The 144,179-nt window shown below is 43.3% G+C and overlaps 1 protein-coding gene across 1 annotated transcript; it reads left to right on the forward strand.

Moving 5' to 3' along the window:
• The first annotated feature begins 4,006 nt into the window (after nucleotides 1-4,006).
• epha4l (eph receptor A4, like) lies at nucleotides 4,007-55,410 on the forward strand. The gene is given in 17 exon segments (XM_054605407.1): nucleotides 4,007-4,183; nucleotides 5,855-5,922; nucleotides 8,395-9,058; nucleotides 27,196-27,351; nucleotides 35,048-35,317; nucleotides 35,320-35,382; nucleotides 41,901-42,025; nucleotides 42,146-42,305; nucleotides 43,565-43,676; nucleotides 46,082-46,140; nucleotides 46,625-46,738; nucleotides 47,397-47,582; nucleotides 51,002-51,063; nucleotides 52,083-52,292; nucleotides 52,418-52,567; nucleotides 53,018-53,212; nucleotides 55,331-55,410. Coding segments are annotated over 17 exon segments (2,697 nt in total). The 5' UTR covers nucleotides 4,007-4,086; the 3' UTR covers nucleotides 55,337-55,410.
• Nucleotides 55,411-144,179: the final 88,769 nt, after the last annotated feature.

The following is a 144,179-nucleotide window of genomic DNA, read 5'->3' on the forward strand; positions in this document are numbered from 1 at the left end:
TGATGCTGATGTGGAAGACAGCCGCTCATTTTCCTTTTAGCTGCAACAGCAGTCATAGCTACACATTATGGTGCAAAATATGTCAAATATTTTGCTAAAATGTATGTTATCCAAGGCTAACCTTAAAAAAACTACTTCAGATATGATTCTATCCTGAATGGAAAAGATAAAACAACCACCATATAAAGTGGGAGTCCCAAATATCAGCAAATCTTTCTATGACACAAGTTTGTGTGAGTTTATCTGAGTGAGCTTTTGTGTGTGTGTGTGTGTGTGTGTGTGTGTGTGTGTGTGTGTGTGTGTGTGTGTGTGTGTGTGTGTGTGTGTGTGTGTGTGTGTGTGTGTGTGTGTGTGTGTGTGTGTGCTCAAGCGAAGCATTAGGAGTCGGTGTGGGTGATTGGCACACAATGCAGATGTGTGGGCAGCAGATGCCATCTGTAGAAAGCGGGAGTGGGCTGGTAGAGGAAAGGGAATGGGGAGGGGAGCGTGCGTGTGTGTGTGGCGTGTGTGTGTGTGTGTGTGTGTGTGTGTGTGTGTGTGTGTGTGTGTGTGTGTGTGTGTGTGTGGGGTGGGGGTGCTCCACCACTTCGCCCTCGAAAATAAAAAAAGCCGATGGTTTGACAGGGAGATAAAGGAAACGATGGGAGTGTAATCAATCAAAAACACTGACACAAATAAAAAAGAACACAAGAGACACAACCCTCCCACTCGCACCGTGTCCCGACCGCCATCGCGGCCCGCCATTGTTGGTCTGCAATTGTTTTTATTTAGCCATTGGTTGAAAAGATCAAAAGCGGCCCTGCAGGTGCCCCTCTGGCTTTCCATTTTTTTGAAAGATTGCGTGGCTTGTCGTCAGGGGAGAAACAGGGACAGTTTTTTTTCAATCAATGTTTGGAGGTAAATTGGCCAATTCTTTAGGAGCACCAGGTGCTTTATCTGCTTCATTACGCCGGTTGAAATACTTCCGTTGGACAGACCATAACCCCACAAAAGTCACAGGCACCCGAGAGACTTTCATAAACCCACACACCTCTCCATATATTCCTAAATCAGTCTCATTCTTCTTGACCCTAACAGAGCAATCCATGATCTGGATCCATAGCTGCTTTCAAAGACCAGTTAAACATAAAAAAAAGCACACTCTCTCTTTGAGTTGCATCATGCGAGGGACAAAACAGAGCCACACTATGTCTGTAGGAGCGTTTGAGACAATGGCAGGTCTATCCGCAGTGACATCGGCCCTATGAGAAAGCTCCAAGATGTTTCCTTGAATGGGCGGAAATAAATATATCGGAGCCAAGTCTTGGAAGCCCGAGGTCGATGTGACAGCTACAAAAAGGCATGGGAACCGGAGCGCTTGGGATGTGCCAAACGTGGATGCTAGAGGCTACAGATAATATTTCCACACAAAGACACAGTCATATCTTTGTATGTATGTATGACTCTGTAATGACATGAGAAGAAGAAAGGGACATTCAGACACCTGCTGAGTGTGAGGAAAACGCCTCTCCATCACAAACCGTCATAAATTCTAAATGAACGCGGCTTCATTTAAATGCAAAGATATAGATTTCTCATAGCAGAGATGCCAATATTGAGATGCTTTTATGGATGTATTTCTGTTATGACTTCCCGTCTTTAGAAAGGAGCAGGAGGCGATGCCCTACAGGCAGGGATGGATTACTGAACGGGCCTACTGGGCAAAGGCCCGGGGTCTCAATGTGTCAGGGGCCTCCATGGCTTTCATCCATAAAATGTCACTCGAAGAGACACGCACAACCGGAGGGGGACTCATAATGAACACAAAAAAAAAACTTAAAACGACTAAAAAGAGACACAAAAAGACTGCAAAGACACCAAGGCAACTAAGAAGTGATGAAAAACAGATGCAAAGAGACACAAAGAGGCACATAACGACTATGAAAAGGGGCTAAACGATATAAAAGACAAACAAATGAGCAGAAAACCACAATGAAGAGACAAAAAAAAAGCTAAGAAACTCAAAATGACTACAAAGTGACAGAGAACATCCAAAGAGATGCAAAAAGACTGGAAGATCAAAACGATTACAAAGTGAAATAGTACAATTACAAAGATATACAAAGTGACACAAAATGACTACCAAGAAACCCCCCAAAAAAGACCACAAAGAGCCAAAAAACAACCTCAAAAAGATTTAAATGACAATTACAAAGTGACACAACATGAGTACAAATGCACACAAAACTACAAAGAGACAAAAACAACCTCAAAAATATAAAAAAAATAATACAAAATGAACTAAACAATTAGGAAAACACACAAAACAACACCAAAAAGAAGCTAAACAACTCAAAGGCCGTGTGTCTTCCTATGTGGAGAGTTGGTGGGGCCTTTATGCCTCTGAAGAAGACACATTATTATAGAGGTGCTGGTTGTGGTCGTGGAACGCTATCTGCAGTCACCAGCCACAGCTTGTGTGGTGATGCAGAACGCCCGGTCCTGCCCACACGGTGACAATCTCCTCGGCAGATCATTGAAAGGTTGCCTGCCAGCCGCTGCAGAGCGCACATCTCATGGGAGCAATAGAAGACCTGTGTAGGAGGACATAAAAGAGTGAGAGCACCGTGGGCAAAACCCCAAAACCTTGGACGCAGCTGGCTTCTCTCGAACACGCACAATGCAGCCTTTGTTTGAAGAAGAAAAAAAAACCTGCAGAAAGCAACATCAATTCCTGAACAACCATCCACCTTTGCAGCTCAGGTCTAGCTCCGCTCCCTGCATACTGATGGATGAATCTCTGTGCACATAAATCCCCATAAAGCCTCGATAATAATAGAATAATAGCAAGGGACAATAATCCAATACAAGTGGAGGGCGGCCTGTCACAAAAAGAAGGCCTTGTCAATTTCCTCAAAGTGCAATAGCATGTAATGTGATGGAGGTCGTGCTCCTGCTTGTTCTTTAATCCAATTCTGGAGGCAGAACATGTCCGCTAGGTGGCGACCTCGGTCCGACGCGGCTCACCTTGGACGGCTCATCAGACTCTCAGGATGAGCAGCAGCAGCCCGGGGAACACAGGAGCACCAACACTGACGCATTGATTTAGATTTTTAACTCATATTAATATAAAGTTGAGGAGCAGTTTTGTTGTTTTTCCAAGTTAAAGTTAAAGGAGGCTGTGATTGGAGCATGGACTTCATCTTCCAAACAAAGCTCAGTATGCTATGTATGAAATGTAGACATTAAGCACACACACACACAACACACACACACACACACACACACACACACACACACACACACACACACAACACACACACACACACACACTCATACATATACACACACACACACACACACACACACACACACACATAACACACACACACACACACACACACACACACACACACACACAACACACACACACACTCATACACATATACACACACACACACACACACACACACACACTCATACATATACACACACACACACACACACACACACACACACACACACATATACACACTCATACATATATACACACACACACACACACACACACACACACACACACATACACACACTCATACATATACACACACACACACACACACACACACACACACACACACACACACACACACACACACACAACACACAGTTTTTACACCTCCTATGTACCTGCATGGCCAATGTGCAGCCATCTCACACTGTCACCCTCTAAATCCTGTCTCTGATAAGTGTTAACTGGGTAAACGAGAGAGTGAGCTGTTTTGGGGGTGCAGAGGGGGGGGGGGGGGCAGTTAATGATTACCCCCCAACACCCCCCCCCCCACCCCAAGTGGTCCAAGTCTCCTATATGGATGGCCTGGGTCCGCGTCAGAGCGCACGGAGCACTAGACCCGCCTCCTGGCTGTGGTGCGCTCTTTGCGTCTCTCTCTCTCTCTCTCTCTCTTACCCCCCCACCCCTGTCCGCTTCATACCCCATATTCCACTGAGAGAGAGAGAGAGAGAGAGAGAGAGAGAGAGAGAGTGAGCAGGACCTGGGAGAAGAGCAGCGAGAGAAAAAGAGGAGAGAGAAACGGAACAACGACACAAATGGCACTCATGGCAGGGATTTTGTTCACGGCCACCTTTCTTGTTTTTGGGATTTCTACCTTTGTCTCTCCGGCACGGATATACCCCCCCAATGAAGGTAAGGTGGTGAGGAGGAGAACGTTTTAAATAGACTGACTTCGGACTTCATCCCCTGCTCCGTGTCTCCTGCTCTGCGGAGCCTCACACACCGAGAGTTGGGAGTGTTTGGAGCCATAAGTAGAAGTGTGGACCCCCAAATAAACCACCAACAACAACAACACCAACAACAACGGACGGCCACCTTTACGCACAGACTTTACGCAGGGTTTTGGGTTTGTGTGTCTGTCCAGAAATGCGCATAGGCTGTTTTTTGGGGGGGTCTCTGGTCTCTGGTCTCTAGGCTTGGATCGTGCCAGCTGCAGAAAGAGCCTGGGAGCAGGAATAACTTACAGCCCTCCAAGTATACGTGCAGATCTGGAGGGGTGGAGGGTGGAGGAGGGTGGTGGAGGGTGGAGGTCAAGCAGATCTCTGCGTAAAACCAAAAAAAAATGAAGTTTAATGTTGCGGTGCATGTGATAAAGACACTGAAGAGTCAGCTCTCCATTTAGCAATCTGAGGATGGCTCTCAGTGAGGCTCTCAGGGACCCCTCCGCTGTCACAGTGGGGGTCTATTTGTTGGGGTGGAAGGTGATTATGGGAATGACAAGATGACCAATTGTTAAACTGTGCTGCTCGGTTTAAATACAAAGCGGAATTAAATAAAATAAGTTCCAAATTAGATCTATAACAGCTCTTCTGATATTTGCTTTACCTGATCTGCGTTCACCGTGTGTGTGTGTGTGTGTGTGTGTGTGTGTGTGTGTGTGTGTGTGTGTGTGTGTGTGTGTGTCCCGGGGTCCCGGTGCTCAGTGTGTCCAGACTCAGAAATGTGGCGCATGTTCTAGTGCAAAACACTAAAACATAAAGTACTTTATTTTATTTACATGCCATCGGATGAGCAGAGCTGTTTGACACAAAGTCCCCAAAGACGAGTCCCCGTTCAGTTAAACACACCAAACCAATGTTCCCCGTTTAAAACGAACCAGTCTGCAGTCACCCGGATAATCCACATCACGGACTTGCATAACTGACTTATGTATTAATCTCCACCGAGCAGCTGATTAAGCTTCACACCGAATCCAAAAACCCTAAAAAAAAAAAAAAAAAAAAAGAATAAATTGAATTCATACCATTTAGTTCAGTCGAACATATATTTTAATTAATGCTTCACAGACTTGATTTTTATACTTTTTTTCTGGAACATATCTGGTGTGAGACAGTCTGTCTGTCTGTCTGCTGGAATCATTTTGAACTGCGTTTGTTCTTCAACCACCAAGTTGGTGCACACGGCTCCCTAATTGAATCCGATCACATCAAGCATGCTTCTCGACGCTGAGCAAGATGAAATGCTATTACTTTAAAGACACTGAGGGGGGGGAGTTCATTTGCCTTTGGTAGAAAAATCTTTATCTCGACTGAAATCAATCAGAACGACGTAAAGCACAGCAGGGAATTACGCATAAGACAACATTTGGAGGACTGTCTGGCCTTCAGTTTTCTCTCTCTCTCTCTGTGTCCTGACATCCATCATGAGAATATTTTTCTCCTTAATTCTATTCATTATAAACCATTTTTTTATGGAAAACAAAAAGAACCCATTTCTCCTTCTCAGTGCGTCAGATTTAAATGGATTACATGCCAATGCTGATGTTGTATGCATGCTCACTTCTACTTCATTCTTGCTTTCCAGTCACGTTATTGGACTCCAGATCCGTACAGGGGGAGCTGGGATGGGTCGCCAACCCCACAGAAGGAGGGGTAAGTACTGCAAAAGAAGTGTCCCCTTGTTAGGACGCATGGTCCCCTATTGGGCAAAAATGGAGAGAGATAATATCCATTATTGGCAAGAGCTGTGGAGTGGGCCGCCAAACAGATACACAGCCCTCTTTGATAAGGCTTAGTCCCGGTGAGCCCTTTATGGGAATATCATTGTTGATGATTTATTGTGCAGCTGTCTGCACTGTAGGGACATTAGGCTCAGGGTGAGATCAAGACGGCATTTCAAGTATCTTATACTAAAATATGGGTAAATTAGAGGAGAGAGAAAGAGGAGACATTTTGTCGTATATAGAGACCCTCTGGAACAGCCTCCAGGGCCCCATGGGGTCCCCCCGAATCCACTTTGAGAACCACCGGTCTATAGGAACCCACCACCACCCCCACCAACACCCCCTTTTTTCTCCTCGCTTCCCTTCTCTCTAACCACTCTGTAATGGTCAGATGCAGGGGCCGATACTGCAGCGGGCGTCAGGTTTCCTGAATAGACGGCGGATTGAATCGGTCTTTGTGGAGAAACTTTATATCCCTTTCCACCATTGAGTCGAGGAGAGGGAGCAGGAGAGAGAGAGAGAGAGAGAGAGAGAGAGAGGGGGACTTGGCAGCTGAGAGAGGGGTCCTCTGGAACGGATGAATAAAGGGGGGGAAAGTGCGGAGGGGTTTAGACGTTTTGCCGCAGGACGACTGGAATCTCGCTCTAAAGCGACGGGGGGGATAGGGTCGACCGAATGCGTGGTCCCGTCGGCCTAATTGGGAGATCCACAGTGGCTCTGATAAGGGAAAAATATAAGGGCCCCACATCGGACCCTGGGAGTGATGGTTAAGGAAAGGTAAGACCCCTAAACCAAGTCAAACACAAATGCATTTGAATGCCAGTGGGGCCCCTAAATGCATAATTGTTCACATTGAACAAATAGCAGGCACTCCTCCATTATAGAAATGTGATGATTAGCACAAATGAGCCTTTTTATGTTTCATGAAAATTAATACAAATTAGCGACAATCAACTAATGAATAGAGAACCCGGGGGAACAGAACTCCACCTTGTGCAGCTGTTGCCGTCTCTGCTCGCAAGCTTTCCTCAGTGAACCTGGCCGGTGCTGCATTCAGGTCCCCCCCCTCCCTCCATTCTTATCACAAACAAAGTGATTGACAGGGTCCTGGCAGCAGAGGCAGGCCTGCATTCACCCTCTCATTATGACCAATTGGCCTTATTCTCCCTCTTCCCCGGCTATCGGGGGGGGAAAGGTGCGGCCTTATCTCAGCGGTGCTTGATTTCCACAACAAAAGGGGGGCTAAAGGAAGAGAGCGGAATGGAACAGCGGGGAATGATAGACATCTTCTCAAATTGTACAGCCGCGGCTATGTTTAGCATTATCCCACCCCTCCTCCGGGGAAATAAGGCTTTAAACCCAGATTGTTTATGATAAGGCGTCAAATCAAATCTGGCAGCGTAACCCATATCTCCCACTGTTCCATTATGACTTTCTTCTTTTTTCGTCCACTTTTTCTAAATGGTTGAAGCTACGGCAGCCAAAGGCCTGTCTGCTCTTGTTTACAGCCCAGCTCAGTCAAAGACTCTATTTAAAACACACGGCGAAGAGAAAGGAAAAAAAGAAACGTAAGGGAACACGCCGCTTTGAGCCTCTCAAGACATGCTCGTATTTGCTCGACGGTGATCTGTCGGGAGGGGGAACTTTATCACAAGTAAAACAAACATACCCTCCTGGCAAAAATAAAACAGGCCGAGCAGGATAACGTGATCCATGCGCCCCACGTCAGCATCTCTCTCCCTCTCTCCCTCCCTCTCTCTCTCTGCTATGAGTTCATACTACCAACAGCGGTGGACATGTGTGCCTCCGTCTCCCCGTCCCCACCGTGTATGCTGAAGTAAAGCAGACACGCATTAGATCATTAGCATTGATTCCAGACCTTTTTCGTTTTTTGCATATACATAATGTTACGTTTTCATTCTTTCCTTTTTTTCCTCTCTAGCCTGAGAGCCAAACAGGCCTATTATAGCATTGAGAGTGTGTGCGTGTGAAGACGACGTCGTATACCACTCCCATAGTACTTTAAGTGTAGGCATTACAGAGAGCTAATTACAAATTTCCTTCCTCGCGGTTGATGGGAAGCCATGAATATTAATATCTTTATTATTCTATATTAGGACCTAACAAGTCTATTAGGTGGCATTCATAAAATATGCATTAAGTTTAGCCATCAATTAATTGCTCTGCAGAGACTCAAATATTGACTAATCCTTCTTGCGTGCTCTTTTGCACAGTATCTCTTGTTCTTGGCATGGACTGGTTCTCAGTCATGTACGATACTTATGTAATCCATTTTAATTAGGAGCGCATTTGGTTTTGATATTTCTCTTTTACAACACAAGTCATTAATCAAGAGCATCCTTGTAACATTTCTTTCCATTGTTGTGCTCCTTTTCCCCAGTGGGAGGAAGTGAGCATTATGGATGAAAAGAACATTCCCATCCGGACGTACCAGGTGTGTAACGTCATGGAGCCAAGCCAGAACAACTGGCTCCGCACCGACTGGATCCCCCGAGGCGGTGCCCAGCGAGTCTACATCGAGATCAAGTTCACCCTCCGGGACTGCAACAGCCTCCCGGGTGTCATGGGAACCTGCAAGGAAACCTTCAATCTCTACTACTACGAGTCCAACAACGACAAGGAGCGCTACATCCGCGAGAACCAGTTCGGCAAGATCGACACCATCGCCGCCGACGAGAGCTTCACCCAGGTGGACATCGGCGATCGCATCATGAAGCTGAACACGGAGGTCCGGGACGTGGGCGCTTTGAGCCGGAAGGGCTTCTACTTGGCCTTCCAGGATGTTGGGGCGTGCATTGCGCTCGTGTCCGTCAGGGTCTACTACAAGAAATGTCCGCTGGCGGTGCGGAACTTGGCCCAGTTCCCCGATACCATTACTGGAGCCGATACCTCGTCGCTTGTGGAAATTCGCGGGTCATGCGTGGATAATTCAGAGGAGAAGGAGGTTCCGAAGATGTACTGCGGGGCGGACGGAGAGTGGCTGGTGCCCATTGGGAATTGCCTGTGTAACCCCGGATTCGAGGAGCGCAATGCAGAATGCCAAGGTAAAGAACTGACATTTGTTTTTTGGGGCTTTCTCTATTTATAGATCACTCTCTACCTTCAATCTCTGCCAGTCTCTAAGGTATCCCACCTCTTCAATGCTCCCCATCCTCGTTCTCTTTCTCTGCCTCTTTGTCTTTATCCTCTATGTTTTGTTCTCTTTGTCCTTCCCTCCCCTACCTCGATTCAACCACCTCGCAACTCTGCTGGATATTTTTGACTCCTCGCCCTCCCACTCTCTGCGGTTTCCTCTCTAGTGTCTGGTTGGGCGATAGAAGCAATGATGATTGTAAATGGAGTAATTAGCGGGCCCACTGGGAGGTGTTGTGCAACGGGATGCGTCCCCAGGAGAATTGGTTGACACCGGGAGAGGAAGGGGTAGAGCTCCAACTGTGGCTTTCCCCCCCCCAACCTGCTCTTTCTCTTATTCCCATTGGAGCCCGGAGCTGGGAGAAAGAGATAGACGGCTTTAGAGGAAGGGAAAGCGAGAGAACGAGTTTATCATTCCAAGCAGGTATGAGAAGAATGAAAATACACAGCTGTGAGATGGGGTTGAAATGGTGCTATTTGGTAGGGGGGAATGGCCCTTTCGTGGATGATTATTCTAGTCTGAGCTCGATGTGATCCTATACCGCGCTGTATGATGAGGTTTTAAGGTCCGTGCTTTCAAATCAGGAGCATGTTAGAGCCTTCAGCACCCTGCTGAATTCAGATCATTGCCTAGAAATGCCCATTAAACTTTCACCAATAGATCTTCCAAAATTTTTGCTTCAAGACTCTTCCAAGAAATGGCTTTTTTATTTGATCGACTCCACCTTAATTTAATTCTGCAATGAAAAGCTTGTTTCATTGCAGACGATAGATTGCCGTTTATTGCATGCAGCAGTGTATTGTTGATAGCATCTAGCAGTGTTCAGCAGCTGTTTCGGGGATCACATGCAGGACTTTTTGCCAAGCCGAGGCCCAGTTGTCAGCTGGCCAGGCGAGCGGATTGCCAATTCTGCCACGATGGTTTATTGGTACACCCCATTTGCCACCCAAGAACCCAAGAACGTCGCACACTAAAAGCAGGGAGAAACAGCAGTGAGGGGTCAGAGGCTGGGCACGGGTGATTAACAGGGGGACGGACCTCTACACCTCTCCTAATTTACGAGGGAGCCTTTATCTTGGAGGACTAATTGCATGACAAACAGGTCTGGTGATTTAGGGGTACCGTTGGCTGCTTGGGGGTGGGGAGGAAATGGGGTAGTGGGGGTTTTAGGGGAGGAGACCAGAAAGTAGTTAGTTACAGACTTTAGGTAAAACCCCCGTAAACTGTCTCTCTATCATGCAATTTACTACTACCTCTTCTGTTTCAAATCAAAATGAGACCCTGATCTCATGCTGTATACCCCTATATATAGACCCCTTATCTCTTCTCTTTAATTTCAGTTGAAATAAATAGCTGCTACCCTCCAAAGAAGGCAATAAAAGGATTTGGAAACCTTGATTTTTATATGACTAATGCCGTCTCATAGTGTCTGCCAGTATTGCTTTTCAAGCCAATACACCCATTTGGTTCACATATGAATACATCTGCTTTAGTTTGTTTGAGTTACCGGTGCCAGTTCACCCACTCCATTCACTTTTTAGCTTCAGTTACGCTGTTTAAAAAGTTTCTCAGCTTTTCACTTCCAACTGGTAACTGGATAGCGGGCATTGGGTTTGACGCTGCATGGGTCCGATCCAGTGACGGAGGGGTTAAAAAGGTGCCGGCCACTGTCAGGCTTCAAGTGCACTGATGAGCTGGTTAATATTCCCCAATGTGAAAGGCTCTATGGGAGACGGGCTCCTCTCCTATTGGGCCATGTTGACCAAGAGACTTGCTGGATTTTCGGGGGGAGGGAGGGTGGATGTCGAGGGAGATTTGTGATTTGTTCTGACATCAAAACATTTAAAAAAAGTATATAAGAGTGTGTCAGCCTTTGCTCACTGTACGGTTGGATTTGGTTTGAAACTTTTGGGTTCTTTGTAAAAGGTTTTCTATGGTGCACACAAGCTCAATTGTTTGTTCCCATACTTGTGTGTCTGTGCCTGTCTTGTGTTCGTGCGGGGTTACAAGGGCACCTTGGCCCCTGGTTCCCAGCCCAGGATGAATGGGCTCTCCTCCATCATTGTTTGGGGCAGCAGCGGAGCCGACTGAGGCTGGTGATGTTTGGGGGGGGTAAAGGAGGTAGAAAGGGGGCTGCTGGGGTTAGGGTTAGAGAATTGTATTCTCCACCCCTGGCAGAGGTCAGGGGTCATCCCCTTCTGCATCCATCTTAGCGCTGCGTCCGACAGCGTTGTGGATCCAGGATTGATTAAGACCTCAGGATTTTGACAGCTGGGGGGGGGGTTTGCATGTGTGTCTGCGGCTCGAAGGTGGGCCAAAGGGTGGCCAGCTTTTACACCCAGGGCCAAGGCAGGAGGGGCCAACCAGGGCACTGGGGGCCAAAGGGGGCCCCCTGATCTAAGGAGAGGGGGACTCTGTCTGTTTGCCTTTGGGATCCCTTTCCCTGTTAACCACCTTCCCCCCAAACACTCTGTTGTTGGAGGTTGGGGGGGGGGGGTCAGGGAGTCCCCTCGCTCCTCATCTGGTGAGGGGTCCCTACTGTCGGAGGGGTGGGGGGGTGTTGACGAGGACGGATTAGTGAGAACCCCGTAAGTCGTTATGGAGAAATGGTAATTAACATAACTGTTTGCTTCTTTGTCGGCTGAAGGAAACCTCTCGCCTCTGTGTGTTTTCAGAGAAATCAGCAAATCTCAAGTTGTGTGTGTGTGTGTGTGTGTGTGTGTGTGTGTGTGTGTGTGTGTGTGTCTGTGTGTCTGTGTGTGTGTGAGTGTTTCCTTCACATTATATTTGTTGGCGTGTGTCTGTTGAGGATATAGCTCGGCTGAGGCGTGAAGGTGACAGACACTTTTCACACTGGAGAATGCCAGTTCATGGTTGAGCTGTTGTCACCCCACAACCTATCATCACCCCCAATCACACACACACACACACACACACACACACACACACACACACACACACACACACACACACACACACACACACACACACACACACAGGAACTAAGTTAACACTCAAGTTTTTTACATCTTAATCTTTTACATTTTTTATTGTTTTCTTAAATTCATTTCTTAAAGACATTTTACTTTTCACCACTTTGTGTTCCCTCTATAGCTGTTTGCATGTGTGTGTGTGTGTGTGTGTGTGTGTGTGTGTGTGTGTGTGTGTGTGTGTGTGTGTGTGTGTGTGGATAATAGCTTAGGGCCTCGAACGTGATGTCAGTGTGTGATTGGTGCGTTTTCTCACCTGAGACCTCCCCACCTCCACCCTCCACCCTCCACCCTCCACACCCTCTCTATTCCCAGCAGTCTTTGCCAAAACTGGAAACTCTCATTCATATTGGATTAAGAGGTTTTAGGGATGACGTTTCTCTCCTGTGTGTCACTCATTGTGTGTGTGTGTGTGTGTGTGTGTGTGTGTGTGTGTGTGTGTGTGTGTGTGTGTGTGTGTGTGTGTGTGTGTGTGTGTGTGTGTGTATCTGGGTCTTCCTCTCTCTCTCTCTCTCTCTCTCTCCCCCTCTGTTGACAGTGTTAAATATGCGCTTGGGAGCATCATTCTAAATTCACCAAGTAATTCTATTTAGCCCGCCGGTCCCCGATGGCTTTAAATACACAGACTCAGTCTCTTGCTCTTCGTCTCCTCTCTCCCTATTTTCCTCCTCCTCCTCCTTTCTCTTTTGCATACACTAAAATTAAGTATTGAATCTTCTTCTTCGTGGCTGACTTTGTCGCTTGTATTTTTTTTCTGTCCATTTTGTCTCTTTAAATTTCCTGTTGCTTTAATGGCTCTTTATGAGCTCTCTTTTCATCTCTTTCTCTTTTTTATCTTCCTCCATTTTTCTGCTGAGTTCATGCAACTATTTTTACACGTTTACATCCAGTTTTTTTTCAATCCTCTCCCCTTTTTCGCATTTTTTTCCCCTTCCCTCCTCTCTGCTCCCGCCGTCGAGGTGGTTAGTGTTCGTCAGCCTGTCTCTGGTGGCAGCAGCAGGAAGTGGGCTGAATAATGAGATTACCTTCTCTGGTGGGGAGGGAGGCAGCTCGGAGCAGCAGCATCATTGTTCCCACACACACACACACACACACACACACACACATGAACACACACATGCACAAGTGTGTGAGTGTATAGACACAAAAAAAATAATCCAGACACATACAGGGAAGGGCGTCAGGAACCACTACGTGCAAGTGTGCGCTTGCGTGTACAGCCGTGCATGCACGCTCACACTACAAAAAAACCTAATAGAAAAATCCAAGCACATACTGCATGTAAAAAAAAAAGGACATGTTAAGTAATAGACTGAAGCCTACATTCATAAATATGTATAGCAGATGCTTTAGTATGTGTTAGCACACGCAGAAACACACACTCGGAGCCGAGCAGAGGACGCAGCAGAATGGAGGTGAATGTACTCATCACTCTCTCTGCCACCAGAGAGGCTCATTTTGTGCTTTCTGAATAGAGTCAGGGAATCTATTACCAGCAGAGAGCAGGAAAGAACAACAGACCGAGACCCAGAGAGAGAAAGAGAGGACACAATGTCTCATGAGCAATCCCCTTCCTACTGAAATAATTGCTTCATGCATTCTTTTTTTTTTTTTTTTTTTTATATATTCTATTCTCGTTTAGCTCCTCAAATGATGAAGAAAAGAAAAAAGTCCTCTCAACACACATAAATCCTCCCCTGACTGCTGGAGGATGGATGTGGTAATCCAGCCGTCATTAGCTGAGGTGCTGAAATGTTTTTCCTGCGCGGGCTGCCGTCCTGCCTGTGTTTGTTCCCTTTCCAGTCCTCGACACTCATCACCTCTCTCTCCCCCCCCCCCTCGCGGTGCCCGGTTCGGGGCAGGAAGCCACGAGCGATGGAGCGTGACCCGGGTCTGATGGCCGCAGTGCTACACGCAGCCTTAGCTACGCCGTTGCGTGTACGGAATACGCTGCCAGGAGTTGCCATCTTTAAGTCATTTATCTCCCTCCGAGTTTTAAAAGCTAATTCAAGTCCCTTTTAGGATTTTTTTTTTTGGGGGGAGCAATGTGCTTTATTTTGCGTCGTTTCAAAAAAACAAACTGAACAAAGAGCAAGAAGAATGTCAAGCTTCATTAGAAATGAGTAGAATCATCCCCAAAAATAAGATTTCAGTTCTGGATATGAGGCCAAATAATATGTTATGATGACTATTATGGTTATGGTGAGACAGCTCTAGAAACATCTTGACGCCATAGTACTTTCCGGCGATATGTACGCAAAAAAATACGTTGAAAGTCGACTTTTCTGAACCATAAATACATAAAGAAACGAATATTTCATATATGTTTCAGCGTTGTATCACACTTGCATTAATGTATGATGCCACGTGGTTGACGTTGTGAAGTGATTGGTTTAGTTACTTGGTTAAAGTTAGAAAAAACGGCATCGTTTGTGTTAAAATAACGTATTCGTGTTTTGCAGAAATGCAAAAAAATATGTTTTTCATGCCGACTGTGCTGGTTTGTGTGCCATCCATTACTGCATGTCTTGTACAAAACGGACGCACAACATTCATACATACATTTCATGTAATGTCAGTTTTATGAAAACCACATATATTCAAAATGTCAGGATACAGCTCTGTTTTTTCCTACCCAAAAAGGAACTCTGCCTTTTAAACAGTATTCTATGCAGATGCAGCTCAAAAGTCAGCCTGCTACTGTTAGGTAATGCGGAGTAAGGAAAGCTGTTATGGTGCTGCTAACATCGTCAGCTGGCATGAGGAACATATAGCTGCAGAAGTGTCAGAAAAAAGGGGCTTTAAAAGGATGATAAAATGTCTCCGTCCCTCTCCTCTCCTCTTCCTCTCTCATCTTTTTGAAAAGCATCCTCTCTTTGAAGCCCGCGATGGGAAGAGGGAGCGATTAAAGCAGTCAGCAAGCAAATTAGCATGTCAAAAGGCCCTGAATCAATACCCCAGCTCTCTACCAACACAACCCTGCAGTCCTCTCTCCCCCTCCCCCCCTCTCTCCCTCTCTCCGTCCCTGACGTTCCCCCCATTCCTCCGGCTGTTTCCCTTCTTCTCCCTCCATTTTCCTCGGCGCTCCTGCACACTCTCCCTCTTGCTCCCTTTAACCCCCTCTCTTTCTCTTCCGCTCACTTCAGATTTTTTTCTTCACCCGCTCTTCTGTCCAAAAAAAAACCCCTGTGTGTTTTCTCCCCTCAGCTGACAGAGGGAGAGAGGGGGAGGCAGTAAAGGGAGATGGACGGATGTATGGGCAGATAAAGACGGACAGAGAGAGAAGTGGACAGCGATCAAGTGGGCTGTTTCAGCGAGAGAGAGAGAGAGGTTCTGAAGAGAGAGAGAGAGAGAGAGAGAGAGAGAGGGCCTCTGCCACTTTCTTTGTGCTGACAGAGAGGGAGAAGAGACCTCTCTCGCCAAGAAGAGAGGAGGAGATGGAGATGAGGAGGCAGAGACGGAGAGAGAGAGAGAGAGAGAGAGAGAGAGAGAGAGAAAGAGACACAAAAACATGGAGGGGAAGTGAAGTGGAAAGAGATTTAGTTCCAGTCTGGCAACTGTGCTTTTTCTACACTTCATCCGTCGTTTCACCATTGCACGGAAATCCCCTTTGATCTGGAGCAATGTGTTACTGATCGCGATGAGTGTGTGTGTGTGTGTGTGTGTGTGTGTGTGTGTGTGTGTGTGTGTGTGTGTGTGTGTGTGTGTGGACAGACAAAGTGTGTGTGTTTGTGTCTGAACAATTATCTGTCCTATATTTATTCTGTGCATCTGTTGCGGGCAGACGTATCACATGCTGTATCATAAACTTCTATTAACGTTCCAATCGGGTTGCGCGATCTGAGCAGAAAGCAGCTCCTCAGATGGACGGCCAAGTATCCGACAATGGCAGGCTGATTGCAAACACCTTGGAAATGTTTTATATCTCTCCCTCTCTCGTGCTGATTTCTATCTTGAGCCGCCTCCATCTCGCCGGGGTTGATAGGTAGGTGGTCGTTTTCTGCTCCCTCCTCTTCATCCTTTTGCAGAGTGGGGTTGCAGAGTTCAGTGGTCGAATCAAAGGCCGCTCCGTGGCAATCAGTTAGGGGGTTATGACAAAAAAGCCTTGCAGTAAAAGGGCCGCTGTGTAATCTGTTGTGCCCCGAGACTGGACGCCTTGCCCATTTTAATGAGCTCAGATCCCCCTTTTCTAATCAGGGTGGCGGGGGAAAAAGGCACAGTGGCTCATTATCCCAGGAAAAACACACACCCACACACACACACACACTATGAATGTGTGATTTGTATGTTGGAAAAAGGTGAATACAGGCAGGGTTTTTGTCAGGAAACGTCTTTTTTTTTTTTTTTTTTTTTAATCTGGACAACATCTGTCAATGCAATAGAGTCGTGAAGTGGGAGGAAGTACTTCAGTCCTGTTCATTACCTGCATGACAGAGTTTGGAGCACTTCCAGGGCTCGAATGGCTATCAGACTCTACATTATGAATCATCAGCGCAGAAGATGAACAACTGCATTAGAAAGTAGCTGCTTCGATGATTTTGGGGTTGAAGGGACATTGCTGACAAAATAAAAACGTAAGGACAAAATGTCAACTACGATCCAAAAGGTGCCTTTTAGATGAGAAACATCCAATTGCATGAGCTTACAATTCTGATATGTTTACAGCTTACAAGTTTATTTTTTGTTTTCTGGGTCAGATTTTTAGGAATCCTGCAACAACGCTGCACTGTTTAGTGAATTTGAAATGTTTTATTGTTTGGTCAATTTGGAACCACTACTCTGGCTTCTTCTCTGTAGCAACATCGGCTGAGGCTCATGGGAATTATAGTATTTAGACCTATCTGCAATACATAACTAAAGACCACAATACATAACTAAAGACCACAATACATAACTAAAGACCACAACTAAATGTTTTTACACTTCAGTTTGGACAGAATGAAAAAAAAGAGATATAACAATGCAGCTCCTAGTAGGTAGGATATCGTTACATTTGGACAGAGCCAGGCTAGCTGATTCCCCATGTTTCCAGTCTTAATGCTAAGCTAAGCTAACTGGTCGCTGGCTCTAGCTTCATATTTAACACACACAAGTAGTTTGATAGCATTCATGTCTGTAACTCTTGGCAAAAACAACAAATCATGCTGAACTATTCCCTTTAAATATATCTTTGAAAGGGGAATTTACAATGGGAACTGACTGGCAACATAAAGTCTAACACACACACACACACACACATGCAGCCATCTTGGTTTCAGCTCAGAGCTTTAGAAGACAGGTAGCCGACTTCTTGCTGTGAAGTACATGTGCGTGCGCCTCGACATACAAACTGCATGTGTATTAAGCACACCATGGGGTCTCCTGTGAGGTGTTACCTCTCTGTGGGAGAGCTGAAATGTGATTTGTGGATGTGGAAGTCCCGCAGCACCAGGGGATCTGAAAGGCGGAGGCGTATGTCCATGCTAGGGCACGTCTGTGGGATTAGAAACCTTGATCTGCCCTGATCTGCAGCGAGCTGTCAAATACTGCTGGAAGGGAAGGAGGAACAAAACAAAAAAATAATAGAGACACTCTGCTCACACCGCCGCAACGGAATGTAAGGGGAAAGACAAAACATGAGAAAACAGAGAAACAGAAGACAGATAGGATAGAGATTGAGAGAAAGGGGAAGTGAGTGAAATGAAATCTAAGAGGAGCGTGAATGTGTGTGACACAGAGGGTGTGTGTGTGTGTGTGTGTGTGTGTGTGTAGAGTGAAGGAGAGAGGGAGATGAATTGACTCCTGTCTAGAGGCCATGATAAACGGCTCTGGATGTGAAAGGTGAAGTGGGGGGTTATGGGTACAGACGGTGATCGCTCTTTGAACAAGCCTAGCGTGGTCGTGTCGCGACCTCCGGCAGCTGCTGTTGATATTACCGTCAATATCGCTACCTGTGCGTACTGTAAGGGGTGTCTCACCTGACTTTGAACTGTTTTCCAAGGAACTACTTCCTCCTGAGGAAATAGTCCCTATAAAGCACATGATCCGTTACTCTTTTCATTTGAAGCGATTTAAAAATGGCAAAAGGAGCTATGTGTCGTTGTGATTTATACACTTTCTGTTCAATGTGTTAAGATACAACATTGGCAGAGAATAAAGGAAATCATGAACACATTTCTTTCTGGCAGCTCTGCGAAGCATTGGGAGCTGCTCGAATCACTGACGGAGCTGCCAAGCACGGAGCATCGCCCTAAGTGGTGAAAGAGACCATAAAGATAAGGAGAGATAACAGAAAAAGGCAGGAAGAGAGCGGTAGACAAGAAGAGGCCAAGAAATACAAAACGGAAAAGAAAAACACAAGAAACTCGACCCTGACTCTGCCCCCACACTCTCACTTCAAAGCTCGCCGTGCATTTGAATCCCACCGCTCCTTCTCCTTCGCCTCTTCCCATCGTCGCCGTGCCTGTGCGTCTGTCCTCGCATCAAAGCTAGTGGCTAAAAAAAAGTTACACATTAGCAGAGTTACCCTCTCTAAGCAGCAGCCATTAACCCCCGGCTCATGTTACACACCCCCCCACCCACCCCACCATGCAAGGCCGGGTTCAACTAGCTCCGGGGGTGGGGGTGGGGGGGGGGTCACGGAGGGCAACGTGTGCACCCAACTGCAAAGTTTGTGGACACATATATGCTACTAACTTTGGAATGCACACACATCGTGCAAAGCCATAGCGTGCGAACAGGAGACGACACAGTTTCAGGTCTGGGTGGGGGTATCGCTTCCACGACAGCGAGATGACCTCGATCCTGTTTAGAGAGATAGAGAGATAGAGAGAGAGAGAGAGAGAGAGAGAGAGGGAGAGAGGGGAGGGGAAAGTGGTCTGGGGAGAGTGAGGCCTGAGTGACACCAGGAGAGGTCAAAGGTGAAGGCAGTGACAGCCACAGCGGAGACCGGCAGACTTGTCCCTGGGCCGACATGAGCTGTTGAAGAGCTAGTGACCCGGGAACGTTTTTATGTGCCCTGACCGAGCACACACATACACACACACATATATATATATAACTGCATGTATTCCCACACACACACACAATACAGAGACGTTAAGGTGTGCACAGTGTTCTCGGGTACACACACACACGCACAATAGAAGGTGCTTTGAGGCCCCAGACAGGCTGTCGTCTGGGAGCTACAAGTAGATTACCTAAACAAACAACCTAAAAATACCTTCCTTCTCACCCTCGAGTCGACCCTTTTCCGACCCCTCCTCGTAACCCGCCAAGCCGCCTTCGAGAAAAACTGGCAAGGCTGATGCTAATCTCGACCCCAAGACCGCAGTCAACCTGGTAATGAAAGTTTTTGTCCAGTTTCTGCCCGGTTAAGACTCGACACGTGTGGGTGCGCTCCGATTTGAAGTTTCGTACTATCACATGCATGCAAGGTGTGTTTGATTGTGCTTTAGCGTGTACAGGGATGTAGCAGAGCCAACAAACTTGCCTTGACCAGCAAGCATAATCTGTAATTCAACCTATTGTCATTTTGGGGTTGTTAGTGTTCTGAAAAATCCCCATCCATTGGCACCTGTTGACCCATTTTGTTTCCATATTCATCTGAGCAATTTGATATGGAAGTCATGGTTTGTTGTTCACTTTAAGGTTTATGTGATACGGCCTTGTGGTTATGACATCATACTTTCTGAGGTCACACACCTGTGGAAAAAGAAAAGGGTGGGAACATGGAGAGCCCTCTTAGAGGAGGATAATAAACTGAAATTACCCATTTATTGACATCATGATTCAACCTGAATGTACTTGTATCTGCAGTTTCAATAGATGACAATACACTGAGTCTGATCACCCAAACAGCTTGGTATTATTATTGAAAGTGAGGCAATTTGAGATTAGAGATGCTTCACTGATGCATAAAAATAATGTTTGTTAGTAGTTAGTTAACACTGTTAGCTCTGTCAGCACTGATGCTGTTTTTTGCACCTTTAAGTAAAAATGTCAACCATTCCGTATTACAGCCTCTCAGTTTGGAGATTTCTTTGTGTTATTTGTTAGTAAGCAGAATATTATTTTAGGTTTTTGAGAGCTTGTTGTGGAAAATAAGCAATCTGATGATTTTAGGAAATTGGATCTGGATTTTTATTGATTTATTGACTGTGTTTTATTAATTAAATGGAATTAAATCTTTATCAAAACAATAATACACAAATCAAACAGTAGCAGAAAGAACTCTAGTTTCAGGGATGAAAGTCTATTGTCTGTAACATAGATTTAAGGTCTCATTGTCCAGCGCTAGGTTTAGCTTTATGCTTACTCGTACCAATGCTGGTCAAATCAAGGTAAAATGTCACATAATTCGACACACAAATAAGCTTGTTCACATTCTACCACTTGCTACACTGCAGCTTTAGCGTTTCTTAATATCACAATAACCAAATCTCAGACGATGTCGATATTATATTGATTCATGGCCCAGCTGCAGAATGTGTTCAACGTATGCAATGTCATCCTGAATAAAATAACTATTAACACATTAACTTGACAAAACTATTGTATTGTCAGTGTTGCATTGTGGGGATTTTTCAGTGATTTTATTATGTATTTGTGCTCCAGCGGGACACGTGGTTTGCACTTGTTTACAGATTTGGATATGAGGCCCCATTGAGACTGCTTCCCTATCGCTTCCTCTTCCTCCTCACCTATTCTTAGTGTGTGTTTGTGTTGTGTTGTGTTCTCCTCACACGTCCTCCCTTTTCCTGACCCATTCTCCTTCGTTCGGCTCCCCCGATTGTTTAGCGGGTTTGTGCCGATGCGAGTGTCCGACATTAGCATACGCCCCCCCCCCCCCCACCACCACCTTTTTTTCTTCATAATTGAATTGAAATGCAGCTCTTTTCATCATAAACAATGTCAGGAAAGCGTGCTAGCTCCACCGCCTGCTCACGGGGACGCACACACATGTCCAACATGAGAGTGGATCCCCATGAGACCTCGGACCGAGACAATACCTTACTCCGTTTGTTTACCTCCCGTCCCACCCGCTGTCCTCGTGTCCCCGTGCTCACACAAAGCCAGTTTGTGTGTCTTTGCATGCATGCATGGTATTGCAAAGTGCATCTGTGTAGTCCAGAGGGCCTTTTTGAAGGGCTCTGTGTGCATACCTGAGAGTGTGCAGGTGTGCAGGGGTTTTCGGAAGCCTCTGTTTGTGTATATATCTCTGTCTCGTTTGCCTTGAATTATAGTCCATTACCCACCTGCTGTGCCAATCTTAGGTCACAAAAGGTCCTCGGCGGAGTTGGCGCCATGCCCGGCTTCGGGTGGTGCCACCCTCGCGGGCCTGGCAGCGGTGCAAAAGTGAAATCTGAGTGGTCTCCGCTTTTACCTCCACAAGTTAGACAGTGTTTCACCAAACAAAGATGGATCTGTCTGCTGCCTGAACCCCTATCCTTCTCTATAGCTTGCTTTTACTGTCTCATTCTTTTACTTACATTTCCCTGCTCTCATTATTTCTTTAAGGAGGGGTCTTGTCCGTTCTGGAGTGGCTGGGCGGAATACTTTAGATTTTTGCGATATAACCATTGTACTAATATTCCTTTTTAAGGCCAAGCTAAAGGAATTAGGGAGGAAGTTTGAGGCCTACGTGTCAATAAGAACGTGGAGTCCTTGGTTTGCAGGAAGTCCTCAGAACAATATTTCAATTTTATTTTAGTTATGCAATCCAAACAGAAACAATTTAGGTGGCACCACAGTGCATTCTTAGCAAATATACATTACATGCAGCAGGAAATAGTTTGTTAGGCTTCAGAAAAACTGTTTCAGAGAGATTTTACACACTTTCAAGACATTTGTGGCAAGAAATCAGTTAATTAAAGTAAATTAGTACATTTCTGAAAGCTCTCTGGTGTTGAAGAACAGTTCAAAGTATTTTGAAGACTTTAAAAAGTTTTTGAATAATACAATTATCTGCTCTCAGGGTGTAGTTTTGTAGTAATTCTCGCTTTTACAACGTGTTTTCCTCATAATTACGCTCCTCTTGCTGGTGCTCTTATGTGCCAGGTACAGACAGTTTAATTAGGGCGGTGTCGTGGGTGGCTCTCGGGTGATGGATCGGTGCTGCTAAAAATACAGTTATAAATCATCCGGCATTTGACAGACAAACTGTCAATGCCCCCCCCCCCCGCCGCCGCCGCCGCCTGGCACCGGCCGCCGTTAGCAAAGCCGCGTTGATTGTCAGAGAGGTCGGCTTGTGCGTTATTAACATCGTTAGCCTCTCTGGCTTTTGTTCTCGGCCTTCATTAACACTAGTGGGGATGTCAACCCAGATGTCACTACCCCTGCTTTTTTGCATTTTAAAAAAGACGATACTTTCTAGTGTGGGACCTTCAGGTCAAGGTCAAGATGTGTGACGAGTGTTAGTCATCAATCATGGTGATCAGTTTTCGGAGGCCGTGTGTCCCTCATCCATCACGCTGACGGGTTCCGCTGGCCGTGTGTCTGCGTGTCGCCGTCAGGGCCGGAGGTAATTAATAACCCCCGGTGACGGAATTAATGAGTTAACCTGCTCCACTCCCCTGCTGTCCCAGTGACAGATGCTAACGGTCAGCGGCTAGTTATTCATGCTAATACGTTATTGGCTCAGGTGTATTGGTGTGTAAGGTCTTTTATTATCCATATGCGTGTCTGAGTAGGGTATAGAGTATATACATCCAATGTCAGGACTGCAGCCGGTGTGTAAACAAAGCGCTCTTTAGAATAGTAATCCCGTCCCACCTGAGCAACGCACTGCCGTCCACAGGGGAGAAACACAGATAAAAGAGACACAAAGGCAGTTTAAAGGCGGGTTTGAATAGAGATCAGCGTGGCTCCTCAAGGTTCCAGGAGAAGGAGAGACTCTCCTTGCCCTCAGGTCCTGAAAGCTGATCGCTTGGTTTTAGTGAAAGAGCGGCTTTGTGGAGGACGCCTCTGATCGCTCCACTGAAGAGCGCTCAGTGTCTGTTATGACTAAAAAAAGAGTGGCCGAGTTTTCATCACTCAAAAGGAGATAAAGCGCCGGCTTGAAAAGGAGGGGAAAATGCCATAGCTTGAACTTAATTCTACCCTTTTTTTTTTTTTTTATTATAAGAGGGGCGATTGTTCTGCCTGGGCAGGCCTGGTTATTGTGTGCCGTGTGCTGGGTGTTATATTCCTGGAGTTTTTTGTTTTTTTTTACGTCTATTGTCGCGCAAGTTTGCTCTCATGCTTTCAGTCCCCAGTGTGTTGGATACTCTGTTGTGTAGGCTGTGGAATAGCTCGCCTATCAGGCTGTGCATGCGGGTCAAGGTGGGCTGCAGTGTGTGTGTGTGTGTGTGTGTGTGTGTGTGTGTGTGTGTGTGTGTGTGTGTGTGTGTGTGTGGTTTTTATTTGGAGGCAGTGTTATGGAGCATCCAAAGCCTGGTGTGTAGGTTGTTGCCACTCAGAGGAAAAAAAAAAAAACCAGTGGGCGGTTATCATTGTATCATTAGCTTGTGTGCGCTCCCATTGCAGTTGGCTGCGTCGACGATTTCGTCTTGAACAGAAGTTCCCAGTCCCCCCCCCGCCTCCCCCCTCACGCGGTGCGACCAATTCACCCAGCCGAATCCCCGCCACACGGACAAAACTACTCATTTACTTCCTCATCCCTTCTCCTTTCCACCCGTCGTTGCCTCCTTTTTCTACCAAACGTGCTTCAGCTTAGAGACAACAGGGATTGGGATGGGGGGGGGGACTGACAAAAGATGGGGGGGGACTAAAGCCAGAGAGGAGGATTGAATGAGTGAATGAGCTGCTGGGGGAGAAAAGACAGGGAAGAATGCGATGTCCGGGTCTATGAGGGATTCCATTTTTTTTTTTTTTTGCCTTTCTAGAATAGAACAGTAAGTCACCAGTCTCTTTGTCTGCCTTTGATCTCTCAGCTCAGGGATTTGGCACCTGACAAACCCCTCTCTGTCTGAAAGGAGGCCTGCCGGGAGAAAGCCTAGGAGAGTGGGGGGGAGAGAGAGAGAGAGAGAGAGATAGAGGGCGAATGGTTGGGAGAAAAAAAAACAAAAAATAAATAAATACAGGATAGTTGGAGAGCAGCGGGGCGAAAAAGAAAAAAAAAAAAACAGTATGAAAAAGATGGGGTGGAAAAATTGGGTTAGACATTTGAGAGCTGTATGAACGGATATGATGAGGGCTTTCTTAGCTCACATCCCATAAAAACTAAATACATGTGTGTCTGTATTTGCGTCCGTGTGTGTGTGTGTGTGTGTGTGTGTGTGTGTGTGTGTGTGTGTGTGTGTGTGTGTGTGTGTGTGTGTGTGTGTGTGGGTTTGCCAGAGCTGGCCCGGACAGTGATAAATCCAGCAAGTCTTAAGGGAGATTCCTCTCTGAAGCCACGGCCTCTCAGACCACCCACTACTGTGGTCTCTTTCCCACACACACACACACACACACACACACACACACACACACACACACACACTCCTAATAGGAAGCAAATTGTCCAGCTTTTCTCCGATATCGACCCCTCTTTCCCCCCCCCTCTACTGTTCATTTCTTCGGGGCAGTCGCTGCTATAAACAAGGCCTCAAAATGTTGACATATTTTCAAAAACACAATTTTCTGTTTAAAAGAAGCGCAGATGAAGATGCTGGTGCGTGTCTGTGGGTGAGGAGGGGATTTAGAGTTGGGGCAAAGGATTCTGGGACAGCCTGTGGTGTTGGGGGGTGGGGGTGGGGGTGGGGGAATCTGAGGTCAGTCCGGGATAGCTTAATAAGCGAAAAACTCATCAACCGTGCACAGTTTGAGGTAGCCCGCTCTCTTTAAGAAGAGGCTCAGGCCCAAAGGCTGTGAAGCATGGGACTCAATTAACTCTCCCTTCAGCCTTTAGCGTCTCAAACGGCTGCTTGACCCCGCTCTCAACCCGGGACTCTTTCCTGGCCAGCGCACACGTACAAAAAAACCACCCGAACTGCAACTTTGTGTTTTGTCACCTGTAGCATTCACAACCCTCCTAAACAATACCCCACAAAAAAAATATCCCAGCGTCCTTCTGTCTCTGGTGACGAAACCGGGCGCGGAAAGATGGCTTTAAAGATAGAGAGATAACACAAAGTGCCTCCCGACTAATCTCTCCCCTCCCCACCTTTTTCTTTTTTTTGAAGAAGAAAAGAAACGGAGGCTTCACGCTCCCCTGCAGGCTACAATCAAAGAGACCCTTAGCTTAGCGTTAGCGAGTGGAGCGGCAGGGATTAAGCCCTGATTGAGTGAGTGGGAACGGGCCAAGAATGGCTCAGCAGGTAGCAGCGAGCCCGGCTTCGGTTAACGCCGCGCTGCCCTAATCCAGCTGTTAGAGGACGGCGGCTGCGGGGCAAAGAGTCTGACTTTATTGCGCCTCCAAGAGAGGGATTTCCGTTTTTTTTTTTTTTTTTTTTTTTTTTTGTGGATTTCTCTTTCTGTTTGTGTGTGCGACCGTTTTTCGGGTGGTGTGTTTGGTGGAATGTGTGTTTTTGTTGGCGGTCGGACTTCCTCCTCGTTGTGGTGCCTTGCATTTAGGCCTCGGTTTGATTTCCAGTGTGGTGAACACATGTGGGAGTTTGTTTATGCGACTGTTCTTTTGAATGAAGGATCCCCCTCATGTATTTATGACTGTGGCATTGGAATCCATGCCTTTCCGATGCACTTTTATAGTTCTGGGTTGTGTATGTGCTTGTGAAGACGTGTGTGGGGGTTTGGGGTGGGGGATTCACTTTACCCCTGCAGACTATAAGTGGGTAATTATCTGATTTATTTCGGGTATGAATTTACCCATCTGTCTCCAATGGGTCTCTACATCATAACGAGACAGGCACACATTCACACACAACGCCCACTCCACCAGAACCCAAACCACCGACCCTCCGGCCCAAATACCGCCCCGCCGCCCTCTGCCGAGCTCATGGCGGCTTCGTTGACTGACAGGTTATTTGGTCCAATCGGTGTCGTGGCTGTCTTGCGCCGCACCTTCTGGGGAATTGCTCTTTTGTCCTCGTGTCTTGGTTCAGCGCTCAGAGGGTGAAACACAACCCCGCCAAGGCTTCCCCATGCCATTATGGAAACCGATAGATGAGGGGGGAGAAACTCCTTGAAACACGAGCCCTCCAATCAAACTGTCACTCAGAAGAAAGGCGAGCACTGTCGCCAAAAGTAGGAAAAGTGTCACTTAGCTTACCATTCCAGACTGAGGTGTGTGTGTGTGTGTGTGTGTTTTAGGTAAAGACAGACCTGTGAGAGTGACAGAGCTCCTAGTGTGCCAAGTGTGGTGGCATTTGTTTGTTAAATGGTCTGAAATGCCACCGGCTTCGGTTTCATTGCGGATCCAAGTCATGCCAATTGAGCATAGCTTAAATTTGTGAGAAAGACGAGAGGTAGTTATTTGATCTCCTCGCTTTGTCAAAAAGGAAATGGCGACCTTTAGACCTGTTCTGTTGTTTTCGATAATAGAATGCAGGTTCGTGAGAAACGAGTAAAGGAGAGAGAGCACCGAAGATGGAAAATGAAGACAAAGGGAGGGAGGAATGGGGGAGAGACGTAGGAGCCTCTGGGCAACATGTTGTTTTTCTTGCTGCTAATTGGGGGAAAATGGGCGAAATCTTAAAGTCCTCTTCTTCTCAACGGTTTGATGTCAAGTGCAATGCTATGGCAACATAACAGAAACCCTAGACAGCCACTAATGTGGACTGATACGGATTCTGGGTGTAGCTTCCAAATTGATAAAAGGGGATTTATTAGAGACGGCAATGTGGTTTGCCAGTTTGTCAACTAGACTAAAATGTCTCAGCAACTGTTGGATAGATTGCCATGCATTTTTTACACGGACATTAATGGTTCCTAGAAGTAGAGATGTCACGGGACCAGAATTTTGGGGTACAAAGTCCATGCCAAAAATGATTTTTCTACTTCTAGTGCGTCGTTTGTCTTTTGAACTCTTCTCCAGTGCAAAATAGCTGTTCATTATATACTGTATTATATTTCATATTGACACATTCACAATCTAAAACCAAACTAACTCTCCCTCTTTGTCCTTTTTATCTTTCAGCCTGTAAGATCGGTTACTTTCGGGCTCTGGCCACCGACGGCTCCTGCGCCAAGTGTCCTCTACACAGCTACTCCGTCAGGGAGGGATCCACCTCCTGCGTCTGCGACAAGGGATACTTCCGCTCCGAAACAGACCCGGCATCCATGCCCTGCACCCGTAAGTAAACCCACATGTAACAAGGCAACAACGTCCAGTTTTCACCAAGTGAAGCCGATAGGGAAAGTGCATTTAAACTTGCATTCTCTCTACTGTCCAGCAGGGGGCGACTCCTCTGGTTGTATAGAAGTCTATGAGAAAATGACTCTACTTCTCTCTTGATTTATTCCCTCAGTAAACATTGTAAACATGAGTTTATGGTCTCAATCTCTAGTTTCAAGTCTTCTTCAATACAGCATGATGTTCATTTAGTAAATTATGCTCCATTTAGAGTCAAACAGACCATAAAGCTTTAGGGCGGGGCTACTCTGATTGACAGGCCGCTGCAGCTACCAGAGTTGTATACAGCATCACTAAGTCACTCCTCCTCATTCCAAATATGGCCACCCCTGTTCATTGATTGCACAAAAACCAAAAACAAGGCGATGGCCATATTCCAAGATGGCGAGGGCGAAATCGCCAAACTCGAGGCTTCATAACATCAGTCCACTAACCAATGGGTGATGCCACGATGACTACCACAAATTCTTATATACAGTCTATGCATGTGAGGCGTACAGCACATCATAATGCATAGGATATTTGAGTAAGCCATGAAGAGCTGTGAGATAGAAATATGGTCCAAGCATGTGACTGTGGCTGTATAAGTAACACAGACGCACACACAAAGTGATTGCTTTTGCCTTAACATAAGCATGGATTCTTGCTTTCTCTCTCTCTCCCTCTCACAATGTCATCCTGAATTACCCCCCCACACACACACACACAGACACACACACAGCGACAGCCCTTCTGCACACACATAAAGCAGGCGGCTGCTGGTTTAATAGGCGTCTTTTGATTCCAGGTGGTACTTAGTGATCAGTCACGGTGACAGAGAGCTAATGAGGGTATAAACCGCTGCATCCCAGATCCAGTCCTCCACAGAGAGGCGTCAAAACAACGGAGGAGGGCGAGAACGATTGGAGAAAGACAAATAGCGATAAGATAGTTAGCGGGAGGTGACGAAAAAGATGGAAGAACAAGGGCAGACGGAAAATCTGGGGATGTAGGCAGAGAATTAATAAGATGCAATAGAGGAAGAGGGTGAGGTGCCAAGGAGAAGAAGGAGGCCACTAAATACAGGAATGCATTAGGCTGAAGGAAGAGCTTTTCATTTCTCAGTGTTTGTCTGCACTTTGTTCCTTTCCCGATTAGCCAAACGCCTGCGAAGACAAATTTGCATGCATTTTTCAACAATCCTGCTGCCTAATGATTCATCTTCCTTTTTTTTTTAGACTTCATTCCCTCTCTGAGTCACGGAACTGGGGGTTCACACTTGTAGAAATACACACACAAAAAAAGGGAATAAATAATTAAATAAGGCGCATAAAACACAAAGCCCCGAGCTCTCATTTCCCAGGAAAATAACAGCATTCTTACTTACTTATAACAGACCGTTGTACACGAGTGAGTACGTGTCATAAAGCAATTTGAACAACCGAAACATCTGTTAAGTTGCTTAGCTCAGAGTTGGCTCGCGTTTCAGCCCGAATGATCTGTCAAGTTCCTGTGGATTCATCAACCAGTGTAACAGTTTATTGAATCGGACGAGCAGCCGGACCCCTCCTCCGTAACACGTAGCCGTCCAAGAGACAAAAAACCTACTCATTCCTCTGCTGCAGGGCATAAATGCAACGTTACGAACATTATTCCATCGTGGAATGTTTTCAAGATCAAGAATTATAGATATTCTTGAACAATATGGTAATCTGCAACATCTTAGACTGTCACATTTTGGGCTATTCGGGCTGTTTTTTCCAAATCACTAAAAGAAAAAGAGTTTACTTTGACCAGCAAATTGTCACACGATCGTACTTAACAAATAAAGCGATTTACCAACCAAAAAGTAAGTCAAATTAAGCCAAACGAACAGATAGAGGAAGAGGAATGGACGGGTGAAAATGTGCAAAAAACAAAGAAAGGAAACACAAAGCCATGACTGAGTTCTGGAGTGAGAGGAGATCTGCTGCTGCTCAGGCTTTTATACATGGAGCTCACCGGGTCCAGGTGTGTCTCATACCTCTGATTACTCTCAATCAGGTCTGCAGGCCTGGAGAGAGAAATCACAGAAACAGACAGACGGGCCGTCACACAGCAAATAGACAAAAACGCATGAATTAAATACTAAATTAATTTTAAAAGTGAAGAAAAGGGCTTAGAACATCATGAAGAAAGTATAAGATGGCCATTTCCATGCAAACTAATACATTGTTGCAGAAGAATATATTTTGAAGTCAAATTTATATTTACATATAACTCTTTGACATAAACAAGATCTCAAAAGTTGTAAAAAAAAACAACAGCAGCATCATTAATTAAGCCGCATATATATATACAAATGTATATATTTATATGTACAACAGTTTTGACTGAAAAGTAACATTTTTGAAAATCATCAAATTTATTTTTCATATGTATTTTATTTTCCTGCATCTGCGCTGCTGCAAATGATACTTTTTATGTGTTCTTTGAACTTTTCTTCAATTTTCACCCACTTTTAATATATATTTATTTCCTTAACTAGTACCTCACTGAAATGTAACATCTATTTTTACAGAACCAGCTTGTAGTACATGAAACATAGATGTTATCTAAAATATAACATATAAACGTATCAAACTTATTTCACTTTCACATACATCGACAACAAACTGTCAGTAAATGTGAATAAAAACATACTAATCTGTCACACGCCCCCACCCTCATGATGTTTAGTCGCCTCACTAATATATCGGGTTTTATTTTAGAGCGTAATCTCAGAGCTCATCGTTATTGTCCTGTTAGTCAGTGTGGCATTTGAGGAACTGCTGCAAGCAACAGCTGTCAGAGCTCATTACCCGGCTTCTTTTACCACGCCGGCTCTCCTACGCTCCCGACTCCACGGTTAGGAACCCAACATTAGCCCGACTCCCTCTGCGACCTTTGACCCGCTCTCGTCAGCCGGTCAACATTTGATCTCTGAACTCTCACCCTGTCTGTCGTCTGCTGTTTTCCTTCCTCTCTGAACTTTTTTTTTTTTTTTTTTTTAAATATTTCTTTTTTACTTCTCACCCACATGTTAGAGCTGTGTAATTACAGCTGTCACTCACACATGCCTCCTCATCTACATCTTGTTTTCACTCTCTTTCTCTCAAAAACCCACTCAGAGTCATGAACAGAGCAGATGAAGGTAAAAAAAAAAAAAAAAACCAAAAAAAAACCCTCCTTAAAGTCATTTCCCAGTTTGCCTTGCTGAAGGTCAGGCTGGGAAAGAGCTAGCATTTCTGGTAATTGGGTATGTGTGTGTGTGCGTGTGTGTGTAATTGAAAACGCTTTTCCCCTCTCTTAGCTGGGAGTCTAGCGATCCAAGACGATGATTAAAACTGGATGTTTTATAATTCCTTCACTTTTTGACTGCTTGTGTGCAGGCCCGCTACTCCTGCTGTATTGTGACAAGTGTTCTTTTGGACGGCGATTCACGTGTTTTACGCTTAATCGAAAAAACGCTCGCTTTCCAGATTAGAAACAAGGGACACTTACCTCCCACGCTTTGGATCAATCTGCCCCGAGGAACCTGGCAGGATAAATACGTTATACTACTTTAAAAATACTAAACAGATTTGTTTGTTTGTATTTTTCTCGTCTTGCCTTTGTGTTTCCTGGCTTGCCTCCACTGCTCCTGCTTTCTATTTTATCTATTTCTTGTTGCTTTTATACTTCTTTGTAGGCAACCTTGCTTTGCAAAATGCCACACGGATTATATTTGTCAAGCTCCGTAGGCAACTGTACGAAAAATGGTCCACTTGTGGCGTATAGTCCACATTATTTATAGGCTGATATTTATATAACATACAGCATTAACCTAGTTTTCATACTGGCATCAGGTGGAAAATATCCCCAAAGGAACACAATTAGCAGCTCATTCAATTCAATATTATACAGTTTAGGTCAGTATATAAAATATGTTCAGTGCCAAACAGGCAATACACATGAATACATGTGGGTGAATATAAATACACACTTACTTACACACACACACACTCACACCACAGGGCCGTAATGAGGACCAGGGACGGACGGCCGTGGGAGCTGGCGGCTCCGTTGCGTTCAAGTTTGTAAGGAGGGGCTGTTCTCCATTTTGGGTTTGATGGGTTTCTCAGATTTTGCCCAGTTTTCTTAGCGGCGGTTTTTGGTGGAGGAAGCGGGAGGGACGGAGTGAGGAAGGAACGCAGGTCAGGGAGGACTCGAGGGTGGGGGTGAATGAATCCCAGCCGTATGGTAATAGCGGCCTCAAAGTTCTGGCCAACTTAGCCGGACCTGTACTTCGACCCGTGCACAACACTCGGATAACGGTTACTGATAGGAAGAGAGAGAAGGAGAGGGGGATGAAAGAAGAGAGGAGGAGGAGGAGGAGGAGGTGGGAGCATGGAGGGAGGAAAAGACGAGAGGATGGGAGTTAAAAAATGAGAAAGACAGATTAAAGAAAGGGGGAGATGGAAGTGAGGGAGCGACAGGAAAGAAAGAGAAATAAGGCCTCGGGGTGAAATTGCGAGGCCGTAATTGAACGGAAAAAACGAAATCACCAACTTTCTTCATGGAGAAACTTTCTAAGTCCCCCCCCCGCTCGGAATCCACCCAAAAAAGAAATGTGGATTTTAAAAGTTACTTTGAGCCGACGTTGTACGAAAGTTGTACGAGCGTTACACCCCCCCCCCCCACCCCGTCCCGTCGCTCTCCCTCTCTCTCTCTCAGGATTAATTACCGGGTGTCAGTCACAGCTGACGGCTCTCCCACGCTCCCTTGCTCCCACTGGTGCATTCTGGGAGAGCGACAGGTACAGCCAAAGGTAGATTGTGTGTGTGTGTGTGTGTGTGTGTGTGTGTGTGTGTGTGTGTGTGTGTGTGTGTGTGTGTGTGTGTGTGTGTGTGTGTGGAATGCAGGAGGGGGATACTGACATATGGTGGAATGTGTTTAAGACTTTATACAGTCATAAAGTTATACAGCGCTGTTGAAACTCTTGTCATAGCAACATCAAAACAATAATCATAGTCCACACACTTCAGTCAGTACAAACATATCTCTATCACATGAAAGGAATTCTTCTTTAAGTCTTTTAGAAATACCTTTATTTGCCTGCCAAGAGTTAGATTAGAAGATCAATACGTGGCTGTTTGCTCACTATGGAAGCTGGAGCCAGGAGACGTTGAGCTTGGCATGAGGGCTGGAAGAAGAAGAAGAAGAAGAAGAAGAAGAAGAAGAAGAAGAAGAAGAAGAAGAAGAAGAAGAAGGGGGAGACAGTTTGAATAAATCTGCTTAAACTCACTAATTAACACAGTATATATACATCAAAGAATATGTTTTCTTGCTATTGCTAATGCTTTTATTGCCTAACATTCTTTATTAATGTCTGAATAACAAAGCTCTTCCATTGGGATGGCTTATTTTGTACATCTTTTTATCCCTGCGAGGAGAAGAAGAGAGGAACAAGAGCGCACCCATTCTAAGACATTGATTGGAAACATTCTTATTACCTTTGCCCTGTTAATTTTTACGACGCCATAAGTCCAGATAACAGCTGAGTAATAGCTTTATGGCGCATATCAGACGCCGCATTTGTCGAGTGTTGAAAGGGAGAACAGGTTAGCTCAACCTAGCGCGCTGACAAAGGCGCCATTATAATGACGGTTGGGTGTGGGCACCTTCATTTAGAAAAAAAACCCATCTATAACTTGTTCCCATTGTCTGAGATGCAAACGGAGAGAATGAGGTGGAAGAGTGAAGGGAGGAAAATGTGGGAGCAGAGGAGGAAGTGTGGGGGAGAAAGGGGCAGAGCTTTTTCATCATTTTTTAATGGGAATTTATTAATAGTTTTTCTAGAAAGGCTGCGGGTTGGTGAGGGGAAGTTAAGCGATGCATATATTAACACAGTGCACTCTGTGTCCTCTCGTCCTCATGCTTGTGTGTTGTGCTGTTGGTGACCTTTCGGGGTCATTTTTCAGTAAAACAGACACTCCCTCCACCATCCATTTTCTGTCCCTTCCATCCATCCATCTATCCATCCGAACCCACTCCTTCCATACTAATCAGTGGCTTTATGCTTCCTTGGATGAACAGACGGTGTTTGTCTTCTCCTTCTGTCCTTTTCCATCTTCTTTCAAAAGCCTGCCAGCCAGACTTAACGCCGGCGTACGCAAGTCTAGACAATACACATACAGCAAGAGGGTTTTTGTGAAGAAGACACATGCATCACGGGCAAAAATTGCACCTCCACGTCTACATTAATGTGCCAACAAAAGCGCAACTTCTTCCTCCACACACACACACACACCCACACATTCTCCCCCTCGGCTGCTCTCTGCGTCCCATTGAAATCACTCATTGTCACGCGGCCCCTCCAAAAATAACACTGATAATTAATTTCCGTTGTGAAATGATTCGTCCGTGGACTGACTAGCTTTCATATTTCACCCTGCATCGATCCCCCCCCAGCCCGCTCGCGTGCGCTTCATTAGTCAGAGAGAGAGAGAGAGAGGGCGACAGGGGGAGAGAGAGAGATAGTTAAGTCAATTACCGTCGCTTATGTTTGAAAGCAGCGCAACAAAAACACATTCATTACAATAGGGCTGACATGTAAATTGAAACTGATGAGGAGGGGAGCTTGCGTGTCACGTGACTGTGGAGCTGCTCCTCGCATAAAAACTACATCAAAGCGGGAGCTTAATAACAGGGTCCAAAAGCAAACTTTGCCTTAAAGTTATTGAGTGGGTGCCATAAAGCCCTACTGTTAGCAGCGGGGCCCGGGCGCCCGGCCGCCTCCAGCTGATCCGACATATGAATGGGGAGCGAAAGCTGCCAGCCTATTGGATTTCAGTTAACGCGCTGAATTAACTGAGGTGGAATTGGATCCTCCCTCGCTGTAATGGACAGGACATTAAAAGGGAATTCAAGAAGCCTCTGCTCTCAATAAAGGGGCAACCCAGTCAATTATGCATTTTCATCTTTTTCTTATATGTATGTTTGGAAAGAATCAGTTTGTTGACCCTTGCTTATTTTTAAACAGGCCCTATTATGCTATTTTCCGGGTACATATTTTTATCTCAAGTTACAGTTACAACATGTTTACATGCGTTAATGCTCATAATCCTCCTTGTTCTCTCATTCTGGCTGTCCTGCAGCACCTCTTCTCACCCTCTCTCTGAAACGCTCCGTTGTAGTGCTTGCTCCTCCCTCCAGAAAGCAAAGTCTGCTCTGATTGGTCAACGTTTCACATTTAAAAGAACTCTTCCTCCAGAGCTTCAGCTCCTCCTCTCTCTTTTGTTGTTTGAGGGCCAAACTAGCCGGAAGGAGTTTTACGTCACTTCCGTAACATTATGACCTCATAAAGTTACATTATGACCTCATAAAGTTACGGAAGTGAAGGAGAGAATTCAATGGAGCCGTTTCAGGAGCTCAGGAGCTTCTGAGGGGGAGGGTAACTCCTTTTAGGGTTGGACTTCAGGTTTTACACTCTACGGACCTTTTATATGTACAAAAATATATATAACACACTAAAGAAGAGGGAAAAAGTGGAAAAGCATAATAGGGCCACTTTAATATTACGATCACCAATTCCTGCTTAGCATTCAGCCTCTAGTCACTTCTGGTAATGACATCAACTCTTTTCCTTCCTCCATAGGCCCTCCGACGGCGCCCGACCACCTCATCTCCAATGTGAACGAGACCTCGGTGAACCTGGAGTGGAGCCCGCCCCTCAGCTCTGGGGGGCGCCAGGACTTGACGTACAACGTGGTGTGCAAGCGCTGCGGGCCCGACGGACGGCGCTGTCAGCCGTGCGGTAACGGCGTCCACTTCAGCCCCCAGCAGCTGAGCCTGAAGGGCACCAGGGTGTCCATCAACGAGCTGCAGGCCCACACCAACTACACCTTCGAGGTGTGGGCGGTGAACGGGTCTCGCCGCAGAGCCCGGGGCCGGAACAGGCCGTGTCCGTGACCGTCACCACCAACCAGGCCGGTAAGAAAGACGATGATTGTTTAGGAGAATGGGAAGTATTGAATAGTCGGAGTGTCACATGAAAGAAGGTTAACGGCTTCCAATAAGTGACCATCATGATAAATAAGTGTTATGTCAATCAGATTGGAAGAGAGCAACGTATTGCCCCGATTTATTGACATACCAATATCTTTTTTTAACCCTATTGAACATGGTGGATCCCAATGAGACACTGACTACATGATTTCATGCTTCAAGTTTTATTGATTTGGCTTTGCAGTGATCTTGATGACAGGCCAACTATTAACATACAATAACAGTTATAGAGAAAATAATTAAAGTTAAGCTCCTTAATACCACAGAAAATATAGATATTATAGATTGTGAAGCCTTTGTCTATAAGGCTTCCCAATCTATAATATTGCACAGCCTTCAAAAGCAATTTTGGGGTTCAGTATATTTGCCCAAGGACGACCCGCTCTAAATCTTTAGCCACAGCCTCCCCGTAAATGTTAGCATGGTCGCTATGGTTACCTGCAGCTTTATACTAGTCAATAGGGTCCAATTTGGCCACTGTCAGTGGTCCCCGTAGTTTCAACCGGGGTGTGTGTGTGTGTGAGTGGCGAGTTCGCTACGTTTCACGCTCTCTCTGAGCTTTTTTTGTCCACTAAATCTTACAACTTTATTCCGAAACAAATTCTAAAGCGTCGTACTCCAGCCAATCGCCGATAATCGGCCAACCCTTCTAGTCATGTCTGGGAAGTGAAACAAACCCTAACCATGGATTAAATTGGAGAGCAACAGCTGATAGATACAATCTTGCCTCAAGGTAACTCTTCTGGAGCTTTTGATCACATAAAATGATCCTCCTCATTGATTAGTTGACTTAATTTGCCTGCTTATCCAAGTTAGTTTTCTTGACTTGTCTATGTGAGCCTGCAAAAGAAGAGTGTAAGTTTGCAGAGAAGCAGGGCGTCTCATATTGGATGCAGAGCACAGGTTCGTTACGCCGAGCGCTTGACAAACTTTATTTGATCTGCGTGTCAAAACATGTTTATTAAAAAATAATTTGGGTTAAGGCTGGATGATTGTTGAGGAGGTTGATGGATTATCTGCAGCGGGAAATGATTTTCTGTAATATTTCACTTGAGTTTTGCATAATTAGGCATGAGAAGTCAAGGCTGAAGACGTAGCGCTATATTTAGCTCTCAAGCTAATGAATTAGATGAGTTGTATTGATCTGTGGAGGCTTCATTACAAATGCTGCTGGGTTGTGTGCATGTGTGTGTGTGTGTGTGTAATTATTCTAGTGGAACACACCCATGAATACAGCCTCTCCTCCAGAGCTGGAGAACAGCCCTCTGGCCCGGGGGGTGCGTTCAAAGCCTCCCGTTGTTTAGCAATTTAGCCATTTTGTAACCGGTTGTTGTGCAAATGGATTTTTACGACCTCGGCCCTTTCTCTTCATCCCTCCCCGATCCTCCTCCACTTATAGCCGATCATTACTTTGGTCTTCTTTACTGCTCTGCTCTTGGGTGGCAAAGCAAAGTGCCTTTTTATCACTAATTTCAATCCTTGGGAAAGAGAGAATATCTTTGAATAGGGCTTCGGACTGGCAATATAAGGACACAGTGGCTTGATTTATCAGAGGGGGGGGGGTCAGGAAGATGGAGATGAATGGATGCGCTGCCAGTGGGAGTGCTGCCAGGCCAGCATGTGTGGGAGCCGTAATGGAGCACACCCTGGAGTCCAGGGCGGAGGGCTCTCCATAGCGCGCCGGTACGGACGCAAAAAGACCCCCAAAGACCCCCAAAGACCCCCAAAGACCCCACTCTCACACAAAGACATAGAAACACACAGCGATGTCCCCCGAGGTAGCTCCAGGCTAATCTGCTGACTTCAAGTTGTGAGATATAGATGATGTTGCCTTTGGCTCGTCACCAGTGCATGTTTCACAACTGTTCCCCAGAATTAGTTATATGAAGCTTGCAGCTGGAAGCTCTATTACAGTGTGTGTGTGTGTGTGTGTGTGTGTGTGTGTGTGTGTGTGTGTGTGTGTGTGTGTGTGTGTGTGTGTGTGTGTGTTTGCACATGGGCCAAAACCGAATGGGTAGGCTAAAAGTGAGAAAATGCGTTATACTGAATGTTTGCGCGCCAATGGATGCTCTTCATTCGCCTCTCAACAATGTCCTCTATGTGTCTCCCAGGGTGTGTGTGTGTCTATTCTAATTTGTGTGTGTGTGTGTGTGTGTGTGTGTGTGTGTGTGTGTGTGTGTGTGTGTGTGTGTGCGTGTTAAAGAGAATAGCTCCAGACTGATTGGATTTCTTCCTGCTAATGCTCGGTAGGGGCTTTGGAAGCTCCGGTTTCAGCCATGGTAATCCAGCCAGTCATCTGCGGCTGTCCTTCTCTCTGTATCGCCTCCCGTCACCCAGACACCGCGGATTACACATTTATTATGATAGCTTTATTAGGATTTATAAGCGCTGTGGAAAAGACAACCCCTGCCACCGCCTTTCCATAAAAGTTCAGATAGAACGGCTGGAGAGGGGAAGAAGTGAGGGAGGCAGGTTGGAGTTTTTTGTGTTATGTTGTATTGTATGATGTGTCTCTGCGTGAGAGGAAAATAGATAAAGGTGCATCACAGAAATAAGCCAGGAGATAATAGTTAAAACATGAGTCTTGCTGATTGCACGTGCATGCATCCGTGACCAGGCATGCGTTGGTGTGTTGACGAAGAGGTCAGATTCCGCGTCTCGCCGTGAACGATCGCGCGGCCGTAAATCAGCCGGGGTGTAACCCTTTCACCCGGACTGCACAAGGAAAGGGAGGGGGGGAGACGGGATGTCCAGGCTTTGAGCTGACCTCTGGCTGTAAATGGATGGTTGTTTTTTTTCTCTTCCCCTTTTTATGGGATCAAGCACTTTAGTGAGTGTGTGAGAAAGAGGGGGGGAAAGCGAGAGTCGGAAAGAGAAAGAGAGAGAGGTGTTTATGTCTCGATACAAAATACTTGGCAGGCTTAGGTGACTAAAAGTGAATTAGTGCATGAGAGAGCATGTGTGTGGGCACGTCCGTCTGCGCACATGTGTGTGAGTTTCCATCTCTTATGGCAAATCGGACAGACTTACATGTGGAAATGTGTTCGGGGAGATGGAATCAGGCTTTATAGGCGGCGGAAAGGATGTTGTTCATTTTCCTAGACACCCTGAAAAACGTCTCCCGCAATTTCTTTCCTCGGCGGCAGCAAAAATCTCGAGCGACTCCAATCTGGCAACCAGGCCCCAATCTGGCAACCACATGTGCACCCCGGCCCCCCTGTCTCTTTTCATGTCAAACTGTAATCGACCGCATATTCGACGGCGACCACAGCTGCTCCTCGCAACACAAATACGTTGTGCCGAACACGGCCGCGAAGACAAACTCACTCACTGAACAAAACTGTGTTCCATGCAGAGAGCAGAAAAAAACCAACAACAAAAAACCCAACAACTCTATGAGTCTCTGCCAGGTTTTTACTCATTATGATGTTCGCATAGGTGGCATGATTGAGTTTTCTGCTGTCTGTGTGAGATAATGGGACTAGGTGTATGTTTTTCTATCTTTCTGTCTGTGTAATGAGGTCTTTGTGTTGTGTGTGTGTGTGTGTGTGTGTGTGTGTGTGTGTACAAGTGTCGCAGGCTGTGAAAGAGTTTTCCTCTTTTTTTTAGGAGCACACAATTCTGAAATGAGATCTGAATATTCATTGCGTCTCACACTTATTATTCCACCAGCGTTTTTTTTTAGCCCACGCGTTCAGGAGGTGGTAAGAAATTACAGATCTGCCTTCACATATTTAAATTAATCTACAGGGGTGCTGGTCTAGCAAGGTCTGCCCAAGTCTCAGCCTGGAGTTTAACTTTTCTGTATTCAGTTAAGGTACAGTGTTGCATCAGCCCTGTTCACCTGGTGCACGCCTGCTACGACAGTATTTTACATTCCTCTGTGGTCAGTTTGCTTTTAAGGCATTCGTCTGACTAATTTATCTTTCAAAAAAAAAAAAGAGGAAAACTTGGCCTTGATGGATCACCTATCTTCTCCCTGGCTGTGTTTAACCTTGCAGTCTCGCGTAGGGAATCTCAGAAGGGACCACTCAGAAAATCACTCATCTTTATCCTCACATTAGTCGAGGGAAAAATAAAAAAAAAACGCAATGAGAGGAGGCGAACACGATTAAATCGCCATATCTGTCATCTTTGGCGGAAAGATGGATGTGTGGATTGCCTCGGGGGCACGGGGGCCGGCGACCCCTCTGGGTTTTTATTTCTGAGCCGGAGCGTCCTCGGTCGGCCCCAGGAGGGCCTTCAAATTGGCTCTGGCTGGCGGGTAAGATTGATTGGAGGGATACAAATGGCCGTCATCTAATTGTTTAAACTGAGACGCAACACATTAGACCAACAGGATTACACAACCTTGGGTTAATCTATTTACCGAGAGATGTCTGCAATCCCATCCCTCTCCATCTCCATCTCAACCCCTACTGGTCACAAACAATCTGCCCCCCCCTTCCCCTAACCCCTCCAGCCCCTTTCCTCCCCCCCCTGAAATTCAATCCGAGGCCGGTGCTTGAATTCCAGGCTCGTTTGAACTCAATCCCCTTCTAAAAGCAGGGTTTTGTTAGCGTTAGCTTGCAGGCTAGGCTCCCTGGAGCCCCTGGTCAAAGTGATGAGAATGTATATAATGTCATAGATAATCCAATCATAATCGGTGGACGGCGAACCCCTCATTAATCATCCCCACTGTAATTTTTTAAAAGGCAGATGGTCTGGAACGAGATTGGTTACAGTATCACTGAGGACCAGGGGTCAAAGATTCACTCCCTGTGAACTTGTAAGAGCAGGCGTCACCATGAAACGCTACCTGGGCTTCAGTGGAAATGCTTTTTTTTATTATTTATTATTTATTTTCTGTGTTGCTTTGTTCTGGCTCGTTGGAGATCAGATGACTGATGGTGGTTGTTTGGTTGTTGAGGGCAGAGGTGTGGACTCGGGTCACATTATTGGTTACAAATCTGCCGACTTTAGACCCCAATGGGACTTCAACAACACTGACTTTTGACTTCACTTGGACTTGAGCCGTTTGACTTGTAATACTTGATACCTTCCCCCAAGCCTAAAGATTTAAAAGTATGTTCTTTAAAAAAGAGTTTCACGAGTTAAATCATTTCCATTCATTTCCCGAATCAACTAACGTTAACATTGTTCATTCCAAGCAAATCATCCTTAATTCCCTTGATCCACTTTCCTTGAACTATTATTATTGAAAGGAAGCATCCAATCAAGGTCTAGTGAAGAAAGACCAAGATAACATTGCGTTACTAAAAGGCAGTTGGAAAAAAGGATACCAAAGATAATTTAATTTGCCTACAACAACTTTCGTAATGGTCAAAAAAAAACCAATTATTTCATTTGGTGAAGAGTGACTTGTTTTGGACTTGAAGCTCTTAGTTTAGGACTCGGTCCCACCTCTGGTTGTGGGTAGTAGTTCTGAAAGTGAGAGGGGGTTTAAGCTCCTAAAGGAACTGAGATGCAAGAACCCCCAACTGCTATAAATATGTGTGTGTGCATGTTTGTGTCCTTGGTCTTTTTACACAACATATTTGTTCTTTGGTTTATAGCTCCACCATGTTTCCTCTTCTCTGCTCAAAACTCAATCTGTGCATGAGTGTTTCACTGTTTACAACACTATCTCTCCCACAGCCATGGATATCAAGCACCAATAGTGTGTATGACCCAATTTTACTGTTGTCACACTCCCTGAAGATAGAGGTTTGATTTGTGCGCCGGCGTCGCACTGGAGGGAGGGGACGAGCGTGAGCCATTATCTTGTGCTTTAACCTTCACATGTTAGAGGCTTCTGAACGCAGATAGTACGGCTGCTTGAAATACGGCCTCATTATCAGCTGCAGCAGGAAGGACTCCAGATAAGATCGCTCTGCTGAGCTTTAATGAAAACCAATTGATTTGCTCTCAGGAAGACAAAGAACAAAACTCAGGAAAAAAAAAGAAACGTAAAAGACGTTGAGCTCATTTTGAGCTTTCCGAGGTGGACTTTGTAGCAGCACAAGGTTTCCCAGGGTGACCTGCGAATCTGCAGAAAATGAAGTTAGACATTATTTTGCCAGCTCGTAAGAAAAGTGGCTGAGACGCTGGCGTCAGCCGAGAGGGAAATTGGATCACTTTTATTGATGCCAGCCATTAGTTCAGAAGCAGAGTATTGCCATACACTCTAGCTTTGACAATTCAGCTGTGTGGCCATACAGCTCTGTAACGCCTCGGATTTTGAATGGAAGCCAAATTTAAAGACAAATGGAAGTGATTGCCTTGTTGGCTGTTCCACTGTTTGACTTTCTCAGCAGGAAAAAAAAGTGGTGGATTTATTGTGGGAGAGCAACATAAAACATAAAACAGACTTGGTTTATCCAAGGCTGAAATAACAACAACAGGACTCGGAGTATAGCAGTGGGCTAAAATATGTTTTCCTTTTTCTTTGATCATCTCACCAGCTCCCTCTCCAGTGACTTCTATCCAGGCGAAGGATATCACAAGACACACCATCTCACTGGCCTGGCATCCGCCAGATAGAGCCAACGGGGTCATCCTGGAGTACGAGGTCAAGTACTACGAGAAGGTGAGGGGTCCTATGGGAGATGTAGTTCCAGCTGATTAAAGAATCTCCAAAATAGACTGTAAGAAAGCCACGTCTGATTGTCTTATCTTTTTTTCTTTTTTCTGTCTCTGTCATCCTCAGGACCAAAATGAAAGAAGCTACAGGATCATAAAGACCTCGTCGAGGAACACCGACATCAAAGGTCTAACCCCCCTAACTTCCTACGTCTTCCATGTGCGAGCTCGCACGGCGGCCGGCTACGGTGACTTCAGCGGCCCGTTTGAGTTCATGACAAACTCCGGTGAGTTCAGGCTCGCCCACCACTCCTCAGCAGAGCAGTGCAGAGCCCCAAAAGGCTCCATGCCAGCTCCGTCACGCAGGATTTGGCAGGATTTCTGCAGAATCCTGCAATGATAGCATCTTTTACGAGTTTTTCTTTATCATTACAGAGTCGTTAATCATAATAGCTGTCGTCTATAAAAGATAAATTATATTGTGGCATCTTGAGTAGCTTCCATTTTTTAAGAAGCAATGAGTCTCAGTGGATGAGCCAGCCAAGGTTCAAACTATATGAGTTTTTGAGGAATTATATCATTTCTGACTGGAAGCTGCTGATTGCTACTTTTTGCATCTTAACCGAGGCCTTAAATAAAACAAATACGTGTTCATTGTTTGCAAGGCCTCTATTTCCAGCCTTTGGGCTAAGCTAGCTAACCAGCTGTTGGCTGAAACCTATGCATGTTTTGTGAATGAGGCCCAATGAGTTTCCTAAACAGTCCTCCGTGTCCAATTTGTCCTAATTGGATGCCAAATTTGATGCTAATGCTAGCTGTTTTTGCTTGCCCAGTTTTGTGACCAACAGTTTAATTTGTGGGCAATCTCAAGTCATTTATTGGGCTTTACTTGGTTGCTGAGCCAGTTGTTGCAGTTTTTGTTGTACAATATTGGGTATTGATATACCAAAAAGAATAAGACGTTCTGCCCTTTGATAGCAAGCTAACTCTAATCTGGAAGTTCAGTTGGAACAATGGAATTCATTGGTCAAACATATTTTAATGCAAGGGGGAAATCAGTTGACATAGACGTCCCTTGGAATAATTTTTCCCCAGGCAAGAATGATCCAAAGGGAAGTGCAAGCATTCATAAGAACCATTAAAATCAGTTTTTACTCATTTCTGTGTGAATTTTACAGACAAAAATCTGTGTTTACATCTTCTAAAGGGACACTATGACGTAGAGGGTTACAGAGACACACTGTAGGTCCAGGTGTCACCCTTTGTAATGCAGATAGAGACAGCAGTGCATGATAATGACATGGTCAAGCACACATCCTAATGGGCCCGCATTGTCTCAATGGACAAGGAGGGGAAACACAGGGAGGAAGTGTGAGGGGGGGTCGATGGCTTTGACAGACACAGAAGTTACACGGGCTCTTTCATGTGCGGCGACTCGGTTGAGCACAATGATATTGACTTTGCTCTTTGTCTCTTTCCAACCGTCCCCCCAATTCTCCCTCCCTCTCCTCTTCTTTCCTCCCATCTTTCCTCCCTTTTTCCTCAGTTCCAGCTCCCATTATCGGCGATGGGGCCAACTCCACGGTGTTACTGGTGTCGGTGGTGGGCAGCGTGGTCCTCCTCCTCATCCTCATCAGCGCCTTCGTCATCAGCCGAAGGTAAAAGCGTCGCCCGTCTGTCCCATTTCTGCTTTCTGCCTCTCCCTCTTTCCTCCCGGATGAGGGATGTCTTGCTTAGCGCTAGGAAAAAAAGTAGCTGTCAGGTGATGGACGTTATTGGAAAACACACACACACACACAAAAACACACACACACACACACACACACACACACACACACACACACACACACACACACACACACACACACACGCCGAGCCAGACAGCCAGTGCATCTCGCTCACGTCGGATGAGTGATGACTCGCCACACCGGAGACGTGATTGACAGCTCCGACAGCTGAAGAGATGCAATCAGCGACCCCTCGCTCCCTGTCCTCTGCATCCATCCCCGCTGCCATCCCCTCTATCTCTCAGCTAGTGGCTATAATCCCGACCGCTAGTTATTTTCTCCTGCTGCGCCCTGCTGCCCGCCGTGAAGAGAATGAGAGAGAGAGAGAGCGGGAGAGAGAGAGAGCAGGGAGAAAAAAAAGATGAGATAAGCGGGCAATGAAAAGTAGGAGATAGAATACAGACAGAGTGAGACAGAGAGGCATCAGGTGGATTTGCAGTGACCCAATCTCAGGGTGTTAACCAGCGAGCAGGACAAAGCACCGTCACACAGATGGGATTACATGCAGATGGGTCTGCCTCACCTCGGGGTGTTAACCACACACTCCCTATGTGTGTGTGTGTGTGTGTGTGTGTGTGTTGGGGTTGTATATGCGTTTATGCACATCCTTATGTGTGAAAAAAGGTATTGTTTTCACGTGTGTGGTGGCACTAGAGGGGGAAGGTGGAGCGTTAATGGTTTTGTGTGGTGATTCCACACAAAATCATTAACGTGTGCGTACCTTTTTATGGGCATTCGTTGATCCCTTTATGTGTGAGTGTGCCTCTTCATATGGAAAGCAAATCATTGTTTGCATGTGTGTATTGGCGTTGAGAATGATGGGGAGTGAAGGGGGGTGTTGATTGTGTGTGTATGTGTGTGTGTTTGTGTGTGTGTGTGTGTATGTGTGTGTCCTCTCTTTTCCATATGATTGCCTCTCTCCCCCGGCCAAGCAGGTGGTTGTCTCAGCCCTTTTTTATATGCATGTGACGGCCACTGTCATTGTGCTGCAGCGGCCATCCTGTGATTGTGGGAAGGGACTGTAATCACGTCGCCCGTTTACCATCATTACACAACCATAGAGGAGAACAATGTCTCGCACATCTGGTCATTTCCACCACTGACCCGACGCATCAATATAAGCACAGGTGTCAGACTGCCGGAGGGATTGGGGAGGGATTTAAGTGCATCTCTTCTAGGATTGATTTTCTGCTGTAAGCTCAGTGCCCTTCAGGAACCTTCAGTGTGATATCTATTCTTAAAGGGGACATATCATGTTCTTTTTTCAGGTTCATACTTGTATTTTGTGTTTCTACTAGAACAGGTTTATGTGCTTAAATGTTCAAAAAACACTTTATTTTTCTCACACTGTCTGTCTGAATACTCTTGTATTCACCCTTTGTCTGAAACACTCCGTTTTAGTGCCTGTCTCTTTAAGAATCCCTCCCGAAAACCAGTCTCTGATTGGCTTGCGAGAAAAACATGCCGCACATTGGCAAAAGTAGCTCTCAAGCTGTAGGTGGAGCTACTCAGATAACCCTGCATGTGAAATAGGAAATAGAGACAAATCTTACTGGCTCGTAGAATCACATATGTCCCCTTTAAAAGAATAGTTCAACATTTTGGGTCGAAAAAAAAATACTTTTCACATTTTGTACTCAATTTAACAGATGAGATAACATGTTAATCAGCGAGCTTTGTACATGCTTGTAGAAGGACAGAGCTAGCCTTGCTGTTTCCAGTCATTATGCTAAGCTAAGCTAACCCTCCCCTTGTTCTAGCTTCATATTTAACAGACAGACATGAGAGTGGTATCAATCTTTTCATTATTATATTATTATTATTACACGTATTATCCAAAATGTTGAATTATTCTCTTCAAGCTTTTGTCCCCTCAACTAAAAGCAATTATTAAGTTCAACCAATCAAACTCTAAAAATCACATTAGGTTAGCATTCAAAAAAGCAGTTACTGTCTCTGTAATGAGCTCCATTTTAATGAATAATTAATATCAAACAAGAATCTCAATGTCTGAACAGTAATCAGTGATTGTGTCGCCTCTTCACGTAATTAAATTGATGTGAAAGTGGGTTCGGAGTCTCAGTTTGACTTTTAATTAGGGTTTACTGAATTGACACTTGTGGTTTTATTATTATAATTTGTTGTTTTTACATATGATGCTTTGCCTTTTTTTTATTCTTGATTTTTTTTCACACATTCTCCCCGACATATGAGACTTGAAATGCTTCATGTTCTGTTGTCACTGCGACTGACCGTCCTGCTCTCTTTGCCCCCAGAAGGAGTAAGTACAGCAAGGCCAAGCAGGACTCTGACGAAGAGAAGCACTTGCATCAAGGTAACGCACACTTAACACTCCACCCACACGCTCTGTGATTGAAAAACATTAGCGCTGGCAGGTGTGTTCGTGTGCATGCACTCTAAACCGCAAATGAAGCCCATAAAATGAGGGGTGGGGGTGGGGGGCGGGGGGGTGAACAAAATATTTTGAAGTTAATGTACTTGCATCCTAACATGCTCCAAACACCTCATTATCAAGTCATCAGCGTTGTTATTTGCGTCCCACAAAAAAAGAAAGAACATTTCAAGTTAATGAGCTCCATCTTCCTTGGAGTCAGCCATAGTGACATGAAAAGCAATGGGAAGCGAGGTATGGGGAGAAGAAAGGAGGAGGAGGAGGAGGTGGAGGTCCCACAGAGGAAGGCGGTGTAGCCTGCAGCATGATGGAAATAAAGAACAGATGGAGCGTACTTGCAGGAATGAATTAACCTTCACTTTTTTTTTTGCTTCCTTCCTTTTATTCCCAAACGTCTTTCCAACAGGAGTGAGGATATACGTTGACCCCTTTACCTACGAGGACCCCAACCAAGCCGTCCGCGAGTTCGCCAAAGAGATCGACGCCTCCTGCATCAAGATCGAGAAAGTCATCGGCATTGGTGAGGGGCCGCGATTTGTTTTTCTGATCCAGCGACTTCACTTCGTGCTGCCATTTATTGTCAATTATTATAAACGCAGTGTTCTTTGCAGGAAGGCCTGTTGTAACACACTTTTGGATAAAAGCATCCACCTAATGGCATAATAGTGCAGTTAGTATTCGTCTCATGCAAATATTCTGTAGCCGGCATATCATATCTCAGTGACTCACGTCGGTGCGTGGCCTTTTATGCTCTGATGTGCACCCCTTGTGAATATAAAAAAAACATTGTTTTCTCAGACAATGACATGTGGTCTGCCTCTGGAGAGGTCAACGAGTAAAAAAAAAAACAATAAGTAAATAAAAATCAGAGGAGGCTAAATATGATGTCTGTTCTATTCCTGTGGCCAGAGAAAAGTCATCCAATGACAAAATAATAAAGAGAAAGAATCAATACCCATTTCCTCTCTCTCTCTCTCGCTCTCTGCTCCAGTGGGTGAGGGGAGGAGGGGAGTGAGGGATTAGAGACCCTGATCAATGTTAAAATTGGACCCCTCTGAACCTGCACACACACAAAAACACACAACAGCGCCCTATCACTCCTCGATGTGATTTATAATCCTGTTGTATCAAGAGTGCTTGGTTCACTTTTTTAACTTGTGTGTGTGTTTTTTTTTCAGGGGAGTTCGGCGAGGTCTGCAGCGGCCGCCTGAAGATGCCGGGCAAGAGGGAGATCTGCGTGGCCATCAAGACGCTGAAGGCCGGCTACACCGACAAGCAGAGGAGGGACTTCCTGTCCGAGGCCAGCATCATGGGCCAGTTCGACCACCCAAACATCATCCACCTGGAGGGCGTGGTCACCAAATGTATGTCGAGCATGTTATTGTGTTTACTTTTTAATGGGTGATGGATGAGAATTTTCCCAAGAACATATTTTGCAGCACAACTCTTTTCTTATTTGAGAAAACCGTAAACTATTAAGGAGGAATGAAATTGCAATAATAACATTTACACACATAATGACTTTTAAATTACAATGACACAGACGATACATTCATTTCTGCTGTCCCCCTCTTTCTCCCTTAAAAAAAAATAACCGCGACAATAAATCACCACTAAGTACGTCTGTGGATTTGGGTGACTTTGGAGGAAAGGGGCGAGTGTTGGGACAAACCAATCTTTACTCGCCTAAAGGTGTGTGTTTGTGTGTGCTTTAACGCTCGCATACCTGCAGTATCTAAAGACGCTCGCACATATACGTGTTTGCGTTTGTGCGTGTGCACACCCCATCCGGGGGTATCCCCAGGTGGGTTTTGTCCAGATGGAAAGGGGGTCCAGCATCGGTGGGGGAAAGGGGGAGGTGGTGCGGAGGTAGCTGGGCATTTGGGAGGGACGGGTGGGGGGGGGTGTGGGGGGGGGTCTAATGGGTCCAGAAACGGGCCCTGTAGCGGGGCACCAGGCTCATTAATCATGATGTCAGCTGTAAATGTGTTTGGGGTTAGGGAGTGATACCCTATCCCTCCTCTATCTGCTGCTGCCCGGCCACAGAACACCGGCCAGATCTCCCTCTCTCCTCTGCCCTTGGCACTCTCTGCTCTCCGTCTCTCCCCTTTCTCCCCCCACCTTCAACACCTCCCCCCTGTGCTTTTTTGTTGTTGTTAGAGCCCGAGGTGTTCATGTATGTGTGTGTGTGTGCGTGTTCCAAGGTTCTTGTCAGCACACGTCGCCGTCTGTGCGCCTTTGATTGCACGCATGTGTGCGTGAGTGTTACCATAGCTGATGAGCCAGCCTCGGCTCTCGGGGGTTAGATGGATGAAGTGCCTTAATGCGTTGTGACACAACAGCAGCCCGGCCCTATCTGTGCTAGATAACGCCGTCTCTCCCACTGTACACACACGAACACACATGAAAGATGTACACACACACACACACACACACACACTTTTAAAGCCCAGCCGGAGCTGAAAGTGAACAGCAGCACGGGCAGAATTGCTTATCACCTATTACACCGGGGGAGGGGAGGTCAGACCCTCGTGGAGACGGAGTGAGGAAGACAAGAGAGGAAAAAGGCGGACAGATGGACAGGAGGAAGGGAAAAGAAACCCGAGACAAGTAGCGGAGAGGAGAGGTGCAAATAGAGATGCGGACGGAAGGAGACAGGAAGGTTGGTTAGGAGCTGATGGATGAGAGGAAAGACAGAGAACAGCGGTAGAACTACTGAACCGGAGGCTGAAAGAGACAGAGACGGAGCGAGACAGGAGCCCACGGTGAGCCAAAGCAGGAAGATCAACGCCATTCCACCTCCATCCCTCTCACTTTTCAGAAGGTTTTGGGCAAATTAGTCCTTTACACTTCAGTGTGTCAGTGGAATCTATTTAAAGTCCATTATTTGAATTGCACACTCCCCCCTCTCCATTACAATCACGTTAAAAGGAATTCTCAATCTGGCCCTCAGTTTGCTGGCATGTCCAACGGAGACAATTAAGCCTTATTAATTATGGAGGGACTCCAAATAGACTCTGAAATACATAAATGTGCAAAAAAAAATCCTCCCACTGAGGACTTCTGGCTGCAGTCCACCATCTTGAAGCCTGTGTGGATTTAAAGTTTTCTGTCACGCAAGTGTGTAATTAAAAATCCAGCCTCCGTTAAGAGCTCGAAATCAGACGATGTTTAACAGCTGATTTACATAAAGTAAGAGCGTGCTAATTAAAAAAAAAAGATCTGCGTTTAAAAAGCCAGATCTTTGTTCCGTGCAAACGCCACGGCCTTCGTCTCCCTGTTGCGTTTCTCCCCTTGCCCTGTTTTGTTGGCAGGTGATAATCGGCCCACTGGCCCAGAGTTCATTGCCAAAGCCGGCAGGGCGTATTCAGTAAACAAGGAATTAGCATGCAAATGGTGAGGGAGGAAGAGGGCGGGGCCGGGAAGGCGAGAGTTTAAGGTCGCAGGTCAGACGCTCCTCAGACTTGATTGGGGAGCTGTCAATCACCGGCGGCCCCGGGGCAGAGGCGAGCAACAAAGGGAACAAAGATGGCTGACAAAGAGGGCCCCTCGCTCTCCCCCAACTTTCACTCCACTTCCTCCTTTTTTTTGAGGGGGGGGGCCCGTAATTAATGGTGTGCCAATCACGCGGCGGGTAAGACGGTGACTGACGGCCTCTTGGCACGGCGAGCCGGCCTGCTGTGGAGTGAAGGAACTTCACCCTTCGAGACCTTTACTGCCGACACCACTCATTGGCTCTCTCTCCTCTGCTGTAGGCGTTCTGCTGGAGCGCACGGGAGATTTGCACACAACCTCCCCGCTAGGCATTCTGGGGTTGAAGTCATGAAGTCAGCACTTTCTCTTCAACGCGACGGGGCTTTTAAGTCCACCTTAACTGTGCCACTGTGAAGTGGGACGCAAAGAGCGGTTGTGCTGTTCCTGGAGGATTTCGCGGCAGCACTGTTTTTTCCAGCATGTGTTGTTGCCATGGCTGGTTAGGCACCAGCTTGCTGCCATTTTGGGAGAAAAACAAGCCTTCCCTTCCTTCCCTTTTTTTCTCTCTCTCTCTCTCCTCATGACCGCTATCCCCCTCCCCCTCCTCATCCTAAGAGACAAAGACAGACAGAGACCCACCAGGGAATGTCCACCCTCCCTACCGCCTGCCCATGTTCAGATAAAGAAGCAGACGCTTCCCCGAGAGAGACGGAGAAGGGAGGACAGAGGGATGAGGTGAAGAAGGGCCAGAGAGGAGTGGCGGGGATCGAGGGGGGTGAGGGAGGGAGAGCGATGGGGGGGTGAAAAGAAAGCAACGAGAGAGAGGAGCTGGCGGGAGAGTGACAGATGCGTGGAAAGTTGGCAGAGGAGAAAGAGGGCAAAGGGACAGTGAGTGACATAAATAGCGAGTCAGAGGGATTCTGGGTGAGCGACCGTGATGAGACTTTGGATAATGCGTCCAACGTCAGTTCATATTTGCATAAACACAAGATGCTGTGTGTGTGTGTGTGTGTGTGTGTGTGTGTGTGTGTGTGTGTGTTTGTGTTGTGTTCCAGTGGAGATGCCTTTGCATGTGCAGGGGAAAGTAAGTGGGACGTCAGGGCAAACGTAGCACCGAGCTAATTAAATCACTACGGGACAGAGATGGATGGCCTAACACACACTCACACACACACACACACACACACACACACACACACACACACACACTCACATCCCCCCCTCCCGCTGTGTTGGGCTGTGATGTGCATCGTTTACCTCTATAATCATCTTATTCTCTCTCTCTCTCTCTCTCCCTCTCTCTCCCTAGGTAAGCCAGTGATGATTATCACAGAGTACATGGAAAACGGATCGCTGGATGCATTCCTGAGGGTCAGTCATGCGTTTCTGTCTGCGTGTGTGTGTGTGTGTGTGTGTGTGTGTGTGTGTGTGTGTGTGTGTGTGTGTGTGTGTGTTTTCTGGAGCATGCGATACGAGCGTTCTGATCACATCTTATCTCTCTCATGTCACCCCCCACCCCCCCTCCTTGAAATGACAAGTGTTCGTTCACAAACATCGTCCTAATCTTTATCCCCTCTCCTTGATCGACTTACTGTTTTTTTTTTTTTTTCTTTACGACAAGGAGGTTAGCTGAGGTTTGATTTCCAGGGTTCACTACACTTTTGGGTTTAAGATGATGCTTAGCTTCTTTATCCAGTGAAGAAACATAGATTTAGAGCAAATAGAAGGAAATTAAAAGAAACAGTAATTGTGTTGGCATAAATGATGTTGCATGAATAACAACTTGTTGCACAATAGCAGTTGCAAGCATAAATAAGGACATTAAATATTGTACATTAAAGGGGAACACCAATATTTTAGACTGTCTCCGACCATAGAAATAACATGAATTAATATTAAAATGGGCTTAGATCCCCTTTAATTATTTTTGTCAACAATCATAACTTGTTTGCTTACAGCTACAATATAATGTGAATTATATTTTTATTTACAGCGTATAAATGCTTAAGTTTTGTTTTATGAACATAACTGGATACAGTTTGTATATGTCTACAAACAGTCAATAAGTAATGAATAGCACAATAAAAGGTGCTGTTAAACTGCATTATCAAGCAGGATGAGCAATATAACTATTGGAGAATACATTAACAAACACTCGAAAATAGATAGAACAATCTAAGCTGTGTACAGCTACATTATAGTGTCTAATAAACCATTTTTTAACACTGGGACAGAATTTACTCATGTACGACTGAAGTCCTTATATTGCCACCGGGAACAATGTGAAATATTTGCAGTTAAATGAAAAACCAAAACGTTTAAGATGCCTGTGAAATAATATGAGACACAATGTTCATTTCTTTTTCCTTTTTTTGGTTCTTTTCCTGCAGAAGAACGACGGCCGCTTCACGGTGATCCAGCTGGTCGGCATCCTGCGGGGGATTGCGTCGGGCATGAAGTACCTGTCTGACATGAGCTACGTCCACCGCGACCTGGCGGCTCGCAACATCCTGGTCAACAGCAACCTGGTGTGCAAAGTGTCCGACTTCGGCATGTCCCGAGTACTGGAGGACGACCCCGAGGCCGCGTACACCACCAGGGTGAGTGTGTTAGTGTGTGTGTGTGTGTGTGTGTGTGGAGGCGAGCATGTGTTTGACTGACTCAGCGGTCCACCAACATGTCACCTTGTCAGCTTTCATTAATCGGCCCCGTCTTCCAATTACAGGGAGGGAAGATCCCCATCCGCTGGACGGCCCCGGAGGCCATCGCCTACAGGAAGTTCACCTCGGCCAGCGACGTGTGGAGCTACGGCATCGTCATGTGGGAGGTGATGTCATACGGCGAGCGGCCGTACTGGGACATGAGCAACCAAGACGTAAGTCAGGAGGAGGAATGGAACTGAATGCAGGAATAAACATAAATAATATGCAGCATGAATTAGGTTGGAACACTGGAGCGTGAGCAATGACTCCCTGATGCGTGTGCACTGTCAAACATTTTTAAAAAGATACTTCATCATTTTTAACTTGGTTATGTAATCAAATTACCTGCACGGCTGATACGACAACACCAGCAGTATATTCCCCTTTCTCATTTACACAATAAATTTACAATTCTAGTGGCACTAATGATGATGAAGAATTTTATTCATGCAGAAACAAATTTCTTGCAAATGTGCCGACAAAAAAATGAAGCTATGGGGAGAAAATCACAGGGGAAAAATGACTGTGCTGTAATCAAGTTTTTTTTCTATTTTTTGATCTCAGTTTAACAAACAAACTCAGAGACAAAGTGACTTACTGCAGCTTTGATCTCCCGTCTATAGGTGATCAAGGCTATCGACGAGGGCTATCGGCTGCCCCCACCCATGGACTGCCCCGTGGCGCTCCACCAGCTCATGCTGGACTGCTGGCAGAGGGAGAGGGCCGACCGGCCGAAGTTCGGACAGATCGTCAACATGCTGGACAAGCTGATCCGCAACCCCAACACCCTGAAGAGGACTGGGGGAGACCACTGCCAGGTGAGAGGGCAGACTCTTTACGATCCAGATCTGGTACCAGACCGTGTCCCTAGTTACGCCGGAGAATCCACAGAACCCTCATAAACAGTTTTCATAGGGAACTACTTTCTACTGAAGAAGTAGTCCCTAAAAACTGCATGGCTTTACCAATAAATACCACTACAGTTGAGTTTCAATTTGTTGAATTCTCTGATAATTCTGATGATATCACCTATAGTGTCTAATAAACCATTTTTTAACACTGGGACAGAATTTACTCATGTATGACTGAAGTCCTTAACAGAAAAATCATATTGCCACCGGGAACAATGTGAAATATTTGCAGTTAAATGAAAAACCAAAACGTTTAAGATGATGGTGAAATAATATGAGACACAATGTTCATTTTTTTGGTTCTTTTCCTGCAGAAAATCATTTAAACTGTCTTACCTAGAGGGGTGAAATTTTTCTGGAATATGACCATGATACAAATGTATTTTACATAATTAATGCATTAATTAGCATGATTTTAGCTTGACTGAACAAACTACAAAAGCTCAAAACAACTCTCCTTAACCAGAAAAGAACCCTTTATGGCTCCATTACTGAATAAACTCTGCATGGAAGAAAAGAAAAGTTGTGGAACTTCTCATAAAGCTCACAGCGGCAACCCGAAAATATGTTGTTGTTAAAAAGCTAATGTGCAAAAACACACATATGCTGCCCATTTACAGCACAGTGCATTGCGTACCTGACATTCTACTACACACACACACACACACACACACACACACACACACACACACACACTCACACACACATACACGCTCCCCTGTTCTCTCGTTGGTGTTTACATTCTCCATTAAACATTATCTACCAGTAACGTGTGCCTCCATAAAGGATTTCTTTGCAAACTAGCTTTAATGGTGCTGTACACTCAGGAATGTAGGCGCTCTAACATGACTGTGGGGTGGGGGGTGGGTGGGGGGGGGAGAATTACGATGTTACGGCGAGTTAAAAACAAACATGACCCCACAGGTCCGACACCATTACTCTGGAGCGGCTAAACGTGTTAAGAATGACCTACGTGTGTTTACAGACTCGGGCCGCGGGCCGGTGGGATTCTGTCTGCGTTTAATGAGTGTGTGTGATGCGCACACCCTCCCACACTCGGCTGCGGTGAGAGCGAAATGGGGGAGTCCTTGTGGAGTAATTAGCAGAACTCCAACCTATAAATGCAGCTTTAACAGTTCCATGAGGGAAAGGGGAGAGTCCAATGTGTGTGCGTGTGTGTGAAAAGGGATCCTTATGCATAATCTTTTCCACCTCCTGAGTACAGATGACTTATTAAAGAGTCTGACATCCTGTTCTCACACTTTTTTTTTTTTAAAAGAAGGGAGAAAGATAAAGAGAGAGAGGGTGAGAGTGAGAAAGTCACTAGAGCGAGACGAGACCCGCCACCGACTCAGGCCCGGCGTAAATGTTTCATGGCTGACGGCGCTTCTGCTGCACGATCAACAGAAAGGAAAGATAGAAAAGAAAAAGAGAAGTGAATAAAGAGGGAGGTCATGCTGCTGATTGCGAAGGAGGAACTCCGGCGTGCGGTAAAAATTGACCGAGGTGGACCCCAGGGTTGTGTTCATTCTGTAAAATACACTCAGGAGGAACCTTGTTTGGCTTGGCTCGGTTCCTAGTAGGACCCACAAAACAGGGGACACACAGCAGAGCTAAACCCCAACAGACCTGCTGAGTCCATCAAGGAGGAGAAAGCTGGAGTGAAATGTAGCATGGAGCTTTCTTTACGGCCTGTGGGTAGCTTTCCTGTCATCGCACGGGGCGTAAGCATCACGCCCCTCTGATGCTACGCCACAGCATCATTGTCAGGAATAAGGCTAATTCCTGTAAAGCCGTCGTTGCCATGAATCAGTGGTTTTCCAGACTATGGATCATTAACGTTTCAAGTCAAAAGCACTTAATAAGGAGCTGTTATTGTCTATCTGCACAGACAGCTGCTCACGTGGTTGGTTTTTCGGGGCTTCCGTGCTGGAACTGAAGCACCAAACACTGAGTGTAAACGCAGAACCAAGAAACTTAACCTCATGAGATTAACCCTCCACTTTCCTCTCCTCCACCCACCAGGCCTAACACCACCCTGCTGGAGCCGGGGAGCCCCGAGGCGTCCGCGGCCGTCGGCACGGTGGAGGACTGGCTGCAGGCCATCGGCATGGAGAGATACAGCGACAACTTCACCGCCGCCGGCTACACCACTCCAGAGGCCGTGGTCCACATGACACAAGAGTGAGTACGGAGGGGAGAAAGTGAGAGGAAGGGAGGGAGAGAGCAGAGAGAGGGAGCTGCTCAAACAAACTGGAACATAGTAGAACAGTATCAGAAAACATCAGGCTCTGAACTGAAATGTTCTCTTATTTTAAACAGACTTGAGTTTTTAAATACTGATTTAAAAAAAAAAAAATATATATATATATAAAAAAAAAAAAAAAAAAAAAATATATATATATATATATATATATTATATTACATTACATTACAGTCATTTAGCAGACGCTTTTATCCAAAGCGACTTACAGGAAGTGTATTCAACGAAAACAATAATTGCAACAGACTAATACGAATATATATATATATATAATAATACAAATAAATAATAATGAAAATAAATGTTAATTGGATAGCATTTTTAAAGCTACTCAAAGGCACTTGACATCGTAAAAACAGGAGCAATAAAAAAGCAATAACAATATAAACAAGGAAATATAAATTATCTTAAAATAAATTAGGAAATATTTTAATTAAACAGGAATAAAAAAACATTATGAGAGTTAGATGAGAAGACACTCATGTATGTATTAAGTATAATGCCGAATCAAGCATAAAGCCAGGGGAAAACTGCTGGCCTGGCTCTATTTTACTGTAAATAATCTCTATTAGCCCGTTGTCTGTGAGTACATATGATATGAGAGTGGTATCAATCTTCTCATCCAACTCTCTGCAAGAAAGCAAATAAGTGTATTCCTCCAAAATATCAAACTATTATTACACTCCTTTTTGTTTGGAGCAGAATTATTATTTGACATATTTTGCAAATGTGATAAATGTTTCTCAGTCTCCATCACTTGTTCTTAACATTTCCAGCTATTAAGATCACAGGATTAGGGCTGCTGTGTTGGCAAGTAGAACTAACTCCTTATACGGCAGTTAAACTGTCGGGCCAGCTTCCACTGGACGGCTGTAAAACTCATCATGTGGGTCAGTCCCTAAGCCTGTTTGTTATTGTTGTCCCCCGTCCTAAAAGGCCTATTTTCTCCTCCTCATCCTTTTCGCAGGGACATGGCTCGCATCGGCATCACCTTGGCGGCGCACCAGAACAAGATCCTGACCAGCGTCCAGGGAATGCTGTCCCAAATGCAACAGATGCAAGGCAGAATGGTTCCCGTCTGAGAGATTCAAAGCAAGAAAAAAGCAAAAAGGAAGACTTCATTTCTTATGAAAAAAAAACAAATAAATAAACAAAAAAGATTAAATATTAAAAAGAGAGACAAATAAACTATGAAGAAGTAGTTTACCTCATCCATGCACTTTAAATTGGATCTAAAAAAGATGTTGATGAAGAAGAAAAAAAGTGGTGAATATGGCACTTTTTTTTTTCTTTTTTTTTTTTTTTTTTACAAATCAGACCTTGCCCGTTTTTTTTTTTTGTCGTTTTTTTTGTTGGAGAATGGGACGTTTATGTCTGCAGCATTTATGGATAAATGAATGGACGGCTGGAAAAGTGCTTCCGAAAGGCCAAATCTGGAGTGCCTTTAATGGTCTGGAAGGAAAAGCGAAGGACGTTTGGGAGGGGGGGGGGAGATCTTACCTTTCTTCCTCCTCTTGGGCAGACTGTTGTTTCTGGAACTTTCTTTCTGGAATAATCCGCGGAGCAGATTTTTTTGATTTCCTGTGACTGTGTTTATTGTACATGAATATGTTTCTGTGGGACTCGCTCTCTTTCTCGCTCTCTCTCAGCTGGATCTGTTTTGATATCTCAAGGACAAAATGGAGGATCCGGGCCGCTGTCTGTAAACAGTGAATCTCTGAGAGGTTGAGGGTTTGGATTCCGAGATGGGGGGGGAAGGCGGTGCAAGGGGGAGGGGCTTAGTCTGAGCAGCTTTTTGTGTTGTTTTTTTTGGTTGCTCTGTTCTGGCCTTGTTTTCCTCCCGGGACGCTGTATTTGGTTGCCCTCAGGAAGTTGCTAAGAATGTCTTTGATCTTCCAGAGGAGCCTTCCTACTCCCTCTGTCTTCCCAAATATAAAAAAAAGCCCTCCTACACCTCAAGACAAAAACACACAATTTGGATTCTTCCATTCATCTCCCAAATCTGAATCGAATCCCCGACCCCCCTTTGGCTACTGCAGGACTCACCGACTCTTCCTCTACCAACTTTCGATGGACGGCTCTTTGGACCAGTTGCATTGGCTTACAGAATTGGACGCGAGAGCGAAGGAATGTATTGGCGGGATTTTTTTACTTGGACAGAAGGATTTGGCAATATGGATGCAGAATGAATCAGAATCATCAGCATCATCATCTCTTTGGAAAAGAAAATACACAGAGGAATACTCCCACCGCCAAGCAGGTGAGGATCAATGCTATGTTATATGTTTCTTACTTAGACTCTCCACAAAAGAAAGATAATGGATAAACCTCCCTTTATTATTGCAAGTATCAGCTATGTCTAGCCACAGAGCACCTAAAAGATTCATTAGACCCCCCCCCCCCCTCCTCTTTCTTTACCGGCCCCTCAGCTCCAGAAACTGTGTTAATTAACAAGTGGGTCGCGCCACCTCAGGCAGCCAGAGCAGATCAATAGCCACTGGTCTGTGATCAGTCTGCCGGCCTGATGCTGCTGGAATGTTAATGAGAAGAATTAATCAGCCGCTGACTCCCAATCAGCCGAACAGAGCCCAGCTCGGCTCGGGAATACACTTTACAGGGAAGAGGAGAAGGTGCTTTGTCTGGAGGAGAACACCAAAATGCTGTCATGGTACCAGAAATGCTTTAGATGAAAGTCACGCTCATTCAAACGTATCAGATATTTTTCTCTGTCTACGTGGCCAGGTTTCCATTTTGGGATTTTTCTGGGTAAAAGATCATAATTACTGGCTCGGAGTTTAAGAAAGCACGGCCTTGGCTCAGCAGGCTCGCTCGAGACTGATCTCACCCACTTACATAATTGCTTTTAATTTATGTGACGGCATTGATTTATTTGTTTTATTTAATACACCTGGTCACCGGATAATTGGGTTCTGTAAATCTAGATAAAAGAATGCCGTGATAATACAACAGATCAATCACAGAAATGTTCAGTTTCTGTTGTTTAGTCACTTTTATGGTCATTTTGGTAGCTGCAGTTTGTGATGCTGTTGAAAAGCGCTGCGATTTACAATTATCCTAATTAATCTACCTTATTTATTATTTTCTCACTTAATTATCAGTCCCGAACCCAAACACAACTAATGTACTATCATATATGATGAGGAAAAGCATAAATTGTCTCATTTCAGAAGCTAAAACTCGCAAATGTTTGTCATTTGTGCAAGATTAATCAATTATAAAAATAGTTCAACATTAAATTTCTGTTGATTGACTATTTAATTAATTAACTAACAATTTTAGCTCTACTGGTAAATTATATTTCAGTAAACTGAGAGTTTCTAATATGTTGTATTTAAGAGTCTAAAAACAGTATAAAAGCAGTATTTCCGAATAAAAGCATATACTTTCAAAACAAAGGTGCAACAAAAGACCACAAGAACATGAAACAATAGTTAAGTACTAAAAGTCAATGTGCTGTAATTAATTATATCCCTTCTTGAGGAATGTTGAAGGCTTTATTTTATTTGGCAGTATAGAAGACAATGGTGCGGTTTCCCTGGCTGTTGAATCTATAAGAGCATTCATCTCATACACAGTTAAATGTCTGTTGGTGCGTGTTTTCCATGTGTGCCAATAAGTCAAGGGCATGTTTCAGATATTATGTACACACAGCAGCATGTGGTGCGCACAAGTTAATACATCGTTGCCACAAAATCCATATTTTCCCCCGGCGGGGCGGCCGCACACAGTCTCTGGACGCTCCGGCTTCTGGCATCGGACTTTGTTTAGCGGATGAGTCGAATGTTCCATCGGGTCTGGAGCCGGAGAGCCGTATTGTTGGTCAGGACAGGATGCCAAGCAGAAATTGTTTATATTCAAAACCACCATGACTGATGCAGCCTCTCTCTCTCTCTCTCTCTTTTCCTCCCCCCTTTTTTTCTTTCTCCCCAGCTGCAGCTCTCCATCACAAACAGGATCCCGCTCTGGCTTCATCGCGACCAGAATTCTTCCTCTTCGTCTTCCTCCGACTCCTCCTCCGACTCCTTCGCGTCTCCACCGACACCGAGGTTAAAAGAATTCCCATCGGCAAGCGTCATGGACGTCGCACCGTCACAACACGTCCACTCTGACAAACTAGCCGCCACGCTCTCGTGCTGGAATTACTACGAATGATTCTGACAGCTTAATTAAAAAAATAAAAACAGACAATAAGAAGAATGTAATATAATCGAGAAGCCCTGCTCCAGCGGATAATGTACTTTTATTTTGAAAGTTTCATTTTATGCTATTTTTTTGGGTCGTTTTTTTATTGTTTTGTTCTGTTTGCATGTAAAGTAACAAACGTTTGATTTGAGCGTGCGAATGTGATGACGCGAGTGCACGGATGTGTGTGTGAGTGTGTGTGTGTGTGTGTGTGTGTGTGTGTGTGTGTGTAGCGGTATGACTGACAACGTCTATGAAGTACTATCAGTAATTGTGTCTGTTTTCATGCCACTGTCGGGGAAGAGAAGATAACAGAGATGTATTGTTTTTGACATGAAGAAGAAGATTTTTTTGTTGTTGCTTTTGTGTAATTCAAAAAACAAAAACAAAACAATGTGAGGTGTGTTGCTCCCGTCGTGAGAACTACTTTCTCAGCATTTATTAAATCAGCTTTCTGGAATGCAAATCATTTCTGCTTTGGCGGTTTGCTAATGGAGACACAGGAGACGAGTGTGAGGAAAAAGCCTCCTGTGTATAGAAACACTGAACTCGAAGACGAGGGTTTGGACTCTCCGAAGCTCATGACAAGTCCAGGAGGAAATATCAGAACCAGCTCTCTCTCTGTTTGTGTGGAAATGGGAGCAGTTTAAAAATGACGCACCTGTACACAGCAAAGGATCAGAGAAGTGTAGAAAAAGGTGTCAAAGAAGGGAAATCTGTTGGGTTATTATAATTTTTTTCCAGAGCACATCATACAGCTACAGGTTTAACCCAATGGACTATATTCTTTTAGGTTCCTTTATATCTTCAAACTACACTTATGCGAATGTTTCTGAACTCGTAAGTGACGCTTCATACAACAACACCTCCGTCCTTAATACAGCTCTACTGCTCTTTCCTTTATTTTTCTTTTGGCAACGCGTCGTTCTTTTGGGTTTTTATCTATCGGAAAAAGAATAAAAGGACCTGTTTGGAAATATGCAAGACAAGTTGGGAAGGAGAAGGAAACCAGAATGTACTGTAAAATACTTTTTTCCTTTACTTAAATGTTGGACGATTTGAAAAAAAGAAAAGTAAAAAAAAAAAAAAAAAAAATAACAAAACGCAAGAGTTAATGTTTGTCATTGTATGCCTTCCGATGCCATATGATCTAGCCATGTAGATCTAACATTCTCTCAATCTTCTTTTGTACTTTTTTTTTTTTATTGACATGATCATGTTTTATTTGTGGGTTTTTTTTGGCCTTGTTTGTTTTATTTTGTTGTTTTTTTTTTGTCAAGGAGCTCTAGGTACATGTAACTTATGTCATTTATTTATGTCCTTTTATATCTAGTTTGTAAAATAATAGCCTAAAGTGAAGAAAATAAAAGGGGTGCCAAAGTGCATTCTTAATAAAGTAGAAACCATATGACGATCTCCCTGCCTCTCTTTCATGCACACGCACACACACACACACACACACACACACACACACACACACACACAGTCATTAAAGGAGAGCTGATTACCTAACTATCGTGCATTGATTACAGCATTATATGATTGCACATAATGGAACGGTTACGTAACAGAAGGAAGAGGCCAAGGTAGCACAACGAGCAGCTTCTTGGCCTCGTTTTTTGCTTTTCTATTTTTCACTGTCGCTTTATGTAAACTAAACACACTCACACTAAATAAAAAAAAAAGGCCCTCTGTTGGCAGTGTGTACCCTTTGAAGCACATGCTAGGCTGATACCATGGCTCTTGACTCACTTGCCGTGGTTGCGTTTTGTGTGTGGATGTGTGTGTGTGTGTGTTTAATCAGAACAACATCTGCTTCCTGCTCTCACTTCCAGCAGCGATAAAGCACTGATTGTCCGGAGTCTTTGATAAGGGCCCAAGAGAGAGAGAGAGAGAGAGAGATGGGGGGGTGAAGGACAGTTTTAGAAACAGAGCTCGAGCCAACGTTGAGCCAAACGGCGCTTTTACACGTTTCCTGAGAAATCACCAGCACAAGGCACGAATACATTAAAGGGCTCTGAAGTTTGACAGTGGGAGATGTTTATCGGCCTCGGAGGGAAAGTGTGCCTCCTTCGCAGATTGTTGGCAAGCTACGAGCGGAAGATGAGAAAAAGATTAGCGAGGCTGAGTTTGATGAATTTGCCCCTAAACGGAGAACGTTTTTCGAATTTTTGACAACTTGCCACGGTGCTTGAATGTTCAAAATAAATGCATTTGTAAAGCATGCATGTGTAGACAAGGGTTATTTGAGCATGAAAGGTCATCCATGACCTTAAACAACCAATTATTTGTCAAGATATTTCACTCAGGATCACACACGTCATCATCACAAATGTTAGGATCCATCTTTTGGGGACACTGCTAACGTGGCTAAAAAGAAGAATATGGAGGGAGGGTTACTGAAAGAAACAGACGGGGGGAGCAAGACAAAGAAAAGGGCTAAATGCAGCACAAAAGGAAGCACAGAAAAATACAAAAGTGAGAGGAAGAAACCCAGACGGGGAGTTTGAGAGCGCAGGTCACACGGAAAGGAAAAGCTGGCCGTCTGCTACACTTGGCTAACCGAAAGTAAGCAGAGTCATGTTGAAAGTTCAGGTAGTGGCCATGAATCAGCTGGAATGCTGCCTCTGTCTGAACAAAATCAGCACAATTCAACACCTCTGGCAGTAAAGACTCTCTTTTAACTTTTTCTCAAGGAGATGGCCCAAGAAAATGGTCTCCAAAAATTCCTGCCCATGATCCTTTTCATGGGTCAAAATACACCACAGATGGTGGAAAAAATGACCATCCAGAATTTGGATAATTGCTTAGTTTGTGAAGCTTCAGATCGACAATACGTTCCATGATAAATCTTTGTAATGTGGCCCTTGCTAGCCTTTTATTGAAGGGATTACATCCATATTGAAAAAAATCCGCAGTTCACTTTCAGTGCCAACATTCTGGGTCAATGCTAAAAGTTGTGTTTCCTTTCAACCGAGTTGCCAGGAAAAAATGTTACCATTGTAAATTGCTGCAAACCACGGATACAATGAATGTTGATGAAACCAAAACTAAACTTTGACTTGTAATTGAATGTTATGTATAAGAAAGTTTCATAAGGGCGGTTGTTATGAAGTAACAGCAATTTTGTTGTTACGGATGTTGCGTTCTATTTGAAGCCAAACTGCACTTACACAAATGGCCACTTGAAGTTGGCTCCAAAAGGGAGTCATTCTCCATAGACCTCCATGTTAAAAAGCCCAATTCAAACATTTGAACTAGTACAAAACCCACTTTGAGCTTCACAACTGCTCTTCAGAAACCTGTATGTGATGTCACAGAGTCTACATCCATATATTATCCAGTCTTTGTCTCTCATATGTATGTAAATCAGTCATGATAATAATATATTTGGATATTTCTCAATGCTAAATTATCAAAATAACTCAGTATTAAATTATGTATATCTGATCTAATTTTCAGGTTGTAGCTGGACTATGCATTGGGCAGATGCTTCATTTTGGTATATACTAGTATCGGATTGGAACCAAATAACGTCACCTCAACCATGGTTTATTTGTCATTCCCACAATCTTTTCCCAGCCTTAAACATTCCATGATTCCAGACTTTGGGATTGGTTGGCTCCTTCAGATAACCATTAAACTTGTCTCCATCAAGCTGCAATTCAGTGAACCATCTCACAATGGCAGCCACATGAAGAGGCTTAAATGAAGACCAAGTCAAGAGACAACAATCCTACCACTTATGATCCACCGCCCCACACACACACTGCTAGCTGCCCCAATGCCTTTTGTCAACCAATCTAATTAAGAAAACCTTCAGGTGAAGTACCAGCCCTTCAAACTAGCTTAACCCCCGCCGCTCAATACTGTCACTGCAAGCCATTTTCATTGGGTCACTTTGTTTCATAATTCAATTTCCTGATTCGAAAGATAGAACCCCTCCTGGCCTCCTCCTCTAAGCCAATCACAATGGGGCGCCAACCCTCACGCTGACATTATGATTACTCTGTCCTTTGTGTTGTCGTTCTTAAGCACGTCCTTAAATCCACACAATATGATAAACCATAATCCAAATGCTTCAATCTTAATCCCCGGATGCTCTCAACCAAAGCCCAGAGTTTGCTTTTCTTAGCTCTCCAGGTGATTGGTTGGCATCTTTAGTTGTGTTGAAGGAGGATTTAAGAGGAAAACTGAGGTTTTTTGTGACGTATGGGGAAATATTTGACGAGGGGGAAAAAGAGAAAAGCTGGGGGAAAGGAAAACCACGAGAGCCGAGAGCTTCAGTGGGAAAATAGCTGGGGTGAGTCTTTCGAACGTCTGAGCGTATTGATCGAGAGGCTTCCAGCATAGAGCTGACCTTGTGTCTGGTCTGCCAGGTACTTTTGATGGACAACACATCTGCAACGATACCAATAAAAGGCTTATAAAATGTTGGTCGGAAACGGGAGCAAATTCTGGCAGCATGACAGAATGTGTCTTAATTTAGCTGTGTTTGAAACCTCTCTGTTCACAGTCAAACGCTGTCTGTGTAGCCGTCAAACGAAGCTCTGGTTCAGCAAACACCAGAGGCAGAAACTATCGCAGCAAAACACCCAACAACATGAAAAAGCACTTACGGGAGAAGCACCCTATCCAAGTTGCAACCTGGCCTTAAGGCAACTTTTTTTCCCCACACTCTCAATGAACGGGAGACGAATCAGAGGACAAAACAAACAGAAACAGAGATCTGAGTCGGTGAAGAAAGAAAGTAAAGGGAGAAGAAAGCGAGTGGAGATTGATGGGTGGCAATTCTACAGACAAAGCTGAGAATCTGTTTTTTTTACAAGTAATTGGCAGCAGATCTGAGAGCATTTACTCAAGGATGCTTGAAAGTCATACAAAAACACACAAAACAGGTGTCTCTATGAGAGTCTTTAGTGAGGATTTTTCAAAGACAACAGAAGCGATTTCTCTTCTCTTTTGCAATGGCAACTTGGTGAAAAAAAAAGACAGTAGCAAAATTGTCCCCCTAGATTTTTTGGTAGTTACATGTCCAAAATGTCTCAATTTAATATATTTTAAAGCTTTTTCAACCCACTCTTGGCACATGGCTGGTTGGTCAGAAGGGTAGGTTGGTTTGTCCATCTGATTTATTCCTGATGCAAATATCTGAATAACTATTGGATGGATCGCTATGAGATTTGGTACAGACATGGCTCCCAGGTAGGCTAATAACCTCTTGCCAGAGCAGGCCTGAAATTTTGTTGCTGAGTAAAATGTCTGGCCAATTATGGCATGGTCTGTCATGACATTTAATACAGATATTCATTTTCCTCTAGGGACAAAAAGGTTTCATTTTCATTTTCATCGAAGTACCCTCACAACTATTGGATCGATTTGGGAAATTTGGTGCAGAAATTCATGAATGAATTATCATTATGAAGACGTTTTTCTCATATGGACTCATTGAGATTCAATTCCCTGTCAAACACACTCACGAGTACTGGAAATATTATGTTTGGTTTGGGCAAAGGGGTGGCGCTTGGGATTACACTGCAGTCACATAGCTGGTACTTATTTTGGTCATAAACAACCGAGTCACTTGCATTTATTTGAATTTGTTTGACATTTTGGCATCAGCCCTTACCAACAGAAATTCCCGAATGCCGTTGTCACTCCACTTAGACATTTTTGTTGGTGTCTTTGTGTAAACTCTCTTCTTCAACCTGAGATGTTTGTTTTCTTTCCAATTTTGCGGCAGCTGTACCACAGGAAATTCACAAACACTACTACTCGCTTGTTGTGAATTCTCGGCTCCACCGGCAAATGTCTAAATTATATAATGTTCGCAGGGCATTTGTGAAAAGGGCTGGAGTCTTCTATTTTAATGGCTGGGAGTCTAAACTGTAAGTCGGACGTGGAGGGACGATGAAGGGATTTCGGAGGAGATCTGGATGAAGTGACGGAGAGGTTACCTCTTTTTATGAACTCAGTATTCATCACCTCATAAAACATGGCTTTTCTCAAACATATCATAGACCTGAACGTCTTTCTAAAGGTTAGGAGGACAAAACATGACATTTGCAGCAAAGCCAACACGCAATCTGCATTTCTGGGAAAACCAAATTGTTTGTCTGACAGTGACGACGGCGGTAAACCTAAATTGGTATGTTTTCGCTTTAAGGCTAAAGCCACCAAACCAACAACAAGAAGAGCCTTTAAGAAAGCAGCCTTTTGCATCTCTCCCCACCTGCTTTGTGTGGTAAACCGGCCCTCTCCAGGACCATAATCCTCAGTGATTGTTGGTCTGTTGGGGGAACGTGGAGCTTTATCGGCCCCACCAGACTAATCTCACCTCCGGGCCAAAGTGTGCCGGCGGGTGGCCTGTTCCCAAATGAAGGCGCAGGGAGGTCACCTACTTGACCACTCAATTGCTCCTTATCCAGATCCACCGGCCACACTGCTGGTCCCACCTGATAGGCTGACCTTTGACCTCACTCTACACACCAGAGCCAATTCCACACAGACAAACATGCTAATCTTTAGAGCAAACCACTTTCCCCAGCCACCAGGTCTCTGGTCCCCCTCTGCTCACAGACTGGAGGGTTAAGGAGTGAAAGAGCATGTGCGAGTGGGTGATGTGGATTTGGCTTCCATCTCTGCAAGCAAGATGGAGGTTAATCAAGTCAACCCCCACCCTCCTCTTTTTCTTCCTCCCCCTCTGTGTCTGGTTCGGCAGTCTGATGACGGTCCGGCAGGCTATCAGCTGAAGCAGAAACCTGGTTATCACAGTGAAAAGCGTTGTTCAAAATCCCCTTGATAACTGCCCGATGGACTGAGATGGACGGACAGCTATGTATATATAGAAAGACAGAGAAAAGAGAAATGAAAATAAACCTGTAGATGAAAGGAGAAGTTGGGAGACAGCCAGGTGATTCACATCAAACTCTTTGCAATATGCCCTGAACTCCTTTTTTCAACCTTTATTGTATTTTAAAAGGTGGGAATCGAAAAAAGAAAAAAAGATAGAAATAAAGAAAAGGCTACCCCTTGACACAACGGCCATCCATCATCTGCTGGTTAGAGCCCAACAGTGAGAAGAAGGAGTATAGATTAAAGGAGACAGAGAGCTGGTATAGCGCCGTGGAGAGAGTCGGGCTCGGGGATTTTCTCTCTGCAGCGCGGCGTTGGCCTCTGGACTGTTGACAGCAGTGAGATTCCTATCACTGCTCACATGTGGGCTACAACACATGAAAGGCTCCACACACACAAACAATGTGGACATGTACACGCACACACAACATCCACAAGGGTCTTAATCCTCGGTTTTCAGCAGGTTGGAGAATGGAATTAAAATAGCACCCATGCCAGGGGATCATGGTACAACATTTTGTGATAAGATCATGAAAACAGAAATACAGTATGAAACAGCTGAACTCGTCTGTATGAAACATTTCTTTCATGCCTGCCGGGGTTTTTTTGTGAACAAGGGATATATGTGTATTTGTGTGATACAAGATAATGCAGTGTTGTGTTTTACATGTATTGCAACTAATATAATAATAGTTATAAAAATTCCAGTACTACTTTTGGTTATGTTCGGTCATAAAACAGTATAAATGTAACCGACTTGCTAAAAAATGTAAATATATAAAACAAGTAGCTCAAAAAAGAAAAAAACTATTAAAAAGTGTGGGGCATGGTTAAATGACAACAAAAATAAGATAAATTAAATAAATTATAATAGCGTAAAACACAAACAAAATAAATTATGCACAAAAATGAAGCATGAAACATGATAAAAACACAAAGAAAGTAAAAAGAGAGTAAAAAGCAAGTTTATTCAAATGAGGAAGCACAAAGTGAGGCGTTGGTCTTTCTTTTGATGATGTAAAGCGTCTCAGAAGCACTCTTTCAGGCGTAACGTCAATACTGCTGCCAAATCTTTTGTTAACAAGAGTAAACAAGATACTCGGAGCAAATGTGCATGACATCAATAGAAGAATGCTCAAAACTTACACAAAAAATGTTTTAAACAACCCCCAGCCAGAAGATGTATTTAAGTTTGCCTGGTTTAATGGTTACAGTGCATGCTGGTTAACACATCCTCATTCCTATTTGTTTTCAGAAGAAACTTTGTTAGGTTTGAGGCAACAGGACCCATTGGTTGACACGCCAGAGCACAGTGCCTTTACTTACAGACATACACTATATTATAATATACCAATAATCTACCATTTTTAGATACTATCCTGTGTATACCAGATATTAAAGCAGGTTAAACACTTCAATTGCCTGTGTATGAAATCAGTTTAATAATAAATAAGCCTGTCTTGTCATTCCATATCAGGTGGAGCCTCTCCGCATGTTAATTAGGGACCATATTCGACTCCTCATATGATGTGAATGTTTGGCTTTGAAACGAGCGCTCGCCTCTCAAGCAAAAAAAAAGTTTTGCCTGAGGGAGATCAGTCCTGGTTGAATCATTACCAATAAAGCCGATGAGCTTTTTAATGTGAGTACCAATCCATTCGGACCAGGGTTTGGATTCTGCCGTCTGCAATCCAAAAACACGCGGTTTACATAAACAACTAGAGTTTAAATGACTCATATTTCCAATATGTCAGGTCTTAGCTCTGTCACAAACTGCTGACCTCTTAAGGGTGTTTCCATTCCTGCTGCATGATGCATGCTGGGATCGGCTCCAGCTCCTAAGTGTTTCTAAGTAAGCATAAGAAATTATTGGAAATTAATGACTATATAAATTGGCATTTCCTGCCACGTTCCTCACCATTTTCTGCTGATTAGAAATCAACAAAAGCTACTGAAGTGGAGATCCCACAGAGTGATATAATTTGATGTGTAGTTTGTTATTCAGAAGGAAAAAAAACAAACAATAAACAGCATGTGTTCTTTGGACAGTGAAAATGGAGTACTTCATAAAGCTGTGTAATAAGCGGGGCTGGTGTTTTGCCTGCATATTTATTTCCGCAGCCCTTTCATCCAGCCTCGCTCAGCTTGCCTCCTTACATGCTATTTAAGACATCATTCAATCTCCGAACTGCAGCCCCCCCCCATCCACCCCACCGCCTCGGCTCCTCAACCCCCTCGGAGTGAGGGATTCTGGGGCCGGGCCGGGTTCCTCACCCATGTACGACCCCATCGACTGAGCTGCTCTCCGCTGGCTAAATGATTGATACTCGCCTTTGCTAACTAGACTCCTGAGTCCAAAAACAACTAAGGGCTGACCGGCCAGTCGGCTGGAGCGTGTGTGCATCTGTGTGTGCATCTGTGTGTGTGTGTGTGTGTGTGTGTGTGTGTGTGTGTGTGTGTGTGTGTGTGTGTGTGTGTGTGTGTGTGTGTGTGTGTGTATAATCAGCCTGGGAGACCCAGTAAAAATATGTGAGCAGGAATGAGTGTGTTTGTGTATGTTTGTTAGAAAATGTGCTCGCGGGTATAAAAGTTTAGAATAGCAAGCCCTTTGGAGTAGTTAAGGTGTATACATATATTGTAGAGAGTGTGTGTGTGTGTGTTTTTCAGTGAGTGTGTGTTTGTGTAAGGCTTAGCGCAGCCCTCAAATCCCCGACAGGACATGTACATTACACAAGCTCTTTGGTGTGGGAAAATGTGTGTGTGTGTGTGTTTTCTTTTTTTTTTTGGCGTATAAATTTGACTTAAATTGAGTGGGACCGCACAGCATGTGTACTGATGTAGTCATGGTTTGGTCATAATAAGGTTACAGTTCGGCTAATTGAATGACGTGCTCGGCGCTTTGCTTCACCGGTCGGCCTGCTAACGCTTTTTGAACCCTTGACACTAATCGTACAGTCCAATAAGTATCTATAAAGGGGCCAACAGCAAACATGGCATAGGTCACACAACAAGTATAAAAAAAGGAGCTTTACCTGCAAATATAAGGACATAAACCAGTAATGAAATACAATGAAGTCAACCATTCACTGAAGATTTAAAGTTTGATTATAGAAGGGAATCCTTCTCCTCCTTGTTAACCTTGAAGCTCTGTATCCATTAATAGCTATTATTGCTGTATCTCTACCATCATTACTTGATGGACCTATCTAGGGAACTTGCGGCTAGACTATCACCATGGAAACCAAAGTCTTGTTTCTAATTAATTGGCAATTAAAGTGGGTCAAGTAACTTGTTTTTTTTTTTTTTTTTTACAAATCACGGAGGTCCAAAGACTTAAATTCCCTTCTCGTCAAACGGCCGCACTCAGTCCCGTGGGTGCTTGAGATGTTTTCTAAAAGATAGTCAATAATAATAATAATATGAAGAACTTTGTTTGTATAGCGCCTTTAAAACAGAGTTTACGAAGTGATTTGACAGACAAAGCAAAGTAAAGCAAGGCAATATACTGTAGCAACAAAAAGCTAAACTGTGAGGTCCAAAAAAGCAAAACAAACTATAGTAACAATTTAGAAACTTATAAAATAGCAAAATAAATGAAACAATAAAACCAATTGGATTTCAATAACATGTGTAACATTTGAGAAAGTAAAAAAGAAACCAAGAGAAACAGGCACAAATTAGGATATTTCCCAACCACACCCCTCTCACGCTCACACACTCACACACACACACACACACACATGAAACCCAGCTGTGTTGCTAATTAATGGAAGTCAAGAACAGCATCACTCCAGTCTGGAGGACCTTCACACTGTCTGGTATGTAAATGTTTTTCTACTTTCAACATCGACACATACAGTCAAATGCAAACACACAAGCATGTAAATGCAAATGTAAGTTTTTTAATTCAAATGGATCGTAGTTTGTTATAGTGGGCTGCCCCATACAAGATTATGCCTCTGAGGGCAATTAAGAGTTATCTTATTTATCTTATGTGTGATCCAGCATCCTCAACATCCAATACATTTCATATTACAGGAATTACATAATGGACAACTCTGTGTTTTAATATATATTTATCCTGTAGATAATCTTCTTTTTTGTCACAAGTGGCTTCCTGTTCCATTTTATCAAGAAGATGCACTAATTGAATGATTAATTTATCCAACAATGTTTCGATAATGATCAAGTAGATATGATTCAACTGAAAAAGGTTTAAACTAGTTACCATATGTTGACTTTACATTTACATTAGCTGGTGTTCCTCTAAGATCTATACTGCTGAAGGTTCACCAGGTACGTTTATCTGTGTGTTTCTGTTGTCATTTGAGAACCTTGTAGCATGAGGTTCTGGTGATTTTCACTTTTACCCTTCATTTGAAGGATTACGTGGTTCCTCTGTGGGTCAAGAACAGTCTATGACCCTGAGGCTGATGAAACACACACACACACACACACACACAAACACACACACACACACACACACACACACACACACACACACACACACACACACACACACACACACACACACACACACACACACACACACACACACACACACACACACACACACAGAAAAACAACATTGGATACACTCGACTAAAACAAGAAGGTTTTTCTTTAGTTGTTAAAAACTTGACATTTGAACGTTTTTAAGCCAGGAACACATCGACCAATCAGTGTGATGAATATCAAGCAAACATTTTTACTTCACCTCCCCCACCCATGATCTTCTCCTCCCTCCAACCTCTGCTTATTATCTCTCTCTCTCTCTCTCTCTCTAGTCTAAATAAAGTGTCTGCAGGGGTAACTCAGTCCCTGAAACAGTGGAGATTAACGTGTCCGTTGGGGACAACCGTGAGTAGAGGGAGAAAGAGAAGAAGAAAGTGTGCTCACTGTGTGGAATCCAGTTCACTTAAAAATAGACCTCTGGCTTTTCTCTCAGCTCTGTGGTTTAAGAAGTGGTACTGCACAGCATGGAACCCAAACCACCACCAAATACTTAGATGTTGTTGTATTTATTTTTTAATTGTTTAATTATGTTGTCAACAAAATGTCAGACTGAAAAAAGCTTATTCACATTTGTCCCAGAGCCAGACAGTCGCCTTCAGATTGAGTTTTTTGTGTCCAACCACCAGTCAAAAACTCTTCACATTAGAGCAGCTGGAAACAATGTCGGACATTCATGTTCCCCACAGGATGAACTGTAATAAATGGATGAGCCTTTAACTTTTCATATAACAATCATCAGGTCAAAATTTGGCTCTTTTAAATAATGTTTTGTAGCCAAATACCTGAAAAAGGAATGACATTACCATTAGCCTCAACTGTATTTTGTGTATAATGCTAATTAGCATGCTAACACGCTAAACCGTGAGGGTCAGCATGGTAAGGACGATGATCGTTGGCATTTTAGCATTGTCATTGTGAGCATGTTAGCATGTTGACGGTTCGCATTTAGCTTTAATCTGTGATTGTGAATGTTTGATAAATTACTTAACAATACATTTTCATTGTTGTTTACTGAATGTTGATTGACTCATAAGTTAATCGAGTAATTGTTTCAGCAATAACATAAATACTATTACTCATTTTGAGTATTAAATATTATGAATAGAAAATGATTCGAGTTTTTTAAAACCATAATTCAATCAAAATCTGCCTTATAACTAATTCTAATAATGTCAAGTGTTGATTAATGTACAGCAAATGTCTTTTTCTAAATCCAATGATGTCATTGGTGGATGATTATAAGCAGCAGATGTATCACTTGTTACCATCACTGAGTATTAAATAGTCTAATCCAGAGTCATATACAGTATGTAGACACACAGCAACCACCACATTACACTTAAGACTTAAGCAGCCGCACATAATGACACTTTCCCCATGCCAGGCGTTAATATGTAACTTCAGTAGGAGGGGGCGTGGGTGGCGGCAGCGGTCGTTACCTCCAAACCAAACGCTCCCAGCCGTCCGAGGGAAATCAAACAGGCGGCCTGACAGACAATCCTCCAATTTATTTGGCTCACAGCGTGCTACCGGCGGAAGGCGAAGCTAAAATGGAAACTCAGTAACTGACCTTTAATGTAATACGGCGCCGATGGCTCACCAAAGAAAGCCTCTGGAGTAGCGGCCGCTGTGTGTGTGTGTGTGTGTGTGTGTGTGTGTGTGTGTGTGTGTGTGTGTGTGTGTGTGTGTGTGTGTGTGTGTGTGTGTGATGAGTTATGACCAGCTCTCATGTCGGCATTTGGGAAGTTGAGAGCCAAAGCCAGGTGGATTAGGACAACCCGCCTCTGTGAACCCGCCTCCGCGAAAATGCTCAGAATGGGTTTAAGGAAGTAGGAGAGTGTGTATGTGTGTGTGTGTGTGTGTGTGTGTGTGTGTGTGTGTGTGTGTGTGTGTGTGTGTGTGTGTGTGTGTGTGAACAGAAATACACAACAGAAGCAGAGGCATAAAAACGCCGCCTTAAACAAAAGAAAGAAAAATAAAGAAGGAGAAACCACTGGCACTGCACGGAGAATAAAACATGTAAAAAATAAAACGGGATTCAATCATACTGAGAAAAACCGACCCAGTAAAACTAAACAGCAGCTGAGGCTCGGTTTGCGGCACTAAACTCACAGATACACACTTTCTCCGACCCTTCACTTACGGGTCGTGACCTCCCTGACCGGCCAAAACAGGTGTGTCAGCAAGGCCATACAGAGTCCCTTTGTGTGTTGGAAACAAATGATACTTATAAACACTACTATCTCTGAAAGGAGGCTAATGGCAGTGGAGTGGAAAAAAAAAAGAGTTCCCACTGACTGAACTGAAGAAAGATTGACCCGAGAACATTCCAGGAGGACGACGCGCTCGGCAGAGGGAGGAGGATCACTTTCAGATTGAAATGTTTTGATGGTTACTCGGTGTAATCCCATTAAATACAATGTAGACTTGCAAAGTGAACATTTCCTGTTGCCTCTTATTGTAGAAGACATCTCTATGATTTCTTTAATCTTTGCTAAAATACAACAGTATCCACTTCAATTCTAACCAGCCCCTTTTGTTTGCTCACTTATTCTTAGTCAGGAATTGAATATGTGCATTAGTTTAATAAACTTCTAATTAATAATAGAGGAAACAGTAAAAGGGTCAAAGACCAAACATCCCATTAAAACCATCAACTATGAAGTTCTAAAATGTTTCTAAAGCAACTTTAAAGACACATATGTAAAATATGAAAGTTTACAAATGTGGCGCCCCCACTGGTTGTATGAAAGAATACACAATGGCAGACAGCAATATTCTAATTATTCTACAAACCGAAGTCAATAGAATGCTTTGAAAGATGCTACAGATGATCAAATAAAAATTGACATGTGGCTTTAAGTGTTTTTTAAGTGAAATTCAAGGAAGTGTAAATGTGTATGAGGTGAAAACTGTGGATCAGAGAGAAGACATTAAACCACTTCCAGGTGAAACCAAGATCTGTACAAATATCAAGTGTAACATCATCAACAAATAAGAGAAAATTACAATTAAAAACAGGTAATTTCTAGAAATTCTGTGTGTTTTTTTTAACAGTATTTAACTGGTAAAGCAGATCCTTCAGCCTGTGTTGTCATCCAGAGATTGCACTGTTGCATGCCATTACATCAGTTTCTCCCCTTTCAGAGGAGACACTTCACTTTCACGGTGAGAGATTGCAATAAAAGAGAGAGTGAGAGAGAGAGCTCCAGTCAATGCTTGTTCACTTCTTTTTTTCTCCTTTCAGGCAAATGAATAGAATTTTTACTTATTCATCTGTTCATCCGACGAAAGCGACACATGAATGCATTCATCAAAGCCAAACCCTAATCATGTGTTTTTGTAAAGCACGAGTGATGTCGCATTGGTAAACATTATTATCCCGGGTGTGAAATGACAGCGAGACACAGAGAGAGAGCGAGAGAGAGAGAGAGAGAGAGAGAGAGAGAGAGAGAGAGAGAGAGAGAGAGAGAGAGAGATGATGATGAGGGAGCTGCTTGGGGGAGATATCATTTGTGTCAGTTGAAGTGAACACCTATCGATTTACATCCAGCGCCACAACCAGACCTCATGCATAATTCATACCGGGGCCCAATGAAAGAGCCATAAATACGGTCACTCTGCTCAGCGGCATAGCACACTCTCAGCACTTACGGTCACCCAACACTGCTAGTTAGGCGAGGAAGTGAGGAGATGCTGGGATGAGGAGGAAGAGAGGATGCACTTGGAGCAAAGCTTAAGATGATATAATGCTCTTGCTCTAGTCTCCACTAGCTTGTATACATTCAGTGCTTGTCCACCGTATGCAAATGTGATCTGCCCTTTTGATAAATATTGGCCTTGCAGGGGGTCCTTAATGATTGATAGACGTCTTTTGTTTAGACCAGCGGTCCCCAACCAGCGGTCCCCAACCAGCGGTCCGTGGATCATTTGGTACCGGGCCGCACAGAAAGAATAAATAACTTATATTATTTCCATTTTAATGATGATCTTTGAGTCTGAAAGATGTTTATTTTGAAAAATGACCGTATTCTCTCGCATTTACATCCGCCTGTACCTCTTGAGACATGTCAAGACGCTTGTCTCGGTCACGTGATACGTTACCTCAAAAAAGTAAGCCCACAAGCTAGCGAAAATGAGGGATTTTCTGCAGTGACAGCAATCAAAATAAAATTACGGAGTAGACTGGACATAAGGAACACACTTCGGGTGTCATTGCCACTGATTCAGCGTTATGTTGAGTGTTTTTTTTATGCATTTTATATTTGTTTTCATGCCGGTCGTATCATTTTATTTTGTCGTGTTTATCCACCACACCTTGAAGGCCGGTCTGTGAAAATATTGTCTTACATGAAACCGGTCCACGGCGCAAAAAAAAGGTTGGGGACCTCTGTTCTCGACGTCTAGCAACCATTAAGGCGTCTTTTGTTTTCGGGTTGTATCCCAGAGTCGTGAAGGCCTTTTTTCAACCCCCCCTCCCCGGCTTTGGAGACCCAAAAGGATTTACATCTCGCTCCCCGCCGTAAAAAAAGTCACCCGCCTTTTTCCAGTCCTTCCGCCCCTCCTTTACGACCTGGAGTGGAAAGGGTGCCTGAGTTATGGGGCTTTGTTTGGGACAAAAGAAGAAAAAAAATAAAATGATATACAGCCGCAGCATGTTGGAGATGTCAAGCAGGATTGTCTGCCTCGCATGTGAGGTGAATGTAGAGCGGACCGACTGGGGACGTGGAGGCGGTGGTGGTGGTGGTGTGCCTTTACAGTGGATGTGTGTGTGTGGTTTTCATCCAACCGTCATTACACCCTATTCGATCGGGGAATAAATCAAGCACATGTAACACGTGCACACGACTCTGGATCAAATGTTTGAGCTGAAAATCAACAACCTCGAAAGGGAAACGTTAGTGGAAATGAAGTGAGGTTGAAAGAGCGAAGCGTGAACCAAGGACTCTCCTTTCAACACAATACACACTGTGTGCGTTGGTGGAGCGGGTGCTGTCTAATGACATGAAATGCACACCTCTCCGTTTGTCAAAAGAGCGCGACGCCCTTATACACTTCACTAAATCTCCACAATACTGAGGTCATCGCCTCACATCGGCCCTCCCGCTGTGGTCATCTATCTCCTCAAGCTCTGCGACTCCCCCTCCCATGAAGTGCACTTTCTCACACAAACGCACACACATAAAGTAGAACAAACCTTCATTTCAGCCCCAGCTCCTCTCCACCGTAAAGCACCAAACGACTGCTCCGTCCTTGAACGTAAAAGTATTAAGGAGACAGACAAGGCGTAGGAGGAGGAGGAGGGGGAGACAGAAGGCAGGAGAAGGAAAACAAGGTAAAAGAAAGGGCTTTTTCATGCTGACAGTCAGCTTAAGGAAAATGCAGTTAGGGCTCGTATATCTGCTGGCCCCGAGGTCCAGCCGATTCACCCCGGTAAGAGCTGCCGGGTAGAGGCAAGCTGCGATGTGCCAGGCCCGGTTGAGGAGAACCGAGTCGGGGTCAACCAGGGCTAATGAGAGCTGAGCCAGGCTAACAGAGGGTCAGGGAGGGGCTCGGGGGGGAGCAGCGCCGGCCTTGAGTGTGGTGCAGTCGGGCGCATCAATCCACACCGGCGGACAGGAAGGACGGGACATCAGTCACCGGAGCCGCAGAATGCAGCAAACACAGTTACACACATATCGAGGAGCCATGCACAAACACGCACGCTCACACAAATACTCTTCATCGTCTTCCTCTGCAGTTTCAGATCTCTGCCAATTCCACTCACCCTAACACACAGCTCTTCCATTAACTGATGACATGTTATAAAAACTGTTCGTTCAAGACAACTACGGCGTGAGCTAACAGTCTGAAACGTTGGGCTTTTCATCCCGCTACCGAGTGAAAGATGCAGTCAGTAATCTTCAACAGCACGTGAAACGGCCTACGTGGCGGCCATGTTGACGTGCATGTGATGAGCTGCAGATGAACTGGGCCAAGGGTATCTGCTAGAGTCAGATAAAGAGCCATCCTGTAACACAAGGGAGCCTCTATCCACAGAAGAGCAAACTCATTTCTAGGCCAAGAAAGTTATCGGTGTGTGCAAAGGGAAATTGAAACAGAGAGAGATTTAGCGTGCAAGCAGCAAGACACAAGGAAAGGAGTTTAAATCAGAGGGTGGGAAGGTCGTAGCGTTTGGTTTGAGGGGTAATTAGCTCACGCAACGTTGAGTCAAAACAAATCATTTTAATTTACTTCTCTTTGGCCTTCAAACTCCAAGGCCTGAATCCATTACTTAATGCAGGATTATTTCAACGCAGAACAGACAACGCTGTGCTAATCTAACTGGTCAAGGAGCTTGATACCTTTGATCATTAAGGTATGAATAAAAAATGCTAAGGCCGAGTGGAAGGGTGGAGATGCAGAATGAGGATTTGTGTTATCTTAAACATGGCCTTGAATGTTTCAGCATACCATTTACAGGCAAGAAAAAAAGAGAAGCAACGTGGAAGGTAGCAGACAGCTACGTCTGGAATGCTCTGGGAAATATAGTCTTTGAGAACAATCTCTTTCTTTTTCATTCTCAACATCTCACATTCCCACTATTTCTTTTTCCTTTACCCTCGGGCTCAGAGAAACAAAATCACAAAGCTATGCTCTATACTTTGAGTGGAGTCCATTCATGCAAATCAACTTGGATGTGTCTGTCCTGGTTTGGAGATATCCATATCAGAAAGCTTTGCCTCTACTGCAGTGCAATAGGAGTGATTGGAACTTTATTTTCAGGTGTTCAAAGCATCGAATAAATTACATTTAAGACTTTTAAAAGCAGAATTATTGTCCCTGTAAGTTTGGGAGGTTTTTTTACGTTGGGATTGGTCATTTTTAAATGTAATTTCAAGATAAATGTATCTTTATCTCTCTCTGACTGTCTAAATTGTCTGCTTCCATGCTTGTTTGCCCAGAGGGAAGGGTGCCATACCATTATTCCGATAGCCCATTATTCCCAAACCCCTATAATCCCAAAAATGTCGCATTCGACAGCCCCTTATCCCGAAAACAGACACTGAAAATACACACTCTTCCTGCAACAAACACAAGCACATTGCAAAAAAATGGCGATATTGTATTGGCCATACAGAGAAGTTAGTCCCAGGGGCTTTTTGTCAGGAAGGGTCTGTTTTAACCCAAACCAGAATATTTTCCTAAACCTAACCAAATAGTTGTGTTGCTCAAACAAAAGGACATTTTTGGCAAAGCCCTGAAGGCTAACTTTTCCCATGTGCGAAAAATAAAATAAAATAGGGACCGATGATGTCATTTTGCTAAAAATAATCAGCCATATGCTTCTGTTTGTTACTGGGGTAGTGTGTATTTTTAGAGCAATTAGCCTTTGGAACAATGGGCGGGATAACGGGCTGTTAGACAAATGGACTTTCGGTTCAATAGGACAGTTTTTGGGATTATTGGGGTTTCAGAATAATGGGCCATTGGAACAATGGGGGAAAATCTGGACATGGCCAATGTTTCACCTTGGCAAGCTAGTATTCAGTAATTAAATAAATGCAAAACCATGCCTTCAGGTTTGGGTCAGATTTGTTTCTCAAATTTGAAGAAAAGATTTCAAGAAAAAACACAGTACTAGTCGTTCCATCAAACCCCCCAAAACAACATCGAGTCCAGGGAAAAAAGAACTGGAAAATATAGAGACGGAGAAAAGCGGTAGGACTTGTGAGTCAGTAGCGTTATATTGCGTAGAGTTGCACAGAGATAAAATCACAGATATTTGGAGACGGATATCTAAAAACCTGCAGGGGGGAAAAAAAGAAGAAAAAAAGTCCTAGATACGGCTAACAAAAAGAGACAAAAATAAAGACCCTTCTCAATTTTACCTCTAAGTTTTCCGTGCTTTTCTCTCTCTGCTCTGCTTCACTTCTTTTCGTGCATCGAGAATGTCAGCAATGAGTTTTCCATACAGGCTCTCCTGCAAAGCGGCCCGTTTAATAAACACAGAATTTCAGCCTGGGCCTTTGCCCCACTTGCGAGTCCTAAGAATGTAGCAGTGTAATAAATGTAAGTGCAGAATAATAAACAGTGAGTACATGTGTGGGTTTATGCTCATGCTACTGACCCTGAAACCTGAATGTGTGATAAGACGTAATGAATTTCTCTGGCCTGACATAAACCATAGCACTGACTCAGTGTTTACCCTGCAGTGGAATGCCAGATAACTGGAGTTGCTCCTTCCCCAAGTCTGCCTGTATCGGATGAACGCACACACACACACACACACACACGCACACACGCACACACACACACACACACGCTCTTTTAAATTCATCACATTTTATTTATAATCTTTACAAGGCTGTTAAACTGAAAACAAGGTGTCTGTGCATGTGGGTGTGCACATATGGGAGTGTTTCGCAACTTTGCTTCCCTCTCTGGAAATATTTGTTTCAACCTTTATCTTTATCTCTGTATGCTATTGTCTCTAAATCAGTACGCATGTGAGCCGACCTTCAGAACTAACAGTAGGTACTTTTTTTCCACTGTTGCCAGGATTGATAACTGGATTAGAGGCGCAATACTAAAATACACAATGGCCTTCTTTGATAAGAGGAACGCAGTCAGAAAGGGGAGGCTGAGAAGGGAAAACTGTTCTTCACAGAAACCGCTTTGGATTACTAAATAAAAAGGGCCATAAAACACAGCCCGTTGGCTCTAGCAAAGGAAAGCTTATGCTGAGACACATCAGTAATGATTTTAATATCTGCGAGACCACACGCTGTAAATTTCAAGTGCACCTAGGTCTGGGAGATACACCCGTCCACTAATACATGACTCCCCCATCTCTGTCTGCCTTCCATCACCTCCCTTCTGGGTCTTTACCTTCACTTTTTGAGGGAGAAATATGCAGAATCAGCTCCCGTGTTTCTCTTAATTTACACAGGAGAAGATTTTTGTTATTTATTTCGTTGTCTACTCTTTTACTCTCCGAAATATTTCTTCTTTGGAGCAGTTTTGCAACATCAGCCGTGCAAAGACCTCACCATCCCCCCCCTCCCCTCTTCTCTGATCAGGAGCAGGCCTGCGTAAAAAATGGATCTATTTAAATTCACACAACACACAAGAAGAAGAAATCTTTGAAACTATGGGTCCACTTTGGAGGCCATTCAGGCATCTGGCAAGTCACATCAAACGCACTTCAAGCGGTCCAAATGCTTTGTTCCAAGCCGTATTATAGTAGCCGACAATTTAGCCAAATCACGACTGTAAGAACAGTGTCTCTGCCCTCTGTCCTCCGTCTCTGCATCTGTTCACTTTTAGGAAGATAATGATTCCCCCCCCCCACTTTGTGCTTAAACTCTTATCCAATGTTGTTCCTATCCAACTGTCCAGAAAATGTCAAGAGGAAGTTTTGTGTTGCTTCACTTGCACTTGTTTTAAGCAAAGAAATATAAAAAAATCCAAAGAACCAGTTTATATAAAAGTGAAATCCTTTAGCACAAAAATATTAATGTTCATCGATCTGTTTGCAGCATTTTATGATTCATCATAGCTGATAAAGATTGTAAAACTTGGTTAAAAAGCTCATTATTTGGGCAAAAACATGTGTTCCTATAACTGACAATATTTTTTACCATACTGTTACTGCACAATTCCTTATTTACCTCCCTTTCTCCTCCTGATGCATCAACTCATCCACATGCAAACTGAGTTTCCCACATACACACACACTGATGCAAACCCACTAACAAACACACACACCGTCCTCTGGCTATATCTGTCGGTAGTGGTTTATAGCGGGGCCCAGGCACTTCATTAGTGGACAGCTGCTGCTGCTGCTGCACCTCCTTCCATACCTTCACTTCCTCCATCTCTCCATCCTCTCCCCCCTCTCAGCTGCCCTTACCCTGAACCTGTCCTGAGGGGGGGAAAACAGGGAACGAGGGAGGAATTAGAGAGGGAGGAAAGAGGAGAAGAGAGGGGGAGGTAAGGAGCCAGAACTCTGCATGGTCCAATTGCTTCACTTTGTGTCAGGAGAGGGAGTGTGTGTGTGTGTGTGTGTGTGTGTGTGTGTGTGTGTGTGTGTGTGTGTGTGTGCGTGCGTGTTTAAGAGACATTCCTTTTTAATCTGTGTGGGTGAAAGTCCATGGAAGTATGATGATTAAGTGTCCTTTCTATGTGTGTACTTTATACTGTACTGACCACAGTTAGTCAAAGTGAATCTAGTCACCAAACTGTCATTCCTTCAGACCAGCACACACACATAAACGTGTTCTTCTATCTTTGTGAGGACACTCAAAGTCACAATGCGTTCCCTAGCCACTCATGCTAACCTTAACCATCACAACTAAATGCATGAGCCCAAGCCTAACCCTAACCGAAACCCTAATTCTAACAAGTGTGAACCCTCAAACAGACCTTTAAATGTCTGTCCCACAGTGAGGACTGGCATGTCCTCACTTTCTAAAATCGTCCTCACACTGAAGGTCTAAAGTGCTTGGTCCTCACAAAGATAGCTGTGCAAGTAAACACAAACACACACATTGTCATGTTTCCATCACTTCAGAAGACATTACATTGACTTTCATTAATTTACTGGAGACTTACTCTAATCCTAAACTTTACCCTAACCTAAACCTCAACCTTACTTAACTCTAAACCAAGCTCTCAACCTTAATTATCACAGTATGGGGACCAGCACCTTGTCCCCACAACATGACTGTGTAAACAGATTTATGTCCCCACGACGTGAGTAGTACAAGTTCAAACACACACACACACACACACACACACACAAAAGAATGAAAGGGCAGACACAGAAGAGGTCAAACTCTGAGAGTTACTTTCAATAAAAGAAAGAAATAAACATGAACTTTGTCATATGAAATAGTATATCAGCTGAGTATCATGTTTTTAGCTACATCCATCTGACAAAACACTTATCTGTCCTATCTTGCGTATCTTTTTCCCCCCACTAGAATAAATCCAGGCTGTTCTGCTCTGAGAGCCTCTCACCAAAATCCTCCCCTGAAGGGCCGGCATCAATCCCGGCTCCTCTTTCAGTCTAATCGACTTTTACAAGCCCCAGTACCTCATAGGCTGACTTTTACAACTTTTGCTCCTTATTGGCTGGATGAGTGAGTGTAGTCGAGTGGCGCAGGTGCAAGACGTTACTCCACTAATAAGAGCCAATTACAAACAGGTGTGTCGGCAGCACAGGCAGGAAAGGTGACTTTGTAAAAAGAAAAGGAGCAAAGCAGCTTCTGAGGCAGGGGAGCCGTAACATTACTGAACACACCGGGGAACCGACTGGTTTTAATAGGTTCTGCTTATTTCCGTTCTACACAGCGAGAGGTTGGATGGATGCCAGTTTAATACAACTGTTACTTCTGCTTTCATCCAAATGCTGTCAGAGGCAGATTTAAGGTGGTTGAGCCGGACTGAATCACTCTGCTGTTGCTGGATCTTGACATCATGTATGAGCAATTAAAGGCTTTTTTCCTTGTTTTGTGAAACCCTTTCTGAAACTGTTGTGTTTAATGCTATTGAGAAATGTGAAGATAAGGGAGCGTCTAGTACATCTCTTTCTTTTTTCTTTCTTGTTAATTTCCCATGATTTTACATTCTTGATATAAAATGACGTTATTAGTTACGTTATTTAAGTTATGGATGTAAATAAAAGTGAATGTTCACTTTTTGTTTCTCAAGAGACATGAACAATGGTCTCCTGGGTGATAGTTCAGCGTTGGACCCATCTATCTATCCCAACTGTATGTTCTGATTTTTTCGTATTAACATCCCGACTTTTCCACCACAGCAAAGTGTTTCCATTAAAACTTTTTGGTAATATTTTGAGCTTTTTTTATTTTTAATTCCTGGCTTTTCCGCTCAAAATGAATATATTCGACATAAAATTGGTGGATTGAAACCCCTTTATTTACATACTGTGGTTTCCCAGCAATTCCTTTAAAGCAAACGCTGCATAAGTGCAAGCCTAACGTCTAATTTGATGTACAGTTTTAAACAACTGACTGTTTGTTTGTTTAAAAAAAATGCTTCTGCCATTGTTGGTCTTTAAATATTCATGAAACTGCATTATCAGTTCATTTGCTCTGCATTCATTAAGGACACAATGTTTGCTTGTGGCAGTTTGTGTCACTGACGATTTGTATGATATATTCCTGCTGCATGCTTACAAATTGCTGTAGCACATTACATCAGCACTAAACTGTAGAATACTCAACTATTATCAGTGGGTCTCTCTTTAAATATTTATGAGGTATTTTTCATAGTTTCTGGGGCCCATTATATATAAAATGTCCCACTGGACCGAAATCCCATTCGACCGACTGCAAGTTATCCCGAAAACGCCTATGGTTGCGAAAACTGATAGCTCCAAAGAATTCACACTCTCAAGAGGACAGGACTTATGAGTTATTATGTGGAATTGCATTTTTGGACCTTCCCGGTTGTTTTTCCTACTGTCAAAGGCGTGACCTGCCCTGCTCTGTCTCTTTTTACTCAATGATTTCGTTGGTTGGGTTGGTTTGGTTAGTTAGTTTTAAGCACGAGGAGTGAGATTAGTTAGGTTTAGGGTGATAATATCAGGGTAAGCAAACCAGAGAAAGATTAGGGCTAGTCATGCCTTTGCCATGCTAGGAAAAATAATAAGTGACAATGGGCTTTTTGAACAATGGGGTTTGGTTTTGGGAAAAAGGGTCTCTGGGATAAATCGACTTTTGGGACAATGGGACATTTTTGAACTATTGGGGTTTAGGAATAATGTGCTGTCGGAACAATGGCATAGCACCTTTCCCAGTGGTCTTCTCACTTCTTCTTTGTGATATTTGTGATTATTTCTAAAAAAAAATGATGCAGAAGAAAGAGGAAGGAGCCAAAGGGTTCAGTCACCAATCGCAAAATATCAAGAATGAATGACAGACTGACTATTTGACAATTTAACAAAACAAAAGTCAAGGCCATTAAAGGATCCCCTCTAAATATGTTGCTCAAAACAAAGACTTTACTTACAAAATAAACATTAGAAAATGAACAGAAGTGTCTTATTACATGTATCCCACCATCAATAAAGAGGTGTTCCCTGTTTAGTGTTCCGTACAAGAAAAACTGGTCTTCTGTAAACAAGTCAAGAGAGAATTGTCCACAAGGATTCAAATGTCAATAAGATAAAGATTCCAACCAAATGCCAAGCATTGTGCAAACACTAATTTATATTGGTACAACTTGCAAAACAAGCATTCTCACCCCTTAGGTATTCCACTTTTACTGGTGTTTCTTAAGACTTGGGTCAGTGAGCAGCTCAGAGACATGTCAGGCATGTACAAATATATAATCAGTGCCTCCAAATGTCTGCTTCAACCAGTGCAAACTTTCACCATCTTTCTTACTTTTAGCACTTCCTGCCAGGGATTAGACATGTCCTGCTTTAGAATGACAAAACATTTTTATTGTGGTTTTGGATTGCAGACTTGAAACAAACATGGCAATAAATCCAGACTTAAATACACTAAAGATGCACCCAAGATCTCCTCAACTAAATATTCTGTTGAAGAGAACATTTGGTGTCATGTCGATGGAAATAAGCTTTTGCGTGTGGATCCAACCAGTTTACAGTCAGCTTAGTAAGTAAAACATCCAAATGGATTGCTGGAACAAAAGCAACAATCAAGACAAGGTGTTTACTGGTTCTTTTACAACATGTAAATATTAAGATAGAGAAAGACAGAAACAGCAATCTGGGTTTTGGCCAAGGAAGGAAAACACCAATTTGACTTTTAGAGGCAGATTTGAATGTCAAGTGAAAATGTAATACAGCTTAACAAGACACAGTCCAGATAAAGTACAAGTGTTCATGCCAAATAGAGCGCGGGGCAATTCTCAGGAAGGAACCTCAAGTGTTCTGAATCAGGAATCAGTCATAATACAGTCAGAGAACAGTGTTGACATTCCATAAGCAAGGTTGTAATTTCCACTGGGGATGAGGCGACACCACCCAATCACTATTAATAATCTTGTTGTATCATCCAAACATTTATTTTTCTCTGGCTACATACCGGCCTCTGGTTAGTGGTGCTTGAACAAATCCAACTAGTCCTGAAAAAAAAACCCTGGGTGGAAAATATTTAAAATACTTCTTTTTAACACAAACAATACAAGCATGTGCTCCAATCTGTAAACATAATTGACGTTTTTTGTGTGTAAAAAAAAACACACATATATATATATATACTTTCACTATTATGGAAAGCACAGCATTAATGTTTATGAAAAGCAAGATAACATTTTCCATCATAATAGGTTATTAGTATTTTTTCTTTTAACCAAACCCTACAGGTGGGCGGGGCTTAGAACATAGCTTCATATACAGAGGACTGTGGCTCATTGGTTGAAATCAGTTGCTACTAGCTTTGGTTAGCACACTATTTGATTTAACTTGAAAATGATTGGATTTTGAAATAAAAATACAAAGAAAATGTAATTTTCTGTAAATATGTTTTGAATATATTGTTATATAAGTGCACAATATGACCTGAAATGTGACCTAAAAGGTTGAAAAAAGGTATTTTTAATTTCATCTCAACTTTAAAATCCCTCCTGAGAGCCACAATAACTCCTAAGAAAGTCAAATCTGACCATTACTTAATTAGTTAGGCAAAGTACTGTTATTTATTATCCAGAAGATGTTAAATTGTTTTCCAGCTTCAGTCTTTCAGTAACGCTTACTTGGAATCAAACAAACAGTGAGTGATTCATTCGCTGACTAAGGGCCTGTGGCTGTGTGAAGCATAAGCGGTTTTACAAGATTGATTAATTCTAATTCCTTCATCCTGATCCGACGGGATTTTTAACTCAGGTTATTCATGCAATGCTGAATGATGTGGAAAGGAAAGCTACAGAGGAGTGTGTCTGTGTGTGCTGCCGTTTGTAAGGCCAGAGGAGGACAGTACGCTTTACACAAAAACCATGCCAGAAACTTGTATAAACAGAGCAGCGGCCACAATGGCTTCCCTGCCAAACGCTGGCTTTCTCATCAACCTCAACTAACCACACACAAACACAAGTGCGCTAACACACAAACAGACACTCGCGGATTGGGGAGGCAAAGTGGGAAAGCAGTGCAAACATGTAAAAACATAAAAATACAAAAACACACACCAGATTCAATTCAATTCACTTCAGTTTATTTTGTACAGCCCAGAATCAGAGGGCTTTACAATGCATATATAACAAACTGATCTTGTAGCTCACATCCCATTACATTACAACAACGCGAGATTGAGCAGAAGCCGAGCAAATCACTGTCATCCAAACTAAACATGAAACCACATCTCTCTCTCTGACCTTCTGGAGAGCGACCCGAAAAAAACATGTTCAAATGTAAACAGATCCAAATTTCAAAATGATCCAGTCCACTCTCCATTTTGCACGTGTTAATTTAGACAAAATGGACCACGAAGACCACAATGCTAGCAGGAGAGAGCAGGTCCTGTGGAGATGCAGGGTTCTGGGTGAGATATGGAGGGATTTCCCACATGAGAGAAGTGAAATATGAGGATGGAGAGAGGGAGGAAGAGAAAGGGAGGATGAGGAAGAGGGAGTTTGTTTGGGAGCTGCTATCCGTCCATCCAAGTTCCCAGGACAGGAGAGAGGAACAGGGAGTTGGAGGCTGGCCTTCCTCCACTTTGACATAAATCCAATTGCGTCCTGGCTTGGAGATCAGAGGGGAAAGTGAGGTTGGAGGCCCACAGGCAAGGACTCAGGCCTGAGTGTGCATGGCCAATGTTTGGTCTGTCCCTCTGGGCCTGAAAGCTGGGAACAGTGGAGGTGTTTGGAGGTGGAGGTGGAGGTGGAGGTGACGATAGTTCGGAGAGGGTCCATGTCCTGCGCTGTTAACTTTTACGGTCTGGGGTTTTAGGGAGAGGGAACGATCGGTTAGTGTGTGTTCATACGTGTGTGTGTGTGTGTGTGTGTGTGTGTGTGTGTGTGTGTGTGTGTGTGTGTGTGTGTGTGTGTGTGTGTGAACACTTGTATTTGGAGACTTTCCAAAGGTCCAACAAATGCAGGACTAACATTCACAACATCTGTGAACAACGCTTTGTTGTGGTTTTGTTGCTTAACCATTTCGTAATTATTCAAACCATTAACATAACAATAAGTAGAAGTAGCAATACCACATCATCACAATATTCATAATTAATACCCTAGGAAAAATACAGAAATGTATTGTGTTAAAATTGAAAATTGCATAACTACTTCATATACTTTTGTTAATATGTTTTGTAACAGTTGCTCATGTTTAATAAACTCATCATAATCACAATTGTAGTAAATAAATTGGAAAAATAAATAAATAAATGCAGTGCAGTAAAAAGTACAATATTACTCTGAGTTGTAAAAATATATAAAGTAGCATGAACGACATATACTAAAGTAAAGAACAACAAACTATCAACATTGTACTTAAGTAAATATATTTAAATATACACTGGTAAACAAAAATTGACCATTGCATGAAAGACATTTTGTTATTGCCTGTAGTGTCTCTGCTTAGTAATTGTGTCTGATACTGTTATGAGTGTATAAGTATTGACAATAAACAAATACGTTTGTTTTCTCAGTGCATTCCTGCTCAGTCTCAATAAATGAAAAGTCAAAGACACTAGAAAACTGTATTTTGTGCAGTTGTAATGTGGAAAGAGTTATACATTTGTTTTTAGAGTGTATATCATTTTGAATAAAGTGTTTGTTTTCTCAAGAGATGTAGGATATTTAGTTTTTTCTGTATATTTTTGCATAATTGAAACAACAAGGGTCTTAGTTTCAGAAATTGCATTTTAACAATTGCAAAACTGGAATTACCCTTAAAGACAATGTTCATTATTGTTTTTGACTGCTGCTTCTACATTTATAATTAACCAACCAAGCGTCTGTTATCAGTTCAAAACAGTCTCTTGCTGGTTGCAGTGTATGTGTTAATGCCATTTTGTGAAATTGTACTCCGTGGGGGGGTTGGTGTTGAACTTGGCCTCCTCCTGCACGTCACTGTTCGTCAAAAGTTTTCAAAAAAATGGAAAACTATCCAGCAATCTTCTCTTCCCCTTTTCTCTCTTCCTCCCCCCCCCCGGCAAGCACCGCTCTGGCTTTTCTGTCTGTCTGCCCGTCTCTCTCTCTCTCTCTCTCTCTCTCTCTCTCTCTCACTTTGAGCAGTGAGCTGCTCTCAGAGGAAGTGATGCCGTCCATCTGGGGTGGTCGTTAACGTGCTCAGCGGAGAGCGAGCGCTTGGCAGGGGACACATGAAAACATCTTACGCACTGAATCCACAGCAGAACCCAGGGGTGCGTTATAATGGGGGAAAATCATTTTGGGTGGTGGTATGGGGGGGGACGTCTGGAAAGACAACAAAGCTGTGGGAAATGTTTCTGAGACAACCGCGAGACCACTTTATTTTCTTCTGGTTAGTTTCAGCAATCGTGGTTGGAATTGTTCAGGGGGAGAAAATCAAATCATTCATAAAGAAACATTTCTCAAATGTCTCTCCTCCGTCTGTGAAAATAAGTGGCTCAGACGTTTAGTTGTCTCCGAGACTCCACCGTTCCCCCTTGATCCACTTAAAGTTTGCAGCAGATGCACTCAGCGTGACATTTCGCTACAGTAGCGCTACGTCACTGGCCTGCAGTAAAACGCCTTCAGATTTTTAACACCGTCCCACTGTGCCATTCAAGATCGTATGACATAATGATGACCGTTTTACACTGACAGTTACAGAGGCCCACATAATGTCATTCAGCTGACAGAGTCTAGTCAGACGCTCCTGGAAAAGGTGATATACGATGAGGTCATCCGAGTGAAAGTTTCCCCTTTAACTAGTATGCAGATTTATGCTTATCAAATGGCGGTTTGCCTACATAATGAGCTCAGCGGTGTGTCACGCTGGGTGCCGGGATCTGCTGTCGTAAATCTTGCGCCGTTTTAAAATGCAAACCACAGTGCCACATCGCTTACCAAGGAGAGGTGATGATCTAATGGTGGGCTTTCAACCTCACTTTGCATACACAGATACAAACATAAATTCTAAATAGTACACTTGTATAGTTTACCATTTTAAAAGAGTAGTTTTGACATTTGGCTGATTGACTTTCTTGCCACTGAGAAGATAAGATACTCTCATGTCTGAAAGTAAATATAGCTGGAGCCAGCAGCCAGTTAGCGTGTGCCTTGAATTAACACAAAAAAACCCATAAAATAGAACATAACTAAACTTTATTTGTGATGGGTTTATGTTGGGGTCAGATTGATCGCTAAAAGCAGATGGTTATTATCACAAAATCATTTTTGTTTTATTTATTTTTAATGCAGATTTCCATCTAATTGTCATTTTTATATTTATTTCTTGTATTCAACATAATGAAATGAATACCTGAGCTATTTACTGGCTCGCGGCCAATTCTTCTACCTTTTCCCTTACCAAGGTTATCGTGCTTTATGTCACTGAAACGTGGGCGGTATAAGTCAGTTTCATCTTTTTTTGATAACTTTGCATGTTGATGCGGTCCCAGTTAGGGTTTAATGACGTCAGTGTCGTCTAGTCATCGTGTTATCTTAGTCGGTTGTTGACAAACATAACTAGTCATAGTTTTCCTTGACTGAATTAACACTAATGCTAAGCTAGGCTAACCAGCTGATCTCTAAAAAAGTTAATAAATTAACGTCCAAAACTAAACAACTATTCTTCAATGGGTTTTTTTTGTGTCTATATCTATATGAATTTGTATGTGTATATATGCATTTTAAATATGTTTCTGTTTCATTCTTTCCTTGTCTGAAATTTGTAAAAAATAAAGTGAATTGAGTGACACAGCCATTTACACAAAAACCTGAAACAGAATATATACATATATAATGACTCATGAAGCCAAAAATACGTCTTATCCTCAATACTACAGGGGATAACGGCCCTTGTGTAGGTAAGAGAAGGGTAAATGATGCGTATTAAAATGTAAAACAGGCTGCAGTATCTATTTATATGGGCTAAAGCAGCTGTAACTGCTAGCTAAGTGATTCATTAATACCTCCATAGGAAAGGCACTTTCTGAGCCCAGGGGAGTGCAGTAAATGTAACATAAGCAAGTGTGTGTACGCACGCCGGCATCAGCACTTAACCTACACACACATTCTCATTCCACGGGAGACGCATTTGGAGGTGTACAAATTAACCTCAAACTATCATTAGTCACAAACAGCAGATTTGCACCGTGCTACGGAGAGCCCTTGCTGATTAATTTGTTCCTTCCGTCGCAGTAAAGTATATAGGTAAACACTAAGGAGCGAGGTTCTGGGCGGTGGGGCCGGTGGATCAAGAGGAATCGTCCTCCATGCTGTGTACTCCCAGAGGAACCTGGTGGAGGCTAACGCTAATGGGCCCAGTTATCAGTGTCTACTCGAGGATTACACCACGACTGAGGATGTTAAGAGGCGCGCAATAGCTTTGTGTACATATGTAGTGAACACACACACATTTCACATTAGCAAAATACAAGTGATACACAAGATTCTTGAGTTTTGATAGGGGACTTTCACCTTTCACTACTAAGCCTTGAGGTCGGCGTTTTGACCGTCTCCATCTTGGTTTTTGGCAACTGCTATCTTGTTTTTTTTTGGAACCAGAAGGAAACAAGAGGGTGGAGCTAAGTAAGCTACAACCAAACACTGTCTTTATATCTTTTTAATGCATTAACACCACAGAGAGATGATCATTTTTCTTCTCAAATTTTTGTTTCTAGTAGATATTTTTAGGAGACCAAAAGGAAACAATTTACTTTAATGAACTGAAAACACTCCCAGACTGGACAGCGCTGTGGTAGCGACCTGTCAATCACAGTAGCCCCGCCCTTAAAGCATACCCTGCTTTATGGACTATTAAACTCTAAATGGGACCATCATTTTATGAATAAAATGCTTTATTGATGACTTGACAATGACATCAACTGGTATTTATATCCTATATCCTGGATAAACTCTGGATATAGTTTATCCAGAACATCAACTGATATTCTGGATAAACTAGAGTGACTGAAATGTTCAATATAGTCTGACAACTAAAGAAGCCTTTAATATCAACCGGACTTAAACTATAACAAGTTACGGTCTTTCTTTAACTTTGATCAGACTAAGATGCCTAGAATTTTAGTCGGCGAAACAGGACAAAAAACAGGATGACTAAATCCAGTGAATCACGGTTACGGGTATCATCCCAATTTGCTTGAGACAGCAGGAGGAAAAGGAGTTATGTAACCTTTCATCTTTTAAAGTGGATTATTTTTTTCTTCAGGGAGATATTAACATTTTTGTTCAAGTGCACAGTCCTCGTTCTGAATAAAAATGTATTCTAAAGTTCAGCCGGAGCTAATATGAGGCTTCAGTTTTCTGCATTAGACAAATCAAGTGGATATCTTTCAAAGTTTACTCTTTGTTCCTTCCTTGCTGAGCGAACCTAAAGCAGGAATTTGGTACTACCTTGACCAACGTTTGTATCACTTTTGGTTATTTCACACAAGATATTTCTTTACATTTTGTTTTGAGTTCTTCTCACTAGTTTGACGAGGGTAAGACTGAGTTGGGCAAACATGATGTCTAACGCTTTCATGCTACCTTTGCCATTTGGCTACATTTCAATCATACATTACTGACAGTTGGGTGTTTGCTTATGTTGCCATGCTTTCAATCAATTAAGTGTGTGTATATGTAGTTTATTATCCCCCAAAAATGTGCAATTATTCAGATTTCCACTAACAAAGACACTTGTCTGGGTCGTTTTTCTTTCTTTCTTGGTATTTCAGTCCTGACCAGGTGGGATAATACAGGTGGCGTAATGCACTCAGTCTTGCACACACACAGCTTGATCAACCAGATGCCCACACATCTTTAGTACAGGCCAAATGTGTATTTTTTATTTTTACAGCAAGGAAGAACAGCCTGGAAGAGAAACCCCTTTTATTCACTCTCTCCTGCTTTTCCTGTCCTGTTCTTTTTTTCTTCTCAGGCCCAACGTCTCTATTCCACACTGCTTTCAAACGTCCACCTTAATTATACCAAATCTTAAGCCAATCCTCAACTCCCCCCCCCCCCCCAAATGGCTCAGTATCATTTTGTAAATCCATATTAAGGCTAGAATTAGTCCGTCTCCTTTTCAAGCAGGGACATGACAGTTTGAATTAAATCATCGCCAAACCTCCTCCCATTCTCTCTCGCCTTTCCTCAAATGTCTTTGTTATTTTTTTTCTTCGTGTTTATTAGCTTCCTCTTACCCCCCCCGCTACCCCCACCGGTTTCGCTGCGGGTTCGATAATCTTCTTAAAAACCCTCTGAGCTGTGCGGTTTTTGCAGTGCGACCAGCCATGGCCAAACGCACCTAGACAAGGAATCTGGATTTCTGAACGGGGGGGGGGGGTGGTTAGTGCAGATACATTTCCATTTCAATACGTCTCACTCACAGGATTTGTCAGGTTGTTCCCATGGCAACAGCGGCTCATCTTCGGATCGTGTGCGCCTGTGTATGTATCTCATTGTATGTGTGTGTGAGTCGTGACCTCTTAGCTTGACACCTTTAGCCGGTTAGTTTCGCCGCGGAGGCCGGAGCCGACCGGTCGCTGTCTTTTCAGAGGAGATTTCGAGTCGCTCTCTTTTCCCGACATTAAACATTCCTTCTGCTACAGTGAGCTCTGAGTTCTTCTCTCTCAAATATTCTCAAATACGAGCTAAAGCACACTGCAGTTAGAGTAAGCTCTTACTGCTCTCAAGTTTGACTACACCTGACAAAATTGGATTTAGAGGTGACATCTGGTATCAGATCATGGATTACAACTGACAAGCGTGAATATTGCTGAATAGATATATAGAACAAAGATACTGTACAGAACACTAGTATGAATCCATGGAAGGATGGATGACGGATACACTTTGTTATAGTTTTTACTATCAAATACAACCAATAGGGAATTCAAGCAGAAAACAAATAACACATGAATAACAAATAACATAATTAAAAGTTATGTATGAACTTCATCAACTTAGTTTTTGTGCCTGAACTTTCAACACGCCTGATAGGAGGCTGATGAACCGTATATATTTGGTTCAGAAATGTTGACACTCAATGTATCGCGTTATTTGCAAAAATGTAAAATCCTCAATATTTCCTTGGTTGTTTTGGTTAGTTTTGTTATAACTATAATAAAAAAAAAAGAACAAGACATACAGGTATCTCAAAACAGAAATTCAAATTCTTTAGTGTGATCAACAACCCCTCATTTGAATATCACATTTGCAGCACATTCTGCACACATTCCCAGAATTACAATCTAATCCGGCAGATGTCGGAGCATGTAACAGAAATGGACCCGGCTTATTCACAAGCCTGGCTGAAAAGACTAAACCAGCCGTGCGCTGATCAGTTCAGCCCCGATGCCTCCTAAACCCACGGCTGCAAAAAATCATGAGACACTGCAACGGGGCCAGGCAGGAAGGGGAGAGGGGGAGGAAGGGGAGGAAGGGGAGGGATGGGTGAGATAAAAGCACTAAAATGGAGGCCGCGTACGCAAGCTAAATGGATTACTTCCCCTCAAATTGAGAGATCATTCTGTGTCAGGAAACTGGGACCCCATGCTGGGGTTCGGGCCGGGGGGTGCATTGAGGGGCCGGGGTGCTGGTGAGCGGTCGGGGCTCAGTGATCTGCAGATGGAGACGGGGAAGACAGGAGGAGCAGGATCCGACCGACTGCTGGGAGGCAGAGCCGGGAGGGAGCCACCCGACTGAATATCTCAAACAGAGGAGAAGCTCACGGTGCTGATTGAAAAAAATCCACAGACCGCCAACCCCACCCCCTCTCCACCCAACCCCCTCCTGTGAGGGTGCAGCTGTGGCGGCGCATGTTAAAAGACTGGCGAGGAATTGGGGTGGGATGGTGTGAGTTTAGGTGTCAAAGGGAATGTGAGACGAATATGTGTGTGTGTGTGTGTGTGTGTGTGTGTGTGTGTGTGTGTGTGTGTGTGTGTGTGTGTGTGTGTGTGTGTGTGTGTGTGTTTAGTATGTGCCTGGCTGCATGAGCTCACAGTGCCAGTAAAAATAACTGGTGCAGCAGACGAAATTACTTTTTCTGTAATAACTGTTAGTTATTACAGAAAAAGGTTGTGACTTTGGTTATCACTAACTATAAATATCAAACCAAATGATCCAAAATGATTTTCTATCCTCCTGCTCTCTAACTCTTTTCCTCATTCACTCACATTACGCTCGCATGAGTTTAGTCTCTGGAGTTGGAAGGATTCCAACAAGTTTAATTTCAAAATGCGCAGAAGTGTGGAAAAAACAACGATCATTCATAGAAGACAAAAAAAAATATTAAGTATCGGCCTAATGAGCAAAATTCCATATAACGCTGTGTGATAAACACTTGTGATTTCTGACAACAGCGAGAAGGATGACATCATGCTTTAGACTGCGTTGTTGGTGGTTTCAAACATTTCCTTTATGTGGGTCACTTTTGATAATAATAATAATAATAATATGACAAATGTGGTCCACTAAGTGTTTTAGATTTAGATTGAATTACTCACATAACACTACATGGCAGTGACCCATCATGCAGTCCTGACCTTAGGTTATTTTACACCACTTTCTCCATTCATAAAGCAGCTACCTCTTAGCTGTCCCTTCAACCATGCTAAAAATTAAAGGGGACAGAGAATTCTCAGCTACAAAGCTCATAAGAATAACTTCTTAGTGATTACTGTATGCTATAATCAGTGTAAGGCAAGAATGTCAACTCAATCAACTACTCAATACACAGAAAAAGGTAAATACATTACATTTTGAAGCTAGTTGAGACCATCAAATCTACTTTACTGTTAGCCCTGGTGGCTGCTTGCATCTCTGAACGAGGCCTAGCAAGACAGCTAACAGTGCAAAACATGTCAATTAACCTTCAGGCAAATAGAATTACATTATTGCAAGAAGCTACTGAGTAATACGTCAGCCCAATACTGAATAGAAGAGTCTACTTTAAAATACACACAGTGTACAACGTGATACAAGGTCGTTGCATGACTTTACACTAGTTCCTTCCTCCCAGGTATTACATCATCATCATCATCTACCCGACAGCAGCCCTCTGCTACTCCACCCACCTCTCAGTGATTGACAGCTGTGAGCATCACAACAGCGCTCCAGATAAACTGTGCATGTCCTCCGAGGGTCATGTGGGGTCAAAGCGAGGGGCCACCTGTGCCGGGGCTGTGTTCGCCATTTTTAGTGCTTTGCCCCCCCCCCCTTTCACATGCGGCGGCGCAGAATGACATGGTTCTCTTCCTCCCTGGAATGGCAGCAGACAGCGGTAAATTAAAAAAGCTCTTTTCCTAATAATTAGCCCCTCGGCGGGGGCGACCTTTGTGCCTCCCACAGCAGGAGAAGCACACAGGTAATTAATGCCCCCAACCCCCCAATCCCACCCTCTTTCCCCTCATCATTACACACACACACACACACACACACACACACACCGCATACCCTGCCCTGTGGTTCGAGGGCTACTCGGGCCAGTGGGTCCCCGTTTGAAAATGATACCCTGTCCTCCGTGCCCCCTTCAAGGCATCGGGCCTGGGTATCCATGAGCAATGGCGAGGAACAGTGTGTGTGTGTGTGTGTGTGTGTGTGTGTGTGTGTGTGTGTGTGTGTGTGTGTGTATGTGCGTACTTAGTTTTGTGTTTGTATGAAGAAAAGAAAAGGATTACTTGCATCAGGGGGTTATTGTGGAAATGACTGTGGTTTGAGAACAGCGTGTCTGATATACTGAGTGTGTGTGTGTGTGTGTGTGTGTGTGTGTGTGTGTGTGTGTGTGTGTGTGTGTGTGTGTGTGTGTGGCATTTGTGTGTGTTCATGCATACATCCATATGAGTTGTGCATCCATATAGAATTTGTCTTTGTATTCTCAAGCAAATCATTTCAAACACGCATCCATACGGGCTGTGTGTGAGTCTATAAGCTTTGTGTGTGTGTGTGTGTGTGTGTGTGTGTGTGTGTGTGTGTGTGTGTAATGGTGGGTTTTAGGCTGTCAGAATAGCTGTGTAATGGTGCGTGGACCCTTTTGATAAGTCTTACAGTTGTGAGCGCGGACCCCCGTCCCTCTTATCTCCAGAGGACAATGTTGCACTCAGAGCAGCTGCCACCTCGAGAGCACACACACACACACACACACACACACACACACACACACACACACACACACACACACACACACACACACACACACACACACACACACACACACACACACACACACACCACCTCACGCACCCCTGCCTCTTCACAGGCTCCCCCGTTCATCTCTCACATGCTCAACTTCACACAGACATGCACGCACACGCACAGATTTCTACCAGCACGGAAAAGTGCACACATGTGCGCCCGATAAGGGAACACACACATCCTCCCAGTCTAAACAACTTGGTTCTTATCTCTCCAACTCTTTCTGACTTGGAAATTACCGCGTCATTATCCAGCACTCACCTCCTTAAACGGTAATAATTGATGAAATGAGATTGATTAAGCATGCTATTAGTGCGGGATAATTGGCTTGATAATGAGCAGATTGCCCGCTAATTGCTGAACAGATAATAAGCCTCAAATTTGCCTCAGGCAAAAACAGTGAAATAGCAGATTATGCACTCTGTGAAAACTATCAAACTGCAGGAAGAACGTGGCCAGATATTTGCTAAAGATTATCCCCCTTTGGCTTCCAACCACCCAGCTCAGAACAGACTTTTACTGGTGTTGGCACGTGTCACAGCTAAACCAGACTGAGTCATAGTCAGAGCATTGCCAAAGGCAGGGAGCATTCATGAAAAATGTCTGTACCAAACATCTCATTGCCCCATTTACTTTAGGAAGTAATCAGCAATAACTCAAAATTTTTACTTGATTGTGCCTCAGAATGCGTTTTTTTGGGGCAAGTAACGTCTAAAGTTTGCTTCTTGGAAGATAATTGGACCCAACATGAGCCCCCTACTACAGCACACCTGATTGGATATAACTGTGCTGTCATTGGTCTTTGCTTCTGATGTTCAAAGTAGAAAAAACTGGCAGCATCTCTGGGAATTTTGGCAAATTGCTTTAGTTTCCACCACCGTGGATGTCTGACCCTAAGGCATCGTTCAGACAGACATTAGCCAAAACACGGACGAGACAACTGAGATACTGACTGCTGCCATGTTATATAATCCTGCCAGCTGGAATGCAAATATGCAGTGCTATATCATCTTATAAGCCATTATTACTCCCAGGTTTGTAATGTATTTCACCGTCTCACTGATAACTTTCGCATCAAATATCAAAATATGTCGCTCTAGATAACTTTATTATCCAGTTTGGGGCTCATGTGTTATATGCATACAGTCACTTTTCAAAATAAAATGCCAATGTAGGTTTACTTAGATTTCAGGTTAACTTACGCTACAAAACTACGTGGTTAGGTTAAGTAAAGTATGTTTAGGTATGTTTATTCTCTAAGATAACAAATATGATTGTTATGTAACTGGGGTTAAGTAGGCTACGCCCGCTATATAACAAAGTTAGGCAAAATAAGTCAATGTTGTTTCACGAACAGAGGTCTCCTGAGTGAAAGTAGTGTGTTAGTTACTACCTCCCGACAGACTTGCTCGGACTTTCTCAATCTTTATAATGGCGGTAGCTCTGACCGTCTAATACTGACATGGATGGGTTTCACATTGGTATAAGAGGAAAGTTTGGTGCGTCTCTTACAGACGCTAAAGGGTTTCACGTGCGTCGGTAACAGATGCCGAGGGAAGTCAGTATATCATGAGTGAGAACTGGTTGTCCTTAACTCAATGAGTGGTTGGCTTCCAGCTTTCTGGTCTCAATACATTCTTAGTGGATGTTTTCTTTTTTCCCAGACCATTATCTTGTAGAGAAAACTGTGTTTTGGTGTCCTCAAATTAGTAACTGCAAGCAATTTGCCATAGCTTCGTGTTTGGTGAATTGATGCCCATGCAGCATCCATTTCTTTTCTCCCCCTGTTTCTTTTTCTCCCCGTCCGTCGGAGGTGTCTTTCAGGATCCCTGTCAATATGCTGCCCATCAATGGCCCTCTGTCCTCCTGCACTGGGCCTCTGTTTGCCTTAGGGCTCCCCCCCCCTCCCCCCTCACCCCGAGCAGCCTCCCTTTGTGTGGGAGAGTCACAGGGAAAAGAAAGCAAAGATGATGGAGGAGGAGGGGGGGAGAACAGAGGGAGAGTTTTGGTAAACAGTAGCCTGTCACAGCTCAGCGGGAGATGCTATAGCCACTGCCTCCTCTGCTGCCACCAGGGAGATTTTTAATCGGCGGGGCGTCTTAAAGAGCCAATTAGACAAAGGAGGGTTTTGTGTCGTCCGTGCAGAGACGGGCCGGACATTAACAAACAACTGTGTGAGAACTGAGGGATGTTTTGGGGGGTGGCTGAGAGGGGGAGCTGTCATGGTCAAGAGCTGCCTGACTAATGCCTCCTTGTGTACTGTACTGACAGATGGGCCAGGGTTTTGTGTAGGAGTCACCTATAGAAACTGTCTGAATATTTCAGACTTGAGGCTGTGCTCTGTTTTTGGTATCAGGTGAGCAGCAGGAAGAGGCACTCACAGAGCCTTCTTCCAGGCAGCTTATTAGCCATGGCGTTTCCAAGTCGCAAAGAAAATAGGGCACTTAGGGTTCCAGGTTTATGGAGTTTAAAGCGGGATAATATGAGGTTGGAGTTGCTCAGAGCTCATCAGTGCATAGAGTAAGACGAAGAGGATGTCAGATGTCCTAGTCTGGATTCCAGGCATGTTCCCAGACACCAGGCCACTGTGGCCGACGCAAGTCTCCGCTGTCATTAACCTACATCGCTCTAAATTACCTCCTATTCCCAACGAGGGGGGGAGAGAGAAGTGAGTGGGGATGCAGGAGACAGAAAGAAAGAAAGACTGAAAGAAAAAAGACTGAAAGAAAGAAGAAAAAAAGGACAAAGGAGTAAGGAAAAGAGGTAGAAGAAGTATCGTTGGCAGGAGAGTCAGGAGGTGGAGGCAGGAGAAAGGAGCCCAGGATAGATGAGGACAGTGATGGAAACTGACAAGGAAGGGGAAAAAATAGGAATGAATGAGAGAGGTAAGGCCTAAACCATTAGGAAATGAAAACCCAGCATAAAACTTTGTCATATTTTGTCACCGGATCCTGCATTAAAAGTGAAAAGTGTGATTTATTAGTGTTGTGTTTTCAGCATGAAAATGTAATTCATGGGATTGTAAATACCGGGGCTGCCCGAGTGTGTCATTTTCACGACATTTGGGAGTTCTGGCTTTTAATTAAAAACGCTGGAGACGGACAGCGCGTCCTTGTGTGTTTCCTCTCTTGTGTGAGTTGACCATACATTTCTCCATGTGTGAAATGTGTGTGCTTTTCGTCGTGTTTTTAGCGAGTGTAATTGCTGTGGCGTTCCGTTGGCTACCACGCTTAAGTAGTGCGCAGTTTAGCCACTGTGGCCACACAATAGAGTCTACAAACAGACCACACACACACAATGCAAAAGGAGTATGAGACAGACCCACAGAGTTGACTAGACTGGGAAGAAAAACACACTCACACACTCCACTGCCCTCAATTACCAAGCAGAAAAGAATGAAAATGATTATTGAATACCAAGACAATTGCAACTGAGGCAAACAGTAATAACTAATGGGCATGTTGTGCAAATTGATTATGGGAAAGAAATGGCCATGAAATTGAAAAACAACAGCTATCAGAGAAAAAAAAAAAAGCTGAAACAAAAGGGGGCCTGTTAAGAAGGGCGAAGACGGGAGAAGAAAGGTGGAGTTGGTCGAGGGGTGGAGTGATGTGATTGGCAGCTATTGACAAGTTGATTGACAAGTAATGAATGGCTTCATACACCTGAAGCCTCAGGGCGAGGGGGTGGGGAGAAAGAGCATCTCAGGTGACACCGCAAAGAGGAAGAGAAAGATCTTAACCATGATATAGGTCCTACAGATACCGACCACACGTGAGGGGTCACGAATGCTCACATACTCCAGTCCACTCATGCATGCAGGCACAAAAACACTCTCCATATGCCGACGATGTTGCTGTGTTCGCGGTAGAGCTGAAAGATAAGATTGATTCAGCTATTCTGTTAGTTATAAACATTTAACTCTCCAATTATGTTGAGAACCATTTTTGAGTTGACCGAAATACTGGTTAACCTGTTTCTGCCTTCCTTCCTGAAATCCTTTGACTTTTCCTCCTGCACGGGTCATGAAATGTGACATTTTATGTGTTCTTAAGCAGAGGCATAATTCCAGTTTGACAGTTCAGATGATCAGTGATACCATAGAGTTCAAACTGAGACATCCAGACCTGCAGTCAATCTTACATTGCCTTAATCATGTGGGGGATAATGTCAAAGTAAAGAGATTATACTGACAAAAAATATATATGTGGGATTACCTTTACAAAAGATGTACAAATTATATTTAGTACCACCTAGAGAGGGTGAAAATCCATGCCAAGTGTTACCTAAATGTCATAGTTTGTGTGGAAGGTCTTGGTATTAAATAGTTCTTAGCTCATAAATCAAGTGGTCTTCTTTCTGGATTCCCTGAGAAGCCATAATAAAGTACTGATTTTAACTGATTCACTGACTGACTGTTTGTTGACCAATACCTTGATAAATGCATTATCAATATAAAAAAATGTCGAACATATTTGGAGGGTAAAGTCACTTTTCAAGCAACAATGTTATTCTTAATTGTGTTTAATATCATTGTAATTTGATTGTCTTTGGGTTTCAGACTGTTGGTCAGACAAAAAAAGCTCCTCCTGACATTTTCTTTGAAAAAAATGATTAAATGATTAATTGAGAAAACAATCAGTAAGGTAAAACAGTTAGTTGCAGCTCTATTGCCCAGTGCATCTTTTTATATCCCATTTCCCTAACATTTGGCACAGAGATGATGTTTTTATTATCAGTTTGAACAACAAAAAAAAGTTGTTTTTTATCAAACAATCGAGAAAAGAACTCCAAGTCAATTAGGTCTATTTCAAAGTCTCTTACCAGATTTCAATAGTGTTGGAGAAGAAGCAGCGGTAATGGTTTAAGAACAGATGTGAAGTCTTTTGTTACTGTTGCTCGAGCGTGTCAGCCTGCACTGAAACGGGACACGAGTTATGACCGAATGAATGTAAACAGTTATCAGAATCTGATACGGGCAGAATGTAGAAGCGAACACGAAGGCCCGCAGTGTGAACACGGCCTCAGCGGGCATTTCAAAACACATGGGAAGGATACACCGACAGAATGCATCCAGACATAACACACATTTGCACATGCAAATAGCAAATCAGTCTCAGTTTCAAAACCTCAAACAACATCTTACAGTTTCTATATGAGAAGCACCTTCTCTTCCTCTCGCCACCTGTTTGGGAATCTGTGAATGTATGCTGTTGGATTTATATTGACAGACTGCTAAATGTGCTATGAAGCGCACGTCTGTCAGCGCTTTAAAGGCCAAGGCCTCAAAGCTATACAGCAAACACCCCTCTGGAGGATATCGCCATATCCTTACATCTCTTTCCCTCCAAACAACCTCCTTCAAAACAACTTTTCATCCTAATCCTTCCCTTCCTCTTCCATCCTCTCTCTCGCTTCGTACTTAACTCAGTGACGCAAATTAAAAACAGCTCCAGCCCCCGACGCCGGTTCTAACGTTACACTGAAGTTCTTTCAACTTCCTCTGCCTGCGTTTGGTCCCAAAGCTAACCAGGAAACTCAGCAGGACTACTTTTCATACCAATGCTCAGTAGGAAGCTCATGCTGAGAGTTTGGGAAATAACAATGTGTGTGTTTTATTTTTTGCCAAGTGTAGTGTGCAGGATTTGTGTTCAAACCATAGACTGTATATAAGAAGTGGACATAGTCATCATGAAGTCACCCATTGGTTTGTGGTCTGCTGTTTTGAATCCTTGAGGTTGGCATTTTGGCCGTCGCCATCTTGGATTAAGGCTGTTGCCAGCTAGGGTTTGTTTTGCCAATAGTAAACAGAAGATACCATATTTGGACAGTTGAGAGATGCCGTATACAGAGCTGGTAGAGTAGTGAACTGTCAATCACAAGGTAGCCCCGCCCTAAAGCATCCTCCGCTTTAAGGTCTATTTAACCCAAAATGGAGCATAATTTACTAAATGAACATCATGCTGTATTGAAGAAGACTTGAAACTAGAGATTGAGACCATAAACTCATGTTTACAATGTTTACTGAGGGAATAAATCAAGAGAGGAGTAGAGTCATTTTCTCATAGACTTTAATTCAATCAGACTTATTTTCGAAACCAGAGGAGTCGTCCTCCTCTGGCCAGTAGAGAGAATTCAAGTTTAAGACACTTTCGCATTGAGTCCGCTCTTCAGAACCAGAGGTTAACATCTAGTTCAGATTGAGGTTGAAATGCGAAGAACAAGAACAAACCGAAAACGGCCGAGTTTATATTTGTGTCCTGAATCAGTCACATAAATGAATTTGTAAGATCTTTAGCCACACAGTTGGAGGTATATGTGTGCTGTTATTCCGGACTGTTCTGTAAAAAGGGGGTCATTGGAGCTGACAGTTTGGGTCAGTAAAAAGTCTGTGAGGAAATGAAGAGCTGGGAGGTGGGATTTCTCCTTGATAGGTGACTGTTAGGCAAACATATCTCCTGTAAAAGCACTCATAAATCATGACTACCGGGGGAGGCCTTGGCAGATCATAGCCACGGCGGGACTCACCTGGAGCTAAAGTTTTAGGTGGTGAGGACAAGTGTGAGTGACAGGGAAGAGAAGATAAAGAGAGAGAGAGAGAAAATAAATAAATGGGCCAAGATAAAAGCCAGACGGGGACGAGGGAGGACAGTCAGAGACATGACAAAGTGTAGGTCTATAAAGGGTTCCAATGTTAGAGGGCATAGCCGGAGAAGAGCCAAAAAATAAACAACAACGGACAGCTAGTTTGATTGAGGAATGTGACAGAAGCAGGGTGAGAGAGAATTAAAGGAGTTAGAGGACAGCAAAAAGGGAGGAAGGGCAGGTGATGGATGAAAACCCTGAGTTGCAGGCCCTTGGAGGAGGACAGGACACCTCACTACATCACAATCACACATGCACACACACGTCTTAGTCAGTGCCGAACTCCCGAGGACACCATTGACACTCTTTGATCCCACACACACCTCAAAAATCACTCGTCAGCCAAAGACTTCCACTCTCATACATCTCTATTCAGTGTCTGACCCCAGGTTGACCCCTGTGAACCTGAATCCTCCAGAGGAACTACGTCAACATCATGCCAGGTTAAAATTGCTCTATCATGGTGCTCTAGCTTTGATTTCCTGATTAAGCAGATTCAATGTCAATCAGGGAGATACCATCATAAAGGAAATGTCTGTTCTCAAACGACCATGATTCAAACAAGCAAGGGAAAGAAAGCAAGCTAATTGATTATGTTGCACATGTTGGCTCTGTCATTGTGAGCATGTATGTTGATGTTAGCATTTGTTACAACTTCACAGTCCCACTAGCATGGCTGTAGACTCTCAGTGACAAATTCACCAAAGGATTGTGGCTTATGCGAACACTAAAACTCCTCAAATAATTTAATTATGGAGCTGGTGTGGCGCAGAAAAAAGAGCAGGTTGTTCACTATTCGGAAGATTGGCGGTTTTCTCCAGTCCGCATCTCGTTGAGTGTCTTTGGGCAAGATACTTATGTGTGGGTGTGTGAATGGGTGAACGTTGACATGTAGTGGAAAGTGCTTTGAGTGGTTAGAAGACTAGAAAGGTGTATAAATGCAAGTCCATTTCTCTTCCAAGCATCCGCAAAGGTTGAAATGCACCATTAAGTCAACAAACAGCGACCTTTCAGCTGTGAAAGTTCTGAATGTCCCAAAGCAAAATTGGATTTGGAGAGTAGGAGGCAGAAAGGTGGACTCATCACAGGTGCACGCACACTTTTTGTCCCCAAAAGAAAGGGCAGTCCCTACAATATGACTGTGTAAACAGTCTTATGTCCCCACAACAAGACTAATACACACACACCCACACACACACACACACACACATTTGGAGCTGGCTGACCAGCCTAATGTAAGCTCAAAGGGCATTACACGTCTTTATAAATTTGGTGTAGCTTGCCAACAGGTTGAATGGTCCACAGGGCAACCCCTCTGTCTCTGTTTGGTGATGTAGATGCTGGAAGACGGCAAAAATAGGTCACAAAATCCCCCAAAACCAAGTCAAGCATAGCCACAAAAGCATGTTGCCATGTACTTTGCATTCCTGTGACAAACCTCTACTGGGACTCCAGTGATTGTAACTTCCGAAGGACATGCTTACTGTATATAGTAGCAATGCAAGTTTGGAAAATCCACTTACAACGGTGACTTGTGGGTTTTATCTGCCTATTAGATAAGGACAATGCCTCAGTGTATAGATGCGAACACCCACGCACACTGTTTGGTGATGCTCTACATCAAACAGGCGTCTGCAGAGAGGTAATGTCTGTGCAAAAAACACACCAAAAAAGAGAGTGGGAGTATGAAGGAGAGAAAGCATGGGAGGTAAACAGCGTGCGGGCTTTGATGTCGTTTGATGTCTGATGCATATCGCCCCATTCTCTTTATTAGACGAGAGAGGGACGGAGGCAGAGACGGCGAGGGAGATGAAGAGACACGCAACATGAAAGCATCATTAGTCAGCGGTGGATTTAACCTCTCACAAAAGGCAGATCCACAAACACAAATCAATACCAGCAGATGTGAATGCCACGCGCTATTGTACCTGCGCTAATGAAAAGGATGCCTCCTCTTTCCGCTCACGTGCTGTCTCCTCTTGTCTCACCCTGACAAAATCGGAAAAGCCGCACTGGGAAAATTGGGTAAAATTATATGTGCGGTGTTTAAACTGGGTTTAAAATCAAATCTGCTACAAAAACCATGAAGCAAATCATATTACGGGTCCAAAAAAACCCACAAAACACTCAACAAAAAAGGCGACACTCAGCACTATGAAGCTACGGTAACAAATTCGTTATTTTTCTAACCTTCACCCAGAAAATCAGTCACCCAACAATTGCAAAAACAAAAGCCACCGGGCAGCTCACTCACACACACACACACACACACACACACACACACACACACACACACACACACACACACACACACACACACACACACACACACACACACACACACACACACACACACACACACACACACACACACACACACACATGTGCACACAGCGACCCTCTGATCCCTGTGTCAATCCATCTGTTAACAGACCCAGTTGACCTCCACCTGACTGTTGATGCATACACAAGCCCAGAGATTCTCAAGCCACCGACTGTGCCCTCTTCTCTCTCTCACACACACACACACACACACACACACACACACACACACACACACACACACACACACACACACACACACACACACACACACACACACACACACATACGCACACACTCACACACATACAGTACATCAGTACAGTGTAGGATTAAAGGGGCGTTAGTGATGTAGAACATTCCTGGCCTCTATTCTAAAATAAGGGACCTCGGGGCTGGACCGTAATCCTCTATAGGGTTTTTACTCAGGCCCTCTAAGCTTTAAGCTCACTGAGGTTTTGGCTAAACTGACTGCATTGTAGTGCATGAGAATCTGGTGGTGGGAAGTGTATTATGGTAATCCAAGTGCCATACTGATTGTGAAATAAGGGCCAAAACCACAATTAGAGCAGAGAGAGCGTGGCCACATAATCACTGTACACACACACACACACACACACACACTGTCACTGTTTCAATCAGTTAAGAGGACATTACATTGACGTGCTTTCATTTTCTTGGGACTTACCCTAACCATAACCAATTCTTGCCGAAACCCAAACCTTATCCTAATCTTAACCTTAATTTACCATCATTTTAGTCTTCAACCCAAAATGTAATGATTTACTTTATGGGGACCTGCGTTGTATCCCTGAAAGAAAAGGGAGTCCTCACAATGTGTCTATGTCCCCACAACGTCAGTAATACACAACCACACACACACAGGGGATTCACAAATTATGCACAGATTAATGCAAGCAAATAATGACTATAAAGATTTGAGTCATGATTAATTGTGACATTTAATCACTACTGAATTCTTTATGTTGATTTTAAAATGCCACTGAAATCCCATAATTGTATTCAACTAAATTAAGTTTTAATATGTATTCAACACAGTGACCTTGCTACACCTTCTTACTTTATCCGAATACTGCAGGACCTTGTTCAAAACTATTAAGTTGGTCATGAAAGCGACTCCTGAATCTGATGTGAGATCAGCTAGAGAGAATAAGACGCCTCACTCAGTTGGATTACTCTGTCACCCTTCTTTTTCATCCAAACTACACACTTGTTAAGTTACATATCAACAAGGTGAAAACAATTATAGTGTTGCTGTTGCTTGTAAAAATCTTTATGGACATTACTTGCCTCCACACATAAGCAAATTATCTCTAACAATTCTGCACACACACACACACGCACACACACACACACACACACACACACACACACACACACACACACACACACACACACACACACACACACACACACACACACACACACACACACACACACCTCTCGACAGCCCCCTGAGGTCTGCAAACTCGCCTCCTTATCAGCAGCAGATTATCAGCGCCTACTGTATTGTACCGAATGGGACACACCGTTCCAGGCCTATTAGGCTGCCTAAGTGATTTTGTCTTTGTCCTTTTGTGCCCTTGCCTTTCAATCAAGCCCAACTGATTGCAATCTAGCCAACCAGGTGAGTGGATTCATCAGGAAAGTGACAATTGGCTGCCGAGATTGGGCAGATCCGTTATCTCAGTGGGACTTCCTGGATTAATTGAGGCCGGTTAAGTGGATCAGGTGAGCGAAACATTGCTGTGGGAGTTGAAGATTGCAGAGTGAGAAGATGGTGCTGACACAAGAACGCGTGTCTGATGTAGATGTTTCAGCAGTTCTCAAAGAGGAGTCCTTGAACGGCTAGGAAATAGTTTTACTTGAGTTTTGTTCATTTTTTTTTATCTCATTTAAATGTATTTGTTTTATATTTTGGTATTAAATTAAGAATATAACTGTTTCTGTTTCTCCATTTCTAGTTTGATGCTCTCAGCAACAATCTTTTTAATTCCTTAAAAAATGTGTCACAAAGATGCTTTCACTTTGAAAAAGGAGGTTATATTATCCTAAAACAGCTGGGCACTGTAGTGTTTAGTGATCGTACTCAAACAGGAGTAAAAAGTCCATATGTTGGACTATAAAAAAAAGATTGGAAGGGGACCTGGGGATAACTAGGCCTGATCCAGGTCTACCTGGATACAAAGAAAGTGCCAACAGCTGCGGTAGTTAACAAGCAGCTGCAACATAATCATGTTCAAAGAACAAATATAAAGTAATTACAAATATAACTCGTTTATTAATTAATGTAAAAAAAAACATGGCACACTGGACTATAGACAGAAGATAATACTTTTTTAGCTAATTTTATATCTGTGAATCAACATCTGAAAAATAATCGAATTGAACAGCATAAATCTTTCACATAGTTTTACACGTGATCAGAACTACTGAGTGTGTTTGGATTGATTCCGACCAGGAACATCAGACATATTGACACACAAACCTGAGACCTGTGGCAGCAAAACCCTACTTTACCTGATTAAACTGAGTATATAATGGGACCTGGTCCAACTCGGGTCCTTGGTTTTTGTCTCGGTTGCTCAGAACCAATTAGTCCTATGAAGGCCTTCAATTTGCAGATTGATTTAAAAATGTGTGTGTTTATGGTAATGAAGGAGCAGTGCAACAGTGTGGCTCGCTAATGTGTTTTTAATAGTTAAAACAATGGAGCTTTATGGCTCAAAGGAATAAGATATACCAGACTTTGGCTGTTAAACGGATCAATTAATTGTATTTTCTGGTCTTTCCGATGGCTGCCTGCTTTAAGTTTATTAGTCAATTAATTGGTTGTTTTTGTCTTATATGACTAATATTTCTTTAGTCTATTTCTTATGCTTTTTTATGCAGATTAACTTATCTCCAAGACACTTGGAGCACATATCTGGTAAACACAAGATTCAAAGCTTTTGTGTGATTCTTTGTGGAGAAATTTTACGGATCTATGGAATTGATTAGAATCGTATGAGTGTAAGTCTTTTCTGTCAAGGACAGCCCTAGTTTTTCCATAGGATTAGTTGCAAAATATAGAATATCTTGAGATTTACCCTTTAAATTGAGCTTGTGGGAGAAGGGAGAACCTTTGCGTGTTGTTGTTGCGTGTTGTTGTTGTGTGTGTGTGTGTGTGTGTGTGTGTGTGTGTGTGTGTGTGTGTGTGTGTGCGTGTGTGTGTGTGGACCCTGAGAGTCGGCCTAGACAGCAGCAGAGGGGAATGTGTTCTGAAATAGCGTGCGGAAAAGTCATTTCTAGACTCTCCTCTCCCCTATGGGGCTTGTTTGCCCGTAGGAGCAGCATGGCCTGGCATTTACATACTGTTCAGCACGGGCTCTGGGACACCGTCCTAGGTACAGAAATACACACACACACACACACACACACACACACACACACACACACACACACACACACACACACACACAGACACACACGCACATGCAAACATGCCACAGTATATTTGTCAAGGGAAATAAAAGCTTCCACATCTGCCACAGCACACACATACACACACATACAAGTTTGCTACCACAGATACATCCGGATAAACATAGCTCATGCACATATTCACACACACACACACATACACACACAACATGCACTAACAAAGTCTAAACAGCCAAACCAGAAGCAGGGTGGCAGCCCGGAGTGAATGAATGAGGAGAGAGATCACATTGTGGTTTTCTCTGTCATTCCTGACTCATGACAAATGGTTTGTCATCAGCCACAAGTTAGCACATGCAGACTTCCCTTCCCAAAGTCCCAAACGTCTGGCGGTCTCTCTTCATTCTTTTCTTTTTTTTGTTCATCTGTCTCTGCTTCTGTTTTTGTTTTTAGTCTCCTCCTCTTTTCCTCCCCGATCTTCCTCAAGTCCCTGACCCTCTCTAAACCCTGTAGAAACCTTTTAGCAACAACAAACACATCCTCAGCTCACATGCGACGTTAAATCAACTTTCCCTTCTGACACTGATCCAATGTTTCCCCCGGTGGTTCCCACAGCCCTTGTTAAGTCCTGGCTTTACGGGGCCCGTCTGCTCGGCCTCTCATTACAACCCTGCGCCCTATTGTGATCCACCTCAGCAGTTTAAAGAGGAGCCAGAGACCCTGGATGCTCTCGTCCATTGTATTTTCGTGGATTAATGCTGTATATTTAGGTTACTGCCCAGCAAGTGAAAGGATTCACGTGTTTATGAATGTGTGTGTCCTGCATGCATATGAGCTCACCGTGCGGCGCGTGCTTTTTGAAAGTAAACGTCACCCTTGACTCACGTTCAATGGTGTGTGTCAGTCACGAGCTCACGTCTTTCTTTTTTAGTAAAACCTCTGGCCGCTGTAGAGACACAGTTCTGACCTAACAGCAATAAAAACAAAAAGGAAAAAGCACAGACATCTGTTACAATCGAGCGTCTCTTTGCTCCGTTATGGACGTTTTTATGTGGCCCGGTTCAGGTACAAAGTCCAGATAGAAGATACAAGCACAAAGGATGAGATGTTATATCTCACGGGGGAGTCTTTAAAAATGATGTCTGTTCTTTTATTGAGTGAATTATCACAGTTTATAATCTTCTATCCTTTATTCGAGCAGGAGACCTTCATGAAATGTGTAACACAAGTCAGTTACAGGTTTCTGACATTAAAGTGGCCCTATTATGCTTTTCCACTTTTTCCCTCTTCTTTAGTGTGTTATATATATTTTTGTACATGTAAAAGGTCCGTAGAGTGTAAAACCTGAAGTCCACGTCTAAGAGGAGTTACCCTCTCCCTCAGAAGCTCCTGAGCTCCTGAAACGGCTCCATTGAATTCTCTCCTTCACTACCGTAACTTTATGAGGTCATAATGTTCCAGAAGTGATGTAAAATTCCTTCCGGCTAGTTTGGCCCTCAAACAACAAAAGAGAGAGACGGAGCTGAAGCTCTGGAGGAAGAGTTTTTTGAAATGTGAAACGTTGACGAATCACAACAGAGCGGGCTCGCTGACCAATCAGAGCAGACTTTGCTTTCTGGAGGGAGGAGCCAGCGCTACGGAGCGTTTCAGAGAGAGGGTGAGAAGAGGTGCTGCAGGACAGCCAGGATGAGAAAAACAAGGAGGATTATGAGCATTAACGCATGTAAACATGTTGTAGCTGTAACTGGAGATAAAAAATATGCACCCGGAAAATAGCATAATAGGGGCCGTTTAAAACATCCTGCCATATAAAAAACTATGGTGAATTGCATCAAAGACGTTAGTTTTTTAAAAATAAAATAATAACTCTTATACAACTCTTGTTTGGCAATATTGAGAGGGGATTTCTCAAAACCCTGGCAAACATACAATAGAATACAATGCATCGAATTAGTGAATCCGTAAAAATAGTTTATAATGGGACTTGTGAGAAAGTGAGACTAGCTGACTGTAACAAACCAACATAGCAGCTCAGCATAACACCATATTCAGTGAGAGAACAATAGAACAAAATGTGCTCACACCGTGCCAGATTCAACAGAAGCGGGGACAAAGGTGTAGCGGAGCGGCCCGAAAAACCAGTCGGCGCCAACTCTGGCACACCTGGTCCTCTCGACCTCGCGACCTCTCGCCTCGCCCGCGGACATCGCAGCCAAAAAAGCCTGAGAAACAGGAAGTGCGGAAATTCCGGCCAGCAGGAGGAGGACGATCAGAGGGTGCGGCGTCGACCGACTGCTGAGAGGAGGAGATGGAGGAGGAAATGGTGGTTTCGTCTCTAGCACAAAAAGAAAATGACCATAAAGAAGAAAAATAGCAGAAAAGATGTCAAGCACATCCGTACTGTATCTTATTGCGTAACGCTTGTCAAGGCCTATTTCTGGAGAACCTCTGCATGCCTGGGAGGAGTGATGTATTGGAGAAAACAAGCTGCGATGAGCAAATGAGCGCAGCAACACTCTGTAAACAAATTTCAATGCGTTTAAGATGGGTGAGAAAGCCTCCCTGAGCCCTGAGCCAACATGTGCCGCGGCGAAAGTAAACATGCGTCTCCCACACAAACACCCACACACACACACACACACACACACACACACACACACACACACACACACACACACACACACACACACACACACACACACACACCACAGCAAGCTCTGATTTATCACTGGTTGAGTCAATATAGAGACGGATGACAGAAAAGAGAGCAGAATGGAAGGATAACAGGTGGAGGAACGGTCCCTCTGGCTACATTCAACACACAGAAAATGCCCTAGGTAAACACTGGCACCATGCCAAGGCACGGACGTGAGCATGTGCATGAGCACACGTGCACACACACACACACACACACACACACACACACACACACACAGTCCCAATGCACACGCTTGTGCAAAAGGCCAGGACGCACACTGTCATGCAACACAGAGACATACACACTTGTATAGGAGAGCCAGGACACACACACACACACACACACACACACACACACACACACACACACACACACACACACACACACACACACACACACACACACACACACACAGAGCCCACTGTAAAGCTGTCATATGCTCAGCTCTGCCGCAGTGCTGAACCCAGCAGCCCTCTCTTCTTTGGGCCCATCTGTCATTCTCGCCCTATCTCCCTCCTTCTCGCTTTCTCTCCCTCCCTTCCTCCCTCCCTTTCTTCTTCACAACTCCCTTGTATAACACCTTCTTACGCTCCTCTTTCTATTTCTTTTCCTTCTTCTTCATCGTTCTTGTCTTTCCTCGCCCTCCACTGACTGAAGTAAAAATCCCAAAAACCCAGATAAAAAAGAGAGGGGGGGAGAAAGGGGGAGTGATGGATAGTCTCAGAGCTCATGTCAAACAATGAGATTTAGAACTACTGTCGGAAAGAAGAAGAAAATCTGACACCCTTGACATCAGACGCTCTCGTACAGACTCACTGGGAAATAGTGAGCTTGAGAGGAACTGCATTATGCTCGATAGCTCAGTTGATTTTTTGCCGTTGAACTGCGCACCATGAGTTAAAGTCAATAAAGGCTGGTCAGAACTGCAAGGCCCCTTTTTTTACTTTGTTTATTTTTACGTTTTTAGAGGTGATGCTCTCTGTCTCTGTTGAGACGGTGGATTGCTGCTCAATCCAGCAGAGCAGTTCCTCTTGTGTTTATTACAAACAGACCACAAAGTGACTTGAAGGGCAAACACTTAAAAGAGCCACCAAAAGAGATACATTCATTATTTTGATATTTCTGACTAAGTGGTAGCTGGAATACATCATTATCATTATCATCATGTTGAGCACCAGATACAAGATGCTAGTAGGAACAGATCTAAATACTAGAATATTTTCACCTTTAAAACACATGTGCATGTCTGGGATTGTTTGATTTGAATTGTGTGTACTTAATGCAACTAAGACTTACAGACTTAGTGTTTCTAGCTGTGAAAGAATGTGTTAATGATTTCTTTTTTGGAGGGCGGGGACTTTTTTTCTTAAACCCAACACCCAAACCGCCTGAAATCTAACCCCTAGAAGTGAGCAGCAAAATGTTCTTTCCTCACCTCTTCGCCTCCTGCGAGGACATTTTGCCCTTTTTAACGGGGAGAAATACAAGAACGCACTCACACACGGACACACACTCAATTTACCTCCCTGTCAGATACTGTATCCCAGATAAGCCATAAGGTACATGAAGGAGAGAGAGGAGGGGGGGGTGTACTGTCCATCTAGATAAAGTCCTTCTATTGATGACATGAGGAAGTCCCGGTGACAAGCCGCTGACAGGAGGGTCAATAAGGGAAGGAAGGGGAGGTGGGAGGGGGAGGAGGTGGAAATGGGAGGACTTTGTCAATCATTAGGGCTAATGATAGGGGCAAACACTTGCACACATTAACATACTCACACAGCAGGACACGGACACACAGAGGCATCGGACGGTGAGTGAGGTTTGTCCGACTGGCTGGACAAATTATTGATCGGCAGCCGGAGGGAGCGATGTGGTTAAACACGAGGTCACAAACATGACTCACCAAACATGACTGTACTGGAAAGCTATGCAGGGGGCATCCTGGGGGTCGGGGGGGTCATGTATCTGAAACTAGATACAGTAGAGTATGTTTCAACTGGTGTTAAATTATGCTAATGTTTGTAAAGTAGATACTTTTACGAATAGATTGTCAATTACGTTAAATTGGGAAAAAGTGTAACTTGACTATTCCTATATATATCAAATATGTTACACGCTTTGCATTGTTTATGTTATTTTTCTTATTTAACTTTCTGTCTTTATAGAACCCTGCATTCCTGAACTATTGCATGTCTTTTTAAATATGTGTTTTATATATTTCTTTTTTTACATTTTGGAGGTGTAACAATCCCTTGCACTTTGTATATTTCTCTATGCGTTACCTTTTTAAATTGTTCATTTCTGCTCAATAATTGCTTTTACTCAGCTGACCCGCCAGATGTGTTGTTAGAGGCCGTGTTTGGTAACAGTTGGCATTTAAAAAAAATAGGTAGCAGGTGATCGGATCAACCATCTGTCAATCAAACTTTTACTAAAGCACTAGGTTACTAGGTTGGGAGAAGATCGAAAAACAGTTCAGTGCCGTTCTTTGCTCTTCTGTCAGATGAAGAAATTCTCTCCAGTTCTGATATAACTGATGCTACAGCAGCATCTATGCTAAATTCTTCATGAGTTACCATTGTTGTTTTAAAAGAGCAGTAACCTCTCTGTGTCTTCTCGCAAACCTAAGCAATGGCTGCTGTAGCTGCCATTAGCTCCTCCCAAGATGCTGATTGGTTCGTCCTCTGGCTTATCAGACACAAATGCATTATTTGAAGCCTGGCGAGACAGATTTTCGATATGTGACCTCACGATTTTCGCATAATCTCGTGACATAGCGAGCCCTAATGCTTTTACAGCTGCAATACCCAATACTTTGTATTAGCTATCCGAAAAATAGACATATACTACTATAGTCAATATATTTCCAGTGATTTTGTATTACATTTCCTTATAGTTGGCCAATTGCGAAAATCGAGGAAAAAAGTTTCCATTTAGTGTTTTTATGCGCATTTTAACATAATTGTCCATAAAAAAAAACTTCAGGGGCAATATCGAAAATTTGAAAAAAATAAAATATCACAAAAACCTTGCTTGTGATGGGAAGGTTGGTACGTCGATAAAAGCAAAATATGACCAAGTGCAATGGAAACAAACCTATTGAAAACACCATGATGTACCTGAAGTGCACTAAAATTGGATGGAAAAACTTGCTGATAGTGACTTCAAGTCCCTCGTATGGTGTCAAGAACCATCAATGTGTCCTACAACTCCCATAATGCAACTTGACAGCAGCTTTCATCTGACCTTTTCCTCTTGGTAATCACCTGTGTCTTTCAAATTAATAAAGAGATAACCCTGATGACATCATTGCGACATCATTAGGGGTTATTTTCCAAGACATTACCGTTTTTTCAGGCTATTTGTGCTATTTGTGTTAATTTAACGTGATGTTTATAGTTCTATATTTGTTGTAGGCTGTCTTCCTTTTTATGTGCTGAGATAAGAGTGGATCAACAGGAGACGAGGACAGCTGGATGTAAAGAGAAGTGATGATGACGGAAAGAGTAATGGAGCGCATTATTTCCAGCAGCATATGGGGAAAGACGTGCAACAAAAAAAAATGAACTGAAGGGAGCAGAGGGAGAAGGGTGGGGGGAGAGCTGACAGGGAAAGATAAGGAGAGAGGGGGGAGGATGTATAGGGAGAGAAAGAAAGAGGTGGAGAATCAGTAGTGACAGCGAGGTGAAAAAGGAACGGTAAGGGAAAACCTGCAGAAAGGAAGACGGTGAAATGTTGGAGGAGAGGAAGAAAAACTGTGCGGATAGAGTGACACGGAGAGAGGGAAAGCAGAAAGGCCCGAAAGTCAGAAGCAAAAGTATGACATTAATTGTGACAGGTGAGGAGAGGAAGTGTGTGTGTGTATGTGTGTGTGTGTGTGTGTGTGTGTGTGTGTGTGTGTGTGTGTGTGTGTATAGGTGCCAAGTGTGTGTATAGTGTGTGTGTGCATATAGGTGCCAAGTTGGGTATAGGCCCGAGTACCTGAGTGTGTGTGTGTGTGTGTGTAGTAAATTGGTGCTGACACGGCCAGCAGGTTGTGACATTAATTAGCAGGCCTCAGTGATGGCTGAAATCTAATCTCCCAGAGAAAGGAGACACCAGGGGGGTGGGGGGGGGACACACACATCAAAACAGACTCACACACACACTCTGTCTCTATGCTGACCTCACTTCCTGTGACTGTGGATGAGGGGCAGACATTGGGTTAGGGTTACTGTCCTAATGTGGACAAGATGTGCGCTTGTTTGTGTATCTGCATTCGTGTCTGCTTTTCACTGCAATTCATTTTCAGTTCAGATCCTATAAATCACCAGAATCAAAAACAGAGCAGTCAAAAAATGTTTGGATCACATCGTCAGCATTTTATGGATCTGTTTTCCCTTTTCTTTTTGTTCGTGTGTGTTGATTTGTCTTCCAGCGTAATCACATCGTCTTCCAGATACTTAGTGTTTTATTGTCCCTGTGGGAAACTTGGTTGACAACTACATTTATCAAAACAAAAAAATATAACGCAAAATTAGAGGGCTCAAAAATCAAAGGATGACAATACTAAACCCCCCCGAAGTTCATGAACCGCCCATCCTCCCAACTCAAACTCACACACTCAGTATTCTAAGTCAATCTGGAAGTCTTTAGTATTTGTTGAGAAGCAACAAGCTATAAATGTGGATGTTGTTTCTCTGTTTCTCATTCACAGGAGGATGGTATTTGTCAACCAGGATTTTTGGCCTAAGTGAAGATTGGTCATTGTCTCTGTTCTGGTAACATTACTTGTTTTTACTTTGAGGGGATTTTAAAACCACTTAGTCGTAGTGTTGACAAGGACTGATTGATTTGGACTTGTTGAGACAGTCAGCACGGGATGTTAATGGTGCATTCCCATGATCCTCTATTGGTCCCATTTCCACAGTTTGGAAGTTCTTCTTCCAACTTCGGTGTGTTCATGAGCTTTAAGTCAAAACGTGGAAATACCATGGAGGTTTAAACTTGGAGCTGTTAAACTACAAGGTAATAGCTATTTCCAGTATTTGAGTGACAACCAAGAGCAAAAGAAACGGACGAGGCTAGCCATAAAATATGATCGCAAACAATTTTTTTGTGATTATTCCGACACCACATGAATGCAGCACAGACACCATGTGCTAGAGCGTTGGTCAGTGACTTTTCTGTAACATCGTATTGAGCTTATGTAGCCTACCTCCATACAAGTGGGATGCTCAATGCATTAAAATCAATATTCATCTTTATTGATGTAAACTTAAACATGGTGACTGGTAGTGCGTTAAAGAAAATATTTGCCATATATATCTACATAGAGAGAAACGGTTTTAATACACCAAGCTTGCAAGACTGATCTGCATTGTTATCCTGAGTTTTATTTCTTAGATTCTCATTTTGCTTTAATTTACATTATTTTTCTTTTTCCTAAGCATTCAATATTTTCATTGCCAACGACTGCGTCTGTGTAATGGTTGTGCATATGATGATAAAGAACTTGAAATGAGTCTCAAATTAGGCGCGTATAAAAACGAGCCATGTGCACGTGATAAGAGCGCACACAACATCATTGAGATGGAGAATTACTGCTCCGTGTTCTTGATACTTTAGAGGTTAGAATGGAACAGACAATGGCTGATGTCTCCTTTGGTTGCACTAGCCATGTAGGCAACATTAACGACGCTCACGTTCATTAGTTGGACTCTTTTAGTGCATTCATGCATTGCGTGTCTGTCTGATTAAACCCAATTCAATTAAAGACCAAGATTAAGCTTTCCGTCCACAAAGTTCAACAAACTGATGCACTCTGGGTAGGTATTCAATGCAAGGAAGTGAGCAAGGCCAAACTTAATAGGCACTCACACACAGTCTTTGTCCTTAACCGACTTACAGTCAACAGTGGTGGACGACATTGGATGTGTATAACCCTTGGCCTGCAGGGATCACATGTCACAGACTTACCTAAACACGCGTGACAAGAGCGCACGCTCGTGACAGCCCGTACGGTAAAGCAGGTCAGAGGGCAGCGAAGAGACAGAGAGCGATACAGAGACAGAGAGAGAGAGAGGCAGAGAGATAGAGGTGGCCTTTCATTCAAAAGTCTGAGAACTCGCAGGACTCAGACATACACAAGCAGTTAGCGCTGTTTACAAAAGCCAGCAGCAGAACCAATGCAAACCATACGCACGGCGGCGTCACCGAGGAGAGCGAGCTGGAGTGTGTGTGTGGGTGTGAGTGTGTGTGAATGCGTGTGTGCCCTGCCAAAGCAGCAGTTCTTAATGCAGCAAAAAGCATAACAGAGCTGATGTTCTTTAACACGCGCATACCTCTCCGAGAGGCAGAGTCCAGCTCCCTTCCACCGGTTTCTCTAGTAAGCACACGTCTGGTTTTGGTTCTCGTCTGTTCAGCCTTCCTGTGGGTCCTAAAAACAGACTCAGTCCCCGTCATGCCACGGATAGAGCTGTTTTGAGTTGCCTTTTCATCGCGTCCAAACGGAACAAGAAAAGTGTCGGACTGGGGGAGGAAGAGTAGTGATGCACAGAACGAAAGTGTTGAAGAGCTAAGTATCATATGTGACAACAGAGTATTGTATTTATCTACGAACAGATGCACGCAGTGTGGATGCAGTCAGGAGTTGCACATAATGTAAATAGATGTGGACAAGAAACATCCAGTGTGAAATTTGGGGGATTTTAAACAAAAAACAAAATCTGTAAACTAAAATGCTTCCCTGATACTTTCTCCCTAACCATGTCCATCATTTATCTCATAACATTAACCAAGAAGAGCTTGAATGTTAAATCTTGGCCTTGGGAAAAAGCAACTTGACAAAAGATTCCCAAGAGAAGGTCCACTTACTTTGTTATTTCCCTGTGCTTTCAGCCACAACTCATAGCCTTCATCAGCCAATGAGGTTTGCTTTATTGCCATGGAGATGGTTTTAGTTATGTGATCGCAGTTGGTCATTAATGTTTATTGGTGGTTTTTGGATGTGAGCAAACTCCACTTGCAAAACGTGGCAAATATAATACACTTATTTTGTAGGGCAATGACAAACTCCCTATTTTGTTGCTAAGGTATGAGGGTCTGGTTGAATTTTGTGTAAAACGATGACTTCCACTGATTTTGGTGTGGTGTTTTTGGCACCAAGAGAACCCACTTTCACATGAAACACATCCTCTTGCTTTCTAACCCTCCGCAAAAAAAGCATGATCCAAAAACGAAACAAAAGCCTCATAAAGAATTTCAAGGGTGAAACACAAAACTCGGTCCCAGATCACAACAGCAGAATCACATTGGATAGATACCGCCTCTGGTACAATAGCAGAAAAATCAGCTTTGCTCAGGCTGCAGCTTTGACTTGGTCAATTTCATGCTTTTCATTTTTCCTGGGAGAGGAGAGCGGGGGAGCTGATTCAAAAGTGTTCGGGAATGGCCTACATCGGGTGTAGCCGCTGGTTCAAATGCAGGGCTGAGTTTGGCTCTATTCAAATTGTGTGTGTGTGGAAAGTGTATCTGGCTCTTTTTGTGCCTTGCAGTTCATTTCTGAGGTACTTGGCACAAATGATTTTGTTCTCTCCATCCCACTCCCATACTTCTGAAACCTTGCTTTTTCTGCTCCGTACCCTCTTGGCCTTGCGTACTCAAATTCCTCCACCCTCTCACCACTTTCACTGTCTCGTTCTCTTCCCAACTTTCTCTACCTTTTGTCCCTCTCTTCTCCTCTTTCACTACCTCTCAGCTTACATCTATCTTTTACCCACAATCACTTTCACCTCTCGCTCTGTTTCCTGTCTTACCTTCCATCCTGCAGCTACTGCAGTATTCCCAGTGGACTGGCCCTATGGATAGCAAGTGCAGAGTGTGTGTTTCACTTGTCTTGTGGGGACAGAGATCTGAGTACAAACTTGCATTGTGGGGACCGCCTTTTTTTGGAGGACAAAATGGTGGCAATCGCAGGTCCCCATAACGTACATAATTGTGTGAAGACTAAGTTTAAGATTAGAGTATGATTAGGTTTAGTTTAAGGTTAGGGTTAGGATTAGGACAAGTCTGCAGGAAATTAATGTAATTCAATGTCATTTTCATTCATGAGAACACAACTGTGTGTGTGTGTGTGTGTGTGTGTGTAAAACTCTGTTTTGTGGGGACATATATGTGTTCACACAGTCACATTGTGGGGACTGTGTTTCCTTTCGGGGACAGAATGGAAGTCTGTTTAACGTAAATCATTACATTGAAAGGTGAAGACTTGGTTTAAGGTTAGGTTTAGTTTAAGGGTTAGGATTAGTCATAAAGTGGTTATAGTAAAGGTTTGTCTTCAGTCAATGGATGTAGGTCAATGTAATGTCCTCTAAAGTGATGAAGACATGACTGTGTGTGTGTGTGTGTGTGTGTGTGTGTGTGTGTGTGTGTGTGTGTGTGTGTGTGTGTGTGTGTGTGTGTGTGTGTGTGTGTTGTCCCTGCCCAGTAAGCTCAACATATGTTCCCTGTTGAATGAGCTGCCAACTAATGAGATATGAGATGTGTGTGTGTGTGTGTGTGCTTAGGTATGTGTTTATTTGACACAGTACACAGTATACTCATACAGTACATTGTTTGTGTGGTACATTACCTATGCATCTGTATATATATATATATATATATCAGTGTGTATATGTGTGTTTTGGTTGACCCTCCTGGCTGTTTGCAGCAGCGTAGCAGTATTTCAGCTAACAACTGCATATGGAGGGAGAGAGAGACATCTCACTTCTCTGTCTGACACTTCAGCCTGCAGGCAGGACAGAGGGAAGCTGACACACACACATAGAGAACACACACACACACACACACACACACACACACACACACACACACACACACACACACACACACACACACACACACACACACACACACACAAACGAACACACACATCCTAACTAGACCCAAGAGACAGAAAGTGGAAGAAATGAAGTTAGAGACAGTGAAATGAGTCTAACACGATATAAAAGACGAGAATGGAGACAAATATTTTAGATACAAGCAGAGACAGATAGAGTATGAAATCATGATGACATACTGTACAAGCTAATATTTTATTCAGTATAAAAGTCAGCTGATACAGCTGCTTTAGTTACCAGAGGGTAAAAAAAACCCATTCTTTAATAATTCTGTATTGTTCTGTATTATTCTGTATGCTGCTAATTCAGTTTTGGTGAATCGCAGTGAGGCATCTCACCACTGTGATGTGACAGTTTGGAAATGACTGATGGTAAGGGAGGAGGGCACATCATTTGTGAGGCAAAAGACTTTGATTTCCTAGTATTTTGCCTTATACCACATCTCACCAGATCTAGAATGTTTTATTATAACAGGTTGAATGAAGTATTCCAGGGCAAAATGTTCTGTACCAGAACTGAATGTTGCGTAATGTTCTAATTCAGAATGGGATGAAATAGAAAAGAATATTCTACAATGGAATAATATATATATATTTTTTTTATTATTTTAATTTATAGAAAATATTTTTTAAATAAGTTCCTTTGCATTTTATTATTGCAAAGAATGCTGTTTGAGAATACATTTTATCCTACAATGAACAATACTGTTCTACAACACGCCTCATAATGGAACATTGTATTCTATTGCAGAGCACGCCAACTAACTAATGAATTAAATGATGTGTTCTGTGTAGAATATTCCCTGATCCAATATAACATTATGTTCTAGGATTTAAGAAATAGAATGCTATATTGTAGATTCTCTTCTATAAAATAGAATAATTTTCATTATATTACAAAAAGAAGTTTGAGAATAGAATTTTCTTGAATGACATTTTGTAATTTAGACTGGAAAAGTCTAATCTTAGAATCATAGAAATTTATATTCTAGAATATAGAATACAATATCAACTACGTAAACGTATGTGCATAAAACGTTGTTGAATAATTGGAATACGACAAAATGAAAGAGGGACTACTTAATGTTTGGGTGGGAAGGTAGAGGGAACATACAAACACAGTACTCACACCCAGGAGACCAGGGTTCGAGACCCATAGTGTTGTTGCTGTTTTTTTACAGTTATGCTAATGTCATTTTTTACAATGACGTGTTATTTATACACCTGCCCATAAGATCAGGTGGCTTCATACCATTAATATTTAATTCGTATTAGATTATAATGTAGATATTATCATTATATCTACATATATACATTTACATGGTAGGATCATGCTTCTTCAAGCACAAAGTTCAGTACTTCATCATATTATTGTTAATCATATTTGCCCTTCACGTGCCCTCCTCGCTGTCTTGACAAACCTCGCTGCATAATCCATCATCCACCTCGCTCTTACCTTTTCTTCTTGCCCTCAGTACTTTTCCTATTCCCTCTATTTTAGCCCTCACCTTCAGCCGTGTCTTCTGCTCGTCCCGACGTCCCACCGCTCGTCCAATCTGTCCAAATCCTCCGTCCCGACTCGGCTCTGCCAGCTGGCCGTGGACAGCGCCTCCCTGAGGGGAGAACAGGTGTAGCGACTCACACTCCACTGAGCACACACGGCTACCTGTGGCATCGGGCGGGCGATGCGGCCAACAATGAGCAAAATGTGCACACACAAACACAAATGCACGCTCTGGGCACACACAGCTTTTTAATAGGGATGGGGGAAAAATGCAAGCTTCCTAATGGATATACCTGATATGCAAAAAACACTAATGAAACCATTCAGGTGGCTCTAAAGCTCACATGGAACACACTTTGGCTAACTATCACACTAGGATGAACATAGGCTTTACGTACACATGTAATCATAAAACCAGGTAGATAACGGTGAATCATCTTTCACTTGTTTGCAGCTTACAATTGCGGGTCCAGTTATGAAGCTTGATTTGGAAAGCAGATGCGGAGAATCCCAAATACCTCGAGTCATTTAAATGATTGCAACAAAAACACCGATAAAATGGCGACGCGCGCTCCCGCTGCCTTCACGCATTAACAATCAGCTCCAGCGCAAACACCATCACTCCTCCTGGTGTGAGGGAAGATCATTGTGTGTGTGTGTGTGTGTGTTCGATTCATTTACATCCAATCATTCGAGGAAGGGGAGAGTGGGAGAAATGGGGAGATCAATGTGTCTGTGTTTACACCTCTGCTCTGACGCTGCCGTCAGCTGCCTTCTATTTTTCAGTACAATGGAGAGTAAGAGCAACAGAAGAGAGAGTTTGATGTGAGTGATGGAATAATGTCCTTCACATCCGTAGAAGCAGACGTTGGCTGGAAGGGGCATTTCCTGGAGTTGCTCCAACAGCAGAGACTTGTGTTGTGGACGTTTTTTGTTTACAAAAAGGCAAACTCTGGCAAGGACATGCAGTAACTACGTCTCTGTTTCTGTGAAGGAAAAGTGCTCTTTTCTTCGTACATTTTCAACATTTTTTGAATTGTTTACCTCTCCATTTCAGACTTGGAAAAACACGAGGGCTTGTGTGCATCCAGATAATCAATCTTGATCTCTCGCTAGAAGGGAAGAGATTGATTTGTTATGTCTTGGAGACGCCGTTTTTACTTTTTCTTTTCAAAGGCAGAGAGAAACCCTTGTTTTGTCTCGCCTGTCTCTTTGGCTCAAAGGGACACTGACCCCTAACAAGGCCAGTCAGCCACCTTTTGACCCGAACGACCCGGGGAGCCATTGATCATTCTAGCACGGGGATTAGCAATGCACCATGGGATTTGAAGTCCCTGATCAAAGATATGTCTTTATTCCCTGTAAAGGTTCCTTTCCTGTATGTTTTCAGGGTTAATATTTTGTCGTATGGATCTTGTGCGAAGGGGACAGCTAATCTAGAATGAATTAGTGTCGTGTAGCGATAGCCACCGCTTTTGAAGCCTGCGCTAATGACATTTTCTGCAGTAAAATTGACGAAATCTGCAGTTTGGGCATAAATGTTATCTTAATTGCTGGGCAGGATTCCCTTTGGGTTTGGTTTTGATGTGGATCACTGAAGTTGACTGTTTTTTTGCGGACGCATAATGAGATCTAAGCAGTGAGCTGGAGCAAGCTTTGTTTTTTGTGAAGGCGGTAATGTGATCGGAGTGGTCAGGGCAGGCGAGGCTTATGGGTCTTTTCAATCTAACGTTAGCATGTGCTGTCAGGAGGAAGGAAGGTGGTGGGTGGTGGATGGTTGGGTGGGCGAGGAGGGGGGGGTGTCTTTGAAATGGATGTGACGTGAAACCACTCCAAGTCTCCGGGGGGCTGAAAGAGGGAAGAATTAGATTAGCGGGAGAATGCAATCAGTGCGACTACATTACCGAGTATGATGAGAGAGGAAGAGAGAGGAGTTGTGAGTGACAAGATGCTGGATGGCGAAAAAAAAAATTCAAAACTGCGCAGAGAATGCCAAAAGGCGGGGAGGGGGGGAGGGAGGGGGGGGGGGGGATCCATAACCACAAATGTGAAATATCTCAAAAACCAACGCAAGCAAATCGATTAAAAGGTTCTTTAAATATATATATCATCCCTTTCTCCCTCTCCCTTTCCCTGCACCCTTATTTTCTCAAAAATCTAATTACCCAAATACCCGAGCAGGAAAAACTCACAGTTCAAGCAAACAACATTATGGAAATTACTTATGACTTTGAGCAGAAAGAAAGCCTTTTTATAACAGCGGATCAGAGGAAAAGCATGGAGGGGAAATAAAAAAAAAACTGGCACAAGTTTCAACATTTTGTCCTCCTGGTTAAATAGAAGAATAAAGTTGGAGTGAACAGAGGAGGTGGGGAAAAAGATCTTGCTGAATGTGCGAGTGGTTTCCTTTTACACTATTTACCCTGACTACAAACCCAATTAGCTCAAATCAGATTCAGTGTTTACACTAGCATCAGGAGATGATTAAGTGAAACCTAGCATTCCAGTTTCACGTTCCCCCTCATCCTTCTTCTTGGGATTGTGGGTATCACGCACATGTATACACACACAAACACACACACACATGCAATAAGATCCCAAGCAGCCAACCAGTACCTCAAAAATACACACACTTTTTATAAGAAATGATCCTATATGGTTCCAAGAAACTGGAAGATATAGTTGTGAAAATAAATGGTTTGTGCTGTGTGAAGCATCCCATTCCCATGTTATTGAAATGATTTGTCCCAGTAAGTTTCTGGTATTGGTGACACATCACATCTCTGAAGTGGCTCTCTAGCCACAGAAACCTGGATTCATCAGTGTTTCATCTTTTGCCTCCTTTTTTATTTGTTTTTGCCCTCCTTCCCTTTGGTTTTCTTTTATGTGAGTCATCCAGATATAAAACATTGATCAAAACATCTGCTGTGCACAATTTACTGAATTTATATTCGGAGAAAGCAGTCATTTTTTGGCCACCACCGTGCCGATGCCTTTTGTAGCTTTAAAGTGATAATCCACCCAAATGTATTAGCCACAATTTGCCATATTCTGTCAAAAATATGTCTTTGAATAAACTGTGACTATAGATAGATCGCACAGAGTGTGATATATCTTAAGAAGTGGTTTGTATTTTCTAACCTTAACCAAGTAGCTTTGTTGCCTAAAACTAACCAATTTCACAACGTGGCATAATGGCATTGTGCATTTTTGCAAGCATGATATGAGGATGATAAGAAAAGTATTTAGGAAACATATTTTTGGTTAGAAAGCGTCAACAGTCAACCTATAATATTCAACAATGCCAATATTTTTCTGGGGAATGGTGTGCTTGCTAAGGGCTTAAACAAAGTGTGGAGATAGGTCTCGCTATCTATTGGACTAACTGGTGAATTTAACGGAGCACTTAGCAGCTAAAGAGACAGATATTTCCTTTAGGAGGTGGTGGAGACCAAAAACAGAGGTAAAAGGAGAGTGAATACTGGACTTGTGGACACAAACACCAAATAAATGATAATGTTGCCCCACTTCTGTGTGAATAGGTGACTGTTTGCTGACGAGTTTGCTGTTTCTAGTTAACAGGGGTACAAATGCATATGTGGGTTTATTTTGCTGCCCTCTAGTAGCCAAGTTAAATAATGATTAATACCATGCTGTGTAGATCAATAGTATTATAAATAACCTTTATCCTACTTTGTAGGATTGTTTCGTCATTATAAAGAAGGAGAGGTTTCTGTGAGTCATTACATGTAGAACCGCCACCCTGACCAAAATCCCTTTTGAAAAAAAACAAACCCTTGGTTCTTTATGTGCAGCTTAACTCTCCCAGCTCAAAATCCACCCGACTCATTTAATCCCAACATCTGTCCTTTCTACCCCCAACTCCCCAGTTTTCTCTGCCTACATACATGAATATCCCACCACCAAAAGCAACCCCCCACACTAATGCAGCACACGCCAGCAGAGAAAGCAAACAAAATGGAAGTCAACGGGCAAACATGGATGTAAACACAGATTGTTTGGTGTCTGCACCTTTTTCCGCCCGCGTTGTTGATTTTCCACAACGGATTGGGTTGAGCTGTTTGCATTTCCTAAAAACGAGAAATCAAAACAAATCCCCTGAACGCGAGTGAAACTATTCGTACATGTGCAAAATATGTTAACAAATGCGAGCGCAAATTCGATTGATGTTCACGTATTTTGGGGTCAGGCAAATGCCATTTGGATCAAATGATCCTTTAAGAAAACTCTACATGGAATACATTTCCAGTGCCGCTGTTCGTCCTATGAAGTTATCCCATCAGCAGCCGCCCATAAAAAAACCTTCCCATAAATGCCCACTCACTGAATATAAACATAATGAATTCTCAGCTAATTTGTCCTCTTATCTTTTTAAATTACACCATGCGAGCTCCTCCGGGAGCATAATGACAGCTGCCTCTTGTGGTTTACATGGTTTACAGGGATCAGAGGGTCTATGTGTGTGTGTGTGTGTGTGTGTGTGTGTGTGTGTGTGTGACTGTGTTTGTATAGGCAACATGTGTGTGTATGCACAATAGGCTGGATTTTGTGTGTGTAAGTGTGTTTGCACTGTGAGAACACCACCACTAGGGTGTACGGAGGGGGGAAATGTTGTAAAAGCAACAAACCTGTCATTGTTTCACCCACATCAGCACCTTTTCTGTGCTACACACACACACACACACACACACACACACACACACACACACACACACACACACACACACACACACACACACACACACACACACACACACACACACACACACACACACACACAGCCAAGGCCTCTCCTGGGCCGTAGATCAGAGACAAGAACCGGGTGCATGACTTGGACCCCTAGTGTGACAATGGCTGCACACATTATTCATCTCAGCCCGTCTCTGTGTGTTTTTCCTGCTCTGGCGGCGCTGCAGTGGTTCCTCCCGTGACCACATCCTACACAAACCGGGTCAAACACTCCATGTTGAATATTCTTGGAAAGACCGGTGGAAGGAACACGGGTGCCAGCTCACTTGAGTTTTGGTTCCACTCTTTATTTACATTTGTAAAGGTCAGGGGTGTCCTCTACAGCTCTGATTACTGTGCGGGTGGGTTTTCAAGTTACTCGGGTAACTCCACTGACCTTCACTCTCTTCTTCTTCCTTCTTTTTGCTGGAACCCAACCCTATGACCCAAATGTCTTTAAAGCACTTGCATTGTTAGAATCATTAGAATTGTATATGCTATATCATATCAGCTGACACATGTTGTGTAACATTCTAGAATCAGAATCAGCCTGATTGGCCAATGTGTACAAATACAGGGGAATTTGACTCTTTGTTTTTTGATGCTCAAAAAGAGACATGCAGCTAGAAACAAGGACAACAAAGGTGGACAAAGGTAATTAATAGACATTTAATAAGAATGCACAGATATACATATATTTTAAAAAGTGTATACCTATAAAAATGTACAATGACAACAGTTTTATGACTTATTCGCAGGATTTTGAACAGCACTAGTTTCTTTATTTTACCGCTCTGTTCCCAAACATTACCAGTGTTTTGGTCTCTGCTGAATTATTAATTTCAGATAATTTCAATGGTTCAATATCAATGGTGTTTTATGGGCTCATAGGATTCTTTTTAGTGTTGGTGTTCTGCCTGGATGGTGAGTTGGATCAGCTGTTCAGCAGCTCAATCAGGGAAAGTGAAAACAGGTTTGCCTCATTATGTCCTCTGAGCAGGGAGAGGTGGGGCTCTGTTTAGATGTAGGTGAAAAGGTAAGATATGTTTGGTCAGCTCGTAGTATATGTAAGCATTTTCCTTTAGTTGACTTGTGATGCCAGCAGTGATTTAGAAACTTTGCATTATTGGTAATTAAATAATTTTGTGTGATTTGGATGTCTGCTCTGCTTCGATTACCTGTTCAGGTGCTAGGTTCCAGTGAGGCGAGGCTGAGAAGGTGAAATGGCATTCATTGGAGCAAAGGGAAGAGAGGAGAGGCTGCAGATGTCTTTTATTTGGTGTTCTTTTCTTCCAGTTTAATTTGTTTTTATTTTAATTCCACAATTTCATTTGTGACTTTTGTTTCGGTCAATTTTTTTATTAATAAATGCCATCTTGATTTATTTTGCACTACTCCTGCTTATCGACCCGGTTCGTCATCATTCCTTTTTTAAAGTTTTCTGGTGCCAAAAAAACACTTCATCTGTCCTTTATGTGTGGTGGCACTGCACACCAGGTCAGGTCTGCCGTCCGGTTATGGTCTTGAGTCTATGAAACATTTGAAATGTTGAGATTATGGTGGTCCAAAGTCTAGAAAGGTGCTAAAAAAGTACAAGTCCATTTACCATTTAAACTAAACTACAGCTATAAAGAGAATATAGTCTCTTGTACTCCAAATGTCCTCTCTACTGTTACCTCTTTCTTTTCTCCTGCCCCCCCCCTCTGTCTTTCCCTGCCCTTCATCCCTTCATCATGTCCTACTCTCATCTCACCGGGGTCTCCGACCTTTCCCCTCCTGTATTCTTCCCCTGACACGGGAGCAGCATTGGCGGTCTGATCTTCTCTGTTTCACTCCCTCTGATCTCTCTCTCTCTCTCTCTCTCTCTCTGCTGCTCTGTCATCCTGGTTGTTCTCCACACACCTGCTACCACATGCCATTTTAATATAGCATCTTAAACCGTGCACGCAAGATTAGGACGGAGGGGAAAGTGAATGAGACAAACGGTCGTGGATGAAATGGAGCTTTAAATATGGTGACGTCTTTTATAAAATACGATGCGTATGTGGGTGAGTGCATGGGAGCAAAAAATAAATAAAAAAACGACAGCAGGAAGCAAAACGTGAACATGTCGGCGAATGTCTCTTGCTTAATTATCATTCGCCTTGCTTGTTGGAACATGGGTCAGTGATGCTGGTGACTGATCTCATGAACACACACACACACACACACACACACACACACCACAGTAAAGTGCAAGCTCTTACTGAATACAAGGGCTTTGATGTTCCTGCTTTTCGTAGACAGCTTTATTCTCTTCCCTCCATCCCTCCGTCTGAAGAGAGGAGAGCTGTAGTAATGGAGAGTCCTGACAGCTTCGGCTAATTGGACTCTTTGCTCTGTTGCTAGCCCAAAAAAAAAAAAAAAAAAACACGCAAGCTGTGTGTGTGTGTGTGTGTGTGTGTGTGTGTGTGTGTGTGTGTGTGTGTGTGTGTGTGTGTGTGTGTGTGTGTGTGTGTGTGTGTGTGTGTGTGTGTGTGTGTGTGTGAGTAAGAGAGCGGTAGAAAAAGGAGACACTCAATGACAGATTAAGGGAGACACACAGTGTAATAGAGAGAGAGATACACTCCTTGCTCTCGGTTGTATCTCAATCCTGCTCAGGTGTTCTTCACATCTCCTCCACGTGTGCTCCCTCTTCTCTCCCCCTTTCTTTCTGTGACCTCTACCTTTGTTGATCCGCCTCTCCGAGATTCTCCCACTCCACTTCCTACCCCGTCCCCCTCCATCCATCTTCCTCTCATCTCCTCTTTGATGTGGTGATGCCGGGTTATCTGGGGCTCTCGTCTACAGGGGGGAGGTAGAGGGGGTGAGGGAGATCAGGGGGGAGAGAATGAGGGGAAAAAAAGAAGAGTGATAGAGATGAGGAGGTTTTTTCACTTACTGCGACACTTACATCTCTTTCAACTCATCCTCCACCTTCACACACTAAACCGCCCCTCCCCCTCCAAAAAAAAAACCCTGAATGAAAAGACATGGCTGGGTTTAAAAAAAAAAAAAAAAAAAAAAAAAAAAAAAAAAAACTTCCCACTGTCCCCTCCGGATGAAAGTCTAATTCCGGTCAGGAAATCCCATTGCCGCGGCTTAAGCGAGCGGCGAAGTGTGGCGGAAAAACCAGCATGCTAACTGAAAATCCGTCAGCATGCTGTAGTGAAGATGTCTCCTTTTCTCTGTATTTATAGGTGTTTTTATTTCCTAGATGAAGGGCTTTTCAAGACACTCAGGAAGTGTATTATCTGCAAATTCCCATGTGCTTTCACCCTTAAAAGCCTGTCGCATCCACCTCGGTATACAATACACAAGAGGAGTATTTTTAAACTTTAAATTGATTTGAAAGCACACTGTCCTGATTGAATAGCAGGTTTCCTAGAGAGGCAGAGTTTCCTTGTTTTATTGAGCTGTTTCTAAGGAACATGAGTGGGGCCCTTTGGAGGAGGGAGACACTTTTCTCTGCCAGGTTGTCTCTCCTCCGGGGCCACCGGGTCACGGTCCTGCCAGCCAGCCCACCGTGTAGCCTGCCAACTCTATTTAAACACACACACATATACAAACACAGTCACCTACACACACACCTACACACACACACACACACACTGCTGCTGCTGCCACCACAAATTCACATGCATACACTTAACTCCCACACACACATACACACACATACAGGCTCTGTGTTGTGTTCGCCTGGAGAGTATTTGCTAATTAAGAATCACTTAACTCAGTACATGCGTCAGGGCGACTCTGAGGACTGAGAGTCGACTGGTTAATGGATTGATCAAAGGCTTACAGGCGTTTGATCAATAGCAATACCTCTTTTCACATGTGATGTCCTATAATGTAATTAACTCACACTAAGTAAGTAAGCTGCCTGAAAATAATTATATATTCATTGATCATTCGGATTCCGATTACAGATCTGCAGGAAAAAAATCTTTATTTACTCACCTTGACCTTTTAAAATGTGTTTACTTTTCAACCAACCCCATCTCACGTATAATTAGCACAACATTTCTCACATTTCTGTGTGTCATTATAAGACATGGTATGCTTTCCACATTGTTACTGTGAAACGGTCACAGCTATGTTTAGCAGCTAACCACTTAGTTAGGATTTAGGACAAACATGGTTGGGCTTAAACTAATTATGTCATCTAAGTTAAACAAGGTAACAGGAAAACATGCCACAAATGTCACTAATGTAACTTAAAAATGACAAAAAAAAAAAAATAAAAAAAATCAAGAACGGCATTCTTAATTGCACGTAAATTGACTTACAAATTGTTGTGTCATTCATACGCCAATACATGAAAGCTGGGCTGTTTTTACCGGTGGCAGTCAGTTTGTCAGATTGTCGGCCCCCTACTTTGGTCTAGACTGCAATGCCATTACATTTTGTGCAGACATGCATGGTCCCCAAAGGATAAACCCCACTTTGACTTTTGTAAACTTTCTTCTGGTGCTACTATAGGGATAACCAAGATGGTGAACATGGTCAACAATATACCTGCTGAACGTATGCATGTTACCATTGTCACTGTTAGATTGCTAGATCACTAAACTCATTCAGTCATTCATTCATTCATTATATGACATAGTGATTTCGATAATAACATATGTACTTTGACCAAGATTCACTCTGACAAAAACTGTCAGCATTACTCCAAAATATGACTTATAAAATATGGACATTATTATAGTTTGCATATATCTTGGAGTGAAACACAGTTTTGAAACTGCATTCTCAATTACGTTTAGGCCAAAAAACTACTAATAAGTACATTACTTATATACGCTGGGTGAGTCCCATTTTTGACCCAATCATCCATCCATCCTTCCATCCACCCTCCTCCATACACTGACATACGAGGACTATGTTTAAACGTATTTATGATAGGTCAAATACTAACGTAATCCGTTTGAAAATATGTTCCCTCGAAACCTATTTGACAATGCAGTTCCGTTGTATTGGAACGTAACTTATATGATACCAGGCCGGGTAGAGAGAGAAAGAGCATATCTTTTATGTAAAAACCTATATTTAGTTCACTTTTCCCCAAAGCACCCCTCCTTCTGGATACTGTAAATCCCATCTGGGCTATATATTTGCAGCTGGTCTTCAGAGGCGGAGAATTTTCTCAGTAAAACCAACGGTCGCAATTTGCCCGACACCTTGCAAACACTCACTAAAATCACATGCGAACTGCAGCTCCAGCCTGGTGGGTCTGTTTGATTAATACACAGCATGTGTCTGGAGCAGAATGTGTCACAGTTACGCCAACGAAAACGCTGCAGTAAATCTGTCTTATTTTTCCAATGAAGATATATTTTTAGTTTTATGCTATTTTTTTTATGTTCGTGTGTGTGTGTTTGCATCAATATCATTCTGAGTTGACAAGGAAGTCACATTGTTGAACATCACACACACAAAAACACACAAAATAGTGCTCCAGTCACTGGTGTGGTCGGACCAGTCCAATGCCATGGAAACCAGTAGATGTCACGTGGAGAAGGCCACTGCGTGACACGGTGAGCCATTTACAGTCAGCAAAGCACACACACGTATGTGTTTTACTGTCGATGTGAGGACCTTTCATTAGCTGCTCTCAGTCCCTGAAGCCCTTTTAGAAGCCGGGACCAACAAAATGGACTTCAGGATGTCCGCCATGTTTCTCTCCTGCTGAGGATATCTGAGACACATGTAAACACACATGTGCTTAATACTATTTCTTTGCACCAACAGGCGGTGCGCTGTTTGTACCGTCATAAAACTGTTTGAATGCAATGGAGTGTGTTGTCCATGTGCCAACTTGGCAGAGCTCAGGTGTGCAGGGTTCTGTGTGGTGGTGTGGTGGTGGTGGTGGGGGTGATTAGTTTGGACCAGGCTGAGCCAGAAGGCCTGCTGGGTGCTCACTGGACTGTACCAAATTGACATGGGGGTGAACCTGTATTAGCAGAACATGGAGATCTGCTGATTAACAGCACAAGGAAGCAACCAGAAGGGCTGTGCTTTGAGCCCAAAGGGAGTCTTTGCTTCTGTCTTCACCTTGGCCAACACTGTTAATATTCTGCATTTGTTTAACATCCCATGAAGACTTGATCAGGGCCTGATCCAATGACAGTTAAGTTAGGAGGATTTCTCGTCTAAACATCTGTATTTGACGTCCTTGGAGTGAGAACACACTGTGACAGAAGGGATTGATTAGAGTCTGATTAGAGTCCTTTATTTGATGATGAAAGAAAGTTAGTCTATGTCCCTTGCGATTGTTGGTGTTTTTCTTATGCACTTGAGTACTAACACATGAGGATTATACATTTCCTTTGCACTCTCTTTAAACTCACTAAATCCATCTTTCAATTTCATTTTATTTGACACATTTATCCACTTCTTCATGCTGAGCTGCGTCCAACAAAGATTGCTGTTGGAGACTCCATGTCGTCTCCTTGTGGTGATCATAAACTGCAGGGCATGGTTTACTACACATGTGTGTTTTTGTTTGTGCAGTAGTGCATGTATGTATGCTTTTTTCAGTTTGATATGAGATGTGCTAGTTTGAAAAGTTGAAAGTATCTTTATTGCACTCAAATATCTTACACTTTATGGTGATCAGACAAAATATTTCAGAACATCATCATTACCTCTTGTGTTTCTGTAGATTTCATAAGTATTCAAACACCTTCTCTTGTACAAAGAGCCACAACTCTAACCGAAGAACCAGAGGAACCTATTATTTCTCAGTAGAGGTGAACAGCACAGAAGGATGGAGAGACAGTGGCTGAACAGAATCAGAAAGAGTGAGATGGAGAGAGCATATTTAAGACAGATCTGGACAGATAGCTGGTTAGAGACTGAGAGAGCCTTGAAATAAAGTACAAGGGAGGGACAGAGAAATATAGGAATGGAAGGATGGATGGAGGGAAGAAGAGAGCGAGCAATGGAGGGCTCTTGCAGCACCTGTGATGGATGAGCTTTAGCTCAGGTGTGACGGCGCGACCAAATTAAATCACTGAGCAGACAGCAATGAACGAGAGACAAGGTTATCACTTTCGCTCCCTCTCTCCCTCCTCACTCTGTCTACCACCCCGAGTCTGAGTCTCAGTGGTCTGTCCTCGCTTTAGTACCACTGAGCCCAGGATCATGTTCTTTTGTGAAATAGTCACAACATGTAATTGGTATGGTGTACAGGGACGAGGATTGTTTATTTGGCACTCAGCACTAAAACAATGGAAATAGAAAGTCGAGTAGGATCCTTTTTTAGTCGGACGCACAAATTAAAAGCATCCACATGACTATGTTACGGTCAGAGCTAGTGACACAGTGTTAATTATCAACTAAGACCACTTTTGGTGGGCATAAGGGGAGGTGGATGGGTCCAACAAAAACAGGACTTGGACACTGCATGTTCAAAAGTGTTTTTGTGAAGTGACAGCTTTCCTGTACATAACTAACTGATTTTGTTGCCTAAATCTTAACTTCCGTCTTGTTGCCTAAATCTAACTGTACGTAATTATTTAAAGCCCAACCATGATGTTTATCTGTTGAACCTAACTTGTGACAGTTTTCCTCAACCTAACAACATTCATATCTTTAATTGCTTATCCTTGCATTGGACGAAGATTAAATGGTTACACCCTGGACAGGTCCCCAGACTATGGCAGGGCTAACTACGTTTTTTTTTGTTGCCTAAACCTAATTTCGTTTTATTGCCTAAACCAAACCGTACATAGTTATTCTAAGCCCAACCATGATGTTTTTCCTAAATCTAACTGACTGGTTTTGTTGCCTTAAGTAGCATAATGTGGTCCCAAAAAAGCAGTCCAGTCGGGGCAACAAAAAATAGATGGAAAATATTAGTCGCTTTGCACGAAACCAGTAAATTGCATTATGTGACTATTCCACAAACTTCTGTGGACATCACTCTGCTGCTCTGCTCTTAGTAATATTAGACACATTTCAATTGTGCACACCAATGATATCACTCACTTTAACTCAATGGCTTGACAGGTACAACTGTAGCTTTAGCGTTAGCTTAAAACTCCGTCCCAATGTCTGCTCAGCCCACATGGTAATCCAAATAAAACTCTTCAAGTCAACGTTGACCTAAAAGTGCTCAGAATAATGTAAATGCCATGACATGTAGTTGCCATGACAACTGAATAAATATGATTTGTGGATGATAATTCTATATGGTCAATCACTTCTAGAACAAGTGAGTGAGTGGACCTTGACTGGAGATTGTTTGGTTAAGTGCTGTTTCCAAAATGAAGTGCCAGGCTCAACTTTTAAGCCAAACCCTAAAAAAGCTTGAAATAATGGAAAGTTCGAACATTAAGATCTCCACGACAACTGGGTGAACTGTATCTGCTGATTTGGATCATGCAAATGTGGTCAAAAGCTCCAGATCGAATGAGTGAGTGAGCCTTGAATGGAGATTTTGGCAATTAGTGTACATAATAAATAAACATATCTTTTTAAGTAAAATGTATGAAGGCCTGTGTGAGATGCATGAAAGATTAGAGGAAGCAGTGTGCAGTACGTACTGTATTTCACTTCCATCATCATCGTTCCATTCCCATTAATTTCCCTCCATATGGTTAACATGTGCTCCATTTAGCACATGACATGACAAAGTGATGGGAGTACTGATAGGAAACGCTCTGTCTCTTCCTGTTATATACAAACGTGTTGACAGAGGAGGCTCCATTGATGGCGAATGTTCCACAACCTCTGGCCTTTTCCCCTTTGACCAACCCTGTGGCCAGACATAATGATCCGCCGCCATGCTGTTGGTGTTGACATCGAGGTCCCCGTTGTCCCCTGTGTCACTTAGACAATGCCTGGCTTGTAAGGGAGCACAATGGAGAATGGTGTAGATTGTAAGAGGTTGTGACTTGAAACCTTAAAAATGATGGATGTTGTAGATAGAATGGAGGTGGAGGGACTAAACATGGGCAAAGGTAAAGGAGAATGTAAGGAATGGTTCTGTGGGAATGTGGAACAATATTTTTGAGAAATTTAGAATAGTTAAATACAGAAAGCTGTATAATTACTTTCATCCAACTGTAGGAAATGTACCAAATCCTCATTTATTTTGGGGACATTTTGGAAGTTTGCATACTTTTCTTCACTGTCACATGAAAAAACCTAATTTATCCTTTTCCTCAGACAAAAATACGACATAATACAAGAATCCACCAATTAAATCCAGGCTTAGACTGCGGGGACCAGGGTTCCCATCAAAAACAAGATCTCAAACCGCCCAAATATCTTATGCAACTCCTTCACATGGCTTCTGTTACAACTGATAAACAAGTTAGGAATAAATAAAAGGTTTTACTTTACTTTCGTGCAGTACGTTTCTCATGCCATCCTTAGTCCGTACCAGCTCTCTCGAGTCGAGGGCTAAATCAAACTGTGATCCGTGCAAGTAAATTCTGGGCAAAGCACTTAAACAACATGTGTACACACACACACACACACACACACACACACACACACTAATACACACAAACAGCGAGCTCATCATCAGCAGTCTCATTATGTTGTTGATTCTCCGTCTCCCCACAGACAGTGCTATTTACCCAGTGTCTCCGAGTAGGGGGAGATGGGTAATGAGACTGATGTGTGCAGGGGTGCGTTCTGGGTAATTTGTTTGATATGAGACCTGATGGGAAGTGAAGGGATCAAAAGATTAAAACATGCTTTTTCTTTTTTTCCCCCCCATCCTTCATCTTTTCCCAGCTCTTCTCTCAGAGTAAAACAGTCGCTGTCTCCGTCTCATTTTCTCCCTTTCTGGTTTGAATTTTTGATTAAATGCTAACATGGCGTGTGCATATTCCCACATACACACATACAATAACAGGGAAACAGAAACAATACCTTCCTCAGGGGCCCTTTTGTCCACCTCTGACCTTCTACTCCCTCATTAGCTCGTTCTGACCCATGAACTCATCTCGTGAAGCCCCGAGGGCGTCAAAGTTTCCCCCAACAGGTGGACTCAGGTGACACACAGGTGTGGTTTCCTGACTTCAGACCTTTTACTCTTTTATGTCCACACACAGGTTTCCAACATTCTTTGCACCTGAAAGCACACATGCACCACCCTTGAGAGATGTACACTGTGTCCACAGAGCCCACGTAGAGAGACACAGCAGCAGCTTCTGCTCTCCGTCTGTGTCTACACAGGTTGCGTTCAGGCACAGTATTGAGTGTAGGTCACCTTCGTTGTGGCAGCACTGTTACGTGCATTAAACAGAGAAGAAAATAGACCTGACGGGTCAAAATGCGAGTGAAGGAGCAGAGCTTCGTCTCGCTGATCCAGTCCCTGCTGGAAGCCAATATGGACACCACGCTGCTGTTGACCCAGGCCGTATTGCTGGGACCACTTGAGGGAAGACAGGCACAGGAGAACCAGGACTGAGCTGCTCAGGCTGTCAGACACTGCTGGAGTAAAATTAGAGATTTTCTAAAGGGACTCTGGTGCTTGGAAACACTACCACTGTTGTCCACAGGGACCGCCAAAATCAACACAAAGGAAAGTTCCTCCAAATAACTACATACTACGTTTCCTAACCTCACGATGTGTTTTTGATGACCAGGTACAGAAATATATTTTTGATTCAATGCAATGCAATAAAAAAGCCCCAACTGCTATAAAGCACATTTTTACTACTTTAGTTTGTGTGTTGTTTTGAGGATCTACGTTGTTGTTGCATTGAAATGTGTTATATTGACAGTTTTTTTGAAATGTTGTCCACCTCATTTTCATGGATAAAGGACCAATAATATTAAATATAAGATATAAGTATAGATATAAAAACACCTCAGGAATAGTACCAATACACAAGTATGGAAGCTAGAGCCTCATCCGCTACAATGACAATAATAAAAAACACATACAGGACTTTTTAGTTGAATTGCATTACTGTCTCACTCATTGTAAATGTGCTCGTATGAAATAGTGTAGCATCTTTAAACAGAAATTGGCAGTTATGTGGAGCACAGACACGTAGGAAGGACCAGTCAGCAGTAGCCACAATGAGCAGGAACGGAACAAGATGTCTTCTCACCATATGAACTCTGCAAAGCAGCCAAAGGCAATTTGAGCTGAACCACCCAAAAAATGAATGCACAGTAGCTAAGATGTATTCACGGCAACAACATAAAAGGTGACATTTGAAAGGTAGCGCATTAGCGAAATGCACTGGATACATTAATTCAGTGTGGCTAAAAGCCTTGTTAGCATTCACAGTTTGAGTCTGAATGTACAATTATGAGACGGAGAGGAAGGACGGGGGAAGAGAGGGAGGAGGAGAGATAGAGAGGGAACAAAAGGAGAGAGGAGGAGAGAGAGTCTTTCATGTCTCCTCCTGAGTTTGAAAGGCCTCCCTTTCATGTGAGCATTGTCATATTTTCTCTGTTCTCTTTCCATTTGCTCCACCTCTCTCCCCGTGATAAAGACATCACTCTTTTGGAACAGGGAGGGCAATACAGACGAGTACGTGTGCACTCGATGGAGCGTCTGCGTGCATGAGAGAAGTGCTGCAATCTCATTAATACTAGCATTAAAAGTGCAGGTGTATTACGTATGTGGGAAACTCTGTCTCCAAAGAAAATACTTATATTTGTATAAGAACGTAATAGCAAATAGGAAATGCATTTTGTAAGAAACATGAAGACACACAAGTTGATATCAAAATATCTGGGAATATTATCTCATTCTGAACAAAATAATGAAAATTTTGTTTTCCTTAAAAACTATCTACTGGCAAATCTACTGTACCAGGCAAATCTAATACTGCCTAGTACAGCATAATTGCTATTCATGGTTCTGTTTGTACACAACTTAAAGTACTTTAAGGTAAAAAAAATAAATAAATAGCTTGTAGAGTGATATGGGACGGTTTTACCTCTTCAATGTTTAACCAAAACCCCATCCATCCCAAACCTTTTAGGATACAGTTGGGAATATTAGTTATATTTGTTGTGGTCAATAAATCTCATTAAAAGCCAGAAACCAACGGTCTATTATATTAATAATTATAGCTGTGTAGCCAAAGTCTGATATACCTCATTCCTCTGTGCCACAGAGCCATCCTTTCGGTGATGGCCCCAAATGTGTATTAATCCGCCACTTGAAATAGTCCCCAAGAAATACACAGTTTGAGTAACCTTTCGTTTAAAACTACAGTTCTCAGCTGTTTAAAAAATAATTAACATATGAAGACGAAAAAAAATACTATAAGTCTTTGGTATAAATAGTTATTTTGGGGGGAATTTATGCCTTTATTTGATAGCTGGTAGTAGAGATATGACAGGAAATTAGGGGAGAGAAAGATGAAAAATTACACAAATGTACCAACACAACGTTGCAGTTCATTGCCAAGTCTTCATTCTCCAGTTGGGACAAAGTGGGGAAAAAAAATGTAAATAAAGGCACATAAGTGTATTCTGTTGATGCAGGTGTATCCAGGTTCAAGGGTATTCACCTGTTGTTTCACTATGTCCAATTTTGCTTCATATTGGACAGACAAGGACGACATGAGACCCTTTTAGAATATCTTGATTCCTAAGCCACACAGAGAACAGAAGGGAGACGAAAGAAGAGAAAGTACTATTTTCAACAATGTGAAAACTACTGCAGTATTTAAAGATGACCCTTCCTAGTAGCTCAAAGACAGCGATAAAAAACAGGGCAGTTGTTTTATTCATGTTATCTTTTATCACAGTTCCAACTCCATTTCCCATGGGGCTTGTAGGCAATGAACTGGCTTGATTGGTGTTGGTTTACAGGCCTGCAGACACGGAGGTCAAGCATGTTGAATCTTCCTGCTGGGGAACATAGACGTGCTAACCCACAAACATAGACAGCATAGACCCCCCCCACCTCCAACCTTACCCTCACATTCACCAATCACATTATACGACCCCCCCTCTGGGCGTCCGCACAGACCGAACCAGTTTTTTTTTTTATCTTTCTTTATTTGACGAGGTTCACTTTCCGTTAGCATACGGGGCCAAAGTGTTCCACAAAGCCCCTCTTTCTGTTGTCCGTGGTACCGGGGGTGTGAGTGTGTCGCAGGTTACAATAAGTTCCGCCCCCTGATCTTAATTGGACCTGATGTGTTGTGCTGCTCCCAGGACGCCTGTTGAGCCCGGTTCTGTTCAGCTTCATTGTAAAGCAGGCCAAGAATTTCTGGCAGCCGTCGAGCTATAAAACACTCGGGGCGCAAAAGGCTCTGCTAAAAAGGAGCTGGCGAGAAAAGAAGGGCCCGAAAATAACTATTATTGTTTTGGTTTTTTTGCACCGTTTCTTTCAGTTTTTCGCTCTTGTGCTCGCCCACTCACACATCTGCTCGTCGCAAGATTTGTTCAGGGAGCTACAATATGGCACAGCCCCCCCCACCCCCAAAGCACTCACAGTTTTCTTTGGGTTATGTTTTTCTCATTTGGGATGTCATTTAAAAAACAATTCCTTTTTTTAATTTTATGAACCCTTTTTAGGGGATTATGGTTGGGAGCTGTGGAATTGGGGTCTGTTTAAGCTTGTTTTTTAGATTCCATCACACACACACACACACACATACATACACACACACACATACACACACACGTACATCTCCGTGCTACAAAAAGGCCCGACGCCCCTTCCCTGCTGTGACGGTTTTTCGTTTGGAATTTCCCACTCTGGTGTGGAAAGGTTTTTGGAAGGAGCTGGAAGCGGCTGTAATTCAGAGGGAGGGACGACTAACTTCCCTTTGAAGCTAAAGACACAGTCTGCAAGTTTATTATATTTTTTTTGTTTTGGGGTGTTTCTCTCAAACAATTAGGGTCCGTCACTCGGGGAAAAAAAACAAAATAAATCTCCATAATCTCAAGTGACTAGATATAGACTGTAGGTCTCTTTCTACGCAGAGGGGTTTTTCTTTCAGAGCTGAGGCAGTTTATCTCCTTTGGTTAGTCGTGTACTCACAATGGATGGTGTAGGTATATTGACATGCATTACTTTGCACCATTTATGTCGCGGCTCATCCAGACAATTCCGAAGATTTGGCTCATTCCTGCAACCCGTGCAACTTGTGAAGAAAAAGAAAGATAACATTTGTTCGTTAGCGTCTTGCATAACTATTAACCAGTGTTTTCTGAGTGTAGGTAACTAAAACTACTTGGTTATATCTGAATCTGTTGACTTCTTTGGCCAGAACGCTCAACTTACTGTACACACATTACATTATGTTAACACCTCGTAAAGTTGACATGGCAAATGTCCAGCAGACATGGAGCAACACAGCTTTCAATTGAATCCATAAATGTAAGTGAAAATTCTGTCACCTTTGGGCTCTGTTTTTCATCAACTCCATATCTGGCTCTTTAGATGCTAAATGCTCCACTATGTTCACCAGCTAGCTCCTAGCTAACTTTGCTGTTTGGTGGTGGAGGTAGCGTACAGTGAGTTCATTAATCAGAGCTTGTTTGCTGAAAAAAAGTTTGCCAATGCGGACGGAAACAGGGTTGATGAGAGTGGTGACATTGTTTTGGTTTTATGGCCCACAGCTTTACTGTGTTTACTGAGCTGAAAGACTCTAAGACGCTTGGTAGAACTGAGGAACTGCAGACTTTGGTGATAATTCTCTTTTGGCTTGTCACCTCTTATATGTTCCATGTAGTCATCTGATCCATTGTTAATATAAAAAAAAATATGATTAGTGCAGCTCTAAGGTTTGGAATGAATCATGATCATGGTAAAAAGAAGTCAAAATTCACTGTTGGATGAATGATGAGAACCAATATCTCCACTGTCATATTCAGACACTTCATACTAACCATCCACACCCAGCTCTTGAAGAGGTTTTCTATTGTTCTATTTCATTTTTTGCATCCCATAGTTGGTCATTATTCTTACGAGTAGAGGAAGTCAATGTCAGTAAAATGTTCTGTAAACAAAGATGGCTTTAGTGTGATTGAAGAAACCACCAATGCTGTCACTTTTCTGATGGGGACATGCAGGATGGAGTCAACAGAGTCAAACTGGGCAACTTCAAATGCTGCAAAAGGGTTAGCTATCCTTCATATGAACGACTCACCGATGTGAAGTTGGTAGTGATTGAACAAGCTGACAAAATCTATAGATAGAGCCAACCCGTTGTCACCCCCATCCCGTCAGAAAACGCTATTGGTCAGTGCACCTTGGTGTATCAGGCTTTCAACTACCTCAAATGTAAATTCATCGGATCCATTGTTAAACGGTCAGAGCAATTGCGAAGTGTGAAAAGCGAGGTAGTCCACACAGGCTAGGCCGGTCAAACAAACACAGGACTTTCTTCAAGGAGATCGCTGTCCGTGTATCACATTAAACTAAAAGAAAATCTCTGACAATTTGTCTCGTCAGTCATTAGTGTTGTTAAGTCACGTGACTAGTTTGTCACTTGCCAGTGCCGTGCGCTGCTAGTGTCTAGCTAGTGTAAAACTAGTCACGTGAGTCAGTCAAGCCACTGACCAAGCGTTGGTATTTGATAAGTTGGAAGTGAGAATGTATTGAGGGTTTATGTATTTTTATAAGAATGTTACTGGATGGATGTACTGCATTCTTATGAATAATCTGTATTATTAGCATTAGTATTCTTTTACAATATAGTACACATTATATGCTTGATGCAATTGTTCCTGCTTTTATTTAATTTCAGCAAACGATGTGGCTGTGTGCTGTTTGGTTTCTAAAACAAAACTGTTCCAAAATCTATTTGTAACCATTTCCAAAAGCACTTAGCGCAAGACAATAAAGCCACATTAACCGCCTCCAAACTCAGATGTAGGAGTTTACAGCAAGCACTCGCAGGCAGCAAGTTTGTGTAAATTAAAGTGCATCCAAGTGAGTGTACGTGAGTCATTTTGTGTGTACTGAGTTTGCAGCCACAGTGCACAGACCACCTCTGATAATTGCGTAAGAGACAGTCCATCACACTTCTACCTTCTTTGCCTCAGTCCAGGTTATCCTGTGGGATCCATGAGGTGGGAGAGAGCGAGAGAGCGAAAGAGAGGGGAGCAGTCTGTCTCTTATTAACATTATGTCTACGGGAGCCCAAAATGGGCACCGTCAGCAGAACACCGACCTGCTGCTGTTAAGAGAAGAACATGGGGACACGAGGGAGGGATGAGAAGAAAGCAATGGGAGGGAGAGGTATTACCACCGCATGCCGCAAGTCTGTGTTTTATATGGAACACCCTATATATCACTTATTACTCGAAATGTAGTCAAAATATATGAGCGGGTACAAAAAACTTCAACTTGTGAAATCCCTCCCTGCTTGGCGAGTATCAGCTTCAGCACTGAAACCACTGCAATATCTTTCAGATCGTCAGAGAACAGTTCTTTAAATGGATTCTTCGCTCTCTGCCAACAGTAAGGAATTTATTCACAAACGCTTCATTTCATTCACCTTTGTAGAAATGACGGCTTTTGTGGGGAAAAAGCACTTTTCTTCAGTGTGAGCCAATGAAGCAGCTTGTTTAGGGTAAGAGTGTTGGCTCTGGTAGAGCTAGGGCTGGGTCCAGACTGATCAACACCACATTTAGTGGATGTAGTTCCATAACGCTGTCAGTTCAGATTATTCACTTGACGATGGGCTACGATTACACTTTGGAAAAGTAGCGTACGTTCCTAAAGTTGGACTCATCAACATGTTTAACAATAGCTGCCATGATTCTTGGTACACACATGTCCTCATCAAGGGAATTGTAATCACCTTATTTTCCATATAGCCCCATCAGCAGGTCAAAATGTAGTTTGTCTGTTTGTCTGCAGGATTACGGAAAAACTACAGCCCCAATTTTCATGAAAATTGGTGGAAGGTTAAAGCATGGGCCAAGGAAGAGCCCACTACATTTTGGAGCTGATCTAAATGACAATGGCGAATACCCACATTGTGAGATTGGGCATGGCTTTGTGGGAGGTTTGCGCTCTACGAGTATTCTTCTAGTTCTTTTAGTTCAATGCCTCGCAAACACTATTTTGGTTGAGTCTCAGGGCTCTCATTAACCTTGTTTTACAGCAGTGGTAAGCAGCTTTTTCAGTGTAAAAAGCTCTGTACATTACCCGCCCAGCACCAATTACTACAAAACAGAGTTGAAAGTACAGTGGATATATGGACGTACATTCGTAGAGGTGACAGAAACACAACTCCATGTTGCACTGGGTCTGTCGGATGTTTAAAAAGGAGATAATTACCTAAAATGTTTGCTATATCAGGTGTTAATGTGTCAGTATTGAGGGTACTGTTGGTTTTGCTGCCCCAGAGTGGCCTAAATTATTAGTTAATATAGCTTTGATCTAACATTTTCACAATAAAAACATCGGTTTAATCCCCTGAACATCTTAAATAACCCATTTTGTATCAGCAATTATAGATTGATTGTACAGTAAAAACACATGATGTTAACTCTGCAACAACATAGTGAAGACACTAACAT

Source organism: Anoplopoma fimbria, chromosome 1 (genome assembly GCF_027596085.1).
Source record: "Anoplopoma fimbria isolate UVic2021 breed Golden Eagle Sablefish chromosome 1, Afim_UVic_2022, whole genome shotgun sequence".
Taxonomy (NCBI): Eukaryota; Metazoa; Chordata; class Actinopteri; order Perciformes; family Anoplopomatidae; genus Anoplopoma; species Anoplopoma fimbria.